The 106,618-nt window shown below is 38.8% G+C and overlaps 1 protein-coding gene across 1 annotated transcript; it reads left to right on the forward strand.

Moving 5' to 3' along the window:
* The first annotated feature begins 1,718 nt into the window (after positions 1–1,718).
* On the forward strand, positions 1,719–104,128 carry CERKL (ceramide kinase like). The gene is given in 14 exon segments (XM_067549087.1): positions 1,719–2,118; positions 2,120–2,244; positions 45,215–45,454; positions 73,782–73,913; positions 81,380–81,443; positions 86,189–86,331; positions 92,422–92,496; positions 94,254–94,431; positions 94,726–94,794; positions 95,192–95,220; positions 95,304–95,412; positions 99,548–99,644; positions 102,175–102,350; positions 103,790–104,128. Coding segments are annotated over 14 exon segments (1,830 nt in total). The 5' UTR covers positions 1,719–1,807; the 3' UTR covers positions 103,872–104,128.
* Positions 104,129–106,618: the final 2,490 nt, after the last annotated feature.

The following is a 106,618-nucleotide window of genomic DNA, read 5'->3' on the forward strand; positions in this document are numbered from 1 at the left end:
TGTATACATTTTCTGCCTTGATTCTGTTTTAGACATAATTTAATATTACATAAGCTTATGCAACCTGCCATCTTATATGTATATTTCTTACAGGTGGGATACTTCCAGTTTGAAATATGACAATATTTTATTCCATCAGATGAATCTTGACATATTTATATATTTCAATATTAATCTTCAGACAGAAACATATTAACATATTTTATCTTTTTATTAAGAAAGTGCTGATATTATGACAGGGCTGTTATTACATTGTCATGTATGATGGCAATATTGTGTTTTGCCACTTGTGATTGTATTCCAGTTATCCATGAAGGGATAAATGAAATGAAAAAGTTCCCAATTCCACAATTTCCCATTGTTGGTAACGCTGGTGCATTCAGTAATGGGCTCCTGTGGATGCTAGGGTTTTGATACCATAATTTCGGTGTGCTCCAAGCAATTTTGGGCAACAGGGATGAAATCCTGGTTCCCTTGGAATGAATGGCAAAAATCCATATCGACTGTAAAAGAGCCAGAATTTCACTCATGATGTTTAAAATGCCTCCACCTCCTAGTTTACATTACCTCAACACATTGCTATCAATGATGGTGTTGAACGAGTGTTAGAAATGGTGGGAAATATTTGCCTAAAACAAATTGACTCTAGAAAAAATTAGTTTTGAGGATGTTTTTTATTAAGAAAAGTTGTAACTATAGGGTCATCAGGAACTGTTCTGAACATCATCTGAGCTGGTCAGCCAGCATAATTGGTATTACATAGTGGTGATGCTTTGCAACTCCACAGAGCTCTTTCATCTGAGATCTCGCAACAAACATTTGCTCGTCTCCCCTTCACACAGCATTGCTAAGTCCAACCATTCAAAAATCATGTCATCTCCCCCAAATCATGATTGTCTTAAAAAACATCTTAAAGATGGATAGATTCATTTTAAAGTACCCTTCCGATTCTGAACCTTTACACTGCATGCTGGTCACCTTTTCAAATTTTTCTCTGCAGCCATGAAGGCTTGAGACTTTTTTTTTTTTAAATGAAAACCAAAATGCATGTGTGTCACGACGGCAGGAGCTGGGTCTTTAATACAAACCATCACATATCGCCAGGCCTGAGAAAAAAATTCTGAGAGCTGTTTTCTATTTATTTAGTTAGTTAGTTTAAACAAACTTACACATTCCTTGCCATGTTAACTACTAGAATCAAAACAATCATTCTAACAGCTCGTTTTCCTTTAGCGAAGCCTTACACAGGAACAGAACCATCAGCTCTCTGTGGAACAGGGCCTTACCACCATATGACAGAGTGGGACTGGGCAACATTACAACATGTGGTTCCTAGTGATTTGAGTGAAATCGTAATAAACATGCTTTTGCAAAACTGTGAACAGGGGTGAGGGTCTGAGGAAGTGCAGGGCATGATCCTGCTCCCATTGACTGCCGCGTGGGATCCGAGTCCAGCCTTTCCAAGCAAGCCAGCCAAGCTCACAGCAAAGGCCTGATCCTCCTGAAGCCACCTCAGGCTTCGCATGGGCGACAGCCTAAGAAGAACCTCTGCTCGGGCAGCCTGAGCAGAGCGGTCAGCCGGGGCAGCAGGATCCAGGCCTTTCCTTCTCCCAGCAGGGAGGCGGGTCTGTGCTACGGCGGGCTGCGCAATAGCGGGACCCAGCTGTTGAATAACAGACGGTCGGCAGTGCACGGGCGGCCGTTAATGTGAACGGGCGAGGGCGGGAGCCGGGGACGCGCGCCCACCTGCGCGCGAGCGCTCACCCGCCCTCCTCCTCCTCCTGCCTCGGCTCGCGCCTCTCTCGGGATGGGGGCGGGGGAGCCGCTGCCTTGGCAGCCGCCGGGACGCGGAGAGAGTCTGTCGCTTCCGCTTGGCTCGGAGGGTGCCGCCGCCGCCGCCGCCATGCTGGGGACCGAGACCCCCTTCCCCTGTCCCAGGAGGGAAGCTTGGCCCGAGCTCGTGGCGGACCCTTCGCCGCCGGGGGCCGGGGTGGAAGAAGCTGCTGGGCAGGGGACTCCCTCCCCCACGTCTTCCTCTTCCTCCTCCATGGCACAGCGGTGGGAGGAGGAGGAGAGGCAGGGAGCGGCCCCCCTGGACAGAGACCACCCGCGCGGGGGAGGCAACCGGGGGCGAGGAGGAGCCGCTCCTCAGGGGCATCTTCCAGATCGGGAAGAGGAGCTGCGACGTGGTGCTCAGCGCCAGGCAGCTCAGGTGGCGCCCCATCCAGCCCGAGAACCCTGGGGGTGAGTGAGGGGAGCGGGCGGGGAGGGGGGAGACCCTGCTGCTGCTGCTGCTGCAATGCACCTGCCTTGAAACAGCAGCAGCCTCCAATGTGCCTGTCGAGGAGAAAGCGATTTGGGGGCGTCGTGTTCCCCTCTCCACCAAAAAGTGACTCCAACTTGTTAACCGAGGCGATCCAGCCTCAAGCACCGTCCCACCGCGATGGCTCAGGGCGGATTGTGCATCCCGGCGGTGTTGCCCCTTTAGTTGGTCTTATTCTGAACACTTGCCAATTGGATTGAGGTTCGTTCGCGCAGGGCGGGGTGCCTGCAAGCGGCTGGGCAGCCACAGGGCAGAGAGCAGCAGCAGCAGGAAGAAGAGGCAGTTGCCAGTGTATGTTGTCTACATACCTACCAAGTTGTTATAACAACTAAATCATCACTAAAGTGTCATTTGCCGTTTTTGGAGAGGGCCAACCTTTGTGTTCAGCTTCTAAACCAGTATCACTTTATGTTTCTGTGGCTATTTTCTTTTCCACCAGACAACAGATTTTACCTACGGAAAGAGGGCATTTAGCCTCAGATGAAATTTTCAGAATAAAACTGAATTTCTAGTGAAAGTGGACTTTTTGCTGTTGTCCAGTCTTACAAATTAGTTTATGGAAATTGAAAGTGTACTTAAAACAGGATTAGGGTAAACTAGTTTAAAAAGATAATTACTGACATCTCTCTCCACTTTAAATCTGTGCTAGCAGTAAAGGTGAAGAATTTAAGTAAATAAGGTTATCAAGATCTCAAATCTAAAACAAAGTATCGCTGGGCAGTCTCTTTATTACTTTTTATAGTATGTAAAAATATGGAAATATGAAATAGTGTGTCTTACAGCTTTTAGCCATAGGCAGAATAGTAAGGATTTTTCTTGATGCAATGTTTGCATCTTAATCTAAATGACAGCTGTGTAATATGTATATATTTTATATAGTAGTTTCTTGTGAGATGTATCTAAACTTTAGGGTTAGGATTGTGGGTCAAATCGTGCTTCACTTAGCTGAGCAGTTCTTCATACTACTAATATGAGTAAAGAAAGCAGGATTTGGCTCAATATCTTTATCTCAGCGTTGTGTCTTAAACTCCTTGATATTTATTATGGTACATTTTGAAAGGAAACATCAGAAGAAATTGAGCTCCTGAAAGATGTCCTGATAAAATAGTCTTCAGTGGGCAAAGCTATTGAAAAGGACTTGATTGAATAAAACAAAATATCTGTTTTACAAAAGATATTACAAAAGTTAACAAAGAAGGACATTTTTCAAATATCTGTACACTCTTAATTCAGAATTACAGATAAATATTTGTTTTTTCAGCAACCTGACTTTTCCAACAATTGGTAAATCATAATCTCTGCTCATATCTTTTCTGGGGTGTGAGTTTCCATAGTGCTACTCTATTGTAGTTCTCTTTTAGAGTTGGCTCTCCAGTAGAAAGCAAATGGTATGGTTAATAAATCCAGAGAGGTACTAACAGTATGAGAGAGATGGCACAAAATCCATACCATTATGATCAGACTATTGCAATGGCATAGCCAATCATGCATACCCTAAAGCTATATCAAGGGAATTTGTGTTAAGGTGTAAAAAGCAACTTTGAGACATGGTGATGCCACCAAATAATCCTATTTCTCAGGGTTACCCCAATCACAATGGCTCAAAACTGTGTGAGACTCCTGAGACATATGTCTTTGTGCACGTATGTAATCCAACATGCTAGGCTGCACCTCTTCAAAGTTGTCTGGCCTCTGTGTATTCACCAAATCACCATTGTCTGAATATGGTGCCCTCATGAGTACTAACTTCACTAGATTGGTGGATAGACCCACTCAATGTTTGTGTGGAAGTTCCCTTTGTCCGCCGTCAACCTTCACTGACACTGGTGACGAACACATCTGCTTTGTGATGGTGAGCTCATCTGGGCGCCCTACGAATTCAAGGTTTGTAGTCTTCAAGGATCTCCTCTCTTCATATCAGTGTCAGAGTTTAGAGCTGTCTGCCTCACATGTCAGGCCTTCCAACCTTGCGTCCACAGGAAAAAGCCTGTTTGTTCTTACAGATAACACTGCAGTGATTTTACCTCAACAGGCAGTGGAGGAGCTCACTCTCCTCTGCTTTGTCAGGAAGCAATTCACTGATGGAATTTGGATTGACCTGGCAATGCAAATGTCAAAGCCTCTTACCTTGCAGGGGTGCAGAATGAGCTGGTTAACTGCCGAAGCAGATAAATTACAAGCCAATATGAGTGGTCTCTCTGCCCAGATGTAGCCAGATGAATTTCCAACAGTGGGGGCTCCCCAGATAGACCTCTTTGCATAGAAAGCCAACAGGAAATGTCAACAGTTTTGCTCCCTACAAGGCCACAGTCCCGATTCCATCACAGATACTTTCCTGCTACCCTGGACAAACAAGCTGTACTACTCTTTCCCTCCAGTCCCACTTCTACACAGTGTGCTGCTAAAGACCAAACAGGACCAGGCCTGAATTATATTAATAGCCTCAGTGTGGCTTCCACTTTAGTAGATCTGCCATTGACAGTTCCAATTTTACTCCCATTGCACCCAGACTTGATCTCCCAAGATCATGGTTGACTGTTCTATCCAAATCTGCAGGCCCTTCATTTAGCAGCCTAGCAGCTTGATGGATAAATCATAGAGAGGAGTCTTGCTTGGAGCAAGTTTGCCATGCCTTGTTAAATAGTAGAAAGTCCACTGCCTTAGTTGTTTACATCAAAATAGAGCTGTTTTTATAATCTGGTCTCATCAGTCTGGGGTCTCAGCAATGAAGTCCTCTATCCAGCATATCCTGGACCCCTCAAAACTAAAACAGGTCTATCAAGGTCCACCTCACATCAGTATCAGCTTTCCATCCCCATGTAGATAACTGTTCTGTTTTCTCTAATGATATGACAATCAGACATGTGAAGGGCCTGGAAAGATTTTACCTTCAAATGAGGGAATTTATTCCCCCAGCATTTAAACCTAGTTTGGTTGAAGCTCATGGGGCCACCATTTGAACCTATAGCAACATACTATTTACTGTGCCTGTCTCTAAAGTAGCTATCGCTTCGGCCTGAACTCTGACATCTGAACTGCCTTATACAATCTTTAAGGATAAGGCATACTTGCACCCTCATCTGAGATTTCTCTCTAAAGCAGTATCTAACTTATGTATTAACCAGTTAATTTACTTACCTACATTTTACCTCAAACCACATGCCAATAGAGAGGAGTAACATCTGCACACTGTACACATTAGAAGAGAGTTGGTGTTCTACACAGATAGGATAAACAGTTTCATTTGTCACCCCAGCTATTTGTGGCCATAGCAGACAGAATGAAAAGTCTTGTGATCTCTTTGCAAAGAATTTTGTCTTGGATAACTTCCTGCATTTGTGTTTGTTATGATTTGGCAGGCATTTCCCCACTGGACAAACTGAAGTCACATTCCACAGGATCACAAGCACCCTCAATGGCATTCTTTGTGCAAGTTCTTATCCAAGACATTTGTAGAGTGGCAATCTGGTCTTCAATTCACACCTTCTGATTCCATTAGGCTACTACAGAGTACTTCAGAGATAAAGCTAAATTTGGACGAGTTGTACTCTAGTCTGTGTATATATGAACTCTGATCCCTCCTTCTATGTTACGGCTTGCGAGTCAGCAAAACTGGAATGCACATATGGAATCGCTCAAAGAAGAAAAATGGTTACTAATCTTTTGTAACTGCTGTTCTTTGATATGTGTTGCCCATATCCATTCCATGATCTGCCATCCTGTTCCTCTGCATCGGAGTTGTCTGGCAAGAAGGAACTGAGGGAATGTGGGGGTTGTTGGGCCTTCTCTACCGACACTCAGTGGCGCATATCAGCAGAGGGTGCTGGAGCTTCCTTGATGGGTACTGCAGAGGGAAAATGTCCAGTGACTCTGCACAGGGCGCACACACTCCAAGAATGGAAGATACATCTCAACAAACAATAGTTATAAAAGGTTAGCAATCATTTGTTTTTCCAAAAGAAGTATACTTTATCTAACTATAGGGGTGGTTTATCTTTTCCTTTTGTTTTAGATCTCAGAACATGGCCAGGAAATCCTCTAATATTTTCAGTTATGAAGTTAATTCCAGGTGAATTTGAGAGAGGCTGCTCTGCTAGCTCACTTAAGATCCAGGCCTCTGCTGGAGCATAAAAGGTTTTTCAGTGAGGTTTCACCCCCCTCATAACTAGGCTCCATATGGTAATCTTATTTTAGGTCACCAGTCAAGTTACCCATTTGCCATTAGAGCCTAAATTTACTGCTAAGTGTCATCTGTGTTTGAACTCATACTGCCACTTTACATTCATTTGAGGAAAGCAATCTATCAGTCACCTTAGCTGAGAGAGTCAAAGGACTTGCAATTCTGATTTATGGTAATCCTGTGCATTATGTTCCATGTGAGAAAGTAGTTCTCCCAGTATGTTCCAGTTTTCTCCCAGTATGTTCCAGCATGTGGTCCCAGCCTTCCACCTTAGCTAGGAAATCTTATTGATCAACTTCTGCCATAAACATAAGACCGGATGGGAGGCCCAATGGCATTTCCTTGACATCCATTGTACACTTAGTCTTCCTGTCCTGAAGTGAAGGGGACCTTCCATGTTAGCCCTGGGGCTGGTGTCCTCAGGAGGTGGTCTGCTCTCCTCAACAGGCTTCCACTGGTCTGTTTCTAAGAACATAAGAACAGACTTACTGGTCAGACTAATGGTCCATGTAGTCAGGTATCCTGTCTTCTGACAGTGGCAAGTGCCAGATGCTTCAGAGGGAATGAACAGAACAGGACAATTTCAAGTGATCCATTCCCTGTTGAACAGTCCTAGCTTCTGGCAATTGGAGGTTTACGGATATCTGGAACATGAGATTGTGTCCCTGGCCATCTTAGCTTCTCCTCTCCTGTCATAGAATCAGACGACTGGAAGGGACCTTGAGAGGTCTTCTAATCCAGTCCCCTGGACTCAAGGCAGGACTATGTATTATCCAGAACATCTCTAACAGGTATTTGTCCAACCTGCTCTTAAAAATCTCTAATGATGGAGATTCCACAACCTCCCTAGGCAATTTATTCCAGTGCTTAACTGCCCTGGCAGTTAGGAAGTTTTTCCTAATGTCCCTCCTAAAGCGCTCTTGCTGCAATTTAAACCCATTGCTTCTTGTCCTGTCATCAGAGGTTAATGAGAACAATTTTTCTCCCTTCTCCTTATAAGAACATTTTATTTACTTGAAAACTTATCATGTTCCCCCCTCAGTCTTCTCTTCTCCAGACTAAACAAACCCAGTTTTTTCAATCTTTCTTTGTGGGTCATATTTTCTAGACCTTGAAGCATTTTTCTTGTGCTCCTCTTTCTCCAATTTGTCCACCTCTTTCCTGAAATGTGGTGCCCAGAACTGAACACAGTGCTCTAGTCGAGGCCTAATCAGCGCAGTGTGAGTGAAAGAATTACTCCTTGTGTCTTGCTTACAGCACTCCTGCTAATATATCCTAGAATGATGTTTGCTTTTTTGCAACAGTATTACACTGTTGACTCATATTTAGCTTATGGTCCACTATGGCCCCCAGATCCCTTTCTGCAGAATTCCTTCCTAGGCAGTCATTTCTCTTTTTGTGTGTGTGTGCAATTGATTGATCCTTCCTAAGTGAAGTACTTTGCATTTGTCTTTATTGAATTTAATTCTATATACTTCAGATCATTTCTCCAGTTTGTTGAGATCATTTTGAATTTTAATCTTATCCTCCAAAGCACTTGCAACCCCTCCCATCTTGGTATCGACGGCAAACTTTATAAATATACTCTCTGTGCCATTATCTAAATCATTGATGAAGATATTGAACAGAACCAGACCCAGAATTGATCCTTGTGGGACCCCACTTGTTATGCCCTTCCAGCCTGACTGTGAACCACTGATAACTACTCTCTGTGAATGGTTTTCCACCCAGTTACGCACCCACCTTATAGTAGCTCTGTCTAAGTTGCATTTCTCTAGTTTGTTTATGAGAAGGTCATGCAAAACAGTATGAAAAGCCTTACTAAAGTCAAGATATACCACATCTACCGCTCCCCCCCCCATCCATAAGGCTTGTTATCCTGTCAAAGAAAGCTATCAGGTTGGTTTGGCATGATTTATTCTTGGCAAATCCATGCGGACTGTTACTTATCACCTTATTATCTTCTAGGTGTTTGCAAACTGATTGCTTAATTATTTGCTCCATTATCTTTTTGGGTACTGAAGTTAAGCTGACTGGTTTGTAATTCCTTGGGTTGTCCTTATATCTCTTTTTATAGATTGTCACTATATTTGCCCTCTTCTAGTCCTCTTGACTCTCTCCCATCTTCCATGACTTTTCGAAGATAATCGCTAATGGGTCAGATATCTCCTCAGTCAGCTCCTTGAGTATTCTAGGATGTATTTCATCAGGCCCTGGTGACTTGAAGACATCTAAATTTTCTAGCCTTTACTTGTTACTTTAGTCTGCCTTTCTTAGCTTCTCCATAGTTACTCTGCCTCCCTGGCTACTGCTATGTCAGATCCATTTGTCCATACTGATAGGCATAATGGAAAATCAGATTTCTTACCTTGTCATTTGTTTTCAGTAATGTAGCAGCACCTGTATGGCCACCCTTTCAGGATGTTGCTGTGGGAAGTTGGGCTCAGAAAAGTGACTAATCAGGACAGTGTGACAGTACTGCACCTTTAAGCCGAGGGTTCATTGTTTTGCTTGCTGAGGGAAAAGCGACAGTGCTTTATGGGTGGTGGTGGTGGGCAAGAGGTCAGAAGCTGCTGCATAAAAGGATGTGGGTCAACATGTTGACGCTAACTCATCCCCTGGAACTGGAAGGGCGGAAGGATTAAAAAGGGGCAAGCCTGAGTGTGGAAGCCCTTTTTCCATGGAGCAGGTGAAGCAGCACCCACCCTTTTGAGGTGGCAAAATACCAGATTTGATCAGGATCTGCTGTGAGCATTGCATTAGCAGCTCCTTTTTAGGGGGGCTGGGAAGGAATTTTTCCTTCACCACCAGATTGGCCTAGGTGGAGTGTTGGGTTTTTGCCTTCCCCACAGCGGCTTCAGGGAGGGCCTGAAGTTATGGTGAGGAGTGAAGAGACGTCAGTTATGTGTAGGAACTCATTATGTAAGTGTGGGACAGCTGTCCAGTGCAGGTACTCCATAGGAAAGAGATACAGTGACCAGATATATGGCTTGATTAAGGACTTAAAAAGGAGGTGTTGTTTAAAGGAATGGAACAGGGTGGGTTGGATCAGGGCTCCTATGAATGGTACAGCAGGGAGCTAATCCCCTGTTCTTAGAGCCTACCTTAACCTTTGTACGAGGAGGAGTGGATGGTAAAGTCCCAGCAACGGGTTGGCTGGGGGAGCTGGATGGAAAAAGAGGAGGGGAAGCTCCCCCAGCAGTTATTGAATGAACATGGAGTTACCTGCATTGCTCGCTCATCTGCCGGGTAGTCCCAGACATTTAATAATAAAACTGCGACCTGATTAAAACCATATCAAATATATCCTGCCCTTCATTTAGTATAGCCCGAGAATGGGCTAACCATAATTTTTCCTCTGTTTTGGAAATTCTTTGTTGGTGAAATCTGTATGTATACTGGATGGAGGTATAATAAGGTGCCCAGGTCCTGCCCAGGTTGACTGTTACTTTACTGACTGAGAGATAAGGAGAGCTCACCTACGTGTCAATACTGGTTCTGCCATATTAGGGAAAATAATTAATGAAGAAGAGGGGGAGATGTTTTTTTCTGATGTTGATCAATAATATAACCTGAGATAGTATAACTCCTCACCTTTGGGCAGCACTTCAAAATCATAGAAAAGAAACAAAACTACTTGAAGAATAGATTTAAAAATTATTTATTTGAGGTTATTTGAGAACTTGAAAGATAATAATAGGTTTTGTTGGGAAAAAGTGACTGAAACAGCTAAAGTGAAATTCAGTGTTTATGAAAGATAATGGATTAACAGCACTGGAAATGGGAGTCACTTGAATATTAGAATAGCTACTGAATGAGAAATGGTAATGCAAGCTTCCTCAGGCCGTTTTCCCAATATACATTGTCCCTGTCCTGGGGAGACTATTTGTGGTTGAAAGAGGACTTTATTCTCTGTGTCACTTTCATTCTCGGGCCTCTTTCTTGAGACTGCCAACAAGGATTACAATTTTGGTATTGATTTTATGATGCAGGTGCATGTTACCTAGGAAATGGACAGAAATTTCCAACTGACTTGGCCCTGGATCTAGAGCTTTCAGTATCTCTAGTTGTGGGAGCTTCTGATATTGAAGGATAATTTTGGCATACTGTATTTAGTATTCTTCGTTCTTGGAAACCTCTGGATGTACCTAAAAATGTGTGTAGACACTCTTCAAGATATCAGAACTGGGTAGTTGCTAGCATGGTTGGGTTCTGGGTCTCCAAGATAAAACATGCTTACGGTCCCCTGTTTTGCATAAATCACTGGACATAATCAACTAATTTAATGTTAGCATGTAAGTAAGATACCTGGAGAGCTCAAAGGCAAATTTTTAATATAATAGTATGTTTTGGTAGAAAGTTTAAAAAAAAAAAAAAAAAAAAAAAAAAAAGTAGAGAAATTTTTCTAAAAGCCTATGATAAGAAAAAAGGAATGAAATATCAAAACAACAACAAAAGAATAAGTCCTTAGTAATAAAGGACTTAGAATTAATTCCAAGTGCATAGCAGTCTGCTGTCAAAGCTATTTAGGAACAGATGTGGGTGAAATAGATACCAGTAGTCTGTTTGGGATATTAAGGTAAGACATCTGTCAGTCTAGCGGGTCGTCAAGAATAATGGAAACAGGACTAACACCAGAAATTGCTTATAACAAAATGTGAGTTATTGAATTTATTAGTTGATCAAATTAGAAACTTTTGATTTGGCTGCTAATATAAAGAGCACATTTAAAAAAATATTTGAACTAGTGGGTTTATCTGTTGTCCAAATACAAATGTGATAATATATTCAAATGGTGGACATAAAAATGAGTAATACTAGATACATCTAACAAAGTCAACTTTGTATTACATGGTTAAATTTTCATTTTAAAAATTATCTGAATATTTTTAGCAGTTTCACACATTCTAAACTTTTAAGACTAAACTATTTCCTGAAAGAAACAAAACTTGATTTTATATTAGTATGTCTTCCATATACCCTTTTTGTTTGATAATGTATAAATATTCATCTTCTTTCTGAACGTGAGCATTAATTTCTGAGATGATTTTTATAAAATGGAATTTGCTGATAAATTTTAAGACAAATTTTCATCTTTTGTTAGCTTCTACCATTTTCAGACATTACTTCCTTGATTTTCTTAAGTTTGGGAGCAGAAATTGAGTAGAATTAATATACATTGAGGGCACACTGGTGGTTGTGTCTAGTTGTGCACACATTATAGTTGTCTGCATATAGGAAAGAGAGAATAGTGAAAATATAAATACAAAGTTTTGTATTTGATCCTGGTCCTGCAAACATATATGTGCTTAAGTTAGTAAAATGGGAGTACTCATGCTTTAAATTTAAGTACTTAGGATTTAAATTAAGCATATGATAAGGGTGTGCAAGATTGAGGCCCTAGTGCTATTTGGGTTTCAAACAATGTAAATGTTTGTTGATTGGAGTTTTTTTTCAGAATATAGAACTTAGGTTGGAACTTGGACTTAGGTTTAGAACAACTACTCCCCCCACCTCAGCTGCTCCCCCTTTGTTTTTATGAAATTGAAATCTTGGACAAATCGTAAATTGAGTGTTTTTTCCCCTAAGGAATTATTAGACTTAAGTATCTGTAAGCATTGTAAATGGAAAGATACTCTCTTGTTTTAACACTATAATTGATGTCATGACTTGCCACATGCACTTCCTTTGTGAGTTTTTGTCTGTGCATATAAGGGTGGAGAATATCAAATCATGGAGTTTACTACAGTAATCAGTAATGAGTATGTGGAGAGCCAGACTGTGAGTTGATTGTTGGATACGTTTACTTTGTACAGTGTGTGTTTTGGCACTTCAGTGTTTGTCAAAATATGTTTGTCAGGATTTTAAAGCTGTTTGAAGAAATTCTGGGTGAAATCGGGTCTCCATTGAAATCACTGGCAATTTTTCCATTAACTTCAGTACAGCCAGGATTTCACCCTCTTATACTCTGTTGGTTGATATGTGGCCCTTACTGGAATGGTATAGGATCAAGGACATAGGCAATACCAGTCCGCATAGATAAACACTTTACTTGTAAGTGAGACAGCTTAGTTTTTTTCCCTCCCAAATAATTTTTTCTCTTTATTGTGCTGTCAAGGCTGACATCTTTAAATAGTTGAAATTTAGTCCTCTCATTCTGATTTTTCTACTCTGCCATGTCAAGAATGAGGTTCTCTGCCCTGTGATGAAATCATTCTATGCACTGATTGTTTCTGGTACTCATCAGAGTTTCCAGCTCATTATTTCCATAGAAGTGGAGAGTTTTCTTTCCTTGGTGGAACACGTGGGGAGTTCAGCCTATGGAATCTCCTAATCTTGGGAGATGCATTGGAGGCCAGGGACATTTTCATGGAGGGTCTGTGCTTCCACTTTGCTTCCGAGCCCCTTGGTCACTAATACAGTATACCAGTACTTTCTTACCTTCCAGTATCCCTGAACCATCGTGTGTGTGTGTGTGTGTGTGTGTGTGCACGTGCGCGTGCGTGCATTCATGTGCACGAGACACGTGTTTCATTGTATGATGATGATCTGATGTAAGTCAATGTTGATAGGATCAGCAAATAGCTTATGACTGGAATCCTGATTCACTTGACGCAAAGGGGAAAGAATGCAGCTCTCTATGGTTCCTGCCTTTATTTGGTGATGTGTGAGCCCAACAAAGCCATCTTTGACTTTCAGATAGAGATAATAGGGTTGGCAGTTACAAAACAAATATCTTTTTGTAAACTGCTGTTTTAATTTGTCTGAGAAACGATAGACATGGAAACTAATGTTGTGATGCTTACACATTAACTTTTCAAAGAAGAACCTCACTTTTTATTTTCTTGAATCTGCCATCCTCACTAAACTTTAGTGGAGCTACTTGTGGAGTGAAGTTGATACTCTGAATGAGCAATAGAGGCAAAATGAGGTCTTAAATGTCTTGCCTGAAGTCTTATGGCTAATAAATAGGTTCTATTCCTGACTCAATCATAGGAACTGTAAATTAAGGTCTTTGGTAACTCCAGTTACCACAAAGGGGATTGGAACTGCTTTCTCCTTGCTTGGTAAAGAAGCCAGTCAGATTCACATGAATGGATTTGTTTCTTAGCTATTTCCAAATATTTCTGAATGGCCATATCATTCTGTGCTAGTGATTTTAGTTTGTAGGATTCTTAAAGCCTACTGTGTGCCTACACTTTAACTTTTACTGTCATTTAGACTTTCTGTCACTACCATTCTGACTAGGTTACTGATTTGAGCCATGATATTTTCAAACTTACCTCTGCAGTCATAAGTCTGTTCTCCACAGGTAAAGTGGAAAACTGCCGAGTATGTGTTTTGTGTATTTTCTTTTTTTAACTCTATTTTTTCCTCTACCGCCCTGTTTCCCCCCGCCACAACCAAACCAAACCAAACCAAACCAAAACAAACCCTTCTGTGCTGACCCATCTGAATTTTTTCATTTGGTGAATTCCCATGATAAATATTCAGACTGAGTAGTTTGACTGTATTGTACAGTTATAAAACAATAGTAAAAAGAATGAGTGGGAAATTCTGTACATCTCCTCTAGTTGAGTTCATTGTGTTCACCCTTAATATAATCTTCCTGTCAATATAGGCATGTTTTATTTGTTAACAATGTGCATTACAAAAACAGGAAATAATAACTAAGTATGTTTACACTAGAAAACGAGAAGTAATCAATAGACATAGAAGAAATTTTGTTTGCGTGTTGTTTTATTCAGGTAAATTGTAGTGATTACAACTTTTTGCATTGTCTCTTTATAGACAGACTTTATTTTTGTTAACCACACTACTTTAAACATATTTTTATCCATGCTGAAGTATTTATAAACAATATCTGAAAATTCTTTGAACTCTAATAATATGCATTCTTTTGTTCTTAAACTGTATTTTAAGCTTGGTAGATCACACAGCTCCTATTTTTCTGTCTTAACATACTGGCCCTCATTTCTACTACTTATGTTTTTTTTGTCTGCACATACTGTTGCAACATAATGTGTTGAGTATTTGATACATATATTACCAGATTGCCATAAGTAGCTGCTATTATTTTAGACACCAACTGATTTCATGATAGTGTCGGATTTCTTTCACATATGCCTATGTTTTTGTGCAGATGACCCCAAAGAACATCTGTTAGTTTTGTAGTGGTATCTGCTGTTTCCTTTTAGAATTTGACCTTTTTGTCAATTGCTAGTAGGACTCTTACAGAATTTCATTATGGTAGGGTCCTTTCTAAATTGATTCCTGTTCCACAGATATTAACTGTCAATGTTCTGAGTTAATTGCGTTCTGGTATATCATGACAGTGAGTGCAAGTGTGAAGTTGATTATAAATTAAACTTTTAAAAAATCCTGTCATGATTGTTTTATTGTTTTGCAGTGTAGCTCTGTCATTTAAAATAAGAAAAGAAGATGTTTTATTCAAATAGGCATCTCTATATATTTACTAGTTAGTAGTGTATTTACATCCCCATATACAGTAGTTCTCAGCCTTTTTCATATTGTGACATTATATTACAAGATAAATTTATTTTAGGATGGTATTCCTTTCATCCACATACTGCCTTAATAATTCGAATTTACCTGGATAACATGTAGGAGAGGTGGAGGCAGCAATATCCATACTCTCAACTTTGGGACTTGTTACAGGGCCTTTAGCTATATGTTATGGATCCTGTGCCACCTGTGGCCTCTTCGCTTGTTTGCTCTAAATGTTTCTCTGTATGCAAAACTGGAGTGGGGCTCCCCCTCTGACACACACATGAAGTGTTCCTTGTTCAGCCAAACTTTGGAGTTTCAGCAGTGTAAAGGGACTTGTTCAGGCCCTTTCCACAAAGTTGAGTTTTTCCCAAAGAACAAGAAACATTTACTACATACAATTGAAGAAGAGAAAACATGGATTTGTATCAACACGTGTTTTGATTTGAAAACCATTTAATGTTTCATTTGAAATGAGTAAGATCTCCATCCTGCAAAGACTTGATCATGTGTTTTTCTTTACACACTGCCTGTAGCCCCATAGTTTTCAATAGGACTACTCTCAGCGTGTAGAGTTAAATGCACACGTAAGTGTTTGCAGGATTGGGGTCTAAGATAGCCCTGTTTAATCCATTGGAAAAGATATTTAGCCTTTCTCTGTTGTATCTGCTGGTGTTTCTATAGCTTTATGCAATGATAAACGTTATGAACTAGCATATAGTTCTTTTAAATTTGGAACTGTCTTGCATTACATAGATGTTGTTTATCAAATCAAAAGGAAACTACTAATTCCCCCCATTTAATATTTTTCAGTAGTGATGTCACATTAATAGAGCATGTGCTTATGTGGTAACATCTAAAATGATGTTCTACATATTTCAAATTTCAAATGTTTTAAAATTTCTTTGCTAAAAGTTTATATTGTATTCTACTAATTCAAAATAGCAGATTGAAATGCACTGCTTCCACTGAATATGGATAACTTAGACTGTTTCCTGCAACAACACAAAATACTAGCTCTCTCTTGTGTTTCTTGGCATGGTGTTATAAAATAACAAATCTTCAGTCAACCATGAGAAACATACCTCCGTAAAACTGGAAATTATACAGTGTTAGAGATATCAGTTAACTCATGAAGCTAAATTAGTCTTCCTGAGTATTGAAAGTAATTACTCACTGACATCAGCTGGTGGCTCTGGTATAGTATGAAACAGTAGTGTTTAGGTCCTATACTTTCCTCACTGCTCATGGAAGAATAAGATTTTCTGCATTGATATGAACTTTACGCTGTTCTATGATTTGACAAGATACCAGATGCAATGTTTAAGGGTCTTTGTGTTTCTATAAACAATTTGAGTAGGCAAGTCTTGTTGACTTTTCTCCAAAATCTTCAAGTTTTTTTTTACTCAGGGGGCAGGGAGGAATCTTCACTTTTCTTCATCACTGACAGGTGTTTGATTTTTGAAAGTTGGAATTTCATAGGCTTCATATTCTTGACAGCCAGAACATCAGAACACACTCCAAGGTTTTGAATTAATTGAGGGAAAATCATAAGTCACATATTTGTCATCATATTTTTACATTTTTTTGAACCATCACTGGAACAATTTGCCACTATCTTTCTCATCAAATGATCCATCTTTCAGAATAGCCTGAAAGAAGTAAACATTGCAGCCACATGAGATTCATCAGTGCCCTTGGGCATATAGAAATTGTGCCCAAAATCCCCTCCTGCAATAATCCCACACGAGTACTCCTCTAAGTGAATATTGACATCCCCCAGAACAAGCTTCTTTTTGACTCCAGTGCCACCAGAGCGGAATCCTAATAGCTATAGTAGAGAGTCTGGTGAAAGGGGATATATTTTACCAATCACATATGAACTCCATTCATTAGCTTTCTGAGAAGGTAGAAGGATTCAATCAAAGATCCAATTTTGGAAGGAAAAATCTATATTTACACTGAAGATTGGATAAAACCTCACAGCTGCACCAAACACCCTAACTATCCATCCATCGGTGCCTGGTTAACAGACAACCTGGGTGATGATAACTGGGCCAGTAGTGGATCAACAGTATTACATCTTGTTGTTTTTATGCTTTCTTTCTGCCTGCTCCTTGAAGAAGACAACACTGCACTGATAAACTTGCAGTCCATTTTCAAGTGGTATTCTTTGCAACCATAATGGCTAGAATAAAAATAAACAAACAGACAAACAAAAAAACACGTTCTTTAATTTTGCAGAAACTGAAAGAGCCCCTTCATTGCCAGTGAGTGGTTGAATTGATATTTCAGGTTTGAAATTATAAGCATACTCAATAAATCCCACATATGGTACATGTGGTGATGATTGTATTATAGAAATCTAGAAAGATAGAGAAGGCTAATGTTCCCCTCTCCCTTTTAGAAAAAAGAACCTTTTTACTAATATGAAACAATCTGTATAATTTAAAAAAATCCCAGTGTTAAGGGATTGCAATTTAAAATAATTGAAATTCTGGCCTTTGTTTTAGTGAATCTTAATATATCAAAATTAATATAATGGTGCCTTTGGATAATATTTTTCAGATTAAAAGTTCCTGATATATAACCACTTAACTTAACAAATGCTTATCGAATATTGCAACTGTATAATATGGAAGAATATTAGAAAACAATGTATATTTAATACTAACGTTTTCAGATGCAGTAAAGAAAAAAATCAATGTGATATTTTCCGTCCATTCTTCTTTCTGATTTTGAAAATATTCTAGTTGATGTACATAGTTTGTAAATAGAGCTAGATGCATAATGTGGGGGAAATAAAAAATTATTATTTGAAATTGTGAAATTAATTGAATATATTATTCAACAAATACATTGAAAATTATTTGACCAGCCTCTACCAAAAGCTTTACCAAATTCCTTTTTTACATACATTCGTGAGATCCTCTTATCTTTATAGTGTAGCATCTCATATAATATTGCATTTCATTTTACTTTTTAAACCTGTAATTTTAGCTAGGCCTGGACAGAATGAAGAGAATACAGATCAGCAACTTTTCTCTGCTCTGCCTAGTGGTGGTAAATTGACAAGCAGAGCAAGGTCTTTTTCATTGGGTTCTATGTATTCAGTGTGTCAGGAATCAGAGCCTACCTCAGACTCAGTCTGGACATGGGTCCTGCAGCAGAGCCGATCTCTGGGCAACCTAACAAGCACAGCTAGCTTATGGTAAACTGCCTGATCTGCTACGCTGCCTGGTTGGTTGGAGGAGTCAGCAGACTGGCTCTTAAGACCAGCAGCAGCAGCAGTTCAGTGGCTGCTCTAAGCTGTGCAGCTGTGACAGATTCTGTGCCTGCTTTGCCTCACCCTAGGCAACCTATTTCTGGCCCTTGGCTCTGATTCCTGACCTCTGACTTAGCTCTGACCCTTGGTGTAACAAAAAAATATCCTTGACTGGCCTGAGCCAGCTGACTCGGGCTCACAAGGGTTGGGCTGTAGGGCTGTTTCACTGCTGTGTAGACTTCTGGGCTTGGGCTGGAGCCTGGGCTCTAGGACCTTCGGAGTTATTCTATCTGTATGGTGCAGAACACTTGAATCACAATCTATATGCTTCAGCACTCTGCCAATTTTAATGCTTTGGTTCAAGGCCAGAATGTTCAATACCTTGCAGGATTGAGGCCTATGAACCCAATTATTACAGTGCTCAGGATGAGCCATAAAAACCATTAAAGCTACCATAAATATTTTTATATACTTAAATTCACAATTTCAAAGGCTCTCATAGGACTTCCTAAACTAGGAGTGAGTGTTAGATCCCTTTGGAAAACTGAGAATATCCTCTTTCCAGTGGTATAAAAATCCTGTTTCTAGCCCTACAAGACCATTAAGTAACAAAATTTAAAATTGAGAAAGTGTGCATGTTTAGAAGACCTCAAACTGATGTAAGACTGAATCTTTCTCATCAGTGGACTTGAGATGGGGATAACTTTTGGGGGGAGATATTCCACATTTTGGAGGAGAAGAGTGGAGACTAGTTCTGTGGCATTATATTTTTTTAAAATATTGTTCATATTTTTAATTATTCAGTCCCACTTTTTGAAGCTGTTTGAATTTAGAATGTAAGACTGTGTTTTTGGGTGAGGTAAACAAAGGTGCGTGATAATTTTACTTGTCACATGGTTCTGCAATTTATCACATGGTTATCGCTTTTGTTTGTGTGTGCTGCAATTCCTAAATAAATAAGGCAGTTTATAAACAGAATTTGATCCCTGACTCTGAATTTTCTGGCTTTAGTCTATTTCGTCTACATAAATAGCCAGTTACTTAAATGGTTTTCAGTATGAAATTAGTTGTCACTATTAGTTTATTTGAACTGTGACCATATATCTTTTCTGTCAGTTCATATACTCAAGTGAGTGTAGGAAAGCGTGCTTAGTTAGGTTTTATAAAGCTCTGAAAATACAAAGCAACAGATGTTATGTTCAGCACAATTGCATGTATCCTGGAAACAAATCTTTGTAGAGTACAGACTGATTCTTAGAAAAACAAAAATTTGGCATACAAATGACAAAGTTAAACATATCGGCAGTAAATGCTTAGGACTGAGTATAATGCAGTTTTGCAATATTGTAACTGAATGTGAACTTCTAAAAACATAAACATATAGTTATAAAAAACATTAAAAGGAATTCTTAAGAGTTCTACGGAAAAAAGACTTAGTGACCTGTCTTTTTTTGTATTTAAAATAGGGCTATTGTAGTTTTTCCCCCCCATTTCTATTAATTGGTATGATATAGCAGTAATGGAAACATTATACTAATGAAAATTCTTTTATTTTTAAATGAACTTGTGGGAAAATAAGCTTATTTATTGCAACATTTTTTGCTTTCTGTGTTGTTTACTACAGTATATTATTGCAACTTCGTAGAAAACTGAAAATTGTTTACATGAGTAAATAGGATGTCTCAGGATAAATTGCTTTTAAAAACTTAGTAAAAAACACATCCTGCCCTTTTGAACATACTGTGTTGATTAAAAAAGCTAGAATATGAAATTAAAATGTTGTCTGGTAGCAAGTCAAATGCTTTACAAAAGTCCAAGTATATTACATTAATACTGTTACCTTTATAAAACATATGATATCTTCACAAGAAAATATCAAGTTAGGTTGACGGGTTCTATGTTTATTGTCATTAATTAAAATACCCTCCTTTTATTCTTTATTAATCGAATCCTGTAATGACTGTTTTATTTCTTTGCTCGGGGTTGATGTCAGGATTAAAGGCCTATGACAACCTGGGTCATCCCATTTACACTTTTAAAATATTGGCACAACTATAGCTTTCTTCCCATCCTTTGGAACTTCCCCACTGTTCCAAGAGATACTGAAAATCAACATTAATGGTATAGCAAGCTCCTCTGCCAGCTCTTTTAAAACTCTCAAATGCAAGTTATCTGGACGGCTGATTTTAAAAAAGCCTAACATTAGTAACCTCTGTTTAATAGCCTCCTGTGTTACTATTGGAATGGAAAGTATTTTGTCACCATCATATGATATGATATCATCATCTGTTTTTCCCCATACAGAACAGCAGTATTTGTTAATCAGGTCTACCTTTTCTACATTATTGTTGACAATTTTCCATCTAGTAATAGACCAATACCATTGTTAGGATTTTTTATATATATATAAAACTCCTTATTGTCCTTAATTCTGCTGGCAATACATTTCTCCATTTGATCTTTTGCATCCCTTATCAATTTTCTACCGTTCCTAGCTTCTGATTTATATTCATTAGTCACCTTTCCCTTTCTTCTTGTTTTATTTATATAAACTTTTTATAGCAGCCAGCTGTGGTTTTTTTTTTTTTTTTTTTTAAACTGTGGCTGCTTTCTTCCTTAGATGCCCAAAAATCAACAAGCAAAATGTTCTTAAACAACCCATAATCATTATTCACATTTTTCTGTTTAAATTTTCTCTCTCAACCAATATGGCTCATAATTGTTTTCCGCTTTGTGAAATTGACACTTTTAAAAGCATCAAGAATACTACTGATTTTACTTAATTCCGTTTGCACATTACAAATGTGATCTAGGTATCAATAATATTTAGTTCCGTGATCAGTTCCTCATTATTCATCAAGGCAAAGTCTAAAATACAATTGCTGTATATTAGATGGAAAACTTTTTGATTTAGAAAATTGTAATTTATATTATTAATGAATTCAGATTACGTTTTTGTTCTGGCAGCATGAGACCTCTTGCATATGCCCCTCAGATTGAAGTTTGCCATGATCACACAGCCTTTTTTCTACATGTTTATAGATAGGTGCTTCAGGAGCTAGTCATTCTGTTCCCTAGTGTGATTTGATAGTTTGTAGAAGACACCAGCTAGTACCTCATTTTGTGCTTTATCTGTTGATCCATAAACATTCAAGATAATTTTTTATGAGTACTCAGTGACTCAAAAACAGGTTGTCATTTCTGACATAGGGTGCCACTTGATCCTTCCTAAACAGGTTATAAGCATTGATTTTTACCATTCCAGTCATGCATATTATTGCACTAGGTTTCAGTAATACCAACTAGATTAAATTTATGCTCATAAATAAATAATTCCAAATCCTGATACCCAGGCTCCTAGCATTTGTGTATAGGCAATTAAAGAATTTCTTCTCTTCATATCCTTTGGGTTTTTGATTAATTTTGTTCTCAGCATCATGATTTTATGCCACCAATCCTGCCTTTTATGCCAGGGCTTTTAAGGGGGTCCTCAAAGAACAGCATGTGTTTCTTCCTCTCTAATTGTGCCAAGGGAATTCTTCCAGCTGGATCTGGACCTTTCAGAGCCACTTTTTGCCACTCTAGCCCTTTTACCCGGCATTAAACCAAAGATTGGAGAAAGAAGATGCTCTCCTCCTCCTCCTTCAGCAACTTTGAAACTGAAGACGTTACCTTGTGACACAGAGAGGCTGACTAAGTCTGACATGCAATCCACAAACAGGACAAATCGAGTAAGAGACATAAGTCCTCTGGTACCGAGTCAAAATCTGGGCATTAGCATCGGCATTCACCAGTACCATCTGAGGTGGCACCCATTGACTCTGGCTCCAGAAGGTCCATTGAGATCTGTGCCCTCAATTTTGAGATCATCTACAATATGCTCAGTGAAGCAGACATTCTGGCATCATTGGGGCCAGTGCAATGTGTACTGTGAACCAAGATTTTACCACTAATATCAGTACCATCGACACCACAGGCATATTTTGCAGCAAAAAGACTTATTTACCGTTCTGTCCCAAATTCACTGACTATCATTGTCAGGTACCAGTGATGGGTTCTGTCACTGCACTGGCACCATCAGAGCTACTGATGCAGTTGTTACAGCAGATGGCATTTTGTCCTCCCCAACAAGTGCTATCAGTGTCTACACTGGTACTGTTAGAGCCAACCTTGATGCAGTTGGTGCCATCAGAGCAGCAAAGTGCATCGCTGCCAGTAACGAGACCACCACTGATGCTGACTGGAACAGGTCCCTGCTTCCCTAAAGAGAGCTATCTTTCTCATTCTAAGCAAAACTGGCCAGTTTCACCCTACATGTCAAAATCTAGGTATGTTGCATGAACTCGTGGGTTGGGGCACTAGTATTACCCACCTTAGGACATTCTCTTATTGGGTCCCCCACCTTGGGCAATCCAGAGATTCAACTACCCGCTTTGGCCATACTGGGCTCCTTGGACTGCTACTAGATCTTCCAGATATCTGTGTAATGCAATCTCCTTCTCAGCAAGGGACGACCCTCTACCTATGCATTGTGAGACATCCCCAACTTGGGGGTTGCTGAAGATGAGGGAACCAGGGAGGAAATATTGGATCAGTCCCCACACATATTCTGATTCTCCTCTGATGAAACCATCACTGCTGAATCTTCCTCACCTTCCCCTGAGGATTTGCAAGATCTTATGAGGCAGGTGGCCACATCTTTAGGAATATAAGCAGAAGTTGTGCAGGACAATCTGTACAAGCTGCTAGATATTTTACAGACTCCAGCCCAATGGAAAAGTGCCCTTCCAATTAATGAGGTCTTCTTAGATCCAGCCAAAACTCTTTGGTGGACTCCAGCTTTCATACCACCTCCTGCCAAACACATGAATAGGCATTATCTAGTTCCTTTTGCAGGAATTTGATTTTTTCATTCACTCTGTTCCAGACTCTCCTGTAGTCATTATGGCTAATGAATCCTCGAGTCAATCTCAACGTATGGCAATCTCAAAGGGTAAGTACCATAAAAGATTAGACGGTTATGGCAGGAAAATTTACCACTGCAAAACTACAAATGAGGATTGCAAATTATCAAACTTTGTTGTCTAAATATGTTTGTTAAATGGACTTCCATAGCAAAATTTGCTGACAAGTAGAGAACTGCAGGGACCAGATCTTGGCAATGCTGAAGGACATCCTACAGCTTGTACATCTCTTAAAAATTGCCATTGATTCATTCTGTACTGCCTGATGCTCCATGGCCATAATTATTTCAATGAGGTGTTCTTCCTAGCTGCAGGCCTCTGAATCCCCAAAGAACAGCAAAACACAATTGAAGGCTTTTGAAGGCTCTAAATTGTTCTCAGAAAAGACCATACATCACTAAAAGACTCTTGTATGATTCTTTGCTCATTGGGAATCTATACTCTCATGACAGAGGAGGCAATTCAAATCTCAGTTGCAGTTCAGGTCTTCTTTTTAATAAGCCCAGACTTCCAGGATTATTCCAAGAAGAGGTCCAAGCCTCCCATATGTTAGCCTTCAGCTGCATTCGCTGTTGGGTCCTCTCACCAGATTTCCACTACAACAACGGAATCATTTTGATCCTATCATTGAGGGCAGTATACCATTCAGGGCAGATCTTCTAGACCCCATGCCTCCTTTTAGAAATCTCCTGTCTCTCTTTTACAGTACATGGATTGAGATGATGTTAGACAGGTGGGTGCTCAACACTGTGAAGTAGGGATATATCATCCAATTTACTTTCCTGCCTTACCCCAAACAAGCTCCACCTCCCTGGTCAGGGACTTATCTCACAAGATTTTATTACTTTAGGAGGTAATAAAAAGTTCTCCTCTAGAATTGGGAGTTGTAGAGGAAGTTCCTTAACATTCACTCCTTGTTGCTTTCTGATTCCCCTAAAAGAGATGGAGTAAGACCCAATCTGTACTTGAGAAAACTGAACTGATTTATCAAGAAACTCAAATTCAGGATGGTCACCTTTTTGTCTGTCATCTCTTTCCTGGAGGCTGGTTCTCTGCTCTGCATTAGCAGGATGTTTACTATTGTATGGCTATATATCCTGGCCACAGAAAATATCTGTGGTTTCTAGCTGGCAACACATACTACGAATATATTGTGCTATGCTTTGGTCTATCCTCTTCCTTGAGATTGTTTTCCAAATGTATGACAGTGGTAGGGTGACCAGATAGCAAGTGTGAAAAATTGGCACAGAGGGTGGGGGGTAATAGATGTCTATGTAAGAAAAAGCCCTGAATATTGGTACTCTCCTTATAAAATCAGGACATCTGGTCACTCTAGATAGTGGTAATGGCCCATCTCTGTTTGTTTGTCATTTAAATATGCCCTTGTCTGGATGACTGAGTGGTCTGATGAAAATCAAAAGAGCACATTCAGAACTGCACTGATCAGATCAGATGACTGTTCTCTCGTCTGGGGCTGAAATTGAACATGGAGACATCAATATTCCTTCCATCCCAGCAAATACATGGTATTAGTACAGATCTTGATGCCACAACAGCCCTCACTTACCATCTGAAGGGCAGGTTCCTGTCAGTACTCACTCTTTTCAAAAGCCAAGAGCAACAATACACTCTTGCTTCCAGGGCATATGGCCTAACGTGCATACATGATTCAGCATGTCAGACTTCACATCAGGTGTTTGCAAGCATGGCTTCATTACATGTAACAGACACTAACTGGACAGCTGATTTCCATACCTGCATGAGTGCTTGTGTCCTTGGACTGGCTGATGAACCCTCCAAATGTTTGAAAAGATGTACTTTACTCACCAGAGGAATCAAGAATGACAATAATAATAGATGTGTCCACCCTGGGCATGGGTGCTCATCTTGGACCTCTTCAAGCTCAGGCGTTATCAATATGTGGGAACTCGGAGCCATTCTTATTGCCTGCGAAACATTCCTCTCCATGATCAAGAACCTGACAAATTGCCCATGTACTTACTGACAACACCATTGCTATGTTTTACCTAAATAAGCAGGAGGAGATGCAAGGTCAACTCAGCTTTGTCAGGAGACAATTCATGTTTGGAATTTTTGCATAAAAACAATTCTTCTCTCAAAGTATTTCATCTCCCAGGAGTGAGAAACGCTACAGCAAAAGTCTTCAACTCAAGTTCATTGGGCGCATACAGACCTACAATGGCATGTGTATGTGCACAACACATCTCGAAGAAGAGTTACTAACTTTTTTCCCCTGATTTTGCTAATCTCAGTTAGTGTGGTGTTACAGAATGCTTTACGTAGCCAAATCACATATTGTTTAAATTCTAATAGTGCACACTAAATAATAGGCAGGCAAGGCAGGTTATGGATTGTGTTGCTGACTTTCATGGGTCTGAAACATTGAACAGATATGGCACTTCATTCTTCAGGAGCTGCAATTAGAGTGGGTTTCAAGATAATTGAAAATATAAAGAAATTAAAACTGGTCCAGCTAAAAGATCACAAACGCATATATTATTATAATAACGTCCATCCCTAAAAGAAAAGATGGAGACCTCTGAATATTTGAGATGAAATAAGTTTCTGCTGGCTACCACTGAAACATGAGTTTATGTAAAAAAAAAAAAAAAAAAAAAAAATTATTTCTAGGTTGCAATCTTTGTTAATTTGTTTGCAGCAAACCCATCATTGGGTAGGGCTATGATTAAACCGGCAAAGTCCTCCAGATGTGCTTCTCATCCCACAAGTAACCGTTGTTTTACAGTGAAGTGGTAGTGAAGCCGTAACTAAGGTTGCATCAGAGAATTGTGTTTAACAGGGAAAAAGAATGGGAATATCTGCTAAATGTTTTATTACAGAAAAAAAGAGAAAAGTAGTGTTAGAGGGCTTTTGATTTTCTGTGTAGTTGGAATTTGTAGGGGAGTTATGACTCTTAAAATATTTTGGAAATAACTTGGTTTTTGAAATTGGGTCATCTGTGTCACTTGTTTTTGGAACTTATTTGCAAAAGATACATGTGAAAAGTTTACTGTAAACTTACAGTGGGGATTAATATGCATCTGTAGTTTACACACCTATACTTTCATATTTTTCCCTTTTGGAATTTCTGAGAAATCATTTTTTTTGTAATGGGTTTGTGCTGTTTCAATTTGAAAGATAACAATACAGTGACATGGTTTGGTAGGTAGCGACATTCCTATAGGTGGCAGCAGATATGTCCTTTTGTTATATAGCTTTTTATTTAGATTAATTAGCGGAACAAAAATAGAACAATTTTTAACATGTTTCCTTCATGTATGTCATGTATGTATGTTGGAGTTAGGCCTGTATGTTAGTTCATGAATCCTGGAGTATTATTAATGTGTTATGGAAGAGGATGATAATAGTAAAAGTTGGTAAGTAGAGAGAAACAGAATTAGGGTGGTTGACCATGGTCTTTCAACGTTCAAGGAAAATATTAGTTAAAGCATCCTTAACTAACTTTAAATGAAATTTTCCTATGATATAAACTAATTTTGAACCAGTTGTCCATCATTCTTTTACAGTCTTGACTAGGCAGTGGGGCAAAAAATAAACACCTGATGTTTAGGGTGGAGGACATAATGTAGTGTATCAGTGATGCCACAGATCATCCTGTCCAGTTGTCATTTTCTGAGTTTTGTTTATTCATAAGACAATAACATCAGGACGTCCTATAGAATAATTATACATCACATCTTCCTGTAGAATAATTACACAGTTGGAACGTTCTCAGAAAGAATTAACAGAACACCACCAAAGCAATCATTTCCACTCTTTTTTGTCCATAATATCAACTTGTGATCAATATCTAAAACTGCTGTTATACCTGACATATCAGTATGGCAAAAGGCTTATATCCTGTATGTGGAGAAAAATCATCTGTTACAGAAACTATTGTTGGTGCCATTCCAGAGCTTGACTAGACTGAAAGCTATTTTACCTAAATGCTCATGAATTGACCAGTCAACTTCCTGAATCATCTTCTCTAAGAAATAAAAATTTGAAGATGGATATTAATTGAATAGATCTTCACTGTCAAGTGATGGTTTCTTGAGCAGAACTTGAACTCAGCATATTTCATCTATGCTGATGCTCTGTTTTCCACCTGTTTATCTCTAGGATTTTGTAGCGCTGACAATGACTTTAGTATCTGAACAATTTCCAGATAAAACAGACTGACAATATTGAAGACCTTGGTAAACTGCCTGGAGTCTCTGGTTCTTCTCACTTTTTCAATGATAGAATGCTCTCTTGGGATAGGGTCTGTTTTGCATGTGGAAAAACTTTATAAAACAGGCAGGTTTTGTAGCATTTCCCAGAGGTGTAGTCAGAGTCTGGATTTGTCTAATTTCCTCTGGAAGTTCATTCTATAGTGGGATCTCTTCTGCTGAAAATTCTTTGTCCGTAGCTCTTATGTGCCTCACTTTGGGCTATTTCTGTATTTTCTCAGAGAAGTATAACTGTCATGGTGGTTCATAAATGGAGATTTCTCTAATGCTTTTTTATTGGCTTTTAGAAGCCACAAGGGGTAGAAATTCCGCTCATAGGTCTTAGGTTCCTGTATTCCCTGTGTTGCCTGTGTTGAGATCTTGTCAAACTTAATCAAAAAGAACAGGAGCATTTTGACCCTCTTCCTCTGGTGCTGTTTACCATGTGCAAGAGACGCTGGCTTTACACAACTTGATTTTCCTGTAGAGTTAAAACTGGCTCAAATATGTGATTTACAGGGGAGAGGCTGTCTGAATAAACCAGAATTTTCACCGGCCTCACCATATTTATTGGTAAGTGGATTTATTTGTTGCTGTCTGCAGTTGAAGCAAAGTACTTCTTGCATTCTAGCTCTGTGGCATGCTTGCAAGGAGAATCACTGGAGACCATTTGGATTGCTAATGTTGTCTTTGGAGGAAAGAGCAAATTACCACAGATTGGAGGTTTTTGGATATCCTAAGGAATGGCTATTTTACCGAACTCACAAAATATCCAAGAAATTAGCTTACTTAGTCTCCGTTGTCAGGAAACACAGCACAATAGGAGTCTGTATAGTCAGTGTATACTTCCTGGCTAAAAAAAGCCATCGAGACAGTACTATGTAAATAAATAAATATAGTCCTGAGGATCTTCTTATTTTGAAGAGGGGAAAAAAAACCCAATAAAACATTTCAGAGTCAGAATGGAAATGTAATCAGTTCTTTCAACCATAGCTTCAGGAAAATCTATGACTTCATTAGACTTAGCTGATGCATGTCCATAAGACTCTGTCTAAAGATATGTTTGAGGTTCACGTACTAACAACATTTAATGTAGGACACTTCTATTCATGCTGTCAACAGTCCCAGCATATGTACAAAAAGAGACTTGTAGTAGTAGCGTTTCTCGGTTGCAGGTGATACCACCTTTTTTTTCTTTTCCTGTACACATTGGTCAAGGCTAAATTAAAGAAGCTATCCAGTTCATAGCTTATACAGAAACTAAAGTTTTATTTTTTTAATTAATAAGGGAGAGTTCTAATGCTGTTATAGAGAACTACTCACATAGGATTAACAATACACACCAAAATGTTTGGGTGAGGGACTTTTAGAAGAGCAATTCATTTTTATGTTTTGTTTTATTACTGTGTAGATACTTCTAGATACAAGTCCTGATCCTGCAAATGTATGAATGTGGGTGGACCTCTGTGCCCATGAGGAGATTGTTGAGGAGCTCCTCAGGTGAGATATCTGTTTTAGCACCACAATGACAGTCTATATGGTTGTGTCAGTCAAGTATGGTTAACATTTTCATTTCCAAACAATGTCATACTGCTCTTCTGGGTTGCTCAATACTATGTATGCATAACTAATAGCTTAAAATTTGTCCATAACACTTGGCATGTGGGTCTTATCCTAATGAAGAGTCAGTGCTAGTTTCCAATAAGCCTTTTTCAGATCCTAATAAGTGGTTAGCCACCCTGTTTAATCCCAGAATCTTTTGGTAAATTTTATACTATTTTATTCTTTTCATTGCATCTACCTTATCCTTGATATAATCTTTGCTAGTCTCCTCACCTTCCTCCCCATGGGTTAGTAAGTAAATGAGTGGAGACTTCTCAAAATGGGTTTGTGACTTCCTGGGATTGATGACTGTTCATTCTTCTTGAGGGATTCAGTCACCATGACTCTCTCTCTCTCTCTCACACAATGATACTATATTTCTGCCATCTCTCCTCCCCCCCCATGTCAGTGAAATTCTCAACAGGCACATGGGTCTACCAATGTGGATGCAATTACAGGATTCGGAATTAAGGCCATGTCTACACTAGAGGGAGCTCTCCCGTCAACATAGTAAAACTACCTCCATGAGTGGTGGTAATTATGTTGGCGGAAGAAACTTTTCCGCCGACATAGCGCTGTCCACACCGGAGCGTCTGTCGGTGTAATTTATGTCGCTCAGAGGAGTGTTGGATTTTTTTTTTACACCCCCGGGTGACATAAATTATACCAACAAAAGTGATATTGTCGACATAGCCAATGGCTGTAAATAAATAAAAGAGAAGAGAAGAGGGTGGGGGTTATCAAACAGATTGCTTAATAGAAATGGTAGGATTATATACTGATGTATGACCATATGCAAAGATGTACCTCAGTAGTCCTGAGAACTACCTTTTGGATTAGTCATTTTGTTTGGTTTTTGTTTTTAAGCAGCTGACACGTCTAACAGAAATTATGTGTGTTCATATGCATGTTGGTTATGATCATATATTTTGGCTTTTCCTGTAGGAAGTCCTCAGTGTATTACAGGGTCAACTTTTATATTTTATTTTGTAGATCATTGGGATATGTAGTGTTTATCCCTCATCTTCATTCATTCAACATCTGCTTATTTCTGATTATTATTTAAAGTGTCTTATTTGTTTACATTTAAAAAAATCCTACTCCTTTTGTTTAATAATTATTATTACATGGGCTGAAGAGTCAGCATTCGTATCTGCTTAGTTTTGTGATTGTTCTCTGACCAGGAAATGGCCCTAGGATTATTTCCCAAACACATTATTTGTACCTGTTAGTAGTTTTCCTAAATTTTTTAGTATTTTATGTGGTTATACTAATTGGAGTTCTTGCTTTCACTATGGTTTATCGAATGCATTTTAATTGAATGCATTTTAAATATCCCAAATAAAACTTCTATAATTACTTCTTCCATCCTAATCCAAACATGACTAAAAATGTCTTTTCTTGTTGTTCACTAAACCATTGTTTAGAGCTGTCAGTAAATTTTACCAGTATTTTGTATGCTATTGTAATAGCTGTTGTAGCTATTGTAATTTGAATTAAGAGAGAAAAATGCAATATTTACACAATTAGTTTTATTTTATCATAAGTGGATTGCAAGTATATTGAACAGTTCTGCTACTGAACAAGATAAGCATACATGCTTAGCCTGATGCACAGGTGGGCATGAGGGTGTTAAGCATCATGCAGTGAAACACATGGCACAACACAACATGAAGCAAAGAGCACACAGTTTGAACTAGAATTCATTTTATGGATACCTTGCAGAGTTGTGCGTGTCCATGTATTGTCTGCCATGCAGTTTTATATTCAAAGTTTATAGCAGCATAAACTACACTAAAGGAGTTGTCTTATCTTAGTCAAGATACACATTTTATTATGTAAGCCTCCCCTGAATCAATATTTTAATAATTTATCTTTGTATAACTACATTTTGTCTATGTTCATAATAGCATTGGCTCCCTGTATACAGTAGTTATAATCAGTGATGAAAGGAAACTTGCATCCATCTGGAAGCAATAAACTTTTCTAAAAGACTGCACCGTGTTAGTTAATCCTGTGATTTCTTACTGTGAGTGAAATTAAGGGTTGCTTCAATTATGTCACATCATATTGATATCAAATTTGTTTGAAATAACTTTGATAAAAGTATTAAGCTACTGAAGAAATTTTAAAATAATGAATTGATGAGACTCCAAAAATTGTATTTTTGTTTGATTACTTGCAGCATATGCATCTTTGTAAAATAGTATACAATAAAAATGTTGCAAAATGAATAAAATGCTAATATTTTCTAAATTATATTTATATGAAAGACCAATGATTGGCTAGTACTTTAGGTCAAATAAATGGCACATCTATTGCAATATTGTTCTCCCTCATGTTATTTCTAGTATTCCCATATCACACTGTCCCTTCTCCTCACGTGTCACGTGCATAATGTGGACATTTCTAAGATTAAGAATGAAAGAATTAAAAATTATAGCAATATATAGCTGTATGTATGTTACATGGATTAATTCAGTTTTACCATAGAATAGTCTTAATTTTTCTTTTTCCCTCTTTCTTGGAAATGCTTTGTAAGACAAAGTAGTATGGGGCTAGACTCATAGGGATAAGGGTAGGCATAGGGATGTGATTTACATTCTGCTTGTTCCCATGGGTATATCTTTGCTGGAGTAGGGAAAGGGAAGGAGATTTACTTCTGTGAGGAAAATGCTGAAGGAACTATTGCTCTTGCCTACCCCTGGGTATTCTGTTGGGGAAGGAAATTTTAAAATTTGTTTGGGGCTGCATATGAGTGCTGCTGCTGGTGGAGGTTACCTCAACGAGGTGCTGAATAGGCACATCTCCCAGACGAATCCATCATCTCCTTGATCAGTCTTGGCCACTTTGGGGTTTGTGCTAATTGATGCTAATCTCTACTAGAGTATGGTTATGGATGGCTTGTGCCTCTCTTCCCCTGCTCCAGGCAGATTTACTGCTGGCAGGATCCCACATCAAAGCTGGTTCATCATTTGTAGTTGATCTGATTCGCTATGTGATATATAAATGTCTAAAGATGTTTTTATGTTTCACTAATGTCTCAGATTATTAAAGTAAATATGGCATTATTTAGCAGATGCAGAAGTAGGTATGTGTATAATATATTAAATCTCCCAATGGGACATAAGAACATGCTTGAAGTTAAGTACATGCTTAAGTGTTTTCCTGATTAGGGATGTTTTTTTGAATTTGGGTTTAAGTGAATTGCCTGATGTCACTCAGTAAAGCAGTGGCAGAGCTGTGAAGAGCAGTCAGAATCTTCAGTGCCAGTCTTCTGTTTTGAATGTTAGACCACCTCAAGTTATGTCAATCAAACTAACAAAAAAATCATATGTTCTATACATTGTCCTATCATTGAGTATTTGAATTATTCAGCATTACATTTATTTTTATTTTAATATTCTTTTATGTATTAATTATATTCAGTGTTATAAATTAAGCAAAAAGATTTCTTGTGGTGTGCTGTTCCCATGCCAGCGTTTTCTTTCTGTGACTTTTGTAATTTTTCATGTAAGTTATTTTAAAAGAATTAGAGGGGAAAATAGATTATTTTTCTACCTTGGAAGATTTCACATCTGTTTTTTCAGAACATTGTGTATTGTTACTTGTAGTGCAACTCAAGTCCTATTTGATTTCATTTTGTTACAAGGTGGAAAAAAGGATTCTCATAAATCTGAGAAAAGTGTCAATAGTAGTCTTTGTGAGTTCCTTGCCCCTGCTCTGGCCCTTTCATGTTGTGTAAAAGGGCTGAAGTGATGTAAAAGGGCCCTAAAAATCCTGAATCCAGACATGGGAGGATTCCCTGGGTGCAGGAACTGTGGAAGACAGACATAAGGCTACTTTTTGAGGACCTCTTGTAAGTCCTGCAGTAGGTGTGCTGGGAGTGGGGCTGAGATGAGGAAAGAGAAATGTGGTGGTGGGGCTGCAGCACACAGCACCATGGAGATTCCAGGTAGTGCTGCAGCCTGTAGAGCAATCCAGAGGCCCTTAGACAGGCCCTTGGGCTGTATGAGTTATGTCAGGAGCACCAGAGCGGACTAAGATCAGGAGAACAAAAAGATGTTTTAGATCCCCCCGTTTTCCTCAGGGCTGTGAGTTCTGTGCTGGGAAAAAGTGAGAATTCAGATATTGCCAAAATAAGTTTAACAGGACTAGAACTATACTTGCATAGTTGTAAATTATTTATTTAATATCTCATTCTGCTGCTTTATGTGCCAGTTCTGTTTTGTATTTTTATAGTGTATAAAATATATACGTATTGTACTGCATGTACAAAATTTGGCAACATGTTATAATCCATAGAAATAATGTTAGGGGGGAAATTAATATTTTGATTTAGAACTAGATTTTCTTTGGTAGTTCTAATATTTTTAATATGTTATAATTTCTATTGCACTCATCACTGTATCTGAGTGCCTCACATTCATTAATGAATTAAACTTCACAGCATCTTTGTGAGATAAAGAAATTATTAACTCCATTTTACATTTAGGGAAACTGAGGCAGAAAGTATGTAAGTGACTTGCCTAAAGTCACACACACAATTTATAGCAGAGGAGGGAATAGAACTCACATTTCTGGACTCCCAAATCCTGTGGTTTAACTACAGGACTACCTTTCCTCCATATTTTTCCTTCTTTTGTGCTTGATATTATAAATTGAATTATAGATTGTTATAGAATTTCTATGTAGCATTGCACTTTTTATATCATTTCAGGAGATAATGAACATATGGTTTAAGAACTGTCCAGAAAATATTTTATTTTAATATTATTATTGTTAAAATATGCGTAACACCCTGCTAAATTCTCTTCGTCACAAATGTTCTTAATTTTCAACAGAATTATTTTCTTTCTTTGTATATATTTTGATCTTTTTGGCTCTAAATATATAGATGTGTTTATTTGTTTAAAACCTAGTTTAACCTGATTAACTAATTAAATTTTGGTTTTCTATTTACAGTTAAACCGTATTCAAATGTATTAGTCCTTTACCCCATAGATTTAGCTTTGTGTGGTGTATTCAAATGGACATTTTGTATTGGGAGATTAGATCATCCTAAATAGTAAAAAACTTGTAGGATAACCCCATATCTTGAAAATCTAGTACAGCTTAAGTAGGTGTATAAAACATGTTGTTAGAAATTCATATATCAGGGTTTCTTATTTTTCATGCTGTATTTGAAAAAGTGGACATGTGCAGAAACTGTGAGTACAATTAGCATCAAGCAGCTAAATCCAGCTCTAATCCTGTTTACGCTCTACATCAGACAGATGTGCCAAGATTGACTTAGACAAACCCTTGGCTTACAGTAATATTTTTTTTTAAAAGGCACCGTACATTATTCTGTTTTTGTTAGACCTTTGCTAAATGTTAAATGTTGTTAGTTTTGCTACTCTTACTAAATACTGTAACCTGCTTTATGCAGTTCACTTCTCTGCTCTCATGGTGACATGACAACCTGGCAGGAGAGATTATCTTTATTCCTTTTAATTAAATTGACTTTTTTTTCCAGAAGATACAACAATAGGAAGTGGGTGCTGAATTAAATAAATAGCATGATATCTAATAGATGTATACTTAAATCCGTTGCAAGAACAGATGGTCCCAGTATCTTTCTAAGTAATGTGAGAGGACAGTTAATGTTCTGAAACAGCTAGCAATAATGAACATGATACTAATGAGCCAATAGTTCTTAAATTAAAAGAAAAACTTCATGTCTAAAATAAAGATTATATGTGTGGTTAACATGAATTTGGTTATTTTAGCATATCTGAAATATTTTTGTTTGATAGACTGCAAATTAAGTTTTATAAGTTTCATTATCTTAATTGTATCGCATATTTTTTTATTTCTTCATCCTATGAAAAACGTTATTCTTTTTTACCAAACAACCACAGATGTGAGGCTATTCAACCCACCTAGGGGATTTAAATGCCCAATTGCCCTTAATTTTGTAGGAAATAGGTATCCAGATGTTAGGTGTACTTGAAAATCTCAGCCTAAATATATTTCAAGTACATTTTTAAAGTGTGTTCTAGACTATGTCCAATTAACTGTTTCTAAAGTTTAAAATTTTCTCTTACAAGAAAATCTTTTTTTATTTGTTTTGGTCTAATCTGCATATGAAGACAAGGCTTTTTGAGGCCTTATATAAAATGCATGTGTTTGGCTTATTAGAAAGCATTATTTTCTTTCTGAAAAAGAGAAGGTTGGTATTCATGCAACCAGTGCAGGAATTTGACCCACCTAGAGTAAGTGAAGGGTAAACAGAAAGGATAGTGTCAGGTTTAAAATAATACTGTTAAAAAAAGAAATGTTCTAACTTATGTTATAAATTCCTTGCATTATGAAAACTAAGGATATTTAAAATAAAATTTGCATTTCATTATTTTGTTTTATTACCTTTTTGCAATTTACTTTTCTTATGCAGTGGAAATACTCATTTTCACTTTTGTTTGCAGTGTCAATTTTAGGTTCTCAGGCACTATTACAATGTAGCAATATTTGTATTGTTGTCAGCACAGGAGAATAGTTTAATTTAAACAAACTATTTGCATTAGAAATTATTTCTTTAACCAGAATAAATTCCTATTCCTCTGGGTGTTGAACACATTGTTAGCAAATACATACATGTTAGGCATAGTATATACCATATTTATAAGTATTATGTGCGTGGTATTAATATAACATACATTATCTATATGGTGTTGGGAAGTTATGTTAACTGAATGTATTATGATCTTCCCACAGTTCTGTTCACCCATGTCCAGCATCCATCCCACAACACTTTCCAATGCTGAATTCAACTTTGGCATTAGAAAATTAGGAAACTTGTCAAAGCTAAGATGCATATATACTTTGTATCAAGTATAGTTAGTACTTTCATGGCTCATTAACATTTGGAATGTAATATTTAAAACAAGATATGGGAAATTATAAGGAAGAACCCAGGATAAATGTGGAAGAAAATAGTGAGTTAAATTTAAAATTTAAGTGACATATAAAGAGTTTTGTAACTTGTAAAATCATACCATAAATACTATTAGGTGAGATGCATATCTTTGAAGCACTCCTTCTGTCAAGGGAACAGGCTGAAAGAATTAGCTTCTAGAAGGAGGATATTTATATCTCTTTTTCATATTGTATTGTCTAAAGACAATACTTTGGCTACATTTGGTGGTTTGGTCTCTTGAACAGTTTTAAGACTGAACCATGAATCTAGTCAGACAATTGGCTACACCTTTTAGTCAGTACTCACCAAATATAGTAGGGCTGCAGAACAGTTTCCTTTATATGACTGTTATTCTTTAATTACATGGTCACATACTTTTTTTTCCATAGGCATCTTACCTCATTCAGTTAAAAAAATGGACAGTGCTTGGTTAACACACAGCTATTCAGTATCTTGTTTTCTCCTTATTTAGTGGGTGGGCCCAGGCCATATTTACTGTGTAATATTCAAACCCTGTCCTGAGGACAGGATTACTACTTTCCTCTTGGACTTTTCTATAGAGTGCATCACAATAGTATTTGAGTGTTTCATAAATATTAATGAATTTATATTCACAACACTCCTATGAGATAAGGGCATATTTTTATTGTCATTTTACAAAAGGGTAACTGGGGCACATAGAGATTAAGATCAAAAGTTTGATGACCTGGGAAATAGCTATATTATTTTTATGAATGTTATGCATACCTCTATGTGGGTCATGGATTACTTGCTATGGGGTAAGGTCAAAAGGAGAAGTTAAAGCAACCAAGCAGAAAAAACAAAATAACGGCAAAGATAAGGTATTGCCATAGAGAATACCAAGGCTCCTTAAAGGAACTTTGAGGGGGACTATTAATTGGGGATTGCTTCTGCTAGGCTCCCTCCTGGCTGGCAAGATGTACTCTTCCCAGGTAGAACCTAAGATCAAAAGGAATAAATCCTTACAGGGGATATCTACGCTGCAGCTAGAAGCGAGCCTCCCAACCTGGGTAAACAGACTCGAGCTAGCACACTAAACTTAGCAATCTGGACATCGCAGCTTGTGCTGCAGCATAGGCTTTCAAGCCCAGATCCCCTAAATTTAAGAGCCCATGCCACAATGTCCATGCTAGCTCAAGCTCTGCTATCCTGTCTGCCTGTGGGGGAGGCTTGTTCCAAGTTGCATTGTAGACATACCCACAAATACTAGCCTGGTTAAAGGAAGGGGGAAATTGTCAATTGTTGCAGGCAGATAGACCAATAGAGCTGGTCTGCAGCAAGCAGGCTGTACCTTGGTCCCAAAGGAAATGGGAGACATCAAAGTTAAGCCATTTTTGCCTGGGCAATTGAGGAGAATGTCAAACGTAGGTAAGATCATATGCATATAAGTTTTCTTGTTACTTTAAAGCCATTTCTCTGAGAACTGTGTACCTTTTAGCAAATATATCATACTTCTGTGTCATTGCAAGGTGTCCACAGGTTCCTGAAGGGAAACTTGCAGGTGCCAAGCCTGTTGGGCCCACTAGGTATCACAGTTGGAAACCAGAGGGAAGTAACGTGGAGATGCAGTTGGATAGAGAGGTCCCACCCCAAAGAGCAGTAGAGGCAAGATCCTGTCACTTGAAATGGGGGGGTATACTTGGGAGACTAGAAAAGGATTTTGGAAGGGGCATTTACCTAGGGATGTGACAGTAAATCAGGCACTTAAAGTTAGTGGATATTTTCCGTCACGTCCCTAGAGCCCAGGCTCCAGGCCCAGTCCAGAAGTCTACAAGCAATGAAACAGCCCCACAGCCCAAGCCCCACGAACCCAAGTTGGCTGTCAGGGCTTTTTCTTTGCTGTGTAGACATACCCTAAAGGGTAGCACATCCTTAGGAGTGAAGTCAGGCCATTATCTGGCAAAGTACTTAAATGTGCAGAAAGTTCAGCATCTCAGTATCCCTACTGAAAATAATGCTTTGCCAACTTGGGGCCTTAGTGAATGGCATGACTAAGTAGTACTCAGCATGTCACTGTACTAGAATTGAAATTGTTGCAGACAGTAGATTAGAAGGACAATGGGAATGGAGGCTCCAACATGGTAGTGGGAAACACAGGCCCTGGGCTGCACAGAGGTCAGGGGGATCACCCTGCAGCCCCTCCTCCCCTGGGACATGGACTCAGTGGTGAGGCTGCACCCAACCGTGACACAGTGCAAGGGCTGGGCCTGCCACAGAAACATCCCAGGGCCCTGCCCCTCTGTGCCAGGTGCACTGCAACAGCGAGCAAGAGGGACAGAGTCTCTCATACCCAGCCCTGCCCTTGATCCAGATGTAGGGTAAGCAGGCTCAGTCCAGGATCCAAGTGTGGAGGGGTTTCATGTGGGGTAAGAGGGTTCTGTGTGGGGGAATCTAGGTGCGGGTGGCTCACTGGGGGGGTCCAGGTGCAGGGGGATCAGGATGCACAGGGTCTTGTTGTGGGGTTCCAGGTGCAGGGGGAATGGGACTCTATGAAGAGGGTCAGATGAAGGTGGTTGAGGCTCAGTGGGGGAGTCTGGGGGGAGAGAGGGCTTGGTAGGGGAGGTCTGAGTGCTGGGGAGTGGGGTTTGGTGGGGTGGCATGTGGGTCTGGGTGCAGCTGGTTGGGACTCAGTGGGGAGTGTCTGGGTGTGCGGGGCCCAGAAGGGTGATCCAGGTTCAGGGAGGGTGGGGCTCAGTGGAGAGGAAGTTCGAGTGTGGGGAGCTCTGCAGTGGGTGGTCTCGGTGCAAGAGGGTGGAGCTTGGCAGAAAAGTCTGGGTATGGGGGGATTGGGTGGATGGGGGACTGCTCCCATACAGTGACTCCTCCCCCCACAGCTGGGGAGTGATGGGGGCAGGAAAAGGGGAAGGATCCAGCTCCGGTCCCAGCCCTGGGAGCAGCCCATGTAGGGGAAGTTCCGTCCCCTTCAGCCCAGCTGGGACTAGCAGCTGGAGCCCGGCACATGGTGGGACCACCAGCGGGGGCGTCCCCAGCCCTGTCTCTCCTGGGCTCCAGGCACACCATGCAGGAAGCAAGTGAGAAGGACAGAGTCTTGCATGCACTCCCTGCCCTGCCACCCAAGGCAATGATTTACATCTCTCCCAGCTGCTCCCGGTGCCTGAACCAGACGTGACCACTCAGGACTGCTGCCTGGGAGGTGCATAGGAATCAATTATTCTGCGGGAAAAAAATAGAATCTGCGGAGGCATGTTAATTCTGTTCTTACACGGTTCCCCCAGGCATATTATATGTTCAGATCATAGTTCCTTTTGACTTCAGTTGCAGCCGTGTGTGGTCAGCATTTCTGCAAATCAGACCCCAGGATCTCAAGTTGGGGACCCAGAAAATGAGGAAGAGTTTGGTTTCAGTGACTTGCCTAGCAACACATAGGAAATCTGTAGTATAGGCAGGAATAGAATCCAGTTATTCAGGGCAGCATTCAACTACCTTAACCGTTAAATTATTAATTCTCTTCCTGCAGTCCTCTGCTTCATTCACTTACATGCCTTCCAACCTTTGTAACAAATGAGGTAAGGATCCAACAGAAAGCAGCCTCACTAACTAGTCAACTCATTCATCCCCCCAGTTCAGTCCAGCTCCTATCTGCTCTGCATTCAAATCAGGTGGCGTCCTCCTCCACCCTGCCATGGTGCTAGCATGGGGAGCATAGAAAGCATAGGAAAAATAGTGATGCTACTCTCAGTTTGGGGGCCTCGCACCACAGCAGATTGCAGCAGTGTGGAGGAGCTACTGCAGGGAAAGTCCTGTTCAGTCCTTGCAGCCCTGGGCTAGTGTGTGCAGATGGACTATTCAGAAAATGTAGCTGCCACACTCTTAACAAGTCTCTACTGAGCTTGTGTGAACTGTTTTTTTTTTTTTTTCCCAAAGGCTTAAAATTTGGCCAAATCTGCATGTTTCTGAACAGGAACAGGCTCAGCTTGGACATAGAGGCAAATTCCCTGGCAAACTTCAAGTACCTGTACCAAAGCATGGAGCTGCTAGACCTTTTCAGTGAGACAGTTGTATGAATTTTTTTTTAACCTGGGCAAAACAACATATTTTCCTCTAATGTCATTTTCACAAATGTATGAACTGTTTTAATTGGAACCTACCAAAAAACAAAACAAAAAAAAAAACAAAAAAAAACCTAGTGTGAGGCAGGCACTTATTGTGGAAAATTTCAGTCTTAACAATTTAAGTTTGATAAAGTTTTAAATAACCTTAATGTGGTCTTATAATGGGAAGGGTAGAGCAACCTTAAGTACAGGTGGTGGTATCTGCTCTGACTATGATAAAATTTCCATGAATATTGGTAATCAGCAGGAAAGGACACCCACCAATGTTCCTTTGTCTTACTTTGTTTATTACACTTCCCTATCAGATTCGTAAGTCTTACGAGGCTCTTGTGCATCTATTCAGTAGCAGCAAAATAGGGAACTTAGGGGCGGGAGAGATTCTGATCTCAGAACATTTTTAACTCCCTTCTGAAATCTGGTGGTTTTGCAGCAGATCAGTCTACTGACCAGTCTACTACTCCTACCCATACCCTCAAAGTTCATCAGAGTCCTTTCTATGTATAGCATCCACAATGAGGTACTGGTATGTTGCTTGGAAACTTATATGGGATAATATTAATCTCCTGCCTACTGACCCTTCTGCATAGTCATGTAAGGTGTGTTGGTGGTGAGGTGGGTGGGAGTGGTGACTCCTCACTCTCCTCTTCTGGAGATACATCACCACTTTCTGTTGACAAGGGTGTAGAAGGCCCCTCTCTTCTCTCAGCTGTCTCTACATCCTCAGAGTTTACCTCTGGGAACTCAGGGTCATATACCTCTTGCTGTGAGTCACAATATTAACAGCTTTTGGTAATGATATGTAATTTTCCACCAACACTCAGCTGGTAAATTCTTAAAGAATCCCTTAAAATTTTCCATTCTTATTCAATATGGGCTAAAGGCACCATGGCTCTAAAGTGCCCCAGGGCAAGGAGTTTTACCTCCTCCCCAGGGATTCGTATTAATGTCCTTAATCACATCTCTCCTGACTAGAGAAATCTGGGCTCCAGTGTCTCTCCAGCCCGACACACTTTACCGTTTACTTTGGCCTCTTTAATAAGCTCTGTGTATCTCCATGAGGTCAGACCTGACAAAATTAACTAGAACCCTCTCTGTCACCACTGTAGTCTCTGACCTGAGGGTAGCTGCATTAATTTGGGGTGACTGGGGAGTATATTTGGATTCTTCCATACATAAGGCATTGCTGCTGCTTGTCTTCAGGGGACCTATGTAAGAAACCCTTTCTTGGGCCTTCCTCTTGTGTTGGGGTCTGATAATCAGGGTTACCAGGCGGGGACTGATGAATGCTAGTTTTTTCCACTCCCTCCTTTTTCCCAGGAGCAAACCAGGGATCCGATTGTACTGCAGGCTTTTGCCTTTCTGTTTGGGACCTGCGCTCTATGAATGGTCTTGCTCATAGGTATAACTGGCTGTCTACACAATAGAAGCCGCAAATTTTTCCTGTACCACAGCTATCACCAGCTCAGAGCAGACATCAAAGAACTGCTCCTGAGCAGACAGATCTACCAATTTGTCACAAGTTTCTTCCTCTTTACTTTTTATCCATTTCCTCAAATAATCTCCCATTTTATGAACATAATCTCTGTGTCTTAGTTTACCAACTTTGCTGAGGTCTCTAAACTTTAGGCGATATGCCTTTGGAGTAGTTTGAAACCTTTTTAGCACAGACCCTTCACAGAATCACTTACATCCATATAATTAAATGCTTGGAAAGCTTTACCAGTCAGTTTGGGGAATAAGACCACCATTCTCCGGTCATCAGGCATGTTGTGTACGCTGCATATCCTTTCAAAGGTGATCAAATATTCTTTGATGCAGTCAGTACTGTATCTCTACCTGTAATTCAAGCACAGGTTATCCCAGCTATGTGATCTCTGGTGAGGGGTACCTGTGGGCTGACGGTTCCACCCTTGCATTTCCAGCCTTTTAAGCTTCTACTCCCTTTTCATCTCCATTTCTTAGCCTTTTGCCTCTTGCTGTTGCTTTTCTACTTCCAGCTCCTTCTCTTGACCTTCATGCTTTTGTCTTCCAGCTCTAGTGTTCTCTGGTGGGCCTCCTTTTGCTGTTGCTTTTCTTGCTTTCTCTCTTTGGCTCTCTCCATTATTTCTAGCTTTCTGGTCTTTTCTGCTATTTCTCTATCTTGGTCAGTTTGAGTTTCAGGGCTGCCTCACTGGGAGCTGTATCAGGCTGGTTTTCTAAACCTGCACCTCCCTTGGCCTCAGATCCTTTTGGTAGATCAGTCAGATCTCCTTGCAGCTTATCACATTTCATCACATTTCTTTCCACATTTTTCTCTAATAGAAACGTTATATGCCACCCTTTGGTAAACTTACTATGCATACATCTGAACCAGGCGATTCCTGTAAAACTTCTATGTACTCCCGATCCACCAAGAGGTCCTAGAGTATTCAGAGAAGAGCCATGAGGATGATTAAAGGATTAGAAAACATGCTATACAATTATACCCTCAAGGAGCTCAATCTTTTTTGCTTAACAAAGAGAAGGTTAAATGGTGACTTGATTACAATCTATAAGTACCTATATGAGGAACAAATATTTAATAATGGGCTCAATCTAGCAGAGAAAGGTATAACATGATCCGGTGCCTGAAAGTTGAAACTAGACAAATTCAGACTGGAAATAAGGTATACATTTTTAACAGTGAGAGTAATTAACCATTGGAACAATTTACCAACGGTCGTGTTGGATTCTATCACTGACAACTTTTACATCTATATTGGATATTTTTCTAAAAGATATACTCTAGGATAGCAGACAAACAAATGAATGCAAGCTCCCAGTGCAATGCTGTAGCAAAAGGGCTAATGTGATCCTGGGATATAAAACAGGCATGTAGGAGTAGGGAGATGACTTATCTCTGTATACAGTCTTGGTGAGGTCAATGTCAAAATATTACATACCATTCTGGTGTCCACATTTTTTAAAAGATGTTGATAAATTGGAGAGGTTCAGAAAAGAGCAACAAAAATGATCTGAAGACTGAAGAAAATGGCTTACAGTAAGAGACTTGAAGAGTTCTATCTGTTTAGTTTCTCAATAAGAAGATTGAGAGGAGACTTGATTACAATGTAAAACTTCCTTCATGGGGTGAAAATACTGTATTCTAAAGGGCTCTTTAATGCAATGGAGAAAGGCATAGCCAGAATCAGGGGCTGGAAGCTGAAACTAGACAAACTTTAATTAGAAATTAGGAACAAATTTTTAACAGTGAGGTTGATTAACTACTGGAGCTAACTACCAAGAGAAGGAGTGGATTTTCCATTTATTGATGCCTTCATATCAGGACTGGATGCCTTTCTGGAAAATATGCTTTAGCCAAGCAAAATATTCATCAGTCAAACATAAATTATTGGGCTCAATATAGAAGTAACTGTGTGAAATTTAATGGCCTGTGATATGTGGGCAGTCAGATTAGATGATGTAATGGTCTCCTTTGGCATTAACTGTAGGACTAACTATAACTTGTTTGGATAGAAAGATTATCTGTTGTGAAACAGATACTTGATTATTCCTTCTTGTGGTTGTCTTTATCAATACAGTCCTTGTAATCAGCCAGAGATAGGTTTAGATGTGTTGCTAATATTCACCATTCCATTTGATGATCCTGAGCTAGGTAGAGTCAGAGAATCTGAGGCAAATGTTTCCTCATATCGTAAATTCTTTCCAGACCGTTTTTAGACTATCTGCTAAAAATAAGGTTTGCAATTCAGTGGATTAATGAACTTTCTGGTGCCATCCCTGGTTGTTAAACTGTGATAAGAATTGAGACTAGTTACTCTCCTTCTCAAAGTGGGGTATCTCTTCTGAAGTCCTTGCTCAAACCTTAAGTTATTTTTGGATATAAAGGTTTCTTCTTCTGCTATCCTAGGAATGCAAGGTTTGAAACCTTCTCTAGAAAGAAAAAAAATATTCATTTCACAATTTCTCTCCCTTAGCTTCAAGACTGTTAGTGGCAAGTATTCACTCAACAGAATCTTTTATGGGTTTTTCTAAAGAGGAAGGCAGAAGCAAAGACTTTCTTGGGGATTTAAAAAGCATTTCTGAAGTAAAGCCCACATGCTTTCCCTTCCTTGGTGGACAGGGAGAGGGGGGAGACATTGGACTTGCTGTAACTAAACAGAGGATATAGAAACACTTCCCCAGGGTACAGGACAATCTCTCATGTCACCCCTACCCTAACTCAGTTTGGCTTTAAGGAATCAACTCTCTCTACTTTGGCATTGGCCACTGTTGGAAGACAGGATAGATGGGCCAGATGGGCCAGATGGGCCATTGGTTTGACCCAGTATAGCCATTCTTATGTTCTTATGACGTGAGAATAGGCGGGAATAGGCCTGCATCAGCTTGAAATGGGTCAATCAGTACTTCTAAAAGAAGTATGTCAAGATGGCATCCTCAAAGTCTGTTTTCATAACTGTTGCATTCATCTAGTGCTCCCAATCCATTGCCAGTCTCCAGGGACTGAGGGTTTAAATTGCCCCTAGAATATGAAGCTGTTTTGTTCCAAATCAGACTTAACTGAAAATTTCAATAGAAGTTAACACCGGTGACCCAGTTCTGATTTGGTTTATTTTGTGTGTGTGTGGAGAGAGTTATTTGCTTTCTCTGATCTAATATTTTCTAGTATTTGACCTAGTACCTTTCTCATTCCTGGAGATTATGCAGTTATACCCAATGAAAAAATAAAGCTGGCATTCTGATAGCTGCTACTAAGACCATGCAGTGATTTAGTGGACACAGAGAGCTTGTTATATGAAAATGAATTAATACAAAATGGAAGATTTACAGTTTTTGTAGACAGAACCTTCTCTAATTTCTAAATGTCAAAAAGAAGGCTCAAGATCGATAGAACTATGCTAATTTCTTACTGGAAGATTTGAAACCTAAATACTGGAATATTGGGCAAAGAACACAATCAGTGATTTATGCAACTGATGCACAGTGAATCAAAATATGAAGATATAGACCAAACAATTAAAATATAAAACACAGTATATATAATATATGAGGTTTCTATCAATGTGGGATATGTGTTAATTATTAATACAGTTTTCTTTCTTTTAACAGGTGATTCCAATATGGACTTATCATGTAAAGAGGAATCTGTTGAAATGAAAGATATATTTTCTGTAAAACTGAAACGTCGTCGTTTTGTAGGTCAGAAGAAAGGTGGCATGTTATTAGGTATCACAGTTTTTGTATGCCTGAAAAAAGAAAATAAACTAAAGGACTGTGCCATCAATTTTTTAAATTCAAGTGAAGACCACTGCTATTCCTGGTTTAGATGTTTGAAAGAAATTTTGAATGGTAAGCACTTCCTCAAAGATAATTTATTTCTAAATTCATTATAGTTTTATTATGGAACTGATTCTGTTATATGTAATGTATTCGATATGTAATGTTGAATGTGGGTTACTGTTGTCTTAGAACAGCTTATTGTTTGGAAAGTAAAAGGTAAACATTTCAGTATAAAGGACACAGATTACAGTTGAATTCTTTTGCTTGCTAAGGAAATTTATAAACTTGCTTATTGAGATTTCATGTAAAATTTAAATTAAGGTAGAATAATAGTAAAATTCTAAATGTAGAAAGTAAACAGATTAATTGTGGTGCTTGGAAATATGCTGTCATGTTCTTAATAAATTAACTATTTCTACAGCAGTTTATGCTAAAGTCTAGAGAAATTGGATGAGTTAATAAAGAAATAACAGTTTTCTATTGAGGTCTCCACATTTTTATTTTAGCAGCAACAGTCTTTAGTGAGAATGTTTCCAATGGAGTCGAGGTGACAGAACCAAGTTGATACGGGAATCCAGGAGAGAGAGAGATGAGATTAATCCTGAGTAAAATTTTCCAAAATGCCTAAGTTCTATTTTGAAGAGTAATGTAGGAGCTGAAGTCCAATTGACTTTCAGTGATATTTAGGGTATGTCTATACTATTTTCAGTGAGAGCAAGCTTCCCAGTCCAGGTAGACAGACTTGTGCAAATAGCAGTGTGGATATTGCAGCTCTGGCAGAGACTCCGGCTAGCCCCCTAAGCTCAGACCCAGGAGGTCAGGTGGCCTTGGACTCTGATATGCTATCTGAGCTGTAATGTCCACACTGGTATTTTTTGCATGCTAGCTTGAGCCCTAATAACATTGGTCTGTCCACTTGCCGAGAACACTTGGTCCCAGCTGTAATGCAGACATACCCATAAGGTCTTAGGTGCCAATATCATTTTGAAAATGGCACTTGAACTCCAAAGTCACTTAGGTATTTTTGAATATTTTACCCAATATTCTGAATGAACTTGCAGTGTAAGTGACAAAGGAGAACAGAGATTTGGTTAGACGGATGAATGAGGGAAAGGAAAGTGTAGATGGATGGGAATACCATAGGATGCTTGAAGGCTGAAAAAAGGAGCCAAATGAAGTGAAGTGTGTGACATTACCCTGGGTACAATCTGGAATGTTGAACAGCAGTGTCCCCTTAACTCTTTAGCCTGGGGTGCCTTTTACATTGCTTTGTTGTCAGAAGAGCACAGCCTTCAGCATGAAAATTCATGCCCAGCTAAATACATGAGTGCTTTGACTCTGACTCATGAATTACTAACAGAGCGACACCTGCAAATCCTAGCCTCGTCCTCCCAGAAATGTTTGTCTTGTACATAGAAAATCTGTCATTTCATCAAAGGAAAATTATAATGCACCAGCCTCATCATCCCAAATGGAGTTTCCAACACACTCTAATCCAATTACGCTAGTTAAGATAAAACAATAAAATAAATTTAAGTACAGAAAGATAGATTTTAAGTGATTATAAGTGATGAGGCATAAGTCAGGATTAGTTATAAAAGAAATAAAAGAGTAAAATACAAGCTAATGCCTAACTTAACAAGATAAGTGAACTTAAAAGCAAAATGTTTTGTCTCACCATACACTGCAGTAAATTTCACAGGCCGGGTATCCTTTCAGCGTAGGACCCCTCCCTCTTAATTTAGTGTTATTCAGATATTCATTGATGTAATGACCAGAAAGATGGGAGGAGGAAAGATGAATTGTAGGCTTCTGTCTCTCATTTTTATATTCCTCTCTCTTTTCGAGGATTACCCCTAGCTGGGGTGCAGGCGACAAGCAATCGCTTTGTGTGAGGTTTGAACCGTTCCTGTGGTGCAATGAATTTTTTTATTCACACCTTCCCCCTGCCAGAGAATGGCCACTTAAGCAGGTGACGGTTTTTTAACACCTGGCTGGGGCAAGCGTGTCTTTGTCTCTGAAAAACTGGTTTGTGGGCATTACCCAGAATTGCAACATATTTCACTAAAATCATACAGTAGAATCCCATAACTTCAGATACGTTGTTGCTACATATATTTCAGTGGAATAATAATGTTCAGCAGATATCGACTATTCAAATGATACCTCACAAGGCATACTTTGTACAAAATTTACCATAGTCTTGTAAAAGTGGTGAACATAATAGTACAATTTGTCACAAAGAGTTTGATCATGATGGAGGAAGTAAAATCAGGAGTTTGAGGGATTAGGGTTAGACCTGAACAGTAGGAGAGACAATGTGGAAGTCTGAATGTTTGATTACACTAATGTCATTCCATTGATTTAAATGGAGCTAGCTCACTTACATTGGTGTGAGGTCACAAATAGGTTTGGCAACTGTGCTGTGCCATGACTATAGGATTTGCCAATAATGAATTGTATGTTTACGACAGTCTCCTGTTGTTTCAACAGTTGGGTATAATTAGTTTCAGTTGGTCTCAGCTTTTTCAGGACATCATTTTTGATTGCTGGGATTAGAAGTGATTCAGATAGGTCACTTCCTTCAATGCTTCTAGTTTGCTTCTTTCATGTGAATGAATAAATGGAGTGGAAATGAAGTCCATGTGAACCATCACCTGAAGAAGAATATCTTGTTACTGTATAGAAAACTTTAAGAAAGATCTCTGAAAAACAGATGGACACAGTAGCAAGATATTCTTCTTCAGGTGATGGTTCACATGGACTTCATTTCCACTCCATCCATTGTTCACATGGACTTCATAGGTGTCCCATATGTGGGAGATCGGATTCTTTTGGTTGGTAGTATCCGGTGGTGCAGTGCCTGAGCCCCAGGTGCTCTCTCACCCTCTCCACCTCCACCTCAAGGGCATAAAAGGCGGAATAAGCCAAACTGTGCCTCAGTTCCTCCTTATGGTCTGTGGCAGCAAGATGGAGCCCCTGCAATGTCTGCCCTTTCTCTGCATGCTGTGCCTATGTTAGTTTGTTTGTTTGTTAGTTTTGTAGTTAACTGCTTGTTGGAAAATTAATTTTATTTTTATATACACACACATGCATGCACAAGATAAGTTTCAGGTAGCCTAGAGCTCTCCATTTCCGTGATTACTAGTACTGTGGAAGAAGCCAAATCATCAGGATTTAAGGCCACTACGATCCTTCATGTGACAGGCACTCCCAGTTTCTATTCTGTCTTGGAGGAGGACACTTCCTGGAGCAATGTTCTGTTTGTTGTCCTTTCTTCAAGTGCACTCTGAGACTGAGGGAAATCTGTCTGAAGCTGTTCCTCCTTGAGATCAAGCCTCAGACACTGAGAGCAAGGTGTCAGCCAGGCCTCAGCCATCTGGTCAGTCTCTGTTCATGCCCCAGTGAGCTGAGATTCCACCTCAAGCTCCTGGGCCACACGTACTCAGAGATCCCATTCATCTGCCACTACCTAGGCAGCAGTGCCTTCTGATAGGGGTATAAAGGAGCACTGCTCCAGAGATTAGCGAAGATGCTGGTTGCTGTCCCTGGCACCTGGCAAATTGAGACAAAAGAGTCATCAGACTCATAAGTTGTCTCAAGCTCATTCATCTCAAGACTATGAACCTCACAATGCCCCTTCTGACACGCTCAGGCTGTCCTCCAAGTCAGCACATGGGACACCTTCTAAATTGGAGAACTGTGCTGCTCTCTGCTCTAACCCTGGCACTAAGTTCCCTGGTACCCAGAGCCTCAGCCCAAAGTGCCTCTGTAATTGAAGCCCTAGTAACTTCCATCTCAGGAACTACCTTGGTGCCAACTGTATTGACACTTAAACCATACACAGTGCTCAATTACTTACTGGTGGACCCAGTACCTCTTGAGAGATTGAGGGTAGTAATATCCAGACCACCAGCTTCAGAGTGACTGGTGCTCCAAGTTAAAGAGGTACTGCCTTCTCCTATACTGAGATAGGGCACATCAGTCAGTCTCCTATACTGAGATAGGGCACATCAGTCAGTATACTCCTTTTTCTCCTCTCCTTGGTATAGTAGGAACTCATCCCCCACCCATCTATCTTCCCCTTCCTGGGTAACCTATTGGAAGTCAGGAAAGATTCTAGGGAGGGATACATGAAGGAGAGTAGAAAGAGACCTGAGAGTTCATAAAGGTCATAGTACCTGGTAAAACCCTATGTGCGTCCTCCACTTCAGTACAGCTGTCCTCACTAGCTGTGGCCTTCGTGAACACCCTGGGATATGTAGCTATACTGCCAGGAAGCTTACATCCTCATTTGTCTCTATGGCTAGTTCATCCTCCTCAAAAAGACAAATGAAGTTATCTCAGACAAACCAGGTCGTACAACCGTGGATATTTGAGAGACAGGAGGAAGGAGAGTGAGGAAGACCATCAGCTGCCAGAGGACGAACAACTGATCCCTACTGCAATCTCCTCATCCTTCTTGGAAGAGACAGTGAATCCATCTATGTCTGTGTCCACTGACAAATTCAAGGTATTGCAGAACCCATTGAAGCTCGTTTAAGAAACCTTGGCTGTACTGTGGGAGGTAGTTCAAGAGAACAGCACAAATTCTTGCACATTCTACATTTGTCTAAGGCAGGGAGGTTTGTCATGCTCATTACTGGAGATGTGGTGGAGCTTGCAAAATCTGTATGGCATACGCCCGCATCCTGGCCATGTTGAAAAGAGATTATGGGAATACTAAATTGCTGTGCAATTTGAATAATTTTTTCTTATTCAGCATCAAGTTCTCATGTAGTGGCTGCAATTCAGGTGAGAGCAAAACAGCAGGGACCTCCTAAGTCCACACCAAGAAAGAAGGACCTAAAGAAATTGGATCTTTTCATCTTGAAGATGTATTCATCAGCTAGCCTTCAGATGAGGGGGTCCTCATGTGAAATATGGCTATCAGGCCTTCATATGAAATATGGTTACATAAACTGGGACAAGTTGTCTCAATTTATAGAAAAACTCCCTAAGGAACACAGGAGTAATGGAGTGTATTATGGCAGAGGGACAACTGATGGCCTGCACTTCATTGCAGACTGCACTGGATACGTATGAAACTGTGGCATGCACAATGGCCACTGCAATAGCTATGAGGAGGTTGTCATGTGTTCAATCTTCAGGGATTCCCTGGGAGGTCCAAGCAACAATAGAGGACCCTCTGTTTGAAGGCAACAAATATTCTAACACCAGAACAGTTGAATCCCTCCACTCCTTGAAAGATTCAAAGGCGACTCCGTGACTTTGGGATGTACATCCAAACCCCCTGGAGGAAGCAACCATGTCAACATCTGTCCTTCAGTCAGTGCTACTCTGTCCAATATTACCATCAATCTAAAAAAACCACAGAACTGCTGAAAAAAAGACAGAGATTCTATTGTAAATGACCATCTGCCCCACAGTCAGAGACTTCCACCAGACAGCAGGTTTGATGCCGACATTGAGAGCCTGGTAGAACCAGTGGAGGAATTTTTACATTCTACCCCTTACTTTCCTCCTTCCACTCCCCACCTTTGACAACTGCGGTTTTTTATTTTGGGGAATCTTGGGCTGGGATTATCTTGGACTGGTGGGCATAGGCACCAATTTTGGGGGTACTCACGGGGCCCAGCACCCACAGAAAAAAAATAGTAGCTACTCAGCACACACTGGGACAGTCGGGGTGATTAGCTGTTAGCAGAGTCTGTCAATCAGCTATTTCACCCATGGACTGTGGCTGCAGTTTGTCTTGCCCCACCTGCCTGGCCACCAATTAGCTGTTTGATTTAATCTGGTTAAATCAATCAGCTGTGAATTGTTGATTCCCCCTGTGGTGCCTCCTTGCTCCAGCAGGGCAGGGCTGACTCATTCTGACCCCAGGCCCCTGGAGGCTGGGGCCTCTGTTCAGTCCCTGGCAGCCTAGGGAGACACTCAGCCAGGGAGTAGGGTGGGGGCCCAACTCTCAAGCCAGGTCCCCCGCCACTGTAACAAAAAAAAATAAAAGCCGCTTAAGGGGTTAGGGTTAGACTGGTTGCTGAACTGGGCATTAGCACTCAGCACCTCCAGCCCCTGCTGCTCACCTAGAGGCTGGGTCCACCCCGCCTGCAGTGCCTCACCTCCTCCTACTTGAACTAATTTGTTCCTTCCTTGGCAATGGCGTGTCCATGGCTGCACCTCCTGTCTAAGTTCCCTCCAACCCCAGGCTGCCAGGCAGCAGGTAAGTCCTGGAGGGAACCTGGCTAGGCTAGGACTGGGGAGAGAGTGAGGTGGTTTGGGGCCCCTGGCTGGAAAACTGAGTGCTCTGAACCCCAGCCTGCTGCCTTCTTCCCTGCTGCCCATGGACCCCTCCTACCCCCACAGTCCCACCAGAAGGGGCAGGAACAGGACTGCTGAGGGGGGGAGGGGCTTGTATCCCAGCAGAGCCTGCCGCCTCCTGTCCCTGCCACTCAGGGACCTCATCTTCCCCCGGTAGTCCCGATTCTGCCCTGCTGCCCATGGCCCCACCCCATCCTCCGTCCTGGCAGCAGGGGCAGGATCAGGACTGCTGCGGGGGTGCTTGTGTCCCACCTCCTTCCCTGCCACTTATGGATTCCCCCTCTCCCCCATCAGTCCTGCTCCTGATCCTGCCCTGCTGCCCCTGGACCCACACTTCTGACTGCAGGGGCAGGATCAGCACTGCTGGGGGGCACGGGGACTTGTGTCTCAGCATGGCCAGCTGCCTCTTGATCTTGCTGCCCATATGTTGGAGGCCCAGTACAATTTGAGTTGCCTGACCACTGTCCTACAGGCCTAGCATAGCTTCACTTGCTTGCTTAGCTATTCTGACCCCTGTAACATGACATCTTCTGGCTGGCAGAGATGAATAGGACTACTGAGTAACCTTGCAGATGTCTCAGTTTCTGCATACCATGGCACATAAGACGAAGTACACAACATGTTGCTTGCAACTGCACATAGATAACGATGATGGAAACAAGAAGTTATCCTTGAACATCTGGGGGTACACATTTTCATTGCCAAGGGGCATATTTTTACACCGCCCCTCCTGTCACAGATGTTGTTTTGACGACCCCAATTATCATGGTGAGAATGGAATGTAGTTAAGGGTGAAAATTCAATATAGGTAATTAGCATATATGATAATGAGTAGAGAGGTAATTAGGTGAAAGTTGTTTATGGAAGGGTATAAGAAGTCACTACTTAGACAAAGAGGCACGCTTCATCAACACCTGACTCCGCAGGAGGTGCTGCTGGTCAGACCAGAGGATCCACTGACTCCCTGGCGGAGCCGCTGAAGAAAGTCGTTCCTGTATACAGCCTTCTGAGTGACTGCTTCACTCTCCAGGCTTAGTGAGTATGATATATTGTAGTTAATTTTAGGCTTTGTATTCAACTAGTATATCTATAAAAATCCTTGCATATTAACCGTATTGATCTGAGAATCGGGTGTACCATGTCTCACTGGTATTCACGCTGATGACTAAGTGTCCAGTATCAACACCATGGACCCCATCCCCTGCGGTCCTGATTCTGCCCTGCTGCCCATGGTCCCCCCTCTGTAATCCCAATCCTGCCCTGGCACCCCCATGCTCCCTCTCCCCCCACAGTCCCGGTGGCAGCAAGGGCAGGATTGGGACTGCTTGCGTGGGGCTCGTGTCCCGGCACAGCCTGCTGCCTCCTGCCCCTGCACTCCCTGTGTGGGGGTGGAGCCAGGGTAGGGCACCCAGTGGCAAAACAAAAAGTCAGCACTATGCCAGTGAGTACTTGAGATCATAAGCAAGAGGTATCCTATTCAGTTCCAATCCCTTCCCTATCAGGGACCCATCTCATGAGAAACTGTTTAAAACAAGTAGAAGTAGATTGGAGATGTCCTTAGAAGTCTGGTGCAAGGGATTTTATTCCTATTCCTTTGTTATATCAAAGAAGAAAGGGGGTTGTTGGCTCATCCTGCACCTTTGATCTTTCAACATCTTCATCCGCCATTTCAATTTCAGGATAGTGACTCTAGTCTTCATTAGATTCTCAGGACTGGTTTGCGGCTCTTGACCTGCAAGTCACCTATTTGCATATTTCATATCATATTCACCAAGTAGTTGGTAGTCAAGGCAGCTCATCTATGGTGACAAGAAATTAAGGAATATCCTTACCGCAAAGACTGGTTGCTTTAAGGAAAATCACTACAACAGGTGACCAAACTGAGTTAAATAGTTCTAAAGTTTTTTGCCTCCCTTGACCTTCAAGTCAACAGACAAAAAGCCACATTAACTCTGACTCAGAGCTTTATATCTGTTAGGGAGCACTGTTAGGGTACGCCTGTACTGCCCAAAACTGCATGATCTCATCAGGCACCTTCAAGATTATTTAAGAATATCACTGAGAAAGTATCTCAGTCTTCTAGATCATGTAGCCTTATTCACTGATGTCACACACTGTGCCAGATTTCATCTGTGCTCCATGCAACCGTAGTTGAAATCACTGTATCTATCCATCAGAACCACATGTACATATGAAGATTGCAGGCCCACAAGAAGTCCTCTCCTAGTTAAAATGGTGGGAAGATCCTCTTCACATGCGCAATAGAATACCTTTTTTTTTTTTTTTTTTTTTTTTTTTTTTGCACCTTTACCTACCAAGACTCTGGTGACAGATACTTTCATTCAAGGATGGGGGGTTTTCAAAATTACTTTCAGATTTGAGGTCTGCGATCCTCTAAAGAAGAATCCTCTATATATATTTCCAAGATTTTAGAGCCATCCACTTGGCATGAAAGCATTCCTGCCTCTTTCAGGGTCCAAAATGCAAATGTTGATAGACAATACCACAAAAAGTGAAAAATGCAAAAACCTAACAACAGAAAGAGAGAGAATATTTTGTGCAGTTTTTATTATGGTCTTTCTTCTTCTTGCTATTTATTTATTGATTCTTAAGCTACATGTTTTCTTTCCATACTTCTGCTCTTGTGTTATAGTGTAGAATTTAACCTAATGTTTTGTAGGTGGTATGTTGTTTGGAAAAGAATAGTTAAATATTTTCGGAATAAAAAGAAAAAAAAAAATTTAATAACTATACTAACATTTACCCAGTGAAAAAGAAACACTGGGAAAGAAGTAGGTTTAATTCAATATTGAAAAGGGCATTATAGCGCCTTTCACTGGTGAGATGCAGTGTTTAATTTAAAGAATTGATAATTCAATGGACTTCTGCTAAATTAACAAGAACAAATGATCATTATATTTAGAGACTTAATCTTTTAATTTTGTTTCTATGGTAGATAAATATATCAAATGTAGGAAAACTATATTACTACTTAAAACAAGAAAAGTTTCACTCTAATAGTTTTTCTCCATTTCTTTTTTGAAAAATGCAGAATATAATGTGTTTGTGACAAAGAAGAGTATATCTGACTGATCTCCAAAATTATATCTTTGTTGTCACAGACAATAGTAAATTAATTTTATTATGAAAGAAAAACAGTCTTCATTGTTATAGACTGTTAAACTGCTGCTGAACCATAGTCTCAGAACCTGGAATACTGAATCCAAAGCTTTCCACATTTTAATGTGACCATTCTTTTAATAAATAGTAATTCATGGCCTACAACAGGTCCCTGGCTGTCAAAAATAGAGCTGGTGAGAGAGTTTTTGACAAAATAATTTTTCATTGGAAAATGCCAGTTTGTGAAAACCACAATTTTTTTCAGGAATGTATTGATTTTGATGAAACTTTACTCTGAAAGATGTGTTAGGTTCCCTTCCTCCCACTCCCCTCCCCCCCGCCCTCCCCCTAAAAAATAGCCAATAGCAAAGTGATCTATTAGTTAGGGCACTCACCTGACACATAGGCAGGGATTTGAACCTGCCTCTCCTAACTACCAGGCTAAAAAATCTCTCTCTTTCTTCTTGAATGAACATTTAATGTGTGCAAAGTGGAATAGTTCTAACAGGAGAGATTGAGAGAGCCCCCACCACAGAAAAGTGGGAGATCCAGGTTCCAGTCCTTGCTCTGAATCAAAAAAAGCAGGAATTAGAACCTAGGACTCCCACATCCCAGGAGAATTAACCACTAGGCCATTAGCTGTTCTGGGGTTAATTTTTTTTTTTTAAATATTGAAACATCTGAGTTTCTTTCTGATGCAGAACTGGGGAAAAAATTTAAATCCAAATCTTTGCAGGAAAGCAAAGCTGTTTCCCACCCAGCTGTCATCAAAAGCAAATACCAGTGAAAGCAAAATAATATATATATTTCTATTTCTGCTTGCATTATCCTCTAGATTTTTTGAATAAGAATATTTGAAGTGATTTTCTTCTTCCTTAAAGGTCAGGGGCTTTACTCCCTAAATATCTATATATGCAAAAGCACCAAGATTCCTGCAGATCTCAGGATTCTCATAAGCATAGGCTACTTGCATTGAGAGCAGCAAGTGCCTGTGCTTTCCTCTGTGAGCTCCCTGCATTCATCACTGTGATGCCATATGTTTCCCAATGGCAGCTGCACTATCCTGTACTCATGTTGCTTTGGCTTCAGCCAGCAATAACTCCCTAGTGGCTTTTCAGTTGGAAACCCCCTTGACCTTAGAAAAGCATTATGTGCAATGTGGCTGTTTCCAGCTCTTTTGTCAGTTCCATTTCCCTCCGCAGACCCCCAACCATGCAATGTTTAGGTGCCAGGGGAGAATGCACATTATTCCTCCAACCCTCTGTGGACATGGGGAATCTGCAGCCTTCAGAGTAGCAAAAGAAGTCTGTGTAGTTCATATGTCCTTTATAAAAAAAACAAAAACCATCACACATTTTCTTCTCTCAATTCTGCAAGTACAAATTCACTTTTGAAGACAAAGAAATAAAAGACAACCTCTCCCCATAATTATATCTAGAAAATCAACAGATCCTCCATGACAGTTCAGTGTTGTTAAAGTGACATGAGATATACACATTGGAAGAAATGCAGATACTGCAACAATAGAATTTGTAACAATAAAACAAAGAGCATAATTAGAGATTTAAAAAAGCAAGTTATCAGTATATCAAACACTGAAGAAAGTAAAAGTATCAAAAGAATATGGATTTTCTAGTTTTTACGCTTTTTAGTAATTCATTAGCAGGGTGCTTTAGAAACTTGTTCTACCTTCTGCTGAGAAGAGGACAGGATTGTTTTTTTTATTGTTTAGGAGTAAAATTTTCAGCAGTACCTAAAGCCCATTCACTTTCAATAAGGTTCAGGCTCTTAAAGTCATAGTAGGTACTTTGGAAAATTTTACTCTGATCGACCAAGAGTTTTCATGGTCTTGTCCCACAGCTTGTTTTCAATGCAACATGAATGACATAATCTTTATGAAAACAACCCATTGGAAATCTCTCAAAATGGGTTGTTTTCATTTTTTTACAGCGACAGAAAAATGTGCAAGGTAAAGTTTCGTGCTTTTTAAAAAAATTATTCCAAATTATGTGTGCATCTCTCATTTCATTGCATCTAGTACATTCAGATTTCAAATGAATTATTGCATTATTTATCTGGACGATTTTTATTGCACGTAGGCTGGAGTGGATGAAAAGCAGTAGGTGGTTACCAAAGTAACTGCATGTACATGTGAGCAGCTATCGGTAAACATGTATTTTTATTGGGCACAGTGGCTAAATATTAAAGAAGGATGTGTTCCTGATAACCTAAAATAGATTTAATTACTATTTTCTGTACCTTATTATATGGAAAAAGTCAAGATTTTTTTTTTTTTTTTTAAATTAAATTACAGAAAGTTTAACATAGGTGAATTGATGAGAATTATACTTTGAAGGCAGTTCTGATGAAGACCTCTTGAAAGCCTTCACTGAAATGCAAAATAAATATTATTTTCATTTTACTTTGTTGCGGGGTTTTTTTGTTTTTTGTTTTTTTTTTTTTTTTACATTAATGTTCCTGGTATGTGGTATTCTCCCCCTTACTAATCCCTTCATCCTCTTTCTGAGTAGTATCTTTAGCAGTGTTTCTCAACGACCGGTCTGTGAACAAGCGCCAGTTCCTGAGATCTCTCTGATACTGTTTAGGAAGGCAGCAAACTGGCCCCTGGTATCAAAAAGGTTGAGAAACACTGCTCTATAGCTTCCAATTTGTGTGTAATCACATGTTTTGAGAGTATCTACTCTGTAGAGAGTGCAGCTTTCTGAGAATTTCAATTCCAACTCTAAATTGTCAATGTTACAATGCCCAACCTCATCATGTGCTTTTACTTAGACCTCTGTTTATAACATATATTTTCATGTTTTCTGTAGTACCCCAAATGAAGAATAAGTATATATGTTATTTTATCTCCTCTGAATCAAACTCAACATTTTAAGAATACCTTTTGCTTTTATTCATAAGTGTACAGACAAAAAATTAAAGATTTCTTTCAATAATGTGTTATTTAGTACAAATTTAGTCTTTAGTACAAATTAGTTTATGTTCTGTTAAATGCTAGCATGAAACAACCAAAAGATCCAGAAGAGATATGTAACATTACCCAGCAATATTTTATCTGCAATAATTTAGATTTGATACGACTCTAAATAGACATTTTTAGACATTCAATAAAAGTGTATTAGAAAGCCTTTAACTTTTTGGCCCTGGGAGTTTAAAAGTATTTATTGTCTTCAATGGGTAGTAATCTAAAATTTAGCTGAGACTAAATGGTAGAGTAGCTATTAATATAAGAGTGTATTGTATTTTTATGAACTGCTTTTGCAGCACACCTCCCACACTGAGATTTAATGTGAGTGTCTACAGCTTTATGCATGAAGTTTTAATTATACCATTAATGTAAAACATTAACTTTGGTTTGTGTAACATTAACAATGGTGTATCCATAGTTACACTAACAAATCTTTGTTTCACATTATTAGTTTTTCTTATGTGTAACATACTTGAGGGTGCTTATTGTGTAAAATAGTTATAAATGTATATGACAGTGACATGTTTCAAGCTCTTAACTTGTGTAACATAAACCTACCGCCATAAAGCTAAGTACTGAAAATAGCACAGATGTGTGTCTGAGAGTAGCGTCTCTACTGCCCTATGAGCTTTTGTTTTCCAAACACCCTGATTAACCCCCACCCTTCATGGTTCATTGATTCACTGATAGATCAAGTTTAAACTAGTGCATATTAGCACATGTGTTAGTACCAGTGGAACAGTTGGCCATTCTGTTTTTGATTGCTGGTTCACTTCAGATGGAAGAGCTACAGTAAACTATATAACAGAATATCAGTTTGTGAGGATATCTGAGGGCTGAAGGACTGAAGTCAGCTGCAGATTATTAGTAAATCTTATTTATTATATATGTTGGCAATAAGAGTTACCAATAATTATTTATTAATTTCAAGATAGTTTCTGAATATTTAAATTAATAATTTGTTTTTGTACAAAGTTTTTCATTAAAGGTGAAATTATTTTTTGGCAGATACATAATTCAGAAGTCAAGGGCAGTAGTTTGTTGCATTTTCACAACACTTTCTATGGTTTGGGAAACATTTGTTTTTTTCACTGTTCCCCTGAACCAGTGTTATTGTCATGACCGTCTTCCAATCATGTTTATTCGCAACCATTTAGTACACACAAAATCATATAATCAGCGTATTCTATTTCTTTGTGCTGAAATATTGAACAATCAATTGGATGTGACTAGTCAATAATTTAAGTCAATGATGCTTATTTTTTTTATAAATAAAATATTGCAGTTTGTTAGCTCTTTTTGTTTTATCTAAACCAGCTAAGTTATTAATATTTTAAAAGCAGAATTTTTGTACACAACATAACATTGTTATGGTTTATTCTTTGTATTAGCAGTTCTCTCCTGTGAATTGATAGTGTTGCAAAGAATCACAATAGGATCCATGTAATATCTCTAATCTACTTATCAATAATAATTAACATTTTAAAGAAAAGAATAGTCCAGATTTAAATGATAAATCAATTTGTTAATTTTTAGAATTTCAATTTAGAGTCTTTATAGGAAAAAAATGCGCTCAGGAATTTGTGGTAAAATGATGAAACTTTCAGATGCAACTCTACAAAAATTTTCTTTTAAAAAGATTTTAAAATATGCTGTATACCTATCCTCCTTTGAATGCCCAGATTACTTTAATACTTTGCATAGGCCTTTTTGGGCAGAGGCATCTTTAAAAATGTTAGTTTTAAGTTTTCTATTTTAAAATTAAAATTTAAAATTCTGCTCTTTCTTGCTCTTCTCTCTCCCTCTTTTTCCTGTCTTTTCCTGGCAACTTAAAGTTCGCCACTTTTTTCACATATTCTGAACAAACATGCACAATTCCTGACTCTTATCTCCCCAGTTTGTTCATTGTAATATTTATTTGTTCATATAGTTTATATTTAAATATATATTTTACAGACAAATTACACTTATATAAAACTAAAATGGTGATATGGTGTAAAGTTAAAATACGGATTTTCCCAAAGTTGGTTGAGGCCAGCTCACTTCACCACAGGTAAAAAAAAGTACTGGAAAAATGGGAATCCTATCTCTGCTACAGGCTTCCATGATTTCTCTCTTTATACTTTAGACAAAGTAATAATTAATTAAAATTAATTTTTGTTGTACTTTAGTTCTATTCAATGACATTTTTATAATTTGCATTTTAAGACTTCTTACTTCTTAATAGTCTATCTACTTGTAAAATATTAAGATAGTATCAGAGGCCACTGTAAGTCTCCAGTAAACTACTTGAATTAACAGTAACTATAAAGTGCAACAGCCTGAGAGCCAGTCTGTGTTTTCAGCTGTTCTGCTTATTTATATCACTATGAGAATGACATTATTGTTATGGTTCAGCAATATAGTGTACCATTGATTTCCTTGTTTTGCTTTCTCATAATCTGAAAAAAGCAGTTAATATAAGATAAAATAATTAGTAATCATTAGCATTATTGAGTACACATATTATTCAATATTGAAACATAATAAAAGCATACACCTCGGTTATATCAAATGCTATAAATTTCAGTTTCAGCAGCTGAACCCAAAATGACCAACACTATCTTGTGGATGGGGAAATATGGCTTGTCTTTTGAGAGGATTTTACCAGGAGCTTAAGTATTCTGTCTGAAGTACAGATGTTCAGGGAAGGAAGGATATATACCTGGAAGAAGGGAGAAGGCCATCGGTATCCTCCCTGTGAAGATATGTTTTTCTGTAGGGGAATCATGCCTTCAACTGATATCTCTTGAGGATTCAGCTGCTACTGAAAGTGTGCTAGCTATTCTTTGAGGATCCATGATATTGGAGGAAAGGAACCAATCATCCAGGTTCCCTTGAGGGTTCTTTAGAAACGTATATTGATGACTCATGATTGAATTGTTCAGGAGTTTTGTCCAACATATTTGTTTTGTCTGATGCCCTCTCAGATAATACCAGAAAACCAAGGATTTATCTTCCAGGATGTAAAGGTATTTATAATATAAATAACAGGATGAACCATATCTGATGGTTCTTCTTCGAGTTGAATTTCTAAGAGTGCTTGTGTCTTTAATCAGAGGCATTTAGTAGCAGTGCCCATTCAGCACATGCATGCACTCCAGACCTCCTGGTACCCCATACAGAGGATATATAGGGTTGTGAACCATCTCAGTTCTTTCTCCATGCTTTTGACCTGCAATGGAGTGTTCAGTATGCTCGCTTTACTTAGACTTAGTTCTCAGTATAGTTTAGTTTAATTAGTTAGTTATTGGTGTTGTTGTAGTTCCCCATCTCTCCCCTGCCCCCGCTTGAAGGGTTATTCTGGAAGTTTGTTTGAGGATATGCCAGGATCCCTAGGCTTTAAGCAGTGTCTCTCCTGCCAGGAAGCTATCCTGGCCAGTCATGGAGGTTCTGAGTGCCTCTGCTGTTTGGGAGACACCCATATTATGAGTAAGTGTATGATCTGCTCCTCCTTCAAAAGCAGATCTTGGGAGGGTGCTGGGGGTGGGGGGGAATCAAATTCAAATTGTTGGTGATGGAGATTGGTCTCTGACTTGGGCTCAGAGAACCCCCTGTACACAGTCCTCTGAGCACACTTAGTACCCTGTCAAAAAGCCTCAGGGGATACAATTGCTGAGGTACTGTCCACCTCCAGGTCAGGTTTCAGTCACTAAAAGCCTCGGGGAAGGCTGTACTTGCATTGGTGTCTGTGATGCAGAGTTTCACATTCTAAGTTTGTGGGTACTGACAAGAAAAGTAGGAGTACTAGATCTCCTTCTAAGAAGTCCCAGTTACTGTCTGAGAAGAATGTTCTGGAGACCTAAGGTCCCAGTGGAAGTTTTATTCAGGCTCAGAGTGGGGTAGTACTAGGAGGACTTCTAAAGTGTCCTCTAAGAGCCATACTACTACTACAAAATGGCACTGCATACTGAAGACCTTTTCTGCTTTGGGTAGCCATACCCATGCTTGTAGAAGTACTGAATCAAAGAGATCTATGCCATTGGACCTTTCAGTATCTCTGGTACCTATACCATCATCCTGTACCTCTACATGGTTACAGCCGGAATCTGACCCTAGATATGCTCATACCAAGTGTTCAGCATCCATAACATAAACGTAATCAAGACAAGTACCTCTCTCAGTACTGAAGATGGCCTCCACAAGATCTCAGTTAACTCCTGCCTGTATGCGACCAGTATCACAAGAGTTTAAATACTCAAAAGACCTTACACTGAATGATCCATTATTTACTGATATTGGACAGCTGTCCACACCAAGATCTTCTGGATCACCAATTCCTCATTTTCCATTGAGAGCTCCTTATTCACTGACTTCGACCACACAGGTTGAACAGTTATCACCTCCTCTAGATTGTGTTGATGACCACTCTTTTGGCATGCAGATTTTAGTATGGTGTTCTCCTTTTTATTTTGCAAGTCACAATACTCCTACCTATTCTGATAGAATGAAGGACAAAAGAACTTGACCTCCATATACCAGGTATGATAAATTGTCGATGCCTTATCCTATGCCCAATGGGTCTCCCCAGTGATCTTATTGGAACCAATCAGCCCTACATTGCCAACAGTTTCTTAGGGTTCCGAATCACTCTGGAAAAGAACATAGGCAGATCCATTCTCCCCAGCCTTCACTCCAACTGTGTCAGCTGAACCATTAAAGGAGACCTTTGAGGAGCAGGAGGCAAGGGGTGACAAGGAGGTGACACCTCACGTACACACTTGGTCATCATCATCTGATGAGACCCTACTGCCTGCACCATCCTCCATGGTATGTGACGTCAGGCAGTTGCAGGAGCTGATAAAGGACATCACTGATACACTTCAAATCCCTTTAGCAAAGATCCAGGATTCTCATAATAAACTCCTAGATGTTTTACATACTTCAGCTTCTACACATGTGTCTCTCTCTTTGAATGAAGCTTTGCTAGAGTTTGCTAAGACCATCTGGCAGACTCCAGCTATGGTACCTCCTACTTGTAAACATTCAGAGTTTTTTTTTATTTTCACACCCAAATTCCTGGGCAGTGGATGCAGTTAATGAACATATAGACAGCACAATACTAAATCTACTCCTTACAACAAGGACCAGAAGCTGCTCAACATCTTTGGTTGGAAGACCTACTCCTCTGCAACATTGCAGTTCAGAATAGTGAATCATCAAGCGCTCCTGTCAAAATATCTGAATTATAATAAATTTAATTATAATAAATATAATAAATGTACTGAGCATTTAATAGAGGAGTACTATGAGCAATTTAAGGCCATCATAAATGAATGACAATTCCTAATAAAAACATCATTAAAGGCCTCCTTAGATGCAGCCATTACTACAGCCCAGTTAATCTCCACCGTGATTTTCATCTGACAAGCATCTTAGCTCCAGTTGTCCCGCTTCCCTAGGGAGGTATAGAGTACTATTGAGAACCTTCCTTTTGATGGTCACAAATTGTTTCCAAACTCTATGGACAATTTGCATCACACCTTGAAGAATTGAAGGGCCACACTTAGATTGCTCAGAATTTATACACATGCAATTTAAAAGGAAACTTAGCAGGTCTGAAAACAGAGATTCCATTTAAATCACTTCTTCGAGTGTTGTCCCTGTGGGTTCTCCACTTCAGGTGTCAATGCGTCCTGGCGCTGTTAATCGGAGATTTGTGCAGTAGTGCCTGTACAGGCCACGCATGCGTGGGTGGTGTCTCGCGACACTGCTGACACCCTAACTAATGCTTGCGTGGCCCGACCCCCTCAGTTCCTTCTCAACTATCCCCAGCCTGAGACGGCGCTCCACAGCACTCCTTTTTCCTTAAGATAAATCATAAAAATTAGTGAATTTAGGCATAGTTTAGTCATAGTTTTAGTCATAATACGTGTTCGTTAATATAGATAAGTTTCATAGTTAAAAAAAATTATCATTAAACTTTAGCGTTAGTTTACATAATGGGGGAGTATCATCTTCCCAAAAACTTCAAAATGCTAGGATCACCAGGATTTAAAAGGTGCAATTCTTGCAGAGAAGCAGTCCCAGTTTCGGACAGGCATGCTCTCTGTGTAAGGTGCTTAGGGAGAGGGCTGTATCCCGGCCAAGTGTACGCACTGCTCTAAGCTTAAGGCGCGAACCCAAAGAGACCTCCGCCTTAAACTTATTCTAATGGAGAAATCCCTACAGCCTACCTCCAAGTCGGAGACAGGAGAAAGAGGCAATGCTACAGCTCAAACTTCCAATGTGAAAAGGAAGAGAGCCACGACCTCGCCTGTTAGAGATGCGCCAAAATCTAAGCAGTCTCCAGCCAGGTGTTTACCTCCTGTACTGTCGACTTCAAGGGAGAGTTCACCTACCTCTGTATGGCACCTACCTCTGCTGGCACCACTGGAACCAAGTCCTCATTGGCAGTGAGTTGAAAAACAGCACCAGCTAAGACACAGTCAACACTATCCAAATCAGTGCCAAAATTTGCACTGACACGCATGCCACCGCCCTTGGCATCATTACCATCATCGGCACTGATAAAGGAGAGACCAAAACCCATGGCACCAACAATCACACGGAGGGAACACTCAATCTCGACACCATTGGCACCAGAAACACATTCTCACTCCCCACTCTACGGAACAGATAGGTTGCCTTGTATGCAGGCATCACAATCTTCCATTCCTACACCACTATCCAATGACGATGAAGAAGGCTCACATGAAGGAATCTTCTGTCCATATCAATCTTCCCTGGACAGAAGAGAATCTATGGCCTCACTGAAATCACTGGCTCAGATTGAGATAACTCTGAGGGAATGGACTGAGCAAATGAAGATTCTCTCTGAGATCTTCCCACTCACACAGCACATGAGAGCCGTGCACATCCCATAGTACTCAACATCACATGCTATCAACATCAGCCACAACCTTAGACAAATCTACTCCACCATCACCTACCCATGACGAAAGCCTGGAGGAATCAGATGACGGAATGCAGGAGGAGAATTCCCCTCCCCACCACTCATCCTCCTCACCTGGCAAAGTGGTAATGCCTCCGTCTTCGAGCACAGCAGGTGATTTCAAACAGTTTCCAGACTTATTCAAATGTGTGGCAATATCACAAGACATATCTTTATAGGAAGTTGAAGAGACCCAACACAAATTATTTCAAATACTGCACACTTCAGCCAATACCAAAATAGCCTTGCCGATCAATGATGCCATAATGCAACCTGCTGATACCATCTGGCAAACACCAGCATCAGTCCCTCCAACCTGTAAGAGGGCTGATAGGAAATACTATGTGCCATCAAAGGGTATTGAGTTTTTATTCATGCACCCTCCTCCCAATTCTCTGGTGATAGATGCAATGCATCACAGGACCAAACAAGCCCAGCCTAAATCCACTGCAGGTGACAAGGACAGTAAACACCTGGACCTATTTGGATGCAAGGTATAATCCTCAGCAACCTTGCAATTTAGAGTGACCAACTAAAACACCTTACTGGCCAATAATGACCATGATAACAATGGCAAAATCAACAAGCTAAAGCAAAACTTACCAGAGGATAAACAGACACAATTAAAATTCTTGGTAGACGAGGGACAGCTGATCACATGGACGGCTCTGCAGGCAGCTCCAAACGTAGCCGAGATAGCGGCTTGCACAACAGCTATAGGTGTTGCTATATGCCACGCCTCCTGGCTTAAATCGTCCGGCATCCAGAAAGACCTGCAAACAAAAGTCAAAGACTTATCCTTTGATAAAGACAATTTATTTTCAAAGAAGACGGATGAAACATTACATTCTATGGACTCTAGAACTACCCTTAGAACCTTGGGCATATATACACCATCCTTCAAATGGCGAAGATACCAACCTTACCAATAGGAGCTTACTTACTTACTAGCTAACTATAGACAAAAACAATGTCCACAGAGGAGAAGGCAAATGTCTAACCAGTCCGCTTCTTCTCAACCAACTCAGCCCAAACAGTCATTTTGAGGGTTTGGTCAAGGATCTGACACACACCTCGCAGGCAGGAACACTGACCATTTTTGGACACTGATTGCGACCTTTTTTCACCTGGTGGGCAGTAATCACCACAGACAGATGGGCCCTAGCATTATCCACACGGGCTATTCCATCCCCTTCACATCCACTCCACCCACCCATCCTCACCATCCCTCTTCAGGGACCCCTCCGATGAGCAACTGCTGCAGCAGGAAGTACTACATTTACTACAGCTAGTAGCAATAGAGAGGGTTCTGCTTCAATACAGGGGTAGGGGATTCTACTCCCAATATTTCTTCACACAGAAGAAAAATGAGGGTGGAGACCAATTCTAGATCTCAGATTGCTCAACAAGTACCTTCGTGTTCAAAATGGTTATATTAACAACGATCATCCCTGCATTGGAACGAGGAGATTGATTCTCATCCCTTGACCTAAAGGACGCTTACTTTCATATTACTATACACCCATTTCATTGACGGTTCCTTTGGTTTACTCACCCCAATCTGGGCATAATCCATCTGACACCCTGGAGGCTCCTTGGTTCCAACCAATAGAGAGAATCTGTTTATCACAGATCTATAATGTACTGCTTAACAGTAAGAAACCATCCACTCGCAAGACATATCTACAAAAATGGAAAAGATTTACAATGTGGCGCCACTCCAAAAACACAACAGCGATAGTGGCACCCCTACCACTGATCCTTGACTACCTACTAGAATTAAAGAGGGCAGTAGTATCTCTGAGTTCTATCAAAGTTCACCTTGCAGCCATTAGCACATTCCACTAAAGTGGGCAAGTCTTGCCTATATTTTCACACCTAGTCATGAAACACTTCTTGACAGGATTCCAAAATTTATACCCACGCCTATACCAGCCCGGGACTTAACCATGGTATTAAGGGGACTCACACATTCCCCCTTTTGAACCTCTCACCACCTGTTCTCTCCTCCATCAGTCCATGAAAGTGGTGTTCCTAGTTGCCATTACCTCAGCGAGAAGAGTAGAAGAGCTAGGGGCACTCATGGCATACCCTCCCATACTATTTTTCACAAAAACAGTGTCACTATGAGACCACATCCAAAATTCACACCGAACGTATCATTCTTTTTCCATATTAACCAAGCCATATAGCTACCAAAATTTTACCCCAAGCCACACACAAATATATCAGAGGCTAGTTGGCACACACTAGATGTGCGCAGAGCACTATTATTCTATCTCAGCAGAACTAAAGACTTTTGCAAATCAACGAGACTATTTGTTTCCATGACAGAATTTCAAAAGGTTAACACAATATCCACTCAAAGCCTATATAGATGGATATCAGGGTGTATTCACCTATGTTACGAACAGTCAGGGTCAAAGCCTCCATCCTGTATTAGAGCCCACTCTGCTAAAACAATGGCGACCTCTGTTGCCTTCCTCAACAACGTCCCTATATCCGAAATATGCAGGGCAGCTACATGGGCTTCCGAGCACACCTTTATAAGACATTATGCTATCACAAATATTGCTGATACGGACACTCTATTAGGATCCACAGTACTATCAGCAGTTACCGAATCTGCCCCGCCAATAGTGGGACACTGCTCTGTAGTCACCTGAAGTGGCACCCAGAGGGACAACACACAAAGAAGAAGAGAATGTTACTCACCTTGTGCAGTAACCAAGGTTCTTCAAGATATGTGTCCCTATGGGTGCTCCACTCCTCTTTAGAGTATCTTTATATGGTAGAGAAAGAACTGAGGAGGTCAGGCCATGCGAGTGGCGGTTAGGACATCAACAGCATTGCAAGACACCACCTGCGCATGCGTGGCCCGTACGTACACTGCTGCACAAACCTCTGATCAACTGTGCCAGGACGCACCAATACCTGAAGTGGAGCACCCACAGGGACACACATCTTGAAGAACCTCAGTTACTGCATGAGGTGAGTAATTTTCTCCTCTCTGGTTTCTGTAGGCTATTGAGCCATCAGCCAAGAGTCCACAATATTCGAAAAAAGAAGACAGCTGTTTCCATAACTACTTCATCCCAGCCATCCACGTCATTTTAACGACCGTTTTGATGGCTTTGTCAAGAATCCAAACTATCCACTCTATGGAAATGTACTGCAGCACTGTCTTGCTCTTCTTCTTCCCTCAGAATACCATCTTTCCCATTTCCAACTTGCATGGGAGTGAATATCATCCAACAAATGGGTTTTGGAGGTCATAATATCCAGTTATTCCATCCATTTCACCTCCATCAATCTTTCCCATCTTCCTTTCCTGTCCCTTTTCAGGGACCCATATGACGATCAATTGCTGAGACAAAAAGTGTCTTCTCATCTATACTAAGGAGCCATAGAATCAGTTCCAGTCCAGCACAGGGTAAAGAGATTCTATTCCAAGTATTTTCTGGACTCCAAAAAGAACAGGATGGAGGCCAGTACTAGATCTCAGATGTGTAAACCCATTACCTGAAACAGCAGAAATTCAGGATGGTGCTTCTTGCAGCTATAATTTCTTCCCTAAATTCTGGAGATTGGTTTGCAACTCTTGACTTTCAGGACATGTATTTCCATGTCAATTCACCCCCACCCATGAGATTTTTTTTCATTTTAAGTCAATTATGACCACTTCCAGTACCATGTACTTCCTTTCAGCCTCTCCTCTTCCTAAGGGTATTTTCAAACATCATGGCAGTCATAGCTGCCAACCTACGTTGACTAGGGATAATAGTCTTCCTTTACCTTGACAATTGGCTGCTCAGGGACAATCTTACCAAGAAATCTTATTGGCAGTACAATGGTCTTTGTTCCACAGTTTAGGCCTCCAATCCAATCTCAAAGTCTGTTTTAACTCTGGGTCAACAGAAATATTTTATTGGAGCCTCTCTAGATGACATGACAGCCAGGCTACCTGTGGACAGCTACCTGTGGACAGGTTCACGAACCTGAAAAATCTTGTTGTAAGGATTCAGATAATTCCTCAGAGCTCGGCAAGAAATTGTCTCCATCTATAAAATCATTAACCCAACATGCCAGATTACATCCTTGGTGTTTCTAGGAATGGCGCAGAACAGTTTATATACCAAACAAGCACAATCAGGACAAATAGGTGTCTGTTACCTGTTTGGGTTCTGGATTCAGTTGATGAAAGAACCTTTTCAAGATCTGTACAGGAATTTCTTTTGTTCAACTCTTCCAACTGTATTATCACATCAGATGCATCTTTGTTAGGAGGAGAGTGCATCTGGGGCTGCATACCATCCAGGGCAAGTAATATCCCCAAGAGAGTCTTTTACACATCTCCATTCTGGAATTGAGCGTGGTCAGGAATGCTTGGTCTCACTTTCTTCTGATCAAAGCCGGATCCTTCAAGATCATGACAGCCTGTGTGGCTTGCGTGTTCTCCATCAATTGTCAGGATGGAGCACAATCCCCCTCACTCTGTGCCAAAGGAATAAAACTGTGGAATTGGCTTATAGCCAACCAGATAGTCATTTCAGCTTTTTAGGTCCTGGGTATAGAGAATACCACAGCTGACAACCTCAGCAGACACTTCTCCCAGAGTTGCAAATGGGAGTTGGATTCACTACTCCTCGACAGCATATTTCTAAACTGATGGTTTCCGGAAATGGACCTTTTTGCCCCTGCAGTCAACACAAAGTGCAAGAAGTTTTGATCAAGATTTAATCCTCAATCACTAGGGAATGTCTTGCTCATTTCATGGGCCTTCTTTACGCTTATCCACCAACACATCCTTAACAATATAAGCCAAGACCAGGGTTCTTTTGATTATACAAAGATGGATGAGACAAGTTTGGTATCCTTACCTCATTTGACTTGCTTCTCACTCACAGCTGTGACTTCCTATCAGTTGCTGTCTGATTTCTCAGGATTCTGGTCAAATACTTCACCCAATCAGGAAGTTCTGCAGCATCAGTGCATGCCTTCTTGATGATTTTTGGGGATAGAAACTTTCTGTTCAATAGAAGTGTAACAGGTGTTGTTAAATAGCTGAAAGGAGTCCATGCAACATACTTACCTTCAGAAATGGAAGAAGTATCATCAGCAAGTTTCTCCTGTTGGCTTTTTGGTTTCAACCATCCTATACTATCTGTTGGAATTAAAAAGATCAGGTCTTACCATGAGTTCTGTCAGGGTTCACTTGGCAGCTATTAGAGTCTTTCATGCACCAGTGGAAGGTTTTTCAGTTTTTGCTCACCCTACTATGTCAAGATTTCTCAGAGGACTGATGAACCATTTTCCACAAGAGGTAAATGACAAAAATCTATGGATCTTTTGGGGTGGGAGAACCCTGACTAATTAGTCTTTAAATTAAAATATAATTTCTTAAGAATCTCTGAAAACAGATTCTCAAATGTACCTATGACAAAAATCTAAAACAAGCAAAACACTAAAAGGAGAAGGGACATTTTCATAGAGATTCAGTTCTCTCAATTGTTATTGCTTCCTGTTCCTGTTGTTCCTACTCTAGTTGCATGCCTTCCTGAAGGTCTTCTGTATTAATGGTTAATTATCAAAAGTGATTCAGTCTCTGAGTGTTGCAATGATGACTGAAGAGGAAATGAGACCGTTATTGTAACTTTGTACAATAAAGATGCTGATCCACTGTCATAGTAGTCTCCTCTAGTTTTGGATTAACCATTTTTAAAATTACTGTAGGCTTTCAAAGTGGAAGGGATTTGTGATTAACATTTGCTTCCTCCAGCATCAGATTATTTTGTTTGTTTGTTTCCTTAATTTCAGTGCTCATATCTAATCTTGACCAGATTACATATGAACATTTGAAGACTTGGACTTGATCTTCTACACTTCCTTTTAGTTTTTAGTGAAGGTGAAAATATACAGTATACTTTCTTTAATACTTTTAGTCCTTTGATTTACATTCATCAGTTAAATGGGTTAGTAGTGCTAATTTTTATTCCTAGAGTTATTCCAAGGTTTTGATATTTGGAAAAGTTAATTCCTGGAGTTCTGTCTTTAGTACAAAAATACCATTTTTCCTTGACATTGAAATAGCTTTATTATTAATATTTTTGAGTATTTTAGAGTGTGGTGATAGGCATCTTTTAAAATTCAAAGTGTTTAATAACGGGTGTTTGGATGTTTTGAGTTGTTCCTTTTCAATCTTCAAAGTAGGGTGAGTGAAGAAATGACAATTGTAAGATGTGTATCTGGCTTTAAGGATTGAATTAATGTCCCATATAGGGTGAGAAGTAGAATTTTTAGTAATGGTCTCTTTCTGGATTCAGAGATATTTTTACTTAGCACAACTAAGCATAAGGCACTTTCATATTGAAAGCACTGTGCTCAGCAGCACTCTAGTATTAATGCTGTTCCCTCCCAATATTTACTTGAACCTCTGTTCAAGTTTACAAATTGTACAATATGTTTTCTGAATTTACACTCGAAGGCAGAGTGCTTATATATATGTAGGTACCTCTGTTAGAGAGCATGCATGTATATATATTAATTTACTTTAAAATACTTTAAAATTCAGTGTGAATTTGTTCAAGTCATGTATTGTAGAAAATTACCAAATAAACAGTTACTCTACACAGCAGTCTTCAGTTCTTCTTTGAGTGCTTGCTCATGTCGATTCCATTCTCCGTGTATGTGTGCCTCCATGCATGGTTACTGGAATCTTTTTCCCTTCAACAGTACTCATAGGGCTGGATCCAGCGCCCCCTGGAGTCGCATGCTATGGTATAACAGGTGCCACCAGCCCTACGCCCCCTCAGTTCCTTCTTTCCGCCTGTGACGGTTGCTGGAACTGCTCTGCTTGCTTTGCAAGTGCTTCTTCAGTACCTTCAATAGATAGCTGTTGTTTGTTGTTTGTTCTTTCTTATTTAAGTAGCTGTTAATAGTTGATAGTTAGTTAGGAATAGTCCCTGCTGGGACCCTTGCCCGGGAGTGGGGCATGTCCTCCTCTCTGCGTTTCAAGCCCTATGCCTCCTACAGCAGCAAGTTGTCTAAAGTGCCTGGGGGAGGCTCACAGGAAGGAGAAGTGTAAGATCTGTAAGGCTTTCAGGCCATGGACTCAGAAGGAGAAGGAAATCTGCCTGAAGGCCTTGCTAATGGAGGCAACACTAAGATTGGCCTCCGAACTGGCATGATCCACTTCGGTGCCGAATATGGCATTGGGGGAAGTGTGCAGTCGGCATCGGGCCCACCACAGCACCAGACCTCTTCTTCTTCCCCATCAAGGAAGAAACAGAGGAAGCAGTGTGCGGAGAGAGGCCGCTCCCCTGCACCAAAAAAGTCCAGGGAAGCAGGGTCCAGTGCAGGACCCATTCTGGACCAGCCAGCTGAGGGTCTGCAGGAGAGGGGATTGCGACCCCGATAAGAGAGCCACCCCCGACTCCTGAGAGCGGAAGGGGGCCTCTTCAGTTTACGGTGCCATCAAAGCAGGAGGCGTTCCAGGTGACGAGGAACTTGATGGCCCTGCCTTTGCTGCCTTTTCTTCAGCCCCCAGTGCTGTCAAAGGAGAAGGCTCCGGTCTCCAGGGGGAAGCCCATGATGGGTCCCCCGCAATGGCTGCAGCACTCCCCAGAACAGAGGCGCCTGTTCCTGAGGGCCAGGTCACTGCGCAGGGAGTCAACATCGCAGCGCCAGTCTCCAAGAGGGCGCTCCCAATCCCCATATTTGGGGCATTCCTCAGTGGTCGAACATCATCACCAGAGGTGGTCACTGGCCTCCTCGCGACACTAGTAGCGGTCTCCGGCACTGAGGGCCTTGCGCTGTCGAGGATGGCACCAATCCCACTCATCCTTGTGCAGACGTTCTCCAGAAGGGAGTCAGCGACGTTCCTGCTCCCCAGCACTGAAGAGTTCACCCATACCAGCATGGCACAGAACCCGGTCATGGGAAAGGGAGCCATCGCCTAAAGGCAAACGCCACCACAAGTCCTTGGTCCCCAGGTGCCGATCTTCATTGCGGCACTGGTCCCACTTATCCTCGGAGCACGGATCCTTGGCAGCCCAATGCCGGTTGAGAAATTTCGTTGAATACATGTTCAGGGTGGACAATTATATACTGTTTAACAGCAATACATGAAAATATGCTTCGGTATTCTTTAAAGAATTAAACATTTTTCAAATGTCTGGTTCTTTTTGGGGGAGGGAGTGTTTCTTGTTCTAAGTTTATACTAATTGTTGTATAAACTGATTTTAATTTATGGAGTCTTTTAAATGATACATTTAAAATTTAATTATTACATTTTGCATAACGTTAATTAAAATTAAGTAGCTAAAATTAATTTTATTTTTGTATTTTTATTTTATTTCCCTTTCCTTCCTGACCTTACAGACTGGAGCAAATTTTCTTTGCACCTGCTTCTCCTGTGTGATTTATCTAATATGTAGACTACAAATCCAGATTTGTAGTATCAGATCATAGCACCAACTGGGTCAGAGTACTACTGCCAAATCCTTGCTGAGAAGCATTTCCTATTTAAATACCCAAGAGAATAGATCTCTCTCTTTCTGCCCTTCTGCCCCTACCCAAAAAAGAATAAAATAAAAACTCTAGTTTCTGTTTCAGGTTTAAACTATGACCTAAAACCTTTCTTTTTGTTACTGGCACGTAATGCTATAGGTGATGGTGACTAATTCATTCCGATTGGCTATTCTTAGCCATAGACTAATAAACAGGTCAGAGCTTCAGTAGTCCTAGGATTAAGTGTCAGATTAGGATAATGAGCACACTCATTCAAGAAGACAATATAGGCCTTTAGGTTTATTAAAACTACTCTCCTCAAACCCAGTAAAAAAAAAAACTTGATTGATTAATATGTTTAGATTTTTTTAAAGTAAAGATTTCCCAGTATTCTCAAGGCTGTGTGCTTAAAAAGTTTGATTCAACGGTCAAAATATCCAAACTGTGTTTGTCTTGAAACCTCTTGTGCTTTTCTTTTTTTTTAGGCTTTCCAAATAGACCAAAGTCCCTGAAAGTATTTGTTAACCCAAACAGTCATAAAAGAGAAGCTACTCATGTTTATTATGAACAAGTTGCGCCTCTCTTTAAGCTTGCTGACATCAAAACTGACGTCACAGGTAAGTTGCTTTAGAACATGATTTAATCCTTTTTTTAAACCGGTAGTTAAGCAACCAAGACAACCTGAATTTACTGATAATCCTTATTGGCTTTATGTACAAGCAGTGCATTGAGAATTAAATTAAATGCAACATTACCCATTTGGTTTCATTTAATTTCATTGCTTTAGTTTTAGCAGTTCCATTATTTGTTGATTATATTTTATTCTTTATAGTTTTTCTATTTTAGAAATATTTTACACTTCATGTGTGTAGTTTTTTTTTAAATTGCAGTTTGATTTATTAAAAAAGGAAAGCTTGAATCTCTGATGATGTATGTTTCTTATTTGTGGACTGTTCTTGAGTTATTAAACTTCCTATATAATCCTTTCCTTTCACAAGGTTGTTTTTCTTTAACTCAGATCCAGGCTAGTTGAATCAAACCCAATCACTGAACAGATGTAAATTTACTGTGAATTTACAAAGCTATTGTGTCATTGAAGAGTTTTTGGTGGTGATTTAAACTATTTTATTAAAGATTGCATGAACCAGGATATTATCTGAAACCACAAAATAATGTAGAAGTTTATAGGCTGGCTTTTCTAAGTTATGGTGGTGGTGTTTTTCATGGATGTGAATGCAAAAAAAAAAAAAAAAAACCAAACCATTCCTCCTTTTGACTGTTTTTCTTCCCATGAAGAAAGTACTAACTCCTTTTTATAGCCAAAGGAGCCAAACCAGCTCCCTCTTCTGTAGCCTCACAATTGTGGTAGGTTAAGAGAGAAAGAGAAGGAAGTTTCAAGCATCTTGCATAGCATAGAACTCTGTTGTGTATGAGCCATCTCTGCAACAAAGTGTGGGGGGTGGGAGGTATGCTGCTCTATTGATCCTTCCATTCCTCCACCCCAGGAGGAATGATAGGTGTGCTGAAGCTTCTGCTGAATGCCCCTGCAAGCACTTTGTGGCTTGGGGAAGAGGATTCCTCCCCTAATGCCCTAAATTTCTCTCCAGTCCCTAATCTGGTTAAACAGGATGTGCCCTGGGGTCTTGATCTTAGTAGAAACGTTGATTACTTTTTCAGCACAACTTCAATTTCTATACTGTAATAACTTTTTCAAAAACGTTTTTCAATCATACATCTCCATATTCCTACCAGTCCTGGCCCGATGCAGAGACACCCACTGTTGGGCAAACTGTGTTTGCTTAAAAGCCAAAAAGTTTGTTTTATTATTTTTACTTTTCAACTGTTTCCTCAAATTTTGCAGGTAAATTTAGATAATTTTTGGTGTTGTGCAAGATGATGTACATATGTCTAAACAAATGCAAAGATTTTTAAAAGTTTTTTCTCTTGCCCTGCATTGTATCCCACATTGGATAGACATGAAAAGTGCCTTTTTTGCCTTGAGGAGAATTACTCCACTCAGGGATCAGTGTTCCTCTGACTGCCAGATTCTGGGACTGGACATGGAGAGGATCATGTGATAATTGCTCTGTTCTGTTCATTCCCTCTCAAGCTTCTGGCATTGGCAACTGTCTGAAGACAGGATACTGGGCTAGATGGACCATTAGTATGCCCAGTGTAGCTGTTCTTATGGAATGTTCTTATGAAAGAAAATCCTTAGAATACTTCAAATCTCAAGAGGACCTTGAAATAACATATAACAAATACTTCCGTTTAGAATGAAAGACTCTGTTCATCTTGTACAAAGTATAGGAAACATCTTAAGGTCTTTAGATATGTCAGAATAAAATTAATCAAAATTTGCATTTAGGAGGCATGTAGGGTAGCAGGGATGCATTTACCCAATTAAGATAAATCCCACTCCACTAGGGCAAACTTCAACACACTGGGAAGAGAGGAGTGAAGCTAGTGATTGAATTGGACAAGGCATCCACCTGGCATTCTGTCCACATATCAGCTAAGCACTGAAGTCTAAATATGCACACATTGGTAACAGAGCTTGTGACTACATGGCCTCAGAGCAGTATTCTTGCAACTCAGGGGAGAGAGAGAAAGAGAGAAAGAGGTCTTCCTTTGCCTGTCTTCCCCACCCACACCTCAGGTTCTCCTTGCTCTCTAGTTGTCAATCATGTTTCCTGTTCCTTCCCTCCCTAGCTGTCTTCTAAGGTAAAGTATTGCTATTAAGAGCCAGTATGTTGCCGGTCCAGGCATGGAAGGACAAATTTAATCCTATTTACTTGTAAATTTGCTTTCTATAAGTGGGTTGATACAGCACACAAAGCACTATAAAGGGATTTGGTTCCTGGAAGGAAAGAAGATGTTTTATTTCTTCCACAGTAAGAAGATACAATAACTTAACTGGATTTATTTCATTCAGAAGGAATCATATTGGGGAGTGTAGAGAAGTCACTGCTACAGGGGAGAAAAATCCATCAATCTGACTGGTCATTTGTTCTGCCTATTTGTTCTAGGAGGGAGAGACACCCAGAATCTGTATTGTCAGTCAGAAGAGAGCAAATTTATAGGCAAATGACATTAAAAACGTTCTTACTCCAAATAATTTTACATTCTCAGATATTAATTCTTTTTCATATACCATTATTAATAGGTTTCATACTTTATGCACATGTAAAATGACAGGTTGCTGCACCAAAAAGTTTACAATTTAAGGGCCCAATCTTTCTTCTATTAATGTCAATGAAAACAGGATCAGTCCCCAGATTAAACAAAATAGACAGATGGCCTTATCTGGCAGTAGTTATTCATGTGAGTAGTCCCATGATTTCACTGAGACTACACATGCATGAATGGTAAGAGCAGTCCCAAAAATTAGGCAAAAGAATATAACAGAACAATAATGAGGTTCTTTTGTAGATATCTTAGTTAATAGGGAAATAATTTAAACTAAGCACCATTGTAATGATATTAACCACCTCTTTCTCATACTAACAAAATAATTTAAAACTATTTCATGTTTTTTTAATATAATATACTGTCTGAACTAACTAAAAACATATTCTACATTTTATTCTGAAAGCAGTTGTACTTTGGCAGTATCCAGGGTACTGCTACTTTATTAGCTGCCTAACACTCCTCCTACAGGCAAGCTGTGAAAATTACATGACAGTTCTATAAATGTTAGTATAGAAATACACAGTTACTTGTATATTAAAATCATTTTTATGTGGGAATGAATAAAAGTTTTGGTAGTGTTCACTTGTACCCTTTTTAGAAGTTTAGGTACCTCACTAATGGTAATTTTAATGTCCTTTCAAATAATAGCTTTGGATTTTGTCTGCCAATTGCAAAGTACTTACTGGTTTTCCCCCTCTTTTTTGAAAGGTTATGATGTGCTCTATTTCAAATACATACTGTAATATTTGGTACTTAGAATAAACATTTTCTCTGAAATCTTCAAAGAATCCTCTATGCTAATGATTCAACTTACATTTATTATAAATTAACAGCTATCTACATTCATCTTTAAAACTTCAAACTCATTTTTCAAAAGTGTTATACAGTGAACATGAACCTCTGAAGTGATATAAGAATGTGGCTAATTAGTACAGTAAAAATCACAATATTTTTATATATCTTCTGTATTCTCTCCCACCCGCAGGAATCTAAACAATAAACAATATTTTAGTAATATTTTCAGAATGGTTGTAGAGAGTTCTTATGTATAGAGCAGAATACAGGACAGTAGTTGGAAATACCTATACCTGTTGATATTCAAAATTTTTTGCTGCTGGAACATGATAATACAAAACTTTCCTCAGAATTTGGATCTTTTATGGCTTGCTATTTATAACACTAATATTAAATTAATGTTTTTCTTTCATATGTTATGAAACACACCAAAGATTAACTTTAATTCTAATTTCTGTAGTAATATATTTTAAAGAATCTGACTGTGTGTGTGTGTGTGTGAGAGAGAGAGAGAGAGAGAGAGAGAGAGATTCTCATTCCTTTTGCTATTGTATCACATTCTCAAGCATGTGTGTGACATATGTAAATGAGTAAATTGCAATGTAATATATATCACTCCCCATTATCTTGCTCTTTTCTTTATCCGCCTTTTAGTATTATAGTGTCAAATCATGTAAAACTGATACATTGCTATAACATTTAGATGCTGAGCAAACTGTAAAATAACACATTGGTAGGGCTTGTATAAAATCACATGGTAAGAAACCTGTGTACTGAGAAACAGAGCTGATGCTAGGCATAAGCAGACTAAGCAATTGTTTACGGCCCCAAGCAGTTCAAAGGGCTCCCCTGTTAATTATTAGTATGTGTGTGTGTGGAGGGGTGGGGAGGGGAGGGGGAAATATTCCTACTTAGGGCCCCTAGTAGGCTAGCACCAGCACTGCTGAGAGTCCAAAACAATTGAAAACTGTTACACTTTTTATTGATTGTACAATGAATAAAGTTTGTCAGAAGCCTTTAGCTTTTTTCTCCAAGTATTAACACCAGTTAATCTGTTGCTGTACATTAGCAGTTGTAATCCTATTGGGCTTAGTCTGTGACCAAGGAATCAGTATTTATACATGTTATGCTGAACTGTCCCACATATTGAAAGGCCAAATCTATTTGTCCACTGTCTTTGTCTTTGTCTTTATCTTCAGTGTAAGGATTGTTCTTGAACCCTTAGTTTTTTGTGGGCTACTTGAGATATGGAGCTCTGCTAGCTATGAATATGTGGCTTTAAAATAAGGGCTGTCAGGCACCAAATCTAGGTTTTGCTGCCTGATCCAGTGATTAGTCTGTTCAGATGCCCTCTTGGTGCTCTTCCTCAATGAATCTTACTATCACATGACAGCTAATGAGTTCAGAGGCATGTGTATTTCCTTATGAACAGTGTTTCACAGCTCTTTTGGTTCTTGGTAGTGATCAGATATTCTTTTCTAAATACACTGCCTCTTTAAATCTTAAATCACTCCCAGAAGGGTTTGCATTAGAATTGGTCAAAAAAATTCAGATGAAACATTTTTCCTTGGAATTTTCTGGTTTGTTGAAATCTAAATGTTTAACGAACTGCCCCTACTTGGGGCTCCATTCCCTTTTGCAAAGAATTTTTGAATTTTTTATTTCATCCTGAAACGAAGCAAACTTTCTGTGCCCAGTTCTAGTTTGTAGGTTATGGTTTTAGATAAGATTCTCTGTGCTTGCTTTGGACCTTGAGTTACATTTCCTGTTTAGAGTTGGATCCATTAGGATAGCACTTCTGTTCCCTATCCTTGGATTTCCACTGGAAACCATGGATACCTGATCCCCTTCCCAGAAGAGCTCAAAATAGATGCCAAATACTTCTGCTGTCTTACCTAAAAGCTTAATCAAAGCATCTTGGAAATCATCATCATCATCATCGGTTCACCTAGATAGTAAAGGCCCATTGCGACAATCCCCTATGGCCTCTACCAATGGCTTTGTTCCATTCACGTCTGATGCTTGGAAACTCTGTTCCTTATGCATCATCGCTAGAGTTGAGACCAGCAAGTTTTGCACATTGTTCCTTGATTTGAACCTCATGGGGGGAAGAGAGAACCGTGTTCTCAGAAGGGGACTTTAGCTCTGCAATCCACATCCCTGAGTGCTCCAGCCAGAAACAAAATTTCTCATTCTTCAGAGTGTGCTCCATAATTTTTGTGTTCATCCAGGTGTGTAACTGAAAAAGATGGCTTAAATACATTTAGTTGTGTGTGTGTATGTGTTTTGTGTAAGTTTTTTTGTGAGTTGACTTCATTGTAAATGAATACATATTACACTGAGGACATTTTAACAAATCAAAAGAAAAACTAATAAAAAATAAATCTAATTTAACATACCAAGCATACCATTTTAATTTTTTTCCCAATACTGTTATAATTTTTCTAATAATTGCCATGGTCATTTAAATATATCTGATGTATCCCCATTATCAATGATACAGTTGCATGGGCAGACTTTTTATCATAGTGAAATATTAATGATATAATGTTTGAGCCTTTTTACATCTTCACATCAAAAGCAATGTATTTGCAAACTGTGCTATCTTAAACACTTTTGTTTTTCATGTACTATAGGTATTGTTGAAGGAATTTAAATTCCCACCTGAAAGAACAAAGAAGCTGAATGCACCAATGCCTTAATATTAAGCTTTTCATCCACCTAAAAATACTTCTGTATGAAGCTAATATTCTAAATAATGCTAGAAAACTGTTTGTGGTCATGCAACAATATATGCTTTGGCAGCAAAATTATAATTCACTAACTTTGATTTCAAAATAGCATACTGCTTCAAATTCTCCCCTGATATGCTAACCTATTTTATAGTTACAGGAGCTTAGTACTGTGGAAATTCATTAACAATGTGAATTATAATTTTCTGCTGATGTTCATTTGGTTATTGTAATTAATATGAAAAACGTATACTTAAATGTAATTAATGACTGCAAATTACATCACTTTCTAGATCTCTTTCAAATTATATTAATATTGAAGAGTACAAATATTAAATATGCTTATTAGTTCAAAACTTTCCATTCATGTCAGCAGCATCTGCATGGGCAATAGAAATATTACATTATAATGTTGGGGTAGATAATACTACTGGATATGGAATCATTATTTTAGACACCAAAACTAATAATTTTAACAATATTCAGAAACATTGGAGAAAAAACTTGAACTGTACTAGCATCAGGGACAAACAAGCATGAAAGATTAATGTAATCTTGTATATCATGATGCACATTCTTACACAAAAAATCCATCTGCAAGTGTCATGTCAGTCAGCAGAAATCTTTGATGGGTGGATGCAGCTGGGCTGTCTCTTCTGGCAAAGCTGCCCTAGAAAATGCTAAATGTGGTTATGATGCTTTGTGCCATCTGTAGTATGCCAGTTTATCCTGTCTTCATTGGCATTTTCAGTACTACATAGGGCATCGATAACCACAAAGACAGCAATGTAGAGTGACAGATTCATTTCCTCCAGAGGCTACGGACTCTGGTGTATACTTGTGCCACCTTCCTCCTTGTGTTATATTCTGTTGTCACTGGTATTTGATTTTAAATCATATTTCTATGTTTAACTCATATATTTAGTTTACCAGTTTGCATTTTCTAACATGGTCAATTGAATGTGGTTAGTATTTAGATCATTTTCTTCCATCTGAAGATAGGGCTTAAACTTTCCTGGTAATATGCCAACTCTGCCGTTACAGAAATTTGTATTTTTTTATGTGACCTATAAACAAATAATGCTCATCCTATGAATTTGAAAACACCAGCTTTAAATTAGAAACTGGATATGTATGGGATACCACCAAATAATTTTTGTAATAGAGTATAATTTTGACCTTTTTATTCATAAACTTGTAAAGCTTTCAAGCTATTTAATATTTTTAATGCATTTAAATATCAAAATATAAGCAAAAATAAATTCTGGCTTATTACTTTATGTTCACATGAGAGTGACAAAAACAAGTAGTTTGAAGTTAGTTGTTCTTAAAAAGTATTTTAATTATTCAAATATCTCTCATAGTAACTGAGTATGAAGGACATGCTCTCTCATTGCTCCAGGAATATGAACACCAGGCTTTTGATGCGTAAGTATGGTATTATTAGTTTTGCTTTTTACTGTGAGGTATCTAATAATAATAATCACATAGGGCTTGCCTAAACGAGCACTAAATTCATGACAAGCTGGGGTGTAAATCTACCCAGCACTAGCCTGCGGTGTGCCAAGTGTCCCTGTACTCTGCTGCCATGCACTAAAAGTTCCCTAGAGTGCTTTGATCTATCCCCTTTGAAAGTTCCCATAGGTATAATTTTAGTTAATTTATAGAATTCCTGCTGGTAAAATTTTAGGTTGTATTTAATTTATAACCCTGCTTTCAGGTACGTATTTGTACCGAACAGATTAGTTCTGTTCTAAAACTTGCCATCTGTAATGTGACTATTCCTTTTGTTTTCAGAAACTAATTTAGTAATTTTAAATTTCATATTCTTTATTGATAATTGAATATATATTCATCCATAACTCTGTCCTACGCAGGCCTAAAACCCCCCAAAATAAACAGAAAAGGCTTCTCAGATCATTTTCTCTTAAATGTCAGCTTTCTGTATTTGCAAGAGTGACCGCTGCTGCGCTTTAAACTCATACAAATGGTTCCTAATGTGAAGTTCAAAACTTTTCTCTTAAAAAAAAAAAAAAAAAAGTCAAACATTTTTTCCATTAAAACTCCTAAAAAGTGACTCAAATTAAGTTTGAATCAAAGATGGAAATACGTTTTCTGACAATTTTAATGGAAAGTATATAGGCCCAATCCTGAGAACTTTGAACTCAGTAGTACTGTTTTTGACATGAGTGGAAATAAGGTCAGGCTCTGTGTAAATACTGTAGTGTGATATAGCTTGGAAGTCTAAAAGCTATTCTTACAGCCTTATGTTAAATTTGTATTTCTTTTACTTTTTTACTTTTAGTGATCCAAAGAAGGTTTAAATTATACTATGTAAACCTCAAGAGTAGTTGTATAAAAGTTCCACCTCTCCTACTTGATGTTAGTTTAGAGATACAAACACTTGCAAGATATTTATATTTTCACTTTCTGGTACATTTGCTTCCCAACTCGCATAGGGAGTCTTTTCCAATTTCTTGCTGAGGCATGTTGGTGTGGTAATTGGTAAGGCAGCTTGTCCTACTTATACAAGACTTCAGTTTCTGTCAAATTTTCGCCCTTCATGAGACTTTATTTTTTTCCTTAATTAATGGAAAAATTTTAATATGTATGGGAAGACAAAAGCCAAAAACATATGAATTGCTAAACCCTCTAAATTAAAAAAATTGACTAGATGCAAATTACTTAAAATGGCCGTATTTACATTTTGCAATCTCTTTAACCAAAAATTAGATTAGAAAAGGTAACTTCTGGGGCTTAGTGGGAGGGAGACATTTCACTCTCTTGCAGAGCCAAACAGAATCATAAGAATGTCACTCTCTTCCCATGGATCTATAGCTCATCCACTATCTTCTCTTCAGTTACATTATTTCCTTCTGTAGGTAGGTGAGGATGTACAGACAGGCAGTTCTGCTAGCTGGCTAACTACCACCACCCACATAGAGGGTTCACATTTAAGTGCTCGTAGGAGTCCTGGCTTTATATCATCCTACAGAAGATTAGGGCAGTAACGAATGCAGCATAAGCCTTCAGAACTTGATATCTAACAACAACAAAAAATAAGATCAGCCAAACAATCATGGATTGTGGCAGGAAAGACCTGCCTTTCGTGTAATGGAGACTTAATGGTTTTTATGTGGGCAATTTTTAGCCAGAACTTCCTTTCTATATTGATGGGTGTGAGGTGGGTCCTGGTTTAGAAACAAATAAGTAGGAAAAAATTATGGAGATGAGGAAAAATATCAAAGTTGAGAAAATACAACTTAATATTGATAGTAACATGTATTTTGTTTTCTAAACAGTTTACCATTATAAAACTGGCTGAATTTTTGGATATGGTTGCAAGAATACAACAGAAGATACATGCATACAGAAGTTTAAGGAACGTCCTCTAAACAAACTTTTACTTCAGTTTTATTCTTTAAAATGTTCATAACGTTTGGAGAGTGCCAACACCCATATTTTTATTATTAAATTATGTTTTTCTTAGGGAAACTTCTATTAACATTCACATGAACTGCTTTGTAAAACTGCTTAATAGCTGTTTAAGAAACAAAAAAGACACTAGCCACAGCAGTACTTTCACAGACAATCATTCTCCTCTATAGCCACAGCAGGTGAGGGTTTAATTACCTACTCCAGAAGCAATGATTAAGTACCTTCATGCAAAGGATTGCTGGTAGTAGGGATTTATACCTTGGTATATCCCTCAAGTGTTTGCATAGAGTTAGGATAAGCTGTTTTTAAATGGGTTTTAGCCTTGTTTTATGATATTTCTGGCAACTAATAAACACTGACACACATTTATGGCTTGGTCCTGCTCTGTCCCTCATCCAGCAAAGAACTTAAGCAAGAGCTTAATTTTATCCATATGAGTAGTCCAATGGCCAGATTATTTATCACCTTATTTAAACTACCTCACATACCTGATTTATATGTAAGAGTTGTTAGATATTTATTTACGTATAATATTTAATTCTACTTTGAAGTACAAAGGAATATATATCATAGAGTGCAGAAATGAAGAGTGTTTGTTTTATTTAGATTTTAGAATAGATGATGCAGCAGTGAAGTCTGATCTATTTCCAGATATGACTATACACAGTTATAGTTCTGTTATTCTTCTGAAGTCAGACTCTTTTTCTGTGTTTTCAGTTATATCTTATCTCTGCCACTTGTGGTATCAATAAAAATGCATAGTGAAAAATTTTGAACTCACCTGTGCTAGTGAACATCCAGTTTACATAGACTTCAGTGCAGTTATTCTGGATTTACATCAATACATAAAAGCAGAATTTAACTCTCAGTGTTTTGGTTTAAAGGTAAACCTTACTGAACGTAACTCAAAGTTGCTGCCATTTAGTCGCTAGTAAATCACAATAAGGCTTCTGAAGGTTCACATAGACCAGCAGCCAGTGATCAAATAATTGATACCATAGCTACAGCCCCCATGTCAAACCTTCAGGTAAGGTGATGTAGACCACCGTCAGTGGCAGATCATAAGGCTAATTTCCAGACTCCATGCCTCTCCTGTCCCTGAATGTTTTAGCCCTCCCTCCTAAAGCTGCACCCAGCTTCACTGAGAGGCTAAGATGTTTCAGTTCCTGTCACAAGACTCTTTCCTACCAATTTTTGACACTCAAATTATTTACCTATTTACATGAAGAAACAGAATGCCTCCTCTACTTATCTGTTGTATCTGTATGTAGGTATGTCAAATAGCCCTCAAATCAGTGACCCTAAGAATATTTAGGCCTATGACACCACAAAATGTACTAGAGTAGTGTGAAACAGAATGTTGGATTAGATTATGGGGAAAATTCTTTCCTGAACTAGAATAAGGTGAACTGCTAAATGTCTTTGTGTCATCTGGCCCAAAGCAGCAGCATGACCCTTATATTCCTGTTTGCCCAGCAAATGTTGAGAGTTCTTAAAATCTAATTGATTTTTTCACTATTTATGCTGTTTATTTACTTTTTGAATTGTGCCCAGTTTGGATTATAAAAATAGATTTAACAGTTATGCTTTCATTTGTAGTCTGTCTGGTCAATTTGTTTTCTAGTTTTCATGTGTGATTTTGAGTGAGTGTTATTGTATGGGTGTGTTTAACAGGGCCAGATTTGGTGATCCTTTTCATGTTGATTAGTATCTTGCTTCTCAAGCAATCCTATTGAGACTATATGGAATTGCCTGCATGAGACAAGGCACTACAGCCATGTGAGTAAGAGTGACAGAAACTGGCACAATACTAACAGTGGAGTCTTTCTTAAAACAGGTAATACTGATTTATGTAACAGGATAGCTTTAATAGTAATAAAGAGTAACAAATAGAAATCACGTCATTGTGAAGAACATGGGGACTGCCTGTAATAATTCATGAATTTTCTCTTTGTCTGTTGTGCTGTTTCCTATGTATGTTTAAAGGGCTGCACAAACACAAAGAGGAATATGCAGAGAGATTAAGAAAAGGATCAGAGGTGCAGGTAGCCCTATAACTGGGACAGTCAGGTTGAAAAGAAGAAACCAGTGCCTTGTAACAATTATAGTATTTACACATCAATTATTATTAGGACCACTGTAAACAAAGACATCTATCTATACATCATTTTAATGCCTTCTGAGTTTTCAATGATTTATTGAAAATTTAGCAGTATTTTATGATTTTGGATTATATTCATGTTACGTATGCTAGGATTGCAAATGACTGTATACTAGCATGAGCCAAATAAGAATTATATGTTTCTTGCCAGTGAAAGAAATAAAGAGAGTGCTTGTGCAGGTCAGCGATGGTATTAACACATTCAGATTTCCCATGCTTATTAACCTACCTACCCTACTTCACAGATTTCGGACTGTCTAGTTACTGAATTTGGGAAGTGATATTTCTCTTCGTGTACAGATTATAATGACTCTGTGTGTGTGTGTGTCTGTGTGTTAATATATATGTAACTACAATTCAAATACCCAGAAATTATTCTGTTTTCAAAAACTTTAGAAATATGATATATAATATAAAAATATAAAATTATATATACATAATTTCCAAGCATTGAATTGCCCTTTTGTAGATATTTATTGCATTTGAATTGTCTTTCATTTATGGCTCAACTATGATATATGAAACAAAAGTATTTATCTTGTATTGCTGTGTGTCATAGTTTGTTTTGTTATAGGGTGGTTTGTGTTGGTGGTGATGGGTCTGCCAGTGAAGTAACTCATGGTCTACTACTTCGAGCTCAGATGGATGCTGGAAGAGATACAAATTACATCCTTAGACCTGTCAGAGCAACACTTCCTCTTGGCATTATACCAGCAGGTGAGAACAGAAGATACTGATTCATTTAAGTACCTTTCTTAAGTCTCTCTGGTACATTATAGATGATGAGGCCAGAAGGGACCACTGTGTTCATCTAGTCTGCTCTTCTGTATAACATGGGCTATAGGACTTCCTTGAGCATATCTTTAAGAAAAACAATCTTGATTTTAAAACTTCCAGCGATGGAGGATCTACCACATCCCTTAAAAAGTTGCTCCAGTGGTTAATAATCCTCACTGTTATAAATGTGTATATCATTTTCAATCTGAATTATACTGTTTCAGTTACCAGTGTTACCAGTTGAATAAATCTTTTAAATGATGAGTTTAAACTAATTCATAGTAATGGCACAGATCAGTTTCTCATGTGTGGGAGGGACCTCTAGGAGAGGAAATCTCAATTCTCTCCCTGCCTCCCTGCAACACACCCATCTCCTGAGTTCCATGGGGAGGGCAAGTTTAATCTCCATGCCCCCATGGAAATGGTGCCATCTTTGTGGATGTTGTCATCCTACTTCCCTCCATCAACTTCTCTGGCAGTATCTTCGTTGGATTCAGGCTTCCAGAAGCTCCCTTTAGTCGCTGCTGCCCCAGTAATCCCTGTGGTAAACTATGCAGAAAAGATCGTACAGCCTCAGGCTGTATTAACTCTTTTTCCTTATCTCTGCAGGGCTGGAGGGGTACAATGTGCATCCCTCTGACTTGCCCTGTCCCTGTCCTATCTGATTCCTCCATTACCTGACTCTGTCCCCCCGTTCTTTCCTACTACTACCCTGACTTGTCTGTACTCTCCTGCTCCTCCAGCTTCTATTCTGGGCCAGGCAGAGAGACCCACTGGATCCAGAGAGAGGGATGATACTGCAGAAGTGACTGAGAACATCTATGTGGAAAGAGGGTTATCTATGCATGAAGAGTCCCCTCTGTTTGTGGATTTAGGGAGTTTGATTTGACCTAATACATGAAAAATGTAATTCCAAATATCCTTTATAACGAATAAGGAAAAAGTGGAGCTATGTCTTTTATCTAAATCTTATGGCCATTCATACCTTACTCTTTTAACCATTTCCCATAAGAAATATTGAAGTAAATTCATGGATTATCTTTCGGATGATTTCGACTGTCCATATTCCTCTCCTTTTTAAATAAATCACTGTAATCCTTTGCAAGCAGTATTAAAGAGCTTCAGTTTGTTTTTGCTTTTACAAATTGGAAATAACAGCAAAAAATGTTTCAAAATGCAGTATTAGAAATAAGCGATAATTGGTAGAAAAATATGGTGGATTATATTATATATGTATTAAAGTACACAAGAACAAGGAAATGGTTTAGTGAGAGACTACAAAATAATCTCAGCTACATGAAGCAAATGAATTTTAGGCCAGCATTCTGACCTTCGCTTGTCATTTGAGTTGCTGTGAATGTGTTGGTGGTGTTATGAGATGGAATCTTTCCCACTTTTTACTCCATGCAATTTAGATGTGCTTAGGTCACTGTTCTTCTTCATTAGTACTTATTCTCTTGAGATTATTAATAAATTGTACATCCCAACCAAGAAAGATGGGTTCACCCAAAGGACTGTGCATTTATAATATATGTTTGGGAGTAAGTTGAACTATAGGTGATTAAACTAATTTAAAATAATGAGAGTATAACAAATGCCTTTTAAGAGACATTTTTAGATTTTTCTTAATCATATTTTGGTTAAGTATTATGTCATGCTGATTATATGTTTTTATTAATTACCTGTTGTGAATAAAGAAGTATATTTGTGTGTATTTAAAAGATATAGCAATAGATCATTAAGTAATTTTATAAATAAATTCATTGTACAAATACCATGGTTTTCTGGTTGAGTTGATTAAGAATAGAAGGCATTTTATAGAGTATATTATTTACAAGGATTAGAGTCCATTTTCTATCCTTTAGAGTCATTAAAAGATTTAGAGAGCTATGCAGCAGTTTTCAAGTTTGTGTACTTGATGAGAGAGATTTACTTTTGAAGCAGTTAGCCTCCTGGAGAGAGAGACCCAGAGGCAGTGTGTTTTTATTAAAATACTACACCAAGCCAGCAGACCAAGCTACTGTATTATGGTCAAAATCAAATGGATCAGATGTGGGGAAGCCTGCAGTTGTATAGCTGGCCATTAGCAATAATGTTCTTCTTTGAGTGCTTGCTCATGCCCATTGCATTGTAGGTGTGTGCGTGCCTTTGTGCATGGTTACCGGAAGTTTTTTTCCTTTAGCAGTGCCTGTAGGTCTGGTTTCGGTGCCCCCTGGAGCCCCGCACACATACCATGGTATGTGAGGCGCTGTTCCTTCTTGCCGCCAACTCCGGCAGCGGCAATGGGGGATGGGTCATGGAATGGACATGAGCAACACGTCTCAAAGAACAACAGTTACAAGATAAATAACCATCTTTTTGTTGCTATGGGAACTACTGCTAAGGAACTGTACAGAGGGATTCATGCAAAAGGGAAAAACTGGAAGGACAAAAATAAAAATGCAATCCAGTTGTTATAAAATAAGAGACAATCTATATACTTATGATTATGATCCTTATCATCCTAAATAGTTCACTTAAATAAATTTGTGCTTTCCAATTAATTGGACAATAGAATATTACCGAGGGACGGTTAATTTCTATGATATTTCAGGCAAAGGACCAAGTGTCGGAGCAGTTTTCATGAGAATTTTAGATATGCTTGACTAGGAAGTCATTACATCACTTTTATCTGTTTGGATGTGGGAGACATTAACAGGCTTATGAATATTCATATTGTCTGGTTAATTAAGTTAATTGTTCTGCAGAGGTGCATGCACTTCCAGGGACAGTTGTCTCCCTCCTCCTCCTCCCCCCCCCCCCCCGTTTCTGCTTGGTAACTTCATCAGTCACCCTTTACATGAACTATTACACTTTTGTCCTAACTAATGCTTTCATAAGGAGATAGTGAGAAGTAGTTTATATTGTCAGGAAAATAAGAGAAAATTCTAACCAGAATTTCATTTTTCTGGATAAAGATTTTTGTCATTTTTAAAAAATATATTTTGTGATAGTTTTGTTGAGTAGTGCCAAATGTTTAATTTTTTTAAACAAATGGCCTGACTATTATGAATGGTACCTAAATATTTAATGCTAAATAATGATTGCACTGTATAGTGTATGGGTTCATGGCACCCATTTTCTGTCTCTTTAGAGTGACAACGGGCAGAGGCACCACCCAGTCTCTGGTAATGTAAGGAAAATAATATCTTAGGCCTCTGGCCAGAAGGGAAGGACATGATTTGGGAAATCAATAAATAGCTTAAAATAAAAAAGGCAAGCATGTGTACTTTTAATATTTTGCCTATATATTGTCTGCCTGTTAGTATTTACTTCTGTTGTCTGTTTAAACTGTAGGTTTTTTGCAGAACACTGTATGTTTGTGTAACACCTGGCATGATGAGGTCCTGATCCTTTATTGGGTTGTTGGGCACTACCATCCTATAAATGTTAAAGTTTGGTTGGAAGAAAAATGTTGTAGTATACAAATGGATGTGTTCTAGAACTGTTATTAATGGTACTGGTAGGGAGGATCTTTTCTGAGCATAAGACCCATGTTATATCTCTTTTTGAAATGTCAAAATGCATTTTGCCTCCTCACATGAGGCATAAAATGGTGATTTGTTGTCTTGTCTTGAACTGAAAATGTTAATGTTCACAGCTTCTAGTCTGCCTAGTACATAATATATAGATTTAAGAGGAGGATACAATTTTTGGGACCTATTTATTTAGTAAGGACCTCATCAAACTCTCACTGAAGTCAATGGGAAGATTGCTGTTGACTTCAATCAGGTCCTAGCTGTTCATTAATTCTCTTTAGGCTGTATTGGTAAGTTAGTTTTGCTTAAATCAGGCATCTCCAAGAGCTTCAAAACAGACCGGTCCTGATCTATCAAACTGTATTTCACTGTATGCAATGTCTTCATTGGCTTGATCCCTAAAGACATCAAGGTGAAATTTATCAAAAGCATAGCACCCCTATTGCAGTCAATAGAAAGGAAAATGATTGTTGCATAGTTTCTAATAAAGAAGTTGTGTGGTTTGGGGGATTTTTGTATGTATTTTGTAGGTATATTTGTATGTACTTTCTGTTTTTCCTTCTAATTTTGGATTTAAAACCAACATTTTGCATTTAAAATCCCTAATAAATCATTTGTATCAGTAACCCAAACTTTCCCATCTTTTAAGTACTTGTGGAGTTGGGATTCAGACAAGTACTTGCTTTATAGACATAGGATTGCAAAGAAAGTTTTGCTTTAAGATTGGAAAATGATTCTAACCAAACCATTTGGAACAACTTCATTTATGAAAAGTCATTTAACAGTTCAGACCCTGTGCACCATACTCTAGAGATTATATGTCATGATGGTCTTTAAAACATAAAATGGTGCTGAGCATGCATTTGAGATACTTTGCCAAGGATTCATTTTGAGGTTAATTTTCTAACCCAAATTGTTTCCCAGTTTTGTTTACGTTCTATACATTATAGTATTACAGACACTGAATGAAAAATCCCACAGAATTATAACTTACATGGAAGAAAAAACTTTTAGAATGATAATTTTGCTTATCCTATAGTATAACTGTAGTATAACCTATAGTATCCTATAGTATAACCTCTAAACAGGAAGGGAAAATCAAATAACATGGAGAAAATACTTGTTCTGTCAACTGAATGATCAGTTTATAAATTGTAGATGGAATTTATTAAATTATTTGTGGGTCTAGTTGTGATGTCCTATTAGTGTGCTGCATAGCAAGTTGATAGTATTTCTTTTGAACTTGTTGTTTTCCTTTTTCACCTCAAAGTACTTCATAACTCTAATTTACCATTTGTTTGTTTTAGAAGACAGAATGCAACTGAATTAAAAGGTTTACTGTATAGCTATGTTTTCAGCAAAGAGGAGACACAGAAATGAATGAGTTAGTCAATTTTTTATTCTTTAGAAAAATGCAGCTTCTTTAGAATTTTTAAAGTTTGACAGCCAATATTCTCCATAGTATTTCTATTGTATTCACACACTGATTCTTTCCAGGAGGTTCATTGCAAAACTGAATATGTAAATTTCAAAGATTGTTGTACACCCAGCATCTTGTGAAATGCACTTCAGTTATTGCCCTCCAGTGAGATAAATCCTGAGGTCCTTTCTCAGAGCCCCATTCTCCCAGGTAATGAGGGCTTTCCAGAGGTGCTGAATACTCTCAACTCCTGTTGAACTTCATGGGAGATGAGTGCTTAGTGCTTCACAGGAAACCCTAAGCACTTTGTGAGATTGACCACCCAGTTCTTAATCAATCCTTACTCAGGAAAACTGTTACAGAAAGGAATATGAGTTTCTCTGAATGAGAACCTTAGGATTTGGTTCTAGCTATATATTTCGATGCAGAGTCACTCCCAAATTTTGTAATTCCTCGCTTCAATAGAACATCAGAGATATCTGTGTTGTCTTGATGTTTGTTTGTTACTAACATACCTTTCGTTGTAGTGCAAAATGTTACTTTTAAATTGTTTGCTTAATATGAAGGTGTGTAGTTTTGTATTTTAGTAGGTTTTTTTAAGTTATGTGTTTTTTCTGATAGCCACGTTAAGTGCACTTGTGATATTTAAGGTGGCCTCGGCTTCCAAAATTGTTCAGAGCTGCCAGAAAGTGTTAAATACTTTAAAATACCTTTTTTAAAGATTCACACTTCTTTGCCTAGCTTTTTGTTATTGTGAGCCCAAACTGAATTAATTGCTAATGGACTTGAGAGGATTTTTACTTTCTGCATACATAGGAAGGCACTAATCAATGGGAGGAAGAGGATGCATAGTTTACCTTTGCAACATAACTTCTTTTTCCAAGGTACCTTATATAGTAGACAAGGCTGAAGGGTCTGGCCATATGGAAGAGAAAACTAATTCAAAGAAATCCAGTTACAATAGGTGGACCAAATTTTTCTTCCTCAAAAGTCCATATTGAGTGAAACATTGTTTTATTTATGTTGTTTTGTATTCTCCAGTCTATCATTTAGTACCATTCTTGTTACAATTATTTGTATTAATTTTTACAGGTTCCACTAATGTTTTGGCACATACTCTTCATGGAATCAACCACGCAGTAACAGCAACATTGCACATTATATTGGGTAATTCATAAACACATCAGAAGCTTTCAAATAAATAAAAGACATATGGCTTAAAAATTTGAATACATCTTCTAAAAGGAAGGAGCTGCTTGCTTAACAAATGAATGATACTTTGTTGTGTCATGGTAAAGTTTGTATCATTGAATCATTTGGTTTGAAAGGGACTTCTATGATATCCAATCCATTGTGTATCTTAACAGAGTTGATTCTCTTATTTCTAAACTGTTCTTGACAAACTATTTTTGAGTGTCTAGTGTGACTATTAATAGTTGCATTGATGAGAGTTCACAACATTCCAGAGCAGATGGTTTCACTGATTAATTGTTTTTATAATGCTTTTCTTTTAATTTAGTAAGTCAGGAAAAGCCAGAGTTATACAGGCAACTTTTAACTCTATCCCTTATATATGTGTATTAGGATACCCAGTTCAGTGGCATGATTGCATACTATTTTTAAATTCAGGATGCCTGCCTAATAATAGTAGGAAAAATGGGTGATATTCAATGATTGAAGCAAGTGTTCAGTATTGATTTTTTTTATCCTCATCCTTCAGTGTAGGTCCTCATGCCTCCTGCCTCTATATTGATTGAGGTACATATGCTTTGTTCAAGAAATACCAACAATTTCTGTAGGGAAGCCTCATTTGCTACACAATATGGCATCATTCACCATCCAACCTGCACAATAAATGGAGGCAGATTCCTAATATATGAAAAATAATATGTGATTATGCTATTCAATATTATGTGTGTGCAAAAGGGGCAGAGTTAAGGTTGCCAGAGCAACCTCACTTTGACTATTCTTGAATTTTGAATACTTCACTTGGCATCATTAATGTTTCTTTTAAAGCAGTTTTTGTATACAACTCTATTGATTTTCTTATAAAGAAAAATGAAAAAGAAAAAAAGCTGTTCCATCAAATTTAACTACTTGCTAGACCTCAGCTGAATGCTTTATTGGTTAATATGTCGATCAATGATGCAAGAGCCCTTACTCCATTTCATAGATTAATATTAAACATGCCTCTGTACATTAGATCTGAAATTTCACTTCACTTTCTTTTTCACAGATGTACAAATCCAATAGAAACCTGAGAGAGAGAGAATTTATTAATGATAATTTCCATTCAGTTTTTATAGGTTCCAATGTCTGGAACATAGACAGCTTGCTAGTTTTATCAGATAGAAACCAGCATGTATGTTTGAAGTATGTTTTAAAATCCTTGTAACTTGGCCAATGAAAACCAGTTTTCACCTGACCATCAAATGATGCATCTGCTATGTAAGGAACTATGTCAATTCTAAATTTCATATTTCTATTGCAAAGTTAATAGAACTTTGTAGTAAAATAGATAAATGTTTTTTAATATATAAATATATTTAATTGAATATAGCTGTTTGCTTAAAGTTTCCAAAAATAAATCAGACTCAGATTGGCAAAAGTACCAAATTGCAGCCAAAAACTTAAAAAGTTCAATATTTATAAGCATATGAATATGAGCTGTTAGAATGAATGTTCTTGTGCAATCCTAATTCCGTTTCACTTCATGATCCATCTATAACACTTAACCCATTAAATAATACATTCATAGAAATGAATAGTCTGGTTGGAATTCTCTTTCACATGTTAACTGGCATGTCCCCACTTCCCTCTCCTTTTAAACTACTGTTCTCTCTTTATTCCTTAGAAATGTAGGTAAGTTTAGGTTGAAAACTAATGAACTGTTTGCAGCTTTGACATCTACCATACTATTTTAGGACATATACAGCCAGTGGACATCTGCACTTTCAGTAGTCCAAGAAAGCTTCTTCGTTTTGGATTCTCAGCTATGTTTGGCTTTGGTGCAAGAACTCTGGCTTTGGCTGAAAAGCATCGTTGGATGCCCTCCAACCAGCGGAGAGATTTTGCTGTAATTAAAACGCTGGCAAGTCTAAAGTATGTTAGGTTTATTTTTAATATTTTAATTTTCCTCATGAAAATGTAATATTATTATCCTCAATTTTACCAGATTTTAAATATATATTAATATGATATATTTCTTAATGTTTATAAAAATGGGAATGCATTCAGACACTTCTCAGGTTTTACCATATACTTCCATATACAATTTACCATTTAATAAGAAGCTTCTGTGTATTCAACATTTTAAAATAATTTTAACCTTGATAAAAACAGACCTACCCATCAGAATATTGGTTTATGTGGAAATTAATGTCACTATTTTTCTAGGCCAGAGGAATGTGAGTTATCCTTTTTACCGCTCAAAAATTCACTGCAGGGCTCCCAGGAGAATGTTAGGTAAGTAAGCCTGAATTAAACAATCCTGTATCTATACACGTCTGTATATTTGAAGATAAAGTTAGTACAAAATGAAATATCGTTTTAATGCAATAATATCCCAAGGCAAAATGGAATTTTATTTCTTTTAAGATTATGATGTAGCCAACTATTAAAATGTTCATTATATAAAGTATTAATTTACCTTTGCTATATTGTTTTACTTTTGATGTAAACAGTACAGAGGACCTGTCACCACTACTGCATTTTGGTCACTTGTAATCCTTTCTTCCAGTGACAAAGATCTAATTCATTCTTAGATAAATTATAGCATGAAACGTTCAATTACTTTTAAAATTTATTTCTTTATATTTTTTATTACTTTTAATTGCTTTATGTGATACATTTTTATTTTTAGAAAGAAGGAAGAGAGACTTAAAAATTCAGGTGAGTTTCAAATTAAATTGTCCTTAAAAGTGAACTGTGTATGGTTAAATTAATGTAATACAGAATTACTCTGTTATATTTAGACAGCAAGGTTCAGTGGCACACGATCCAGGGTCACTTCCTGAACGTAAGCATTATGGCAATCCCCTGTCTATGTTCAATGGCACCAAGAGGCTTGGCACCTAATACCAGGTCAGTAAGGGTTTAAAGAATTAGAGTGATGTCTATAAATTCTGACATCTTACTGTAAAACCTTGGCTTTTCCTGGAATGCCTGCCTGTGTCCTGGGCAGTCTAGACCCTCTTGTCGTGGGGGAGGGAGTATGGACTGCACTTGACTCCATAATCTCCACAATTGTAATCAGTTTTTGGATCAAGTCATCTAACTAGAATAATCATTGAATAATTACTGTGATTAAATTAGTTGACAAGTCTGACTTAAGTAGTAGTCATCAAGTTATCATCTGTCTCAGATTTCTTGATAGGAGGAGAACTGCGCCGTGGATTTCTCATAAAAATTCCTCTTGAATTTTGCACTCTCTAGTAGGGAAAGTCATGTTGTTGTTTTTCTTTCCCATAAAAAATGTTAACTGCTTATTTTGTCATTTTGACAAATTCAGGAAACACAATTTTTACAAATTCCTCTACATTAAAAAAGATATATGTCATAGCTTAAGTGTGTGATGCTGGAAGTTGGTTATGGAAGTTGGAGCTTTTCACCTTTAGCTAACTAATATGAATGTACTCCCAGTATGTAATGTTGAAAATATTTATCATCTGATAGCTAGCAAAGTATGAAAAGTGGTAACAGTGAATAGTGAGCTCATAATCAAATGTGCCCTTTGGGGCCAATAGTCCATTTTAGTGTCAGAACTGAACAAATAGCTATTGCATTCTTCAATCATGCAATCAGTTTGCCTTTATCCTGTGCCTGTTATTTTTTCTGCAGCTTCCCAACTGTATGGGATGTTTTGATTGCACATATCACACCAGATCTCATGTAACTTTTATTTTATTATACTACTAGTATAATAAACTAGGTATAATAATTTGAGTTGTTCACTCCAGCCCCTCTTGCCTGTCTTGTACACAGTTTAAATAGATATTCTTAAGAAAGGCAAGTTCACCAATCCATATGTACTCTTGTGATATGGTTCTTATGTGGGAGGCATTTTTGCTGAAAAGTTTTCATACCAAAACTATCTTCTGTAGAAAGGGAAAGGTGATGAGTCATAGCCTGGATTATTATTATTGTTTATTTGTTTATTAAGTGCAAAAGTATGTACTTCAAGATAGTTCTCTATTGTTTAGAAATCTATTCTGTCAACATTTTCACTCTCTGCAGTTTTCCAGTCAATAGAAAAGGTACTGTGAAGATTTTAGGAAGTCGGTCTTTTCAGCTTTCATCCTCTCTGTTCTATCCCCTTTCAATGGCTGCAGATCTAATGACACCTCCAATGCACTGTTTAGAGTACAAGTGCAGATAAACTTTTTTTCCTGCATCTCAGATAGAGAGTGTACTCCAATGTCTTTGACACAGCCTCAATTCAGCACTGTACTGCTAACAGGATGACCAATGAGAACTATTCAGCTGGATAGAGAGAGAGGGGTGCTTTCCCTGCAGGTGCTTCATGCACAGTGAATAGCAGCAAGGCTGTACAGGGTGGAAGATTAAATGCTGCACTAATTGCATAAGGTATGTGAGCCATTACTGAAGCACTCGTCCACAACGCCCCACTGCAGCTTCACCTACTGTCTTAACTTCAACTATCATGAGAGCCAGCCGGCTCGCCCATTTGCATCTTATAAGACATTTTGATCAGTCTGAATATATTAGGTCTGAATGACTACTGTTCATGTTAATCCAGTTTTATAGCTACTAACTTAAAGCTTCAAAAGTGATTAGTGATTTTGTATGCCTCAGAATTTGGGTGCCCTGCTTGAGTTGCCTTAAAGGGGTTGATTTTCAGAGAGTGAGTGCGTGGCACTTTCTAAAAATTGGGCCACTTTAAAGTATCTCAGTGGCATCCAAAAATGGAGGCACTCAAAATCACTAGTCACTTTTGAAAATGCAGGCTGTGATGTCTAAATAAGATGTTCTTGCACAAAATTATATGCCTGTTTGGCAGAATAGGTATGTTTCCTTATGATAAAAAAATGAGTTAGAGAGCAACATTTTCAGGCACTTCCTTCGTTTCGCATCCTACCTCAGAAAACCTCTGCAAAAACATCGTATTTAGACATTAAGACTTTCAGAAAGATTTATGGTGGCAGCACAGAAAGACAGTATCTTAAAAAGTAACTTTCAGATTGAACATTGGCATCCACTTCTTTAGCAGACACTATACAATTAAATTATCATTCTCATCAGATGCTGCCTCTCTCCATCAGGTCCTCAAACTGATGTCTTTGCTCTCATGTCTTTGCTCTTCTCCTCAACATTTTTCCTTCCTGATTGCTAATTCCCAGAAATACTGCCAGAATGTTGGTGTCTTGTGTATGAGATTAAAGTAGTCTCATTAACACCTGTCCAATTATTCCAACAGGTGAATTTATCAGTCCGGAAGGGTTCCTTACTTTCATATTATAGATCGTTAGCATAGTTTTCTGTGTTTAACTGATTTTTTAAATTGTTCCTGTTGATGATTCATTTTGTGGGCTGCTGTGCATCAGAGACTCCTTTACTGGAGGGTGGTTTTGACACCAAAATGTATGTGTACCATAAAATCCTTGCCCTAAGAAGTTTACAATCTAGTGCACGTATTAAGGCCAGATCCCCAGATGCTGTAAATCAAGATAATTCCATTAATAGAACTACATCAATTTACATGATGATGTTGTTTTGTGAATGGATAGTCTTTATACGGGAAAGGCTGTATCTGTGTAGGTGATCATGTATTTAAAATAGGGGTTGGCAACATTTGGGAAGGGGCATGCCAAGTCTTTCCCCCGTTCCTCTACCACATGCTATGGGCCCAGCACCCTGGCCAGTGGCGTACGGGTGTCCAGCGCCCAGGGACCACGATTTGTATTTGTGCAGCCCCTGGCGGCAGCAATGGTGGCAGTGGGGGGGGTCTGTGGGCCCGTTTTCTGCTCTTCCCTCCCCACTGCAGGGGTGGCAGGTGCAGTGGCGGTGGCATACTGAGAGGGCCTTGCCCTCGGATGCTAGCCTGGAGGGGGGCACTGGCCAGGCTCTCATTTGAGGAGCTGCCCCCCCGCTGACATCCACGGCAGCCGCAACGAACTGGCCCCTCTGGCAGAGAGTGGGAGTGAGGGGGCAGTTGCCCCTGGGCTGCCCGGCAGCGGGGGGCAGAGACGGAAGGCTGCCTGGCTCCTGTGTGCCTGGGGTCCCCGCGGCTCCCTCGATGTGCCCAGCGCAGGGGCAGAGCTGGGAGGACAGAAGGCTGAGGGACCGGGTCAGCATGACTACTGGGGATATCAGCAGGGGGCAGCTCCTCCTCCAACAATCCGACTGGTGCCTCCCCACAAGCCGGTGTCTGGGAGAATGGTTCCCCTCCTCGGTATGCCACTGGCCCTGGCCAGAGCTGCTCCAGGCCCCAAGCAGCACCATGTGGCGGCCGCTCCCCTCTCCCAGCGCTGCCTCTTCCCCCCTCCACCACTCTCCCTGTCCCTGACGCATGCCACTCAAAATCACCTTGTGTGCCACAGGCTGCCGACCCCTGATTTAAAAAAGCATCTTTTAAGTAAGCAAACTTGTACAAATACTAATTTTATATGAAGTTCATCAGTCTTTTATATGAAATGACTTAAATTATTAAATTTACATTAATCTAAAGTATAATGGATTCCTATCTACATTGGTTTTTTTTGTGAAACTGATTGTAATCAACAAATTAACTGAAAAATTACATAGCTTTATAATCACCATATTGCTGTTATTCCTTGGTTTAGGATTCTATTTGCCATTTATTTAATTTAATCTATACATTTTTGCTTTTGCCACAGTTCACTGAAGTGATTTAAATGAAATTTTTTAACATTCACATTTATAAAGCAGTAGAACAATTAAACTTGATATATAATTATTTCATGATAGTTTATTAGACTATATATTTAATTTTCATGTGAAATAAGCCTCTGAATAAGAAGTCCTCAGGAGTAGGCTTATTCTCACGTATAATTGTTGGAAAAGCATTTAATTTATAACCAAATAAAAATCACTCAAGTATATTGAAAAGTTCTGAATAAATTTAGTAAAGTTAATCTTGCTTTATATTTATTTTAAATCAACTTAAAATGTGAATTTAGTTTGAGGACTTAAGGCCTTTTAATGTAAAATTAATTTAATCAAAACATGTATTTTTCAGGTTGAATAATGGAAGTATGGCTCTTATTGCTGTACGAAACACTTCTCGGGCAGAGTTTATAAAACATCTGAAAAGATATGCCAGTGTAAAAAATCAGGTACAGTTAATCCTTTTTTTCCCCCTTTGTGATTATAAAAGAGCTACTAATCATGAAGGTAGACATGCTACAGGAGTTAACATTAGTATCCTCATAAGGAGACTTAGTTTCCTGTCAAAATGCATTAGCCCCCTTTCATCTGATTTTTGAAAATCACTAATCAGACTAATACCGATTAGCCTATTTCATCCCATCTGTTGTGTTTTAGTTTATATGTGGTTTACACTAGCAGTTGCACAAGAGTGTAAAGCTCCTGAACTAAAATAAGGACAGAGAAATTCTGTGTTTAAATTTAGTGTACTGAGATTAAGGGCATGCATTGGGGACCAGATGATACCCTTCAGAAGAAACATATTCTTAAATTCACAATTTTGGCAGATCACTGCATGCTATGATGGCAGCAGTAGTTCTAGCAGATTATGACCATTGATTTTTGTAGATCCCAGTTTCTGAATCTGGATATGAATGAACAGTAGGGGAGAGTTTTGCAAATCTGCCCTTTAAAAACACATGGTCAATATTCCATCTATATTTAGCTGCATCACAGAAATTAGATGTAAGTGGTGTTTGTTTCTTCAGAGTGTCTGTTCAATCACCGTTCAATCACCGTTCAATCACTGTTCAAAATACTCCATGCAAACCCAAGTAAATGTCTTACTTGAAAGTATATTGATCATCTTCCAAACCAGTCACAACATTATGTAAAATTAGTGATAGGCAAGTTTAGGTTTGATTCAAATAATCATTCAAAATTTGGAGCTTTTGAGGAGGTGTCATTCCTTTATCTTGGATGTCCTCCTTGGCAGATGCCAAGTTCCAATTTGTGGTGGCAGCAATATGCCTCAGAAAAGGCTTTATGCCGTTCTCATTCTGTCACTGTAGCACTCTTATAGGAGGAAGTCTTTGCACTTTTCTCTCATTCTGTCAGCTAGCATTTGTGAAGAGGGACATGAACCTACTTACTTTACAATCTACATCAGTGTTTTTCAACCTTTTTTCATTTGCAGGCCCCTAAAAATTTTTGAATGGAGGTGCAGACCCCTTTGGAAATCTTAGACAGATTGAAAACCACTGATCTACACAAACCCTCCCTATGCCTATAATTCCTCATTTGGGTTAGGGTTACTGTTTAAGATGGACAAACCAGAAAAAACACAGCTTGACTTTCAAATCCTTGAGTAGTCCACAGAGTTGAAAAATACACCACTTTATTTGGAAACTGAGCAAATATATCTGGAAGTAATTGCATGACAATAAAAATGGAACCCTGTGATATCATTTCTACTGTGTCACTTCAGAGTAAAATAACACATTAAATTATGAACACTGACTTGAATGTAAACAATATATTTAATGGGATCAAAGCCAGAGTCAAGATTTTAGTCTGTTCTGTTGAGGAAACAATAAAATATACATGATTGAAAAAATGGCATGACAAATGGGTATTTAATGTCTCTAGCTTTATCTTTTTGGATCTTTACTAGTGATTTTTCTGTATCTCACAGTGCACCAGCATGAACACCATAAAACTGGAACTTTTTTTGGCAATGCTCTAATACAATACTTAGCACTTGTATAATCCTTTTCATCTGTAGATCTGGATACTGTACTTTCTTCCCTAGTTTCATGCTGCCTTATACTTGAGAATCAGCAAGATGCCTTGTTTGCTGCTCCTATTGTCTAAAATTTATCCAACTTAGATTAGCTAGATTTTCAGTCTCTGAAGAGTACTGTTTAGGGTTTGCTTTTATATATATAATATCAAGTTTATATGTGCATTTTAATAAGACAATAATCCTTTGAAACTCAAGACTCTGAACAATTCTTGTGGTTATCTGAAGAATTGTTTGATCAGAGTGTATTGGTTTTATGGTACTCAGCTTGGGAAGAACAATTAACTGAAGCCTAAAAGTCTCAATGAAATCAGCACTCTTCAGCAAATTCTGGCTTTTCTGCGAGAGAGATATCAGTCTCTCTACCCTTCTTCCCTGTTTTTTGTAATTTCTTAGAGTACTTTCCCAAGAAAGATCCACTGTCTTCCAGATGCTTCAGACATAAATATTCTGTATTAAAAAAAATTGCTCAGATGATCTTCCCTTGATACAAACTATCACGAAAAGTTCAGAAGCGGTGGGTGTGACTGTTTAGGGCGAACTAAATTTTATCTTTTTTTAACATACTTTTCATATAAATCTAAAAACATGGGAATCATAGAAATTGAGTGCCAACAATATGGCAAGTACTTCATAACATAAGGGAAGCCATAGTGTAAATAATAAGCTGGGAAATAAAACGGTACTCTGTGTACTGCAAGTAAAATAGCTGTTTATCTGGAAAGATTTATTGGAGGAAATATTCTCTGTACTTTTTCTTCCATAAATTAAAATACGCTCCAATCAGTTTAAGTCTGAGGTTCTAATGTATTTAAGGAGAAAAAGCAAGCTTTTAATTTCATAATTTTAACCAGTAAAGGATCTATTTTTGAGTTACCTCTTTTGACTTTGTTAATACACATTTGTGTTTGTTTTAGTTTAATTTTCCCTTTGTTGAGACCTATACTGTTCAGGAAGTAAAAGTCCAACCAACAACTAAAATTGGGTATGACACCGAAGAAAATGTGTATTTGCATGCTACTTCTGCAGAAGGGATTTATCCTTGGAATATAGATGGAGATTTAATGGAAGGAGCATCAGAGGTTCACATTCGGTAAGGCTAAGCATAGTAACTTAGGATTTGCAGAACTAGACTATCGGCCCATCACACACAATGTCCAGCTTGCAGGAGTAGTCAGGCAAAACACCCACTAGATTCAACCAACTGTACTATTATTTCTTTCTTGCGTACAAGAGATAACAATCCCCCAAAAAGTTTACCTTAGGAAAATTTGTTGCTAAAATTGTGAGACAGGTCTGCATTATACCATCATTTAAAGTGGTTCTCAAAAAGAATGTAATATTCTAATACCTCAAGATATCATTGCATATCTTGGAAAACGTGCTTCTGCAATTACACTTTTCCTAACTACTAAGGATTACACCAATTATTAGTGGGCAGAATCAAGCACAAAAGGACTTTGCATGTCAAAATTGCATATTAAATTAATATTGTGGCAGTACAACTGCCCTACATTCTTGAGGACAGAAGGGTCCTCCATGTAAAGTATTGGCAGCTTAATCTGTTTTCCAAGAAAAAGAAATAGTTACCAGGTAGCACAGAATTTCTATCAATCTTAAGGCTGCAAATAGTAGGAGGATTTTTGCTTAGAATTGTTTTATTGAATTCATAATATTTTATTTATTAAAGCTTGTATTTTACAAAATCTAAAAAATTGGGCCCAATATGAGTTGAGCGTTTAACAGATTACCACAGATTTGCCACATTATTCTCATAAGTGCTGTATAGGGAATGCTGCAAATGTTCATATTTTACTGCTGCTCACTGTCATCTTTGTGAGCCTCATGCCACAAAAGGGGCTGATGACATTGTTGATCAGGGTGAGCTGTGTTTATCCTGGAGAGAAGAGGGTTGTCACTACACTAGGTTCGTATGCAGTGGGCATTGTTTCAGGTTGAAAAGAAGGCCTTTTTTGAAGAAACAGGTTCAAGATGAACTCCCTACCAGCCAGGGCTGAATTCTGAGATCAGACTTACATCTGCTGCTTGGAAGTGCCCCTCCCTGCCTTCTGTGCATTTGTGGAGTTAACCAAATATGTAGTGCCATACAAGAGAACTTGTTCAATTGTGGACACTTAGTTCTATTTGAGGATGGTTAAGGAATGGGAATACGTGAACACACACAGGTGAACAATCCCTGGTATGGAAAAGGTAGTTGGCTAATTCTCCAATAATAGCACTGTGGCCAACCAAAAACATGGAGCTGATGGTGGGATGCTCACCATAAGACAGGGTGGGGATGTGGGGGGAAGGAAAGAGGGATCATGATATCCCTTTTCAACCCAAACCCCTAATCTCCAAAATTAAAAAGATTCTCAGAAGTTTTTAGTAATCCAAAGAAAAGACTGAAGTAAGCATAGATGTAATTCAGCAAATTATATTCCATGTAATTATTATATAAATTTATCCGCAAAGAAAATGTCACATGGAAATTACAATAAATTACTGTATTTTTATTTCTGCACTTCACAGGCTGCATCCCCAACTTATTAATCTTTATGGAGGGAGCATTGATGAACTGGATGATTCCAAAGCAACATGCAGTTGTCTGTAGAAGAAATTTGAGGAAATGTTTTCTTATGGTGCAGGTTCTGCATGAAAGAATCATATTTTCATTTTTAAACAGCTATTTAAGGCCCATTCCTTCACCCACTGAAATCAATGGAAGAAAGTCCAGGACCCAAATTAGGATGTTTGTAATATTGCTAGCTTTATATAAAGATTTTTATCAAAATAATTGTAATTATCAAGCAAAATATTTGTAGTTTTAATCATAAAACAACTGAAAATAAATATTGACAAATATTTTTATTTATAGGTTTTATATATTTCGTTAATAACTGCTTACTAGAATTCCAGCAAAAAATTTCAAGTTGTTTAAACAGAAAATTGCAAGGTTTGGGTTCACTTTGGGGCCTGATTTGGTCATCCTTAATTGTATCTAGTAGTATTTTACTTCACCGGTAACCTAATTCATATTACTAGAACTAATCATGAATTAAAGTAGTACTTAGTGTGAGTAGGGGTGGCATAATCTCTGTCAGGTACTTTTGTTTCCAGATAATCTGTGATCTTTAAATGAGGTGTAAAAATTTGCTTGCTTCTTTCAGCATGTTACTAGTTTTGCCTTAAACCAGTGGCTCTCAACCTTTCCAGACTACTGTATCTTTTTCAGGAGTATGATTTTCTTGTGTATCCCCAAGTATAATCTCTCTTAAAAACTACCTGCTTACAAAATCAGACCTAAAAATACAAAAGTGTCACAGCACACTATTACTGAAAAATTGCTTACTTTCTCATTTTTACCATATTATAAAAATAAATGGATTGAAATACACTGTACTTACATTTCAGTGTATCGTATATAGAGCAGTATAAACAAGTCATTATCTGTATGAAATTTTAGTTTGTACTGACTTTGCTAGTGCTTCTTATGTAGCCTGTTTTAAAACGAGGCAAGTATCTAAATGAGTTGATGTACCTTCTGGAAGACCTCTGTGTGCCCCCACAGTACATGTACCCATACTTGAAAACCACTGCCTTAAACTACTTTTCCTTGTACAAACAGTATTCACTTTGAATGTAACATTTGTTTGAACTTACTTTGTTTTAAGCTTTTATTTTATAGAAAGTATTTAAAGTTTACTTTGTCAGTAGAGCTGGGTAATATTCAGTATAATGCATTAATTTTTGGTAGAATAAGGCAGCAATGCTGAATAAGATTTCTAATTTTAGTGTATGAGTAATACTTTCATAATGCACAAATTTTAAGTAGAAAGTAGTTATGTACACAGATTAATTTAATAAATTATATAGTAAATACAATTATTTTGCATGACACTTGTATAATTAGGATTCCTGCCTTCATGGGAATTTATCTTGTAATGGTACCATAGCTACCCTCCATTGCAGTTTGGTGGGAACTAGCATCTTGACAGATTTGTCAGTCTGTTTGTCCTGCAAGAGGAGAAGGACATTAAATGTGGAAGTGTCTTTATTCATTAGGGTAAAGATATGAAGCATCTCCATTGTAAGGCTGAGGGAGGAACATTGCATTTCCCTGTGACTAAAACACAGAAGTTGTTGCCCATTGGTCTTTAAAGCTGCAGTTCAGTAAGCATTTAAGTCACTTGGGATTTCACTATGTGCCTGAGGGTATATCTACACTATGGGGTGAAGTCAATTCGACTTTCACCCGCCGAACTTTAAAAGTCGGAGGAGTGTGATCACACCATGCTCATTGCGTTGAGGGATTGCATCCCAACTAGCTGCGCTTGGGTCGACAATCAAAGCAGTGCATCGTGGGTAGCTATCCCACAGTTCAACTAGCTGCAGAGGCTTTTGGGAAGGTGGTTGTTCTCCCATGATGCAATATCCTCCCTTCTTGTCCCAAACAAACAGACTAACACTTTTTTGTGCCATTTTTCTAAACCCTTCAGTCTCTGCCACGCGAACACAATTGCCAGAAAGGCAAGGAGCCCACTCAGCTCTGCACTATCATTGTGAGCATTACAAACACCTCACATCTTATCCTGCAGTATTCTCAAGGACGAGACAGGGGCTGCAGCGCTGAAAATTGTGATGTTACTCAAGAGGCCGTACTACAAGCCATAGAATGAAATAACTCCAGTTTGCTGCTGGCTGTCACGCACCATCTGCAGTCGGTGGAGCTCCACTTCTGGTCCCGGCAAACAAGCATTTACTGGTGGGATCGCATCATTATGAAGGTGTGGGATGATGAGCAGTGGTTGCAACAATTTCGTATGCGAAAGGCCACTTTATTGGAACTCTGTGCAGAGCTGTCCCCAGTCCTGAGACACATGAACACTCACTTGAGACTGGCTCTGACAGTGGAGAAACGGGTGGCTATCGTTCTGTGGAAGCTAGCCACACCAGACTGTCACTGGTCAGTTGGGAATCAATTTGGAGTCGGTAAATCCACCATGGGAGCTGCTGTAATAATTTGCCGGGCCATTAACAGACTTTTGCTAAGAAGGGTAGTTACTTTGGGAAACGTGCAGGACACAGTGGATGGGTTTTCTGCAATGGGTTTCCCAAACTGTGTGGGGACGAGCATCTCCCTATCTTAGCACTGGATCACCTAGCCACAGAGTACATTAATCAAAAGTGATACTTCTCAATGGATACTTCTCAAAGGCCCTTGCTGATCACAAGGGATGCTTCACTGACATCAGTGGGGGGAGGTTTGGAAGGGTGCATGATGCGCACATCTTTAGGAATTCAGGTCTGTTCAAAAAGATGCAAGCAGGGACTTTCTTCCCTGACCAAAAATTAATATTA

The sequence above is a fragment of the Emydura macquarii genome, unplaced genomic scaffold, assembly GCF_026122565.2.
Source record: "Emydura macquarii macquarii isolate MOO-44397 ecotype Brisbane River unplaced genomic scaffold, CSIRO-AGI_Emac_v2 contig_1253, whole genome shotgun sequence".
Lineage (NCBI taxonomy): Eukaryota > Metazoa > Chordata > Testudines > Chelidae > Emydura > Emydura macquarii.